Source organism: Alnus glutinosa, chromosome 7, assembly GCF_958979055.1.
Source record: "Alnus glutinosa chromosome 7, dhAlnGlut1.1, whole genome shotgun sequence".
NCBI classification, from domain to species: Eukaryota; Viridiplantae; Streptophyta; class Magnoliopsida; order Fagales; family Betulaceae; genus Alnus; species Alnus glutinosa.
In genome coordinates, this window is record NC_084892.1 from 22,247,515 (window position 1) to 22,371,662 (window position 124,148).

Genomic DNA, 124,148 nt, shown 5'->3' on the forward strand with positions numbered 1-124,148 from the left:
AAATTCTTGTAAAACTAAAGAGTTCCCATATCCAAATTCAAGGATTTTGGAATTTTGAGAAGAAAAATAATGGGTGATATGTATGCCATAATCTCAATGCATAAACAATATTGATACTTTCACTAGCCTAATTAAATTATGTTTTTAAAAAAAATGAAAAATAATTTCTTTTATAGTCTAAATTAAATTTTACATATTTAATGTACATCATATTGTGAATATAATATCACATAATTTAACATTTTTAAATTACGTAACATTATATGCATTATTAAATAAAATAAAATAAAAATTACATAGAAAAGTCGGTTGGTCTTCTTGTAAGGTACTATATTTTGGTCAAGCTAATAAACTAGTGGCACATTTTTCTATCTTACTTTTCCCTTCCTTCGCCCCAACGTGAAGTATGGGTTTTTTTTTTTTTTTTTTAAAAAAAATAAAAATAAAATAAACTTATTATTTATGTCAATCATTACATTCAATTTCAAATAAAGACCAGGTAAGGTAAAAAATAAATATAAATAAATAAAGACCAGGTCCCATTGATCTTTTATTTTTTTTTCTTCCTCTTCGTTCGAGAGGCAAATCGTGCGGTCCACATGTTGGTAAAGATTGTCCTTTAACAAGTTATAAATCAAGTTTAGTTGAAGAAAAAAAAAAATCCTACAAGTATATGTAATATTATTTTATTAAAACAAATTGCTCTTATTACTTGATTAATGAATGAGATTCAAATATTTATTTAAAATAAGAAAAAAAATGATTACGAAGTGACATAAATAAGCCAAGTCATTTTAGATTTTGGGCTATTAGACGAGTTCTTGTGTTATTGGGGGGGCCCTTTTGACACGAAATGGGTTCTCTTCCGTTCAAATGGAACATAAAAGTATTCAATTTCATATGATTTAGAAGTATTTTGGTCCTCTCACATTTTTTTGAACTAAAATACTACTACACTATAAAGATCCTACTCCTAAATGAACATGAGAGAATCCTACTCCCTTTTTGACAAGCCAAGAGTTGGGAGAGCAACAATAAATGCTTGATTGCCTCTCTCCTTTCATGGAGATGATCCGGTTCTTTATATTAGAGGTAAAATTGTTGGGAAATGATCAAAATATTTCAAATGCACAACAAGTGCACTACCCTAAGGGTCTCACCCCAATGTATCTTGGAGTAGTGCGCTTGTTTGCGGGGTAACAGTGCATGAATCACTCTCCAAAATTGTTCAAAATAAAGTGAAATGGTAATTTTACCCTTCTAAAAGTAAAAGACCGATTTCTCATAGGATCTGTTTTAATTTCCTTCTCGTTCTAAAAGAATTGTAAAAGAGTTACAGATATAGCATTTTTTTTTTCTTTTATCAATCTCTAGCTTGTCATACTATTTGCCTATTCACATGTTCCCTCTTTTCACAAGGGTTATATATTCATTATTCAGTATACTATTATTTCAAGTTTTGGTCACTTATTGTTAAGTACCAAGTTTTATTGTTCTAAATTTTATATTTTAGTTTATATTTTGTTTTAGTGCATACATTCATTATAAAAGTGTACTTATTCGGTTTGTCAGTTTTTTGTTTTTTAATCTTAAATATGTATGACAGAAATTAGGAACCTGGATATGAAAATAAATTAAAAATTAAAAATTAAAAAAAAGGAGCTTTTGATAATTTTGTTGTCAATAATAGATAAATTACTAACAACTAATTATTATTATTTTTTTGGATGAAATATCTGAGTATTTCATTGTTCAAAGATCACGAGCATAAAACTCTTACATCACAAAGTATAAAGCTTTATAAAATCATAACCACGTGTTATGAGGTAACAAAGTCATAGATATAAACAAAACTCTTACGATAAAGTGATATTTATAACTTTCATCTTTCGCTAACCCATGTACAAAAATTGTTAAAAAGCAGATCTGCTCCAAGCAAACTAGATTTAAGACAGGGGTACCCAAATATCCTAGTAAATTTTATTTAAACCGACCGTGAGAGATAACCTCTCACACTAAATTATTCAGGTCGTGAGAGATAACCCTTCAAACCTGATTAACCTTCGTCCCATTGATCGTCCATGAGGACAGATCTAAAGAGAATAAAACTTTTATTCAAAGCAAATACGAAACCAGCAAACAGCAGCAGCGGCCAAAGAGGAGATGAGCGACACATCACGGAAGTAGATAGACAAATGCATAACGGAGAGGCCAAAATTATTGATCTAGTCGGAAAACACCTACAAACAAAAGAAAAAACCAGAATGAGGGGAGGAGGGTTGGAGCGGAGAGTAGAAAGGGAAAGGGATATATGGGAGGAGCTGCTCCCTCCTTCTCTCAGACCTATTTTCTGAGAAGTGAAGTCTAGGGCCGGCTTCTAACAACTAATTATTTTAATAGAATTACAAGACACAATAAAACATGTTTCACTATGATATTTTATGTATCATTAAAATAATAACAAATGAACCTGGATATGAAAAGTAACTAAATTGTTTTTTATGCATGAAGTGTGTGATATGAGCTGGTTTATAGATGTTTATTTCAAATCATGCATGTTTTTATTGTGATGTTTTCAGATATTCTATATGGCTATTGTATGTATATTTACTAAGTTTTATGAGTTAAGAATGTTAGAATATATATTTGATATTAAGTTGATTCATTTATTTATAAGTATATTTCTCATTTAGGATTGATTATAATCAAATTTAGAGATCCATTTTATATTTTTCACTATTCTATTTTCTTGTAGAGCTTATTACATTTCTTATGTGTTCTAGGGTTTTCTTGCTCAATTCTCATAGTTTCTCTATAAATAAAGACGTGTAATATTGTTTAATACACGCATCAATAGTAAAGATGTTGACTTAACGGTTTATTCAGTTTCTCTCTCCACTTCCGCTCTCTTCTTTTTCTCTTTTCCATATTTTATACTTTATATAAAATTCTACATGCTATCAAAGCCACATTTATGTGGTCTTCAACAAATGTTTCTAGAAGTTTTTCTGATGTCTCGTTGGCGTTTTCTCTGCCGATCTCTCAATTCCAATTAGGGGTGGGCAAAAACCCGCCCACCTGTACCGACCCGCGCCCCTACCCCTCCCAATCCCGAAAATCCTGTTTTTAGTTAATTTTTTGCAGGTACGGGTCCAAAAATAGTATACCCGTGTGGAGCGGGGCCGGTTGCGGGTTAAGGTTTTTTAAAATCCCGGAGACCGCCCCTTCCCTCCCCACCTCGTAGGAAGGAAAAAAATAACCCAAGTCCGGAGGTCCCATAAGTCATAAGTCATAAATGTATAAAAACATTACATGTATGTAAAATCATGATTTCTAAAAAGAAATTCCATTTCAAATACAAAAGTTTCATATTTAATTATTGACATGTAAAAAAAAAAAAAAAAAAAAAACTTTGACATTACCATCGAATTATGCTTGGCAAAGGTCTTTCATTGAAATATATTCATCCATTATCATCACTGTAATCAAGGACGGAGCCAAAAAGTCATATGAGCAGGGGCCACAACATTAACAAAAAATATATTAAGATAAGAGGATAAAGTATGAATGAAAAATATATGTTTTATAATATATTTCAAATTTTCAGCACAAACACCTATCAAAATGAAACCTTTTGTTCTTTTAGATCTCGAAAATCATCTATAATTAAATTCGTAATAAATTTCTCAGCAATTTTTCTATGAATGTACAACATCAAAGAATTAGTCAGAAACTCATCTTCAATTTTGTTATCAAACATAATTTTGACATTATTCATGACTAAAATTTACTTTCTATTGTTCGAACTTCTACAAAATAAGCCGTCTATCTCAACTTCTTTTTTTTTTTTTTTTTTTTTTCCTTTATTATTTTTTAATTTTTTTATTTCTTAGTTTGCACGAAAGCCTCATGTATTTTTCTTGTGTCGTGTATTTTGATTGCCGTCTACTCGTCTATCACACAACGATCAAGTCCTCTTTCAACTTTTCGTGAAAGTATGAAACAAACAATTTTTTCTTTGCTATTTGACAGTTTTGTGGGGCCAAAATTTTAAGGGGCTAGGGGCCAAACATTTAAATACTGTTGAAAATAACTTATAAAAAAAACAAAACATATATAAATAAATAAAATTCCAAATGAATGGACCCATGCCAGTCCCATGCATATATCCATCTGTGTTTGTAGTGAAATTCTTAACAATTTTTAAAACTAAAAATTCCTGTTTGTTTTGGATTTTCGGAATAAGTTGGAAACTCAATGAAATTTTGAGGATAAAACTTATCAACTAAGTTGCATATATAATCAATCTCAAATGATTTCTTTTCATGTTTAGAGCTGATAAGAATAATAAATTTCACTACATGCTCACTAAATCTATTATTCAAACCTTCTAATTGGAAGTATATTGCAGCAGTAAATACATCAATTCTAAAATGACGCTCCATTGTTATCGAAGATTCTTTATCTTGGCGATAGAATCTACCTCGAGCTTTAGTGTAATAAACATTCATATTAGGAACATCAATTTCATTGTAGAATCTTGGTTAAAAATATTGTCTAATTTTGGTTTTTTTCTTTTTTTTTTAAAAAAAAAAAAAAAAAAAAAAAAAAAAAAAAAAAAAACCTATCTAATTTTGGGATACTAAAAAAATTATTGGCAAAATATTGGTCTTATCCTGGTTTCTATTTCCTCGCTTCATTATTTCTGTTACCTTGAGATCACCGTTAAGAGATGATGTAATTAAAACAGTTGACAGAGAGACCAGTTCTAGTAAAATTGTTGTATCTTGTGATTCCAATATCAAGGCAAGACAATCTTGGTAGCGTTGAAAAGCTTATTTAAAGAGATGTAAAGTTGTATTTCATGAATATTTTTCAATTTCAATATTTACTAGGTCAAAACAGGCCGTTAAGAGAAATATAGAATAATATTTAAGAGCCTCAGTTGGTCCGCGTCCAAACAAGCACAAGGCAGAAGCGTCTAGTTGGAGTCTTGGTCGCACCTTGTCCAAATGAGTAATAAGTCCAAGACATTCTCCAGCACCCCCAAAATTTAATTAACGGGGAACTAACCCGAGTTCTATATTAACCCTACTTAAAGAGTTTGTAGTGGAAGAACTTGAGGGCATGTGCGTGTGTAACCAAAAACCAACATGCACGTCACAATTATAAGAAAAGTGATCCTTGCACAACACACTCACATAGGATGGAACTCCTGTGGTTGTTTTCATTCACATAGGTCCCACCACATGTAAGTGTGTTGTGTAATTATTATATAAAATATGTTGTATAAATATCATTTCTCTAATTATAAACCAAAGCATCTGTGTGTGGGCATGCGTGCGTGTGACCAAACAACCAACATGCACATCACAATTATAAACCAGAGCATCTAATAAATCACGAAGGTATAAGTCTCACAATAAGTTAAACATAAATATAAGTCTTACATCATATGCTAATCAAATCATGTCTTAGGTACAATACTGTCAAATAAAAGGATTGTCTAGCCGAGTCAAGTAATTTAGTAAACAATTAATTAAGGATAATCTTGATGCATAGTATAAGCAGAACTAATTATGGACATTCTATTTCCCAAATGTAGTCTTCCCATCCAATGACAAGTGGGGCTAAATCCTCAAGAGTCAGTGCTGGCTTGAGGCTCCCCTTTGTCATGGTCTAAAAGCAGATTGGCTGTAAAACAAAGTCGTTTCACAGTTGGAAAAATAAAAATGTAAGTTCACAACTTAGTGAGTAGTCAAGCGCGAAACACAAACGTATTCAGTTAACCCAATCTTTATAAAACCTTTGAGGATATCACATTTCATCATATAGCAAGGGTTCTAAAAATATATGTAAAGTAAAAAATGATACTAATGCAATACATAAATAATTACTAATACATGTATAAACCACAATCATAATCATCCTCTATATAGCCTATCTGTACCCTTAACCCCATTACAGTAAGGATTGTGCGTCTTGTAGGACTTTTGGCACAACCTCGGTGCCCCGAACGTTGCACACAGGTAGCTATTAACTAGTTGATCGATAGGGTCTAACCTCGGGTGATCCACCTAACTAGTGATATCCGTACCGCGGTAACCCCACCCTATAGGTGATTGTGCCGGTCACAGTAGCCCCCAAATCCAAGGTAATACATCACTCATCTCACAATTGGGCCATACTGTCAAATCTATATAAATTTGTATGCACATACACTAGATTCTTCACTTTCTTTTTCCATGGCAACCAAGTCATACAATCATTATTTTTTCATTTTTCAAGCATGTAATCGAGAGATCCACGGTCATTCATTTTGCAAATCAATTTAGCTTCACTTATAAATATAGTGTTGGCAACATTTCATTGCAAAGCATTTCATGATAGTATAAAGATGCACATTTTATATCAAAATAGGCATGCTAAAAAAAATTCTTGCTTAGAGTTTCACGTAAGTTACTCATTTTGGTTGTTAAAGTATTCAGACAAATGATATTGTTGGATATTATTGATTTTCCTTGTTGGAAATTATATACTTTACCTGTATGCACAAAAAACCATTCCTCCAAGGAAAAAGAAGCTTGTCTCCAAATATAATTTGTCCTCTTACGCACAATAATTCGGACCTACAAAGTACAAACTATCAAAATATTTAGTTATCCTTTTGTCAAATTTGGTCATTAGTTTGATGAAAAACGTTACACATGATTAGCGTTTGTGTTTGAGTTATTTTTACGTGACTAATTTGTCATTGTTTTGTATGGAGACACATTATTTTAGCAATGTAATTAAAAAAACAAAAAAAAAAAAAACAAAAAACAAAAAAAAAAAAAAACTAAAGCGAAGGTGAAGCCACGGGTTCACGTTCACCCTTAACAAAACAAAGGGAGTGCCCACCACTTAGCAAAACAAATGGGATAGTTGTGTGATCACTTGCTGGCAAAATAGATAAGAGTGGCTATGGCTACTCTCATCTAAACAAACGGGGAGAGGTCGCGACCACGTCGAAAAAATAAAGAGGTGGTTGTACAACCTCCCCTCTCCCCATCTAAACAAAGGGGTGACCATGATCAGTAAAATTAGTCTCGCAAAAGCAATTCATGTGCATATGTCAGTAACTTGTGATGTTTTCATGCAAATTAATGGGCAAATTTGACACAATGAGTAACTAAATATTTTAGTAGTTTGTAGGTCCTAATTGCAGTTTGGAGGAGTAAATGCAATTGAAATGATAGTTTGGAGGGAGTAATGTATATATAATTTACTTTTGTTATAAAATAGGTCAAAAAAAAAAAATTCCTCCCCAAACAATGCTTGCATCTTTTATTGCAACAAGGCAAACTCGATAGGTTGTAGCCAGTTAGATTTGGGATTATTTTTTAGGGATTAAGTGAATAAAATTATTGCATCGCGAAAAATAATCTCATGATCTTATACTTCAAGAGAGCCAAGCTAAAACATGCATAAAGGAAATTAAAACAGAAGAATAGTGCATATACATGGATATTTGGCCACTCATTGGCTTATTGGGCAATTTTAATTTTCTTTTCATTCCATGGTGATGAAGAACACGACCAGAGGAGGATGAACAACTTTCAAGTCTTCTCATTGATGACTGAAGATGACCAAGAGAGTGGACTCTGAAACTGTTTCTCAATTTTTTAAACTCTGAGAACAATTTCGTTCTCTAAAATTAAGAATTGAAAGGCTTCGGTCTTTCTTTCTTAACTTTGTGTTGCGTTTTTAACCTTCACCAAGAACTTCTATTTATAGACTTAGGTTACTTGGAGAAGTGGTAGGACTATAGGAGTATAGGACTAGAACCCTAGTCCTAATAGGATTCGGGCAAGGGGTTATTAATCCCCTTGGCACTACACGGCCATGGGGAGAAAATACCCCATGCAACCCTAGCTCATTTCCTCTTAGTCTAGTATAAATAACTTAGGCTCTAATGCCACTGGTCAAATTATATAAGCTCACTGAGGGACCTAAAGGAAAAAATATAACTAGCTTCAATAGGCATGTGACACATGTTATATCATGACTTGTTACATGTTACTATTAATTACAATTAATCTCACTAAGAGAAATGATTAAAATACTCACACTACAACACCAAGGCACAATGGAGTGAGGCCCACACATGGACCTCACTCCATTGTGCCTTGATGTTGTGTAGTTTGAGTGTAAGGATCACTCCCCTTTCACTAAATAATTTTAATTGTATTCCATTTAATATTTTCGATTTTAATCAATTAATCCCTAGGACTTACTTATTTATTACATGTTACCCTTCCATCGAATATTTCATAGTTGAAATAGAGTTAATCAAAACTGTCACTTTAATTCACTATCTCTTATCCTTAAGTCCACAATTTAATTTCATCATTATTCTTTATTCTATAAGAAATCTAATCTCACTATGTACTAATAGACTTAGTAACTCGGGCCCGAATTTCAAAATAATCATTTTTGTTAAATCTACATTAATAAAAATATTCCTTATATATTTGATTCTTACAAAATACTTGGATTCCTTCTTGAATGATAACGTTCTCACAATCCTACATGCAATCGCCCAACACATTGAGGGTTTGACCACAGTAAATGGCTCACTCCTAAACGCATTAAAATGACCTACACTCTACATCTAAGTTCCTGATCTTCTCGGGATTTAGAGTAAATATTGTAAGTACTAGTGAATGTGCCTCATTCTTATGACAATATTAATAATGACTCACATGTCATGTTTACTGTATTGCATCTGCATGCTTCCATACCAACATATTAATCCGAAGTCTCTACTTTTATGATCAAAATAAATCATCTTAAGTTGGTGTGTTATAGTTTGATAGAATGCCCAGTTCTATTTATGACTACAAAAATACAAGAACAATGGTTTACAAGTTACAAGAACTTGTAACTTAAATCTTCTTGTGATAACTCTTTACTTACACCAAAGTCATATTCAATGTAACTTGATGACATTACATGAAAATATTCCTTATATATTTGATTCTTACAAAAGACTTGGATTCCTTCTTGAATGATAACGTTCTCACAATCCTACATGCAATCCCCCAACACATCGAGAATTTAACCACAGTAAATGTCTCACTCCTAAACGCATTAAAATGACCTACACTCTATATCTAAGTTCCTGATCTTCTCGGGATTTAGAGTAAATATTATAAGTAGTAGTGAATGTGTCTAATTCTTATGACAATATTAATAATGACTCACATGTCATGTTTACTGTATTGCATCTGCATGCTTCCATACCAACATATTAATCCGAAGTCTCTACTTTTATGATCAAAATAAATCATCTTAAATTGGTGTGTTATAGTTTGATAGAATGCCCAGTTCTATTTATGACTACAAAAATACAAGAACAATGGTTTACAAGTTACAAGAACTTGTACCTTAAATCTTCTTGTGATAACTCTTTACTTACACCAAAGTCATACTCAATGTAACTTGATGACATTTAATGAAAATGAAAGTATAAAAGAAATCAGAAGAATACATGTTTATATATGCATGTGGCTTATTTAATAAAACATTGAATAAACAATTTTATTGCACATAACTTGAGGACCATGCATTTCAATTGGAGTTTATGACCGTTCCTAACAGATTTTATCATAAATGAAAGTATATTTAGGGGTTAACTTGATTTTTATTTTTATTTTGCCTATGCAAATCAAGGGAAGGGAAAGGAGAAATTATAACATAATAAAAATAAAGGTGAGTAACCCTAACAAAAGCCCCAAAACAACCAGAAAACAGAGCATTAAACTATTGAAAATTGATTAAATAAATGACTTAATCCATTGAGAGAACTCATACAGCTACAAAGGGCGGTTACAAAAGGCAATGTTCCTCGAAAGGAACTACCTAAGAAGTAGCTGCAACAAGCATAAAGACGCTCTACAACAAGAAAACATGCACTGAAGATGGATGAAACGGAGCATTTAAAGAGAAGAATCACTACCGTATCAGAAATAACACAACCAAGAGGCACAAAGAGAAACACGAGCCTCGAAAAGTCCCCCACCTTTCCTAAACAACAACTATAAGAAGTAATACCTAAACCCACAAAGGACAACAACACAAATAGAAACACAAAGACATCGAAAATACAACAAAAAGTCCAAAAAAAAAAAAATAAGCGACACTTCAGAAAAAATACCAAAAAACAAAGGTGTCAGCTGAGAAGAGCGTCTGAGCGGCAGAGCAGCGAAGCGCATGATGACCACGCGCCTGACATGTCGGCGCATGAGGGACACATGGAGAGGCGGAGGGAGGCATTAGAGAGCAGAGAGACTGACAGAGATGATGGCATGGCGCGTGTGCAGAGAGGCCAAACATAGGACTACATATCTAGCAATGAAAGACCAAACTTTGGACTCCAAATCTGGCAAGAGAGCAAACCACTAGAGGGGAATTGTGCAGAGGTTGAAAGCGGAGATAGGAGGTGGTGGAACGATGAGATTGAGGTGGTGGGGGATCTGACAATGTTTTTGGAAAGAAGAGCTGCAAAATCGATGCTAAAAGACAGAAAAAGGAGAACAAACAAGGAGAAAGCACTATTAATCTCACAACTAGCTGCCCTCTCATGCATTGAAACATTTTAATCCCACAACGTGCTTCGACCGTCGCCAAGAAATCAACAGTGAAGAATATAAAAACATAAAAAACAAAAAACAAAAAGAACAAGAAAAAAGTAGAGGAAAATGAAGCAGAAACGAGTTTGAGCCATATGTGAGTTATTTGTTCACCCAAATTTGCCTTCTAACTAGCCAAAATCACATTTCACTAGCCTAGTATGAATGCTCTCCACACCATAAGATGCAATGGGCAAGCGCTTCTCTCATGTTATCATCACTTGGTAGTAATAGACATACTTACCAAACCAAAAAATTATGAAGACAACAGACATCCACAAACATCACGTATCATTTTTTTTAAGAAGCAATCGAGACATTATTGAAAGTGTAAGGCGCTTATAAATATACATGAAGTATATAAAACACCTAATTAAAAAGAGCCAAAAAAAAAAAAAAAAAAAAAAAAAAAAAAAGGAAGAAAAGAAAAGGAAATCTTGGCCTCACATCCACAAACATCACGAATCATAAACAGGAAATATAGGTGAAGTCTACATTATTTATGGGTGTTTTACCCAAACGAAGCAGGAGGGCCTTCAGATGCAGATCAGATAACCCCAATACAGTTTACACAATATCATATCGCACCAGTACCATATAGACAGGACAACTTTTCACGCCAGGAAGCTCTCAGGCCCCACGGCCCATGCTCTGCTCCACAGGAGGAATCATAACCAGGATTGGTTGAGCATTGAACCCTGGATGAGGCAACCTACGACGGAGCTCACGGCCTTCCTGACAAAGAGCACACGTGTGGCAGCAGAAGTGAGTTACAAAATCACATGCAGTCTCACATTGTTCACGCTGCGCCTCATCCTCCAGAAAGCATCCGCAGCACCCACATGACCTATGAAGTGCCTCCCAGCTGCCCTGTTCGTCATAAGAAAATCATTTAAATTCAAACGCTCTCCTTCATTATTAATATTAATAATTTTATGAAAAGAGTTACCATAATGCTAAATCATAAAAATAAAAAATAAAAAAAAAATAAAAAAAAAATAAAAAATAAAAAAAAAATAAAAAAAACCCTTAATTAACTGCATATGGAAGAGCAGGACTGAAAGGTATTGCATATCAAATTTATCAAATGGTTGTAAACTTGATTTTACCCTATTCTTTTATCAACTAATAAGCTATGTTAGCACTTGGATCCTACAGAACATTCAGAGTACCTGTGGTTTCACACACCCATGATCACCAGGAAGTAAAAAAAAAAAAAAAGGTACTAATAAAGTCATCCGCTCGTGTTATAATATGCTCATAACAACGGTGTCAATGCCGAAAGAGACAGTCACTAAAAACCATGATTGGAATTGAAATACTTTCATTTTTCTTACCAACACATTGACACCAGCTTAAAGAAAAAAAGGTGTTATTTATCAAAACCAAATAAACCTGTTTCTAGGAGGAGCAAAAACAAGCAATGATGACTAATGCATAATAAGATTTCAAAAATCCATCTCTCTTATTAAAAGCAAAGTGAATACTATTAGCAAAGTGAATACAACTCAACCACGCTTGTCCCACTTCCAATCCAGTTATCTCATAAGAATATACAAGATACCATGGTAATAGTTACTACACAAAGCTTGAGAGTGGACGTACTTTGCAATAAGAAAGAAATGCCACAGAATACAAAATGAATAATTGACAGATGCAGACAAACACACATAACCACACAAAACACAACATATGAAATGATGCAAAATGAAAATCTAGCAAGTCAACCAAAAACTCAGCTAATCTGAAAGGCAGACCAAAAATGCCACTACTCATATGGTTTGGTTAAAGAGAGAAACTTGCCTCTAGGTTGAACTTCCGACGAATGGTAGTACGGCTAGCGGATGAAAACCATGGTGCAAGGCAGTTCCAACCAAAGACGGAATTTCCAAGCAAAAATAGACCAGTGTAACTCAAGCAGTGACTTGCAAAACTCCCAGGACTAGATGCAACTCTCTCTGCATTGCTTCCATACAGCACACAAGGAGCCACACTTCCAAGAAGGCCTAGCCAGACGCCATAACATTAAGAAAAAGGATGAAAATGTTGTGCAAAATGGCAGTTGAAAAATATATCAATTTACAAAGAAAATCTCATAATCCAGAAATGTCGCATTCTAAAAGAGGAAAAAGATCAATGGCAACATGATTTTGTGTCCAATTATTTTTTAATTAGGTTCAAAATTTTGTCGTACAATATTCAAATACACCTCATGTGCAGAGGATATCTTAATTCTTAATTCTTGACATCGTTTCCGAGCTTCATGTAATGAATTACGAGATTGTTTTCTCGTTCATCACCATTTTCCTTACAAATTTCATGGATAAAATTAATCAAAGAATTTCAATTCCTCCTATGCTTCTTCAAAAATATAAAAACCGATCCTTCATCAAAATTCATATAGAAACAACATTATGCAACCGACGGACCGAAGACAGAACTTTATTCGATGTCCTTAAACATATAAGAAGACTAAAACTCCCTAATCAAACACTCCACACCAACAAATATTCGCACATAGATTCAGATTCGATCGCATTTTGAAATGAAACAACATATTTGACATCGCAAGCTGAGTTTTATCTTTGATCCAATGTTTTAGCACCAAATTCAACAAAAACAAAAAATCCAAAATCCAAATCCAAATCCAAAGGAAAATATATCAGAGCTAAACGGGGCACAAATAACCCAAATCCTAAAATTCACAGAATGCCAAAATCTCAATCAAAGCTAATAAAAAAACCAAAATGACTCACAAACTTCAAGATCACTGCTACAGAACTCGTCGGTGCGTCCAAGACAAGCGAAGAGGCTCGAGTCCCAGTGGGCCCGGCCCATCGGCTCGCCCACCACGCTCCCGTGCCCCAAAGGCAATCCGTCGGCGGTCCATCCGTACCCGCCGAAATTCCCGGGTGCCGGAGCCGGAGCTTTGCCGACTGTGACCGTGGCGGTGTCTGCCTTGGCGTCGGTGGGCTTGCTGGCTTTCTTGGCATCCTCTTCTCCCACCTGCTTGCCCAAGAGCGGGCTCGATTCCTCGTGGTTATCGTTCTTGTCGTCGTGATTAGCCATCGGATTCTGAATGAATTGAAACGCTCGCAGAATGGGTGTGGAAACGAAAAAGGGTCAGTCTCTCGTAGTTGTAACTTGGAAGGTCCGCCACAAAACGCGTCCACCGCGTGCTGTCGACCAATCACACGACACCTGGTCTTGGTCTTTTTTATCCTGTGCGGAAGCTACCACCCTACTGCTGTGGTTCCATACCATATATTAAGAGATTTGATTTATACACAACACAATCACAACAACCACATAACAACCCCTCACATGAGGATGGGCCTCGATGTGTGGGGTCCATCATCATGTGAGGGGTTGTTGTGTTGGTGTTGTAAATTTAACATTTTCCTATATTAATGCACCCGTTGATATGACTCATTCATCGACTCAAGCTCTTGGGCATTTTTAAGGAAGGAATACTTTCTTTTCTTTTCTCTTTTTTTTTTTTTGTTTTTTTTGGAAGTTTTGACAAAGAATTCTTTAGGTTTTAAAGAGTGACTAATTTTTTTTTTTGGTCTAAAAAAAAAAATTAGTCATTACAGTTATAAAAATTAACAGAATTCATTAATGTGTTAATAAAGATGGTCGAACTACTCATAACCTTAGGGGTGGTTCAAACAGCCCAAAATGACAAAAATAAATAAATTAATTAAATTGTGGTGTGGGCGAACCACCCCAAATGGTCAGTTTGATTCATGTTATCAATTTTTCTAATTGCAGGATTAATTTATTCTTTTTTGCTTGTCCCAAGAAGTGATTAACCACCATTTAAAATTTAATGAACTATTTGTCAAAATCTCAAATTACAAGAATAAAAAATGCATTTAAATATTCATACGAAATTTCAAACATTTTAATTAAAAAATGATTTAATTTTTCTCTTAAAAAAATAATTTGATATAATATCTTCAAAATTCAACAATCTGTAAAACTAAAAAGAGTTCCCACATTGAATGGTCCAAATTCACGGATTCTGGAATTTTGAGAGGAAAAATAATGGGTGATATGTATGCCATTACCTCAATGCATAAACAATATTGATACTTTCACTAGCCTTATTAAATTAAGTTTTTTAAAAACAATAAAAAAATAATTTATTTTATAGTTTAAATTAAATTTTACATATTTAATGTACATCATATTGTGAATATAATATCACATTATTTAACATATTTAAATTACATAACATCATATACATTATTAAATAAAATAAAATAAAAATTACATAGTAAAGTCGGTTGGTCTTCTAGTAAGGTACTATATTTTGGTCAAGCTAAATAAACTAGTGGCACATTTTTCTATCTTACTTTTCCCTTCCTTCGCAGCAACGTAAAGTATGGGTTATTTTATTATTATTATTATTATTTTTAACTTATCATTTATGTCAATCATTACATTCAATTTCAAACAAAGACCAGTTCAATTTCAAATAAAAGACCAGGTCCCATTGATCTTTTATTTTTTCTTCCTCTTTGTTCTGGAGGCAAATTGTGCGGTCCACATGTTAGTAAAGATTGTCCTTAAACAAGTTATAAATCAAGTTTAGTTGAAAATAAAAAATCCTACTAAGTATATCTAATATTATTTTATTAAAACAAATTGCCCTCGTTACTTGATTAATGAATGAGATTCAAATATTTATTAAAAAAAAAAATTAATTACGAAGTGACATAAATAAACCAAGTCATTTTAGATTTTGGCTATTTGACGAGTTCTTGCGTTATTGGTGCCATTTTGACCGAAACAGATCTTCTCTTATTCAAATTAATTGAAGAGTATTCAGTTCCTTATAAATTTAAAAGTACTTTTGTCATTTTATATTTTTTGAACTACAACATCCTTACATTATAAGAAACCAGATTATTTTCAATTCATTTGAATCGGAGAGGATCTTTACCCCCCATTTTTTTTCTTTTTCTTTTTTTGAACAAGTAGCATGTGCTACCATATATTGCTTCAAAGACCCGAATGCTTACATCATGAAAAAAAAAAAAGGTACAAGACCTTTAAACTCTAAGCCAAAAGGATCTGACTTAAAAACAGTTGCCTAAGCAATACACAAATTTTACAAAAATTACATTTGATCCTCTCTTTACCCCTTTTTGACAAAGCCAAGAGTTGTGAGAGCAACAATAAATGCTTGATTGCCTCTCTCCTTCTTGGAGAGGACGTCTTTTATATTAGAAACACAAAATTGTATAAAATAATCCGAAATGATAATTTTGCTCTTTTACAAGTAAGGACCATGATTCTCTCCAATTGAAAGGAACTGAAGAGACGTTGGTCCTTTATATGTAAAAATATTTTTGTAATTTTATATCATATAAAATTATAAAAATACTTTTGCATTTAAAGGACCATCTCCTCTCCGGTTGAAAATCTACCGGAAAGGTTCTAATGCTAAAGTAAAGGATGGATTCCTCGTATGATTTGTGTCCTTCCTTCTCATTCGATTGTTCCGTTTGTTTCAGCATAAAATGGTTTTTGGAAAATGATTTTTTAACTTTTACAATGAATTTTGTTAGTAATTTATCCTATTCAGACGTTCTCTTTTCACAAAGGTTATATATTAAGTATACTAGCTCATATATATATATTCAGTATACTATTATTTCAAGTTTCGGTCACTTATCGTTAAGTACCAATTTTTATTGCTCTAAATTTTATATTTTAATTAGTTTATATTTTGTTTTAGTACTTACAATCATTATAAAGTCAGTTTTTTTTTTTTTTTTAATCTTAAATACGTATGACAGAAATTAGGAACGTGGATATGAATAAAATAAGGAATTTGATTCTTGCACTACACCATCACAACAACTGCACAACAACTCCTCACATGAGGGTGGGTCCCACATGAGGGTGGGCCACAGTATGTGGGACCCACCCTCATGTGAGGGGTTGTGCAGTTGTTGTATTGGTGTTGTAAATCTAACATTTTCCATAAAATAAATTACTTAATTAATTAAAAAAAAAAGAAGATGTTTTTGATAATTTTGCTATCAATAATAGATAAATTACTAACAACTAATTATTATTATTTTTTGAAGGAAAGATCTGAATATAAAGCTCTGAAAAATCGTAGTCACATGCTATGAGGTTACAAAGTCATAGATAGAAATAAAATTCTTACAATAAAGTAATATCTATGACTTTTATCTTCTGCAAACCCCATGTACAAAAATTGTTAAATAACAGATTTGCTTCGAGTAGGCTAGATCTAAGACAAGGATAACAAAATATCCTAGAAAAATTTATTTAAACTGGTAGTCAGAGATAACTAGTGAGAGATAACCTCTCACATCAAATTATCTAGGCCGTGAAAAATAACCCATCACACTTGACTAACCTTCATCTCATAGATCGTTCATCATGGCAGATCTAAAGAGAAGAAAAATTTTATTCAAAGCAAAAACACAACCATCAAACAGCAGCAGCGGCTAGGGAGAAGATGAGTGGCATATGACGAAGGTAGATAGGCGAATGCTAGTGGAGAGGCCAAAATTGCTAATTTGATCGGAAAACACTTACAAACAAAAGAACAAACCAGAATGGGAGGGGGACCTCCTCCTCTCAGATCTGTTTTCTAAAGGGTGAAGTCTATGGCCAGCTTCCAACAACTAATTATTTTAATAGAATTACAAGACAACAATAAAACATATTTCACCATGATGTTTTATGTATCATTAAAATAATAACAAATGAACCTGCATATGAAAAATAACTAAATTGTTTTATGCATGAAGTGTGTGATATGAGCTGGTTTATAGAAGTTTATTTCAAACAATGCATGTTTTTATTATGATGTTTTCAGATATTCTATATGGCTATTGTATGTATATTTACCGAGTTTTATGAGTTAAGAATGTTAGACTATATATTTGCTATTAAGTTGATTTATTTGTTTATAAAAATATTTTTCATATAGGATTGATTGTAATCAAATTTAGAGATTTGATTACCATTTTATATTTTCCACTATACTATTTTCTTGTAAGGTTTATTACATTCCTTATGTGTTATAGGGTTTTTTGCTCAATATTCATAGTCTCTAACCGAGCTTAGCAATGAAGGAAAGATTCACATCTTTCATGAGTCTGTATCCCATACCTTTTTGGGAACGAGGTAGGCACATTGAGCTCAAAGATTTGAGTGAGATATGTGTGGATTTCTTTAGAGGAAAACCCTACCATAAATCCTATTTGCTGCATAGGCTGCCTGAAGGGGTAGAGGAGGGTGCTCATTGCATACATGGGAATAGTGGAGGCCACTGTTTTGATGAGCACTGGTCTACCAGCTTCGGATAGGGTTTTCGCCTTCCATCCAAACCATCTTTCCTCAAGACTTTATCAAGAACGTCCTGAAAAGTGAAAAGTAGCCACTTTGGATCTGTCAAAAAGGATGGAGAGACCCAAATATTTGGATTGAAAAGTGATTGGTGCATAATAGGTGTCCAAAACAAAATACATAGGGTGAAACCTGTTAGAAAATATATTGATACCGTATATTACGGTACTCTCCATATATTGGAGGATTTGATTTAATCCTCATTAATTGTAATTGATTATAATCAAATTAGATTTGAATACATTCAATTCTGATTTGATTGTATTCTCTCTATATCACTATAAATAGGGATCATTTGTATTGTAAATCAATGAAGCAATAAGAGCTTAATGTAGCCTTAGGGCTTTATCCTGTGAACGTAGGTCATCGACCGAACCACGTAAAATCTCTTGTCTCTCTTATTTTATTATTCCGCATTTTATTTCTTTTAGGTTTTAGATTTCTTTCAAAACCTATCACTTGAATTCTATTTACATAGGTTCTACCTATGCATCTTGTGTTGTGCACAAGTTGTGCACAACTATTGTGCAAAAATAATTTTTAATTTAGATTTAGTAGGGTTACTGTTGAAGGGGAGGAGGACTTTCAAATAGTTAGCTACTTAGAGCATTCACAACAACTTCTCTATAAGGGGTCTATTCCCTAAATTTTAGGAAAAATTTTGAAAAAGTCACAAAAAGCACCTACAGCAGCTTCCTTATAATTTTTCCGTTCCTTGGGAATGCTACAATGTTTCTCAATGTATTAGGAAGCACTGTAGCATTCTCGAAACTTCTTATATTCATAAAAAAATATAATCTCTCTCCTCTCACGTATTTTTAGGCATCTCTCATCTCCTTTTTTGTCTTCTTCTTCTTTGTCCAACCATTCTCTTTCGTGAAACCAAAACCTTCGTAGTTAACCAATTCTTGGTAGAAGCTGGAGTTATCGTAGCGTTGTTGAATAAAGATTTTTTTGGAAGCAACGCAGAGCTGCTTGATCTCCCCCTCCGAGAGCTAAACCTGGTTCCCGGGGCTCGCTGATCGAACCTCCGTTAGCCGTCTGATTATGTCATCCAGTACCGCAGGGTCCATTACTCCCTGCCCTTGCGTCGCCATTGGAATTAGATCCTCCCCCCTCAACGGCTACAATTTAAATACTAGAAGTTAGGAAAACCCCAGGGGGGGGGGGGGGGTTGGGGTTGCACAAGCTTTCAAGGTCTGTTTAAAGTCCGTTTGATTTTGCGATTTTAAAAAGTGCAATTTAAAATAACGATTTTAAAATGTGCGATTTGAAAAAAGCAATTTTTAACAAAATTGTAATTTAGCCTTTAAAATCGCAAATTAGCCTTTAAAATTTTGTGTTTTCAAAAAATCAACAATTTACCTGCAATTTGAAAAGGCAGATTTTCTACGTTTTCAAATCACAATTTTTAAAAACGTAGTTCCCAAACGATTTATATTCTGCAATTTGGTTTAAAATCGCACTTATTGTCTACGAAATCTCAATCTCAAACACACCCTTAAAGTTTTATGGTCTAATTTTTCGGTGATATAGAATATATTATGGGGAAAGGAGGGTGAGAGAGGGAAAGAAAATTTATTTATATTCTCATTTGGGTTAGATTTTCTGATTTTGAGAGGAAGAGATGAAGGCGCGTCAAAGGCTTTGAAGATGGAGATGCAAGGCTGCAACTCCTATGTGGCGCAAACGGGAGGAGGGAGAGAGAGAACTAATAAAATAATAAAAGAATAAAAATTATTGAGAAAAGTAAAGAAATTATATTTAATTGATATATGTAAAAAAAAAAAAAAAAAAAAAAAAAAAAAAAAAAAAAAACTGTTGTGAGGTATTTTTTTGATAAGAAAATAAAAAATAATTTTATCCTTTATATTTAAGAAAAATGATTAAAAAGTTATTGAAAATGCTCTTAACTATCAGTTTGTTTGAGAAGGAAAGTAATTTACTTATAACTCTTTGCACGCAACTTTTACTAATTCTTATCATATCGTGTGGGACTCATTTACTAATTCTTCTCATATTGTGTGGGACTTATATATGTAAATTTCACATGTACGAGTCTCACCCGATATAAAAAGAGGTTGCGAGAAAGTTGGAAGGCTTTTTCGTTTGGTAGTTTATTGGCCAAAGGAGTCTTGGGATTTGGGAACAGGAATGGGCTTCTTACCAGCCATGGCCACGGGCCAGCTGTCACAAGTACAATAGTGCACATTGACTTAAAGTACCAATAAATGAGAAAAAGTAGATTTGACACTACACACATGATAGGATGTATGCAAAGGTCTACATTGGGTATGACGTGGCAAAAATATTACCTTATCCTTTTTTTTTTGTTTTTTTTTTTTAATTATAAGTAATATTACCATAACTTGTTATGCTGAGAACATTACCAAGTTCCTCCTTCAAAACCATCAAATTGGCAAATTTCCTTACTTTTGACCGAGTCAAAGCAATTTAAAGAACAATTAATTACTAGTAAATAAAAGTTACAATTATCAATTAAACTCCAAACAAAGATCACACAGCCCTCATTTAAACAATTAATTACCACATAGAGGGAAAGCATATATAATAGAATATATATAATGCCTTACATTCCTCCTTCTCAATGGACTCCTAATATCTATAAGATCATGAACTGAAACAATCTTTACACTTCCAAAACTCCTTATCCATGAATTTTCTTGGCCTGCAAGCAACACAAAAACAATAACATGAGAAGTGGTGAATCAATTTGTTGAAGTCTACTAATTTCGACCCCCAAGATCCAATCAAATTAAGTCAGTATTTGTCTGCCAAACATTTGTAATTTACCATAAATATTCTTGGCACAATTAGAAGATTTATGTAGTGCATTAATATTGGAATATCTTTATTTTGAGCAAGTAAGTGATGAATCATTTAAAGCCCCATAATAAAGATAGACTTACTTTTTCTCCTATATTACCAGTACCCCTCGAGCCCTTGGATTTGCGAGGTGCCAAGGAACTTTTTCGATGAATCAAAGGCTTTCCATGAGAGTGATCGGGCGGAGGGGTTGATGAGTGGGTCTCCGGACCTCTGTAATCAATCTGATAAACCTCCAAATCCACCTCGGATCCCCCTATCATAACAAATGTACCCATTAAACATGTTGAGAGAGAGAGAGAGAGAGAGAGGGAGAGAGATGCAAACCTGTTGAAAAGTAAGGCAAGGAGAGGAGAAGGAAGAGAAAGAAGATGGTGGTGATGGTAGACTTGAGCTCCATGGCATTCAAAACTGAGTTTGTGGGGGAGGATAAATAATATTGTTGGTCATATATATATATATATATACAGGAAACAAGGGAGGTGTTCAGGGAAGAAGCATGTTGAGGTATTTTTCAGCTTTTTGGCAAGTGAAACGGTCACCATCGACACAGCAATGTGTTGCTGACTGGTTGATAAAAGTTTCAGGGTAGTGATGAATAAAATAAAAGGTTGCAAGGTAGTGATGTGAAGTGTTGGGGTGGAACATTTATGTTAGCGCAACCATACGGTATACCTAATATTTAAACTTTTTAGTTTTAAGCTTATTTAATATTTCTTTATTTATTTTTAAAAATATCTGTAATATTCTTAGTCTGGACAGCCCCATGTGTATATAATTTAAATGAGCTTTAGAGGGACATCCCATTTAATTAGCTCACTGCGCTGGACATCACATTTACTCACACCTAGCTACTCTCTTCATTTTGTCACCAAGCTCTAGATTCATTTTGCAAATTAATTTTGAAATTCATGTCTAAAATTAATCGCAGCCATCAGATCATGGGGGAGGTTATGCCTCTTATCTTAAAAAGAAAAAATTTATTTAGGAAAATGTTTGGAAATTGGAGTAATATAACTTTTACTTCAATTCATTTACAAATTAGCGTAACAGTTCACATGAGTGTCGCGTGACACTACAATAGCTAGGTCGATGCGCAAGTGATGATGAAAGGCGTGTTGAATTCAGAGACGCAGAGGAGACATAAAAGGGATATTTTTTAAAAGAATAAAATAAAGCATTGAGAATGCATCGGGTAGAATAGTAGTAATCTCATTGTATAGGAAACTTATACGGAATTTATTGTAAATGGTTTTTAGGTTTTTTTATTTTTTTTTTGACATTTTTCCTATATGTAGGGAAGAGAAGAGGTTATAAGGTATATGTTGAGAATGCTCTAAGGATAAAGGTGAAGAATGTAGCTAGGTTGTCAAACTAAGTGGAAATTCCCCATTTATTTAAGAGTAATGCTACACATACTTTCACCCACTCTCACACTCTTAATTTCATTTTTTTTTAATGTGACTTTTAAAATCGTCATTGAATCAAAATTCAATAATGATCCATCCCAAATCTAATGGTGATTTTAAAAGCCGTGTAAGGAAGTGTGAAAGTGGGAATGAGGGAGTGAGAGTGTGTGTAGCATTACTCTTCTACAAATAGTAATAGTGTGGCTTTAGAGACGTCCATTAGTATGCACAGCGGTAAAACCAACTTTTATGTGGAAGTCCGAACCTATGTAAATAAATAAATACATAAATATATATAGTTCCTCTATGTGTGCGCGTGCTCGTGTTTATGTAAAATAAAAGAATGCATGTTTTAAACTTAATTTCATAATAAGTCATAAGCCATAAATGTATAAAAACATTACATGTTTGTAAAATCATGATTTCTAAAAAGAAATTCCCTTTCCAATACAAAAGTTTCATATTTAATTATAGACATGTACAAAACAAAAAATAAAAGTAAAAAACAAAACAAACAAAAAAAACTTTGACATCTCCATCGAATTATGCTTGGCAAAGGTCTTTCATTGAAATATATCCATCCATCATCATCTCTGTAGTCAAGGACAAAGGCAGAAAGTCATATGGGCAGGGACCAAAGCATAAATGAAAAATATGTTAAGATAATAGGCCAAAGTATGAATGAAAAATATAAGTTTTATAATATATTTCAAATTTTCAGCACAAACACCTATCAAAATGAAACATTTCGTTCTTTTAGATCTCGAAAATCATATATAATTAAATCTATAATAAATTTTGCAGCAATTTTTTTTGAATGTACAACATCAAAGAATTATTCATAAGCTCATCTTTAATTTTGTTGTCAAACATAATTTTGATAATATTCATGACTAAAAATTTAAAATGTACTTTCTACTGTTCTAACTTCTACCTAGTAAGCCGTCTATCTCAACTTCTTCTTTTTCTTCTTTTTCTTCTTTTTTTTTTTAATTAAATTTTATTATTTTATTATTTCTTATTTCTTATTTCTTAGTTTGCACGAAAGCCTCGTGTATTTTTCTTGTGTCGAGTATTTTTTGTGTGAGTGTTCACTTTGTCCTCATGTATTTTGATTGTCGTCTACTCGTGTATATCACACAACAATCAAGTCCTCTTTCAACTTTTCGTGAAAGTATGAAACAAACAATTTTTTCTTTGCTATTTGACAGTTTTGTGGGCCAAAATTTTAAGGGGCTAGGGGCCAAACATTTAAATACTGTTGAAAATAACTTATAAAAAAACAAAACAAAACAAAAATAAATAAATGAATAAATAAAATTCCAAATGAATGGACCCATGCCAGTCCCATGCGTCCATTTGTGTTTGTAGTAAATTCTTAACAATTTTTAAAACTAAAAATTCGTATTTGTTTTGGATTTTCAGAATCAGTTGGAAACTCAATGAAATTTTGAAGATAAAACTTATCAACTAAGTTGCATATATAATCAATCTCAAATAATTTATTTTTATGCTTAGAGCTGTTAAGAATAATAAGTTTCACTACGTGCTCACTAAATTTATTATTCAAACCTTCCAATTAAAAGTATATTACAGCAGTAAATACATCAATTCTAAAATAACGCTCTATTGTTATCGAAGATTCTTTATCTTGACGATAGAATCTACCTCAAGCTTTAGTGTAACAAACATTCATATTAAGAATATCAATTTCATAGTAAAATCTTGGTTAAAATATTGTCTAATTTTGGTTAAAAAAAAAAAACTGTCTAATCTTGGGATACTAAAAAATTATTAGCAAAATCTTGGTCAAAACACTGTCTAATTTTGGTCTTATCATGGTTTCTATTTCCTCACTTCATTATTTCTGTTACCTTGAGATCACTATTAAGAGATGATGTAATTAAAGCAATTGACAGAGAGACCGGTTCTAGTAAAATTGTTGTATCTTGTGATTTCAATATCAAGGCAAGACAATCTTGGTAGCATTGAAAGCTTATTTAAAGAAATGCAAAGTTGTACTTCATAAATATTTTTCAATTTCAACATTTACTAGATCAAAACAGGCCATCAAGAGAAATACAGAATAACATTCAAGAGCCTCGGTTGGTCCGCGTCCAAACAAGCACAAGGCAGAAGCGTCTAGTTAGAGTCTTGATCGCACCTCGTCCGAATGAGTAATAAGTCTAAGACATCTCTCCAGCACTCCCAAATTTAATTAACGGGGAATTAACCCAAGTGCTATATTAACCCTACTTAAAGAGTTTGTAGTGGAAGAACTTGAGTGCATGTGCGTGTGTGTAACCGAAAACCAACATGCACGTCACAATTATAAGGGAAGTGATCCTTGCACAACACACTCACATAGGGTGGAACCCATATGGTGGGTCCTACTCATATAGGTCTCACCCCATGTGAGTGTGTTATATAATTGTTGTATAAAGCGTGTTGTGTAAATATCATTTCTTCAATTATAAACCAAAGCATCTATGTGTGGTCATGCGCGCATGTGACCAAACAACCAACATGCACATCACAATTATAAACCAGAGCATCTAATAAATCACCATGGTAAAAGTCTCACAATAAGTTAAACATAAATATAAGTCTTACATCATAGGCTAATCAAATCATGTCTTAGGTACAACACCGTCAAATAAAAGGTTTGTCTAGCCGAGTCAAGTAATATAGTAAACAATTAATTAAGGATCTTGATGCATAGTATAAGCAGAACTAATTATGGACATTCTATTTCCCAAATGTAGTCTTCCAATCCAATGACAAGTGGGGCTAAATCCTCAAGAGTAAGTGCTGGCTTCAGGCTCCCCTTCGTCATGGTCTAAAAGCATATTGGCTGTAAAACAAAGTCGTTTTACAATTGGAAAAATAAAAATGTAAGTTCACAACTTAGTAAGTAGTCAAGCGTGAAACACAAACGTATTAAGTTAACACAATCTTTATAAACCCTTTGAGGATATCACATTTCATCATACAGCAGAGGTTCTAAAAATAATGAAAAATAAAAAATGATACAAATGCAATACATAAATAATTACTAATACATGTATATACCATAATCATAATCATCCTCCATATGGCCTATATGTACCTAAACCCCATTATAGTAAGGCTTGTGCGTCTCATATGACTTCTGGTACAACTTCAATGCCCTGGACGTTGCACACATGTAGCTATTAACTAGTTGATCAATAGGGTCTGACCCCAGGTGATCCACTTAACTAATGATATCCGTACAGCAATAACCACACGGTCCACACCTCATAGGTGATTGTGCCAGTCACAGTAGCCCCTAAATCCAAGGAATACATCACTCATCTCACAATTGGGCCATACTGTCAAATCTCTATAAATTGGTATGCACATACATCAGATTCTTCACCTTCTTTTTCCATGGCAACCATGTCATACAATCATTATTTTTTCATTTTTCATGCATATAATCGAGAGTTCGATGGTCATTAATTTTGCAAATCAATTTAGCTTCACTTATAAATATAGTGTTCGCAACATTTCATTGCAAAGCATTTTATGATAGTATAAAGATGCACATTTCATATCAAAATAGGCATGCTAAAAAAATTTCTTGCTTAGAGTTTCACGTAAGTTACTCATTTTGGCTGTAAAAGTATTCAGTATAATATTCTTCAAAGATATCGGTTCCCTCATTTGCAAGATATTTTAGTGTTTGTAAACCCTAGTCTAGCACCTAAAAGTCTAGTTTTTATGCATTTTGTCACACACCATTAGAACAATCCTTGAGCACCGTTCGAATGGTAGATACCATTAGAATGGTTCCTGACTAGTGTTCGAATGATCAACATGGTTAGAATAGTATTTGACCATCGTCTGAACGGTATCATTCTAAAAGCTCGGATAGTGTTTGAACAGTATACTACTCATTGTCTCATATCCTGAAAATTCACATTTTTACTTCTTACAAGGTTTTCGAAGGCTCTAAAACCTCAAAAGACTTCATTTAACAATCTAACCAAAAAGTTGTTAACTTTCCTTTCTTACCATTTTTCTTTCACCTAAGCCATATCAAGGTAGCCTAGGTCTACGCATCACAAAGCATGTAACCAAAGCATGTAATCAACACTATTTTAACACACATACACACTACTAATGAATGTAACCAAAGCATGCTAATGAACAAATGGACTCAGCTAAAAGATGAGAGCTACCTCCTTGAAGCTTGAATCCCAAAGTCTCTAAGAACAACTCATATTTTCCTCTCTCTCTCTCCGGTGGCTCTAGATGACCAAATGATCATTAGGGTTCCATAAAGGGCTTTAAATGAACCCCTCATAGCTTTGCTAGTTTTTGGACTTATCTAAATCGCATGTAATCTATAATCGTTGGAACAGTCCTCTTATCGTTCGAGTGCTAGGGTTTTTTCAACTTATCCTACGTAGCTTTGTGCCATACCATTTGAACAATTATTTTATACCGTCCAAATGGTAGGGTTCCTTTTTGCCCCATGTGGCTTCCTGCCATACCGTTCGAACGATTACCTTATATCGTTTGAACGATAAGGTTTCCTTTACCATACGAGGCATACCGTTCGAACGAGTGTGTAACACCCCGGTCCCATATTGGGAAGAGATGAATAGTTCACAGAGTGAGTAGTTTATAAAGATACTCATGGGTGTTAAGTCCCACATTGCCTAGTTACTAGGTGAAACTGGGCTTTATAATGGATTCTTGGAAAAGCTTCAAATTGACTAGTCCTTTTGGGGTGATAGCGCAGATGTGGTTAACGCTTTTCCCTGAGTCGTTACAAATGGTCTCAGAGCCACCTAGTAACGCCAGGTCATGTGGTACTGGAACACTGCATGACATGGCCCTGACGAGGACGTCAGGGGTTTAAGGGGGGGAGTTTGTAACACTCCGGTCCCATATTGGGAAGAGATGAATAGTTCACAGAGTGAGTAGTTTATAAAGATACTCATGGGTGCTAAGTCCCACATTGCCTAGTTACTAGGTGAAACTGGGCTTTATAATGGATTCTTGGAAAAGCTTCAAATTGACTAGTCCTTTTGGGGTGATAGCGCAGATGTGGTTAGCACTTTTCCTTGGGTCGTTACAAATGAAACGCGTTGTTGTGGTATCAGAGCACGCCGCAGCCATGGTGACCCCACCCACAATATTGTCCTCTTTGGTATCTTGGGACTACTCGAACCCTCAACCTCAAGGCTTTGTTCCTTACACCCAACCATCTGGGCTCCAGACGCGTTGTTGTAAATTACGAATCCACCAGTCCCGGATGGGAGAGTGAGAACAGGTGCTGTGACCAATCGGTGTTTCAGCTCTTGAAAACTCCTTTCACAATCCTCCGTCCAAATGAACGCCTCATTCTTCTTGGTAAGTTTGGTTAAGGGTGCAGCTAGCTTGGAAAACCCTTCAACGAATCTTCTATAATAACCTGCGAGGCCCAAGAAGCTTCGTATCTCATGGACACTCGTAGGCCTTGCCCAATTAACCACGGCCTCCACCTTACTGGGATCCACCGAAATTCCTTCCTTTGATATAACATGCCCCAAGAATGTTACTTCTTCCAATTCCCACGAAGCTTCCTCTGGCGATTGGTGGTTACTCCACATTACCTTGACCATTGAGATCCGTCTCCGGCGTAATTCGTTCTCTTTCTTATCAATGATCTTCATGGGTACCTCCTCGTATGACAAATTTTCCCGTATGGGAATCGTGTCAGCCTCCAACACGTGTGAGGGGTCTGCGACATATTTCGTAATGCCGATACATGGAAGACATTGTGCACTCCAGACAAACATGGCGGTAATGCTAAGCAATATGCTAAAGGGCCAACTCGATCCAATATCTCGTAGGGTCCGATGTATCGAGGGTTCAGCTTACCTCTCTTCCCAAAACGTGTCACTCCTTTCATTGGTGCTACCTTAAGGAAAAGCGCTAACCATATCTGCGCTATCACCCCAAAAGGACTAGTCAATTTGAAGCTTTTCCAAGAATCCATTATAAAGCCCAGTTTCACCTAGTAACTAGGCAATGTGGGACTTAACACCCATGAGTATCTTTATAAACTACTCACTCTGTGAACTATTCATCTCTTCCCAATATGGGACCGGGGTGTTACAAACTCCCCCCCTTAAACCCCTGACGTCCTCGTCAGGGCCATGTCATGCGGTGCTCCAGTACCACACATGACCTGGCGTTACTAGGTGGTTCTGATACCATTTATAACGACCCAAGGAAAAGCGCTAACCACATCTGCGCTATCACCCCAAAAGGACTAGTCAATTTGAAGCTTTTCCAAGAATCCATTATAAAGCCCAGTTTCACATAGTAACTAGGCAATGTGGGACTTAGCACCCATGAGTATCTTTATAAACTACTCACTCTGTGAACTATTCATCTCTTCCCAATATGGGACCGAAGTGTTACAGAGTGCCTTCCACTATTAGAACAATCTTGGAGAGATTCCACTAAGTATTTCCAAAGCCCATTTTCCTCATATCTACTTTAACCGTTTGTCTCTTATTTATCTCTTAAACCTTTTTAATGCAATTTTAATCCTAGTCTAGAATAGGGTATTACACACTCGGTTGGAAGGTCGGTCGAAGCTCATCTGAACAAAAGTATTTGTAGCAATTTCATCGCAATTCTCATCCGAACGAGTTAGTAGTCTCGTCCGAATGAGATCCAAACTAGGTGTTTTATTTCATTTTTTTTTTCTTAGGGTTACGACTCTATTTTCTAGATTATCCTAAGAAGAATGGCTTAAACCGCAATTTATGTCATATTTGCTTCATATTTCAATCAGAAAATACTCCAAGGTTGGGTTTTCTTCTATTTTGCTTCAATTACTTAATTGATTTTGTTCTTGGTTTTGGGAAGAGTTGTTAATCTTGTGTGGTTTGGTTTTGCAATTCTCCACACCCATGCTACATTAGTTGGTATCAAGGCCTAAAATTTTCTTTCCTACCATGGCAAGAAGAGGGCACGGAGGAGGAAACAAGAATGCATTTATCGGTGAAGTGTACGAGCGCGAATAAGCAACACATGACGATCAATTCACGGCATATATGTTTGCACGATTTATAAGGTAAAAATCAAATAAAACTTATGCAACCACATGTAAAACTAGATGTGCATCCAAACGTGGCATGCTCCATGAGCTGATCAACCTCCGAACACATCTCAATTGTTTGCATGAGAGAAGTACGTACTTTCCCCCAACATAAAGAGAGCTCAAATGCAGCTCTAGTCATTTTCATAGGAGTTATTAGTGGGCCAAACATGTTGATCAAGATGTAATATCAACATTAATTGAGTGGATATGTTTTGAGGGATGGGTAGCTTTAGCAGTAAATTTTTCAAAGATATGTCAAGATTTCTGTGTAGTTTGGTGGGGTTTAGTGAGTTCACAATTGAACAATTTTAGCAGCCAAGATAACCACAAAATTTCCACGGGGACCGCACAAAAGTTGCTTTCAATCATCTTAGAAAATTGAAAAGAGTGATATATACAATATTGTCAAAAGCATTGACCACCTGGTGTGAACGAAAAAAGAAAAACTATAAACTTGATTTTGTATAGGGTTAAATCTTATTTAGCTCCCTTAACTTACGGTTATTTTTTATAAAGCATCACGAATTCATAAGTGTCATGATTTGATCTTTTAAACTGTCAATATGTTATTATTTAGCCACATCCGTCAAATTTGATGTCAGGAGATGGCGACTCAATTTTGACAGTTATGTTGAATGAAAAATCAAAGTTGACTAAAGTGTTCCGAAAATGCTCCTATTTTGACCATTGAAAATCAAAATTACCCTTGTATTTATTAATTAGTAGAAAAAGACTATTTTTTAAAATTAAAAATTAAAAATTAAAAATTAAAAAAGAGAAAAAAAAATTTTTAAAAAAAAAAACTATATAGGGATAAATGCGGGTAAAATTTTGATTTTTTAATAGTCAAAATATGGGCATTTTTGAAACACTTTGATCAACTTTGATTTTCTATCCAATGTAACGGTCAAAATTGACGGATGTGGCTAAATAATAACAGATTAACAGTTTAAAAGGCTAAATCATGACACTTGCCAGTTCGTGATGCTTCATAAAAATGATTGTTAGTTGAGGGGATTAAATTATATTTAACCATTTTATATATATGAAAAATGCTAAACACTCTTACACTCAATGTAGACCTTCTGACGTAGCAGTTAAAATTACCATTAGATACAAAATTTAATAATAATTTTAATTATTACGTCAAAAAGTATGCACTCGAGAGTGTGTAGTCTATATATATATATATATATATGGTAATTTCATGAGCAAACTGTGGTATTAATAGCCGACATTGGTGACGTAGGAAAACCACATGCAAATATGGTTACAGGTTATCTTTCATGGGTCTCGTGTTGGGTCCAACATCAACAGCTAGCTGCGTCGTGGCTGGACTGGAATGGATCACTCATCACTCATCACCGATGCCCAGCATGACTGGGACACTCTCCCTACATTAGGCCTTGTTTGTTAAGGCACGTTAAGTACAGAGTCGTGCTGTAGGGTCTCACAGCTGACATTTTCTTCAGCTTTTTCAGATGAATTCATTCTGAGAAGGGGAGTTTAGGTTAAACTGGTCTCTGCGTGGAATTGTCAACAAAAGCAAGTATAATATATTTTTTTTTCTTTTTCTTTTACGTTGCGCATTTACCATTGATTTTCAGGTCAAATCAAGCCAGACGTTCACGTGATCCCTCCTTTTGAGAACGTAGGATCGGAATCTCGCACTTTTTCTCATATTATACTTGCTTTTGTTGATAATTCCACGTAGAGACCAGTTCAACGTAAACTCTCCTCTCTCATAACGAATTCATCTGAAAAAACTGAAGAAAATGTCAGTCGTGGGACCCTACAGCACGACTCTGTACTGTAATTAATCTTCAAATCTTTTGACTCCAGGCCAGCACCACAATTACTGACACCACCTTCAACTGCCCATCTCAGCTGTCCATCTGACACCTGTTTCTCTTTTATATTTCTTCTCATTCCCTTGGCCCGACAATTAATTAATTTACACACCTTATCTCAGGACCACATGTCCTATAAATTATATGTACTAACATCTATCATGTTCCTTATGATTCTTATGAATATCCCAAATAATATGAAGTAAAAAAAATAATGATTAGATGCTATTCTCAGAGCATTTATATTCCACTAAAAAAAAAAACAAATTTTACCTATAAAAACTCACTTTTTTATTTTACACTTTACATTTCACTCACTATTTTATATATTTTTTTCTTTATTGTTTGAGAAAGAATTTTTGGGCTCTTGTTGGGCTGTTGATGGAATTTGGGAGTGAGACAATGGGCTTTGTGAGGGAAGCCCATCTGTCTACTCCAAGGTCGAGCGGATGAAGTTTATTATTCATCATCTTGAAGGAGGACAAGGACGTCAAGTGTTTTTTTAATTTTATCTTATTTGTTTTTATTATTATTATTATTATCAAGGATTGGATTGTCAATTTGCATTTATTTGTCAGATTTGGGTAGTATAGAATAGAAGTATAGATATAAGACTATAAATATTAATTATAATCCGACCCATTTAATTACACATGCTAAACCCTTCAACCATAATTTACTAATTTCATGTCAAATTTGTGTTGAGATCGCAAGTCGTGTAAAAAAATTGTCAGTCTTAAATGTCGCATGTTAAATTTGAGTTATGTCGAGACATGAGTATAAGATAATATAAGTCAACTTTAATCCGACCTATTTAATTAAACAGGATAAACCATTCAATCCTAATCTACTAATTTCATGTTGAATTTGTGTCGAGTTCGCAAGTCATATAAAAAATTGTCTGTCTTAAATGTCACGTGTCGAATTCAAGTTATATCGAGACATGAATACAAGATAATATAGATCAACCATAACCCGACTTATTTAATTAAAATAGGTCAGACCCTTTAACCATAACTCATTAATCTCGTATCATTAATATCAACTTGGTGAGCCTTATAAAAAATTACCGTTCTTAGAATAATTTGTGAAGAAGAGGAGGCAAGAATGAGGCTTTGAGGTATATAAATATCAAGTTCAAACTGAAGAGATTATACTGGTCTTATTGTAGCCCCAAGAAAATGGTGGCGACCCCAAAAAAAAAAAAAAAAGAAAAAAAAAAAAAAGGGGTTTTCTTCATGCTTTTGGCGTCCACTTGATGCACCAAATCCATTTTTCCAATGTCAAATGGCTGCACCGTCTGTCTGCTGCCGACAATCTCAGCCTCAGGTCGTGATACAGCACTAGTATATGTCGATAGTCTGAGTAGAGTTTTTACTAAGTATGTGACAATCTGATCGACTAATATTTAGAGTCTATTTGAAATTGCGATTTTAAAAATTAATAATTTTGAAACTTAATTTTTAAAATCGCAATTAACATTGAGTAAAATTTGTATAAAAGTGCGGTTTCATGTTCAAATTACCAACACTGACATTGTTTATTTCATTTAAAAAAAAAATTGGCATTATTTATACCAGTAAGAGCATTCTTAGTAGCCTCATCAAATTTTACTAGTCAAAATAGCTAAAAATTACTTTTCATTATTTTAGCCATCTATTTTTTTAAAGCACTCCCAACAGCCTATCCATTATCGCTATTCCATTTAAATAATCTTTTTCATAATGAAAGTTGTTTGAGATGCATAATAGAGAAATAAAATAAAATTAAAAAGAGAGAAAAAAAAAAGTTTTAGTAGTTTTTTATAGATTTAGTGAGTATACAGTGTTCTTTATTGTTGGTGAGTATTGTTCACTCACTAAATATTTTTCCCCAAATTGGTGATGGAGAGAGTCATTTTGGACAATTTTACTAAATTAGCTTTACCAAAATAACTCATAAGTAATTTTGATGAGGCTACTAAAATGCTCTAAAACAACCAACAGCTGTCAGTATACTTTGTAAGCCTCGGGGAGATTAGCAAATTGGTTTTGAAAGGTAGCAAAAGGTTTAGAGAAACTGCACATAAGTGGTGACTATAGTTTGTGGTCCTTAGTGCAATAGCAGCAGATACTTAACAATTTTTTCTAAATTTAAGGAACAAAACTACTTTTACTTCCCTATAAAAAAAAAAAATATAATAAAAAATAAAAACCTCACAATAAATTCTCTTACCTTTCACTATATCAATTAAATATTATTTTTTTACTCTTATTTTATTCTTTTTCTCTTTTTCCTACTTTTTCTCTCTTCTCTATATCAATTAAACATACTTTTTTTATATTAAAATAATACATAGGGAATGAATAATAAACATGTATATATAGGGAATTATTATTCATCCCTAACCCTCTCATCTAAATATACATATGTTGTAGAAGGTTTTTTTTTTTTTTATGTTTTTCATAAATTTTTTTCTAAATATAGGAAAATGAACCAATATAGGGTAACTGCTACTAGTACTCTTATAAATCACTCTTTTATCTGCCCCAAACTGAGAAAGTTAGCGTTTTTGCCATTTCTTTTAAAAACACATTATTCATACGAAATCTCAATTACAAACACACCCTTAGTAAGAAAGGAATTCTTCTTCCTTTTTCTTTCCTTTCTTTTTTTTTTTTTTTTTTCTGGTTCTTTTTCTTTTTGTGGGGTGGAGAATTGGGGCTTTGTGGTGCTGCTATTTCTATTGGATCCTACTTTTCTAAAAGTCTTTGAGCCTTTTTTTTTTGGATTATGAGATAGAGCTAGTTTTTTTTTAACTTTTTTAGAGGGAAAACAAAAGGGCGATTTCTAATTTTTGTACTAAATGAACTCATTTTTATTTGATACAGCTTTTTATATTCTAAAAATACTTTTTAAAACTTTTTAACATAATCCCAAACATGCTGTTAATGCTTTATCATTGGTGCAATAAGGGAAATTTCACCAAAAGAATCATGTATTTAGGGTATGAGAATATGGGGCAAAGGGAGAATCATGTATTTTTTTTATTTTCTTTTATTCTTTTTTACCGACGAGGGTGTCCATAACTCTGAAAATTACTTTTTTATTATGACAAATCACCAATTTTTTTTAAAAAAACTTAAGCTTATATAAAGAGATAAATTTAATCATTTAATCAATATTTAAAGATAAATACTACAAGTACTAAATTTTTTAGTAAAAGATGAGTACTAAGATGATGTGGAGCGTATTCATTGATACTCGTAGCAATCTTTTTATTAATTGTTTTGATCATCTCCAATTAATAAGCTTTACATCATCTTTAGTACCTATCTCTTAGTAAAAGATTTAGTACCTCTAGTATTTTTCATATTTTAACACTCTCTCTCATGTGTGTGTTCAAACTCATTTTTTTAATAGGTGAGGTCCAACACGGGGATTATTTAATTGAGATGAGAGGTAAATGATGAAGTAAATGTTCAAACCTAAGATCTTTGGCTCTGATAAGTGATATCGTGTTAAATCACCATTTTTCTTAAAAATTGGAACTTATAGAAATGGATAAATTTAATAAATATTTTTAAAAATTCTTTACAAAAACCCTCCTATAGTGCTATTCATCTTACCTTCCTATGCGTATATGCCAACCATTTTTACAGGAGAAATGATATTTACATAACAAATTTATACAACTTTTACATAACACGCTCACATGATATGGAATCCACGTGAGTAGGACCCACCACATGGGTCTCGCCCCATGTAAATATATTATGTAAATTTTGTTGTGTAAAAATTACAACCCTTTTTACAGTTAGGTGCTGAGGATGTGTTATTTCTATATCACTTTATCCTACATCAAGATACATTAGATGTAAGACTCACATATATAAAACTCACATGCATGTATCTCACATTCTATATATCTTGATGTAAAATTAATATAAATTAATCCGACGTAGAAATATCATTTTTAGATGTTGTATGTATCGGCAGACTGCGGTGGAATTATTGCGGTGAGAGAAGGCCGTACAACTTGTGAACAGAAAATGGTTTAAATAATCAAACTTGATATTGAAAGCACGATGATGTAGGGTCGTTTTGCTATTTATGACATTTGTTGTCATTCCTGAACCCATCAACTGAAGTCCAACGTGCTTTGGGATTCCAAATTGACAACGTAACTGATATTCCGTTACGGACACAACGCTTTACACTATATATCACCGTAATTTCGTAATTTGACTCCGGCTCCGCAATATCTTTTCTATTTCAAGTATATATATATATATATATATATATATATATTTCAATCGTATGTTAGATTTCTTTTATTAAATTAACAGAATTTACAAAAATATTTATATTTGAATTATTAAAAAAATTTATAATTAGTGTTTTGATGAGATTTAACGAGAGAGAGGTTTGCATTTGTGGTTTTTTAATCGGATATATGCGTTTGCTGAAATGGCATTTTCGTCGCAAATACCTTAATTGCTGAAAATATATACTTAAAGCTTTGTAATTCCTACTGAAAAATTGCATCCATATACAGAGTGGGATATGCCATTGTTGAAATATGAACCTAATTTCATAAATTTTTTTTTTTTTTTTAATTTGGGTTTCTTTTAGGCTGCATCATCTATGCATTACTCATTTAGGTTTTTGTCCACTTTGGGCATATGGCTTAAGAGGATGGATCTGAAATTGTTCAATCATGTTGTCGTAATATATAATGTTGCAGTGGTAGTATTCTATCATTTAACTCTTTTAAACTTGCATCACATTTACAATTCTTTTTAAACTTTTCAATTTAGTGTCTTCATCTTTCAATTTCACACATCTGTTAGAATTTTCCATTAAATCTTAACAGAGCGGTGGCAAAATTCTCAAAATACTCATTTTTTTTTTGAAAAAAAAAAAACAAAAAAAAATATAAAGATTTAGGCGTTGGTTATGATTTAACGGAATTTTCAAAACTACACACATTAATATATATATATATATAATTCCATTAAGACCGGCCCATCAAAAGAGTCATGGACTTTCGGATTAGTACAAGCCCAAGGAAGAGATAACAGGACTCCCGGAAAGTTCTCTTGGGAATATATATATATATATATATATATATATATATATATATATATATATATATATATATATATATAATTCCATTAAGACCGGCCCATCAAAAGAGTCATGGACTTTCGGATTAGTACAAGCCCAAGGAAGAGATAACAGGACTCCCGGAAAGTTCTATCCCAAGAGATAGGACATTAAGCAGCTAAGACTGCAGCACTTCTGGAAAGTCCTATCCTAAGAGTGAGACACTAAGTAGCTATTTCCGAGAATGCGTGACAGGAGGTAAATCCAAATTGGATCCCGAGAATGCAGACAATCCGGGACCAAGAGTCAACTCAGCCAGTCAAGGCACGGGACAAGCATGTCTCCGGAATACAAGTATCAGTCATTCCGGGAAATCCGAATTAGGACTCTACTTCAAGTTGAATTGAAGTATGAATCATAATCTGAGTCCAAGTCTAATCCGATCAGGAGTCTTATTCCCGACAGAATTGGGATAGGACTCCTTGTCAAAATTTGATCCAAAATCTTGAGGGATCAGATCCTACATCTACTAAGGGATCAAAGTCCAAGTAAAACACTAACAGCCTTCTTAGATCAAGGAATAGGAAACCTAATTCAGGTTAACTTCTATATCTTTGCCTATAAATAGGCTCATACCTCAAGTATAACGGAAACTGAATATTTTATGCATATAACAGATTTTTTTCTCAAAAACTAATTTAGAGATCAGAACGATACCCTTAGAAGGGTCTTCTTGGGGAGCTTGAAGAACGTGCTGCTCACACTATCTCGGAAACTGTACCAACAATTTATTTAAAAAAAAAAAAGTAGGGGTACTTTGTGAATTTTGACAAGATTTAACAGAAAATCTTAACGGAGTGGTGAAATTAAAAAAATAAAATAAAATAAAACATGGATACACTAAATTGATAGTTTTTTAAGTTTAGAGGGATAATTACAAAAGCGACGATAATTCAGGAGGATTAAGTGAAGTTTCCTTTTTTTTTAGTATCGATATATGATTTATAAAGTTGTTGGCACTATTTTACGATAAACATAGCTCTCCCCATGCTATCTGTGACATCCCACATCACCTGAGAATGGAGATGTGCTTATATGTATAAACGCACTCCTGGGAAGTATGGTTCGGAGGAGCCAAAAGCGGATAATATTGTGTCGTTGTGGATGGATCGTTACAAATGGTATCAGAGCCATTGCTCAAGCTGAGATGGGGGAAGCATGCACAAGCCTATAAGGGTCGTTAGCGGGCACTCGCTAAGACGCCAAGAATGGGGTAATCCCATGAGGGTTGCCAGCGGAAATGCTGGGTCCTAAGAGAGGGTGATTATGACGTCTCACATCGCCTGAGAATGAAAATATGCTTATATGTATAAACGCATCATTCTTGACATAACACGTTTTAAAGCCGTGATTGCCATAAACCCATTAGAACTCTGTAGCCATAAACCCATTAGAACTCTGTAGTTAAGCATGCTTCTGTGAGAGTAGTATTAGGATGGATGACCTCCTGGAAAGTCTAGTACGGAAAAGCCAAAAACAAACAATATTGTGTCATTCTGAGTGGGTCACTACACTATCACTTATTAAATGTTGTTTTGTATTCCGTATAAACTTTTGCAAACGACGACAAAATAGTATTTCTTCTATCTTTAAGCAGCTTCAAAGAATTTTGAGAAATGCTAAACGTGAGCCTTTTGTCCGTCTCATGTCCGTCTCTTTCCAGCGTGGCACTGACAAAATTATTAAAAAAATGAAATAATTTGGAAAACACTCGAATACTGAATATTCATTGCACCATTGCAAATTTTCTCCCCTCTCTCTTTCTCTCAAATCTCCCTCCCCATTTTCTGGCAATCTCCATCTTTTTCGGCTGATTTCCAGCAGAGGCGTGCCCCCATTTTCTGGCCGATTTTGGGGTTCTGCTGGAGATCGGGTTCGACAGAGAGCGGCGTCGCCGTCAGATCTAGGCGGTCGGTCTGTGCTGGGTTCGAGAGATCGAGAGAGATGGGCGGGTGGGTCGTAGAGAAACCCAGTCGATCTGGGCGGCGTCGGTCGGTCGGGGTTCTGTTGGGTTCGAGAGAGAGAGAGCTGGGACGGCCGGTCGAGCTGGACGTTGGATCTACTGGTTTCGAGGTACTCCAAGGGAGAGAGAGCATCGTCGGCGTCGGCAAGGGCGTCGGATTTCCGGTCGGTGGGGGAGACGATGGTGGAGAGGGGAGGATTTGGTCGGTGGGGGAGGGGACAGTGGAGAGGGGGAGAAAAATGAACCTGCGTTTTCAAGCTTTCTTGTTTTAAAAAAAAAAAAAAAAAAAAAACGAAAAACATTTACACGTGAAAAAAAGACGGAAGAGAGACGGCCAAAAGGCGCATGTGTAGAAGCTCTCATTAGAGAATAGATAACTTTGCTAATCAACCTTTGGTTTGCCTTTTGTTTTTCAAACACGATAGCTTAGGGGGTCAAGAGTTGTTGGTGGAGGGAAATTGGAAAATGGAAATTGGAAATAGTGCATAAGCATGATTTCTAATGTTTTGGAAAATGTGATAATGCTTCTTCTGCATCTGATATCATTCCTGGTTTATGGTAATATATATGCTTTTTACAGCACAATGGGGTTGACAGTATACATCACTTCTTTTGTATTTGAAGTGAAAAAATAATAATAAAAAGTGATCGATGTGATCTAAAGTAAAAAGAATTTATATGAAAAAATAAAAAAAAAAAAAAAAAAAAGTACTATAATAGGTTTTTTTTATATAAATAGTAAAAAAAATTTGTTAATGTGATATAAAAAGAGAAAAAAATTAAAATGTTTTAAAGTTAATGTTTTTTTAGGAGAAGTAAAAATAAAAAAAAAAGGGTAAGAGAGGGGGGTTGCCAAATTTTGCATTGCGAGAATGTTTCATGTGTAACTTAATAATTGTAGTGTTTTTATGTATTGACAGTAAACATGATTTACGTAAATATGTAATATGGATGTTTTATTGCGTTGACAGTAAACATGATTTATGTAAACCTAAAACAACCATCTATACAAAGATACCCAATATACTTGGTGGTTATTATTAACGATTTTAATATAAATTGGTTATGAATACCAAAAACAATCATCAAAAAGTATCCTATTAAGTAAGTGAATGTTTTTGACGATTTGGTTACCTAGATTGATAATTGTCAACTAAGGAAATGTTGACCTTATTATAAGATAGTGGACATGGGTTTTTGAAATTTAACTCGAACTAGAAGTCTTATGAAATTATTCATAGATGAACGGTTTCTAGTAGCATATATTCAAAACTCACATATAATTAGTGCAATGGAGAATACCAAAGAATCTATACTCTATATTCTGTGGCTAAGATGGCTCGTGTAGTTTTTTTTATTTTTGTTTCCATTGGGTGTTTTCTCATGGGAGTTAATTAGCCGTTTGAGTTTCGTTATAGGGGTAAATATTTTTCACTTTAGTGGAGCAAATTTGCAGTGCAATCTGAACAAATCATAGGAGATAATGGCTAGCCTATTACGACTGTCCTGAAGGATATAGTCCTAATCACTTTACCCTAAATGAATTCAAAAGTTGGTTATCTCATATGTTGCTACTAGATGCTAGAGATTCCTTAAATGCTTTAAAGTTGCAATAGGATTTGCTTAGTGAAATCTAAGGTCATCTTGTGAGTTTGGCTGAATTGTGGTGATTTATTGAGATAGAAAAGATAGTCTTGATAGAGTAGCTAACTTTGTGGTGATTTATTGAGATATAAAAGCATTTTACGAATGAACGTAGAATCTTTTGATTTGTTATAGTGGACGCCAGAGCCGGCTTGAGCCTTAGGTGGATTAGGCGGCAGCCTAAGGCCCCCAATTTAATAAAGCCCACAATTAAGAAATATTAATTGAAAATTATTTTTTTAAAAAAAAATAAATAAGGCCTTAATTACCATCAATATTCTTTAATTAAGGCCTCAAATTATGGTAAAAATATAATTAAGAAATGCATTAATATCATACAGGTGACCCCAATTTAATAAGGCCCCCAATTACGAAATATTAATGGAAATTTATTTCAAAAAAAAAAAATTAAGGCATTAATTACCATCAATATTATTTAATTAAGGCCACACATTATGGTAAAAATATATTAAGAAATGCATTAATATCATTGCATGAGATATACGGTTTTTTTTTTTTTTTTTTTTTTTTTTTCTTTTTTCTCTCTTACATGTGTTACTTCAGTACACACACAACGTTCAAAAATAGTGTATTTATGATTGAGTCCAAGGTTTAAAATAGAATGAAAAAAAAAAATGCTAAGAAGATGAAAAGTCTCTAAATATTTTATTTAATTACCGTCAAGATTATTTAATTAAAGTCCCAAATTATGGTAAAAAATAATAATGAAGAAATACATTAATATCATTGCATGAGATATGATTCTCTCTCTCTCTCTCTCTCTCTCTCTCTCTCTCTAACATGTATTGCTTCAGTACACATACAACGTTCAAAAATAGTGCATTTATAATCGAGTCCAACATTCAAAATAGAATTTTTTATTTTTTATTATTATTTAAAAAGAAAAAAAGAAAAAAAGAAAAAAGCTAAGAAGATGGAAAGTCTCTAAATATTTTATTTAGATTTCGTTAATTTTTTTAATTAAGACTCCAAATTATGGTAAAAAATTATTTAAGAAAAGCATTAATATCATTGCATGAGATATGAGTTTTTTCTTTTTTCTCTTTCTTACATATGTTGCATCAATACATACACAACGTTCAAAAATAGTGCATTTATGATTGAGTCCAACGTTCAAAATAAAGTAAGAAAAAAAATAAATATTAAGAAAATGAAAAGTCTTTAAATATTTTATTCAATTACAAATTCTACTCTTTATAAGATTACAAGACAACAATGAATTATTAGGCGACACGTTACCATACAAGAAACTGTACCAGCAGTGCTTATGTAGCACATAGAGTTGATTGACACAAATATATGTTGTCTTAGCTATGGCTAAAATGATGTCTATCTTTTTGTTAAGATTGTGCATGGATAGCCCATTATCCATGTAGCCTGTAATTAGTCATATGCGAGACATTAATTTGGCACATGAGGTATCAGCAAATAAAGGACTTGGGTTATGCACTTGGATTTGTTTTAAGACTAAGATATGTATGGTATACTAAGTTTAGACATACGCTCTTTTGGAAAAAGAACTCAACCATAATATGTATTTCATACTACATGTGCTTGTTTGATCGGCAATGAAAGTGAGTGAATGGATCCTTGCTTCCTCACAATGTAAGGCCTATACGTCACTGTTAATGACCTTATTTATGTCTTTTAAAACCTTTGAATATGCCACGAGATTGAGGTTTAAGTGCATTCTACTTTAGCATGTTGCATATGACCATGTATGATGTGCTCTAAAGGAACATTACTAGAAAAACAATTGGATTGAAGCTATCTGGCATAAAGGCGAAGGGAAGACTATTTCGTAACATATATGTATTGTGTTTGTACTCACTGTCATCAAGATGTATTGTTTCTTGGATGTTGTGGCATAACTGTGGTACATCATGTATTTGGATGTTAAGTATTACTATGAGATATTTGATTCGAGAGGGATTAGAGATGCTTAGTTTGATGTAACCAAACGAGAGATACCAAATCTATGTTTTCGCTTTATCTTTTTGTTTTTTTATCTAACTTTAAAAAGTGGATTACACAAAATACGTTCTAAAAAGTGAAATCGTCATTGTCATTGTAATTGTAATCTAGCCTTGAAGTCCATAGAAATTGTCTAATAATATTTTTCCTTTTCCAACATGATAAAATGTCCTAGTCATTGTGGAGAGCCAAAGAATTAGCCCCTCATGAGCCGTGCACGTCCGTCCAATCCAGGTGGAGGGGTTTCAAACAGAAAACTCCATCACAACCCAATCTTGGTTAACTGGCCTGAACCAAGAGATGGTACAAAAGAAAATCTCCGCCATCTATTTCTGATCTAATGTGAAATGAACGGTGGGTTACGTTTCCAAATCCCAAATAAAACGTCCTATAGAAGACAATCGACAATGACCTGCCCACGCACCTTTCACATTAGCGATAACAACTTTTGTTTAACACATAATTAAACCAATCTTTCTGAAAACAAGAAAAATTAAGATTCATACTTTAAATAAAGCCTACAAATCTAAGAGGGTTGGTCATCTCATAATAAAAGATATTATTATAATATCTTTCTGCTAAATGATATAAAAAAAGTTGGTCAGAGTACCCTGTTCCATCGAACGATGCTTTTGTATTAACCAAAATCGAAAATCCCATTACCCCAAACAAGTCCGTAAAAGCAAAAGCAGATAACACCCAGAACAGTTCCCAGATTTGCAGTTCCAGCAAGTACCACAATCTGACAATCTGATGTAAATGGCTCAACAAAGGAGGTAATAAAAACAGCTGCCCATGAGCATCGGATGAACACAACTATTCATTGCTTCAGCTTTCAGTGTACGACCAACTTACCCTTTTTATATATTACTATCAACTACCAAAGAAAGAGTGCCATACAGATTCTCTCGTACAGCGCAACATGTAATTGTATATAAGAAAAAGAAAAAGAAAAAATAGGCAATATAATTCAATTACCCAAATAAAGAAAAAACAGAGTAAATGAGATAAAAATTAGTAATTAATTAATTAATCACAAAACATGGGGTGAGTGTGAATGAGCGAGTCCCAACCTGCTCTGTTTCCAGAAATTCATATCTGCGTAGAGCTTCTCTGCGGTTCTTGCTGGTTCTGATTTACAGCGTGTGAGTATCAGAGGCTGTACAGAGTCTACTGCTTCCCCTGCTTTCGATTGTTCAAGATGTTCGGATTTCAGGAATCTTTCTGTAATTGAACCGTCAAATTCTTTCAAAAAGTCCAACTTGCCCTCCTTCTCAGGGTCACCTTTTCTTGATTCTTGATCCAAATTTGACTCTCTACCCGATGTCCGTTTCTCAGTCTCCGTGTGCTCCTCTCTGTTTTCCTGCTCTGCTCTCTGTTCTGCTAGTTCTTCCGTCGTGAGCGGGGAACCCCAGAATCTACTGGCTAAAGATGAAGATCTGTAAGGAGCAGATCTACACCTAGTCAACGACAAAGCGTTCTTTGGTGGTGAAGAAGAATTACACACAAAGACCTTCGCTGCTTCTATCTCACCTTCTTCCTCCTCTTCGTCATCATGCCCTGACAATTCACTATTATTCCCAAACTTCTGCTCCCCCTTCGATGAATCTTCTCGAATTTTGGCTTTCCATCCAAAACCCACTTGGAAGAACAACGCCCACTTGCGCCAAGCGGGTCGGCACGACTTGGGCTTGACCTTCCAGGCGACATGGCGGCAGAAAAGAGCATTTCGGAGCCATTTGCACCAGCGTTTTTTCGGGGCTCCGGCCCGACGAGACCGACCGGGTCCTGCGGTGGCCGCTTGTTTGGAGGAGCGCCTGACGCGGACTTGGCCCATGCATGTGACTTTCGGAGAAGACGGTTCTTGGGTTTCAATGGCGGCGTTCTTTTTCCGAACAAACATTGGGCTTGAACGTGACCTGCCTCTGCTTCTGCTCCCCACATTGCTCCTCAGAAACCTCATCAAAGGCGGCGGGTACTTGTCGGTCCGACCCGGACTCGATATGGGTTTCGTGGACAGCTTCATTCTCACCCACCCTTCTCTCTCTCTCTCCCTCCTTCTCTCTGCGCTCTGAGATTGTATCACAGCTGCTATTGTGCTCTTTCTTTTTGGAAGAGAGAAAGAAAGAAAGATATGATGGGTGTCGTTTCCTATGTTTACTGCCCTGCCTCTTCTATTTCATGTGTTATTTCATCTCCACTAATCGCACGGATGGGGGAAAGCAGAGTTAAAAATCTTTTTCTATTTTGTAGTTGTAGCCCTGTAGGGTTCAGTTTGGCAGGGTTCTCGGGCTCAGTTATCTTTTTTTTTTTTACAATTATTTATACCAAAGTATTCATGTGCATGTGTACAGTAAATTTTGAAGCAATGATGACCGTTAGATCTTAGTCGAGAGTGGTTTCTTTGTCGGTTTTATTATGGTAGGATGACTAACATTATCTTGGAAATTGAACAATAAAGCATTGGTTGTCTATTTCCCTTCTTCTTTTTTCTGGCCATAGAGTGGGGTTGTCCACTCAGTCACTCAAGAATGCATGATTGTAGATTTGGCTTTTATAATCAAGTATTATTTGTTCAAACTAAATGATTTCTTTTAGTTTGCTTAGTAAAAAAAATTAAATGATTTCAATTTACCTTCGCTTTCTTCCGATCCACACGGACAGATTTTAAGAATCCCCCGTCTTAAATTATTATTTACTTTGATAATATTAAAATGAATCTTATTTTCGCACCTTTTATCATAAATTTCACACCCTTTTTTCATCCCAACACGTTTGTGACACAAAAGAGTGTAGAATGTAGAATCGAAGGTAAAAAGGCTTTCAAAATTTGTGTAATGAGTTCACATTATAGAAAAAGTATATATATCTTCTTCAAATTATTATTTAATTATCAATGTTATTTCTTAAACTATCAGTTATGTTAATATCCTCCCTTAAACTATTAAAAATTATCAATGTCTCTTTTAAGACCAACGAAAAAATAAAAATGACCCTAATTTGTTTTGAATAAGATAAAAATATCCTTATGAATTCGAAAAATAAAAATAAAAAACTAAAAAAAAAAAAACAAATTAAAGAAAACAAAAACAAAATAAAGAAAAACGAAAAAATTAAAAATTAAAAAAAAACAAATGAAAAAAGTAAAACCAGTTTTTTTTTTTTGTATAACTTTTTGTGATTTTTTTTTTTTAATAATTTTTTTTCAATTTTAATAATTTTATGAACAGTATTTTTGTCATTAGATAGAATATTAACATTTTTTAATACTTTAAAAATAAACATTAACATAATTGATAATTTGAAAGGAATATAAATAATTAAATAATAATTTAAAAAGAATTTATATACTTTTCCCTCGCATGATCTACGAAAATCGATATTTACGTATCAGAAAGTAATGGGGAATGGTATTTCAACAGTAGTTTCTTTTCTTTTTCTTTTTGTCTTTTTTTTTTCTTTTTTCTTCATTTTTTTTTCTATTTTATATTCCTACCCTTATGTGTGTAGGCATTAAAAACCACAGTTAGGGGATTACCTTCCATTGAAAACCACAGCTGCCGTAACTGCGAAGTAAAAGTCGGTGGTTAAGTCAAAAAACAGAATGGTTGGGTCAGAGTGATGGTGGGGAGGACGGGGGGCCTAGACATAGCTAACCCTTACCGGCCTTCTTTAAAGTATCAGCACAGATTCGAAGTGTCCAAACTGCTATTCTTTTTTTCCCAAGTAAACCCTACCGGGCTGCATTTGTGAAAGGTTTTGGATAGTGCTCTCTTCTTCGAACGGATGTTTACACTGCCTATCCGTTTGTCCGAACATTTGATCGAACACATCGGCTTCATCGGTGAGTATTTTCATAGTTGTGAATAAGAAGTTGTGTTCTCATGACACAAACATTCAACTATCACGTTGACAGGGATAAATGGAACACTTTCATTCAATAATAATAAGTTAAACTATCTTTCATATTACAAACGTCTCCTATTTATAATAAAGCTTGAATGGTTACAAAAGAAATAAAATTTTAAATCTTCTAAGATTGGAAATAAAAACAAATAAGCATATTATGGAATTACTTGACGCCAAAGAATATTTCCAAAATAATTAGAATATTCTTAGAGTCAAAGAATTACCATGTTAGGGAAATACGATACTAATTATAATATTGCTTGATGACAAAGTAAATATAATTAAATACGGGATTCCTTAAAAAGGGGAATCAAGAGATTTGTCAATAATCTCTTATTTCCTTCTTGGTCTTTTCTCTTGATGGCAGTTGACTACTTAGAAGATCTTTCGCAACATTAATATAGGAATCTTTATTATTCGGCAATCTTCTTAATTAAGATATTCGGGATATTTTGCTCATCTCACCCTTGACATACTATTTCCATCTCGGAATATTCTAATCGTCTCGACCTCGAAAGGATATTTCTATCTCGACCTCGACATATCTCGGCCTCAAAACCTTTGAGTCAACTCGGGAAATTCCATGTCTCAATCTCGGCAACTTTAAGTCGACTCGGGAAATCTGGACCTCGACAACTTTAAGTCGACTCAGCCTCAAAATGCTCTTTCAGTCTCGGCCTCGACATCTTTTTCCTTTTGTACTTCCAGTGTCGACAAATAGCTTTCCTCATGTCTACTCGGTGCCAACGACACAATTGTCCGTAAATAAGCCCATTTGGCCATAATTCTGATGTCACGTCGGACCCTCTCAGTAATAAGGGCATTTCGCGAACAAGATAAAAATCTTGTCCTACATCAAAGACCCACTGATAAGCGTTGAATGTTACACATTCAAGCCCCTTAACTTATATATGTTAATTCCTTAGCATTGTTATTTGTTTGATTTTGTGTTGTTTTAATGTTTTCAGGTTTTAAATAAAGACACAATTAATTCCATTAATTTTGGGCTTAAAGTACACTTTGAGAAGACCTAGAAGATATGTTTAAGCTTAACCAATCATAATAGAATACCTATATGATGTGGTTAGGTTTAATCAAATCAAGTGAAGGATTAAATCGGAATTTCTCCATTAAGAGTCAAAATCGGATTGGATTCAAATTTGGATTCTGCATATGTCTCAGTGTTTGAATCATAACTTTTGCTTCAGATATCGGATTGTAATAAAATTAGTGGCGTTGGAAAGCTAATAAAAATTTCAACAAATATGTCAGAAATAGCTTTTCCTAAATTCGGACGTTTACTATATCAAAATCGCCTCGCAATAAAGGACCACAATTCTGGCCGAATTTGGAATCCTTTTCCTACTTGGATTGAAGTTTCAATCTCCTACTTGGACAAGAAGACTCAAGAGACGATTTTTCTGGAATGGCAAGAGCTTCTAGGCCTTAAAAACATTGAGAAAAGACACTGCTACCTAGAGAAAAATTCAGAGAAAAACTTCTTGAAGGCTTGAAGAGTTGAAGAGAAGTAATCATGGCAAGAGGCCATTGCAGCAACATCATGAGCGGCTAAAAACCTTTGTAGGGTGTTGATGTAGTCCTATCCAAGCACAATGGTTTGATTGTATTTTAATTTATAGAATTTTAGTTTATGCATGTTGGTTGTATAATTATGAGAATTGCTACAATTTGATATTGTTCTTCATCTTTTAATGCAATTGTTCTTCAATTCATAATCAATATTGGTAGAATTCTTCTCTTGTCTTAGAAAGCTTTTTACCTTTATTGAACTCAAATCATTCTTATTTTCTGTGATTATGAGAATGATGATTATACAACGGGTTTAATTGACATATGATCAAGAGGATTAGATAGGCTATGCCTAGGGAAGACGAATCGTACTACACCCTAGTTTAGTGTAATTTAGGTAGACGATTCATGCCAACCGAAGATGGGTTATACTTTTTCATTGATTGTATGTATCCTATTAAAGAAGTAGCTAATCCATGCCTAGGGAAGACGGGTCGTACCGCATCTTAGTGGTTAGGTGGACGGTCCGTGCCAACCGAAGATGGATTATACTTATGCTTTAATATGGTAATTTCTTGTTTATTTATAGCATGCATAGAATGAATTTCTCTAATTAAATATGATTAACCATTGATGTGCGGATAGCGGTGAAGTCAATACTCTACTCTTTTTCTCTCTCTTATATTTCAATTCTCTTTTACGTTTATTTTTATGCACTTTAGTTAATTACAAATTCAACAATCTTTTCATTAGTTATTTTTAATCTTCATAAACTTGATAGCAATACCCCTGCAGTCCTTGAGGTTCGACACCCTCTCTATAGCCTTATCCTACAAGGATTCGTTCTATTGCGAGTGGTTATTTATTATTGATATATTTTGGTAAACAAAAGACCACATCACCCACCCGATCATATAAAAGCTGAGCTGACCAACCATTTATCCGGTCAGGTAAATTCCATAAATGATCTCTCACAATCACTTGCATGAATTCTTTCAAATTCAAGCAAATAATTATAGACGATCCTGATCACAACTTATTAAATAATGAGAAATGCTCTACACATTCTTAAGTAAACATTTTTTGATGTGTTAGTCAAGATCACCATTAAGTTTATCCAAAATTTAATAGTAATTTTGACTATCACGTCAGAGAATAAGCACTTGAAAGCGTAAGAATAAAAGTGTGTGTAGCATTTCTACCAAATGATACACATTCAAAATAAATGTAATTCTCATGTGCATTCATATATTTTATTAAAAATGCATGAAAAAATTTAAAAGGTCAGAATCATAACGCCTTTTGGAAAACATTAGTTTAACTGGAAATAATTTTTTAAAGCCAAATTTAAGGAAATAGTTTCAAAGAAAAATTTGTCCTTCTAACTTTGTGTCAGCACTCAGCAGAACAGAGAGAGAGAAAGAGAGAGGGGTATAGGCGTCACTATTTATTAATAAATAAATGGGAAAACCTCCAGTTTCATAGGATGGGAATCTTCACAGTCACAGGGATGGGAAAAGGCAGCCCTACCATGTCTATACCTTTCTACATCTGTCTCTCTGAGCGACCACCACCGCACTAAATATCACGCCACTTTCCAACTACTATCCTCGGTCACTGAAACCACCCACTGAGTGCTCGGTGCAATTTAGGAAAATATATGTAAAGTGAACGGACTACTGAAAAGCAAATAAAAAAAGTCAACGGCACTTTCAGGCTTCCTTTCTGGCACCCACAAAAGAGCAGGCAGATTTGATGAGTCAATTGGGTCCGAGACACAAGACATGATAGATTAAGATTTCATAATATAAAACTACAAATTACATGTGCACAAGCACAACTGCTACAAGTTTTGATAATTTTTTTTCAGGCATTTTGCTAATAAGGAGCTGCTAAATTTGCTAATATTACCTTCTTACCCACAAAATATACAGCATCATCTTACATAATGAGCGCCCGATTCAGAGTCCATTGGTCTTTTCATTCCAACCACTAGTTTCTTTGAGTCAGATTCTGTCTTGTTCTTGTAATCCTGTTCATCGGTTTCCAGTTCTTCCTCATGTGCTCTAGTTTCATCCTCTAGGAAAAAGTGCCACGTCCGAAATAGTCAGTAAACCAAAACCACAACTTTTTTTCACATAACTGGCTTCAATGGATTAAGTTTGAAAGTCCTACCTGAAACAGTTGACAGAGAGAAATCAGTTAGGCGTCTAACGCACTCCTTCAATGCTTGGAGTTCAGCTTCCTTGGATTGGAGTTTGGATTGTGCCAGATTCAATTCAGATTCCAGCTCCACAATTTGGTGTTCCTGCTGTTCAATGAGCAAATGGCTAAGTTTCTGATCAAGTTCGGCTGGCACTACTCCATGGAACTGATAAGAGTCCAAACTCTGGCCCCCCGCCACATGAAATCCCATAGCTGAAGCATCAGTCTGTGCAACATTAAGTCAAACTGAGAAAACTATCTAGAAAGATGCATGGTTTAGGAGAAAGGAGCAAAAACTGATTCAACATTTCATGAATTACCATGCCCGCAGGCACATACCCTTCATCTGGTGCAATGTCCAGCATGGAAGTATTCTAACAACCAAAAAGATGGAAATTCCTTTTTCTCGTATCCTGAACTTTTTTTTTTTTTTGTCTTTCTCCAAGTAATAAAACTCAATACTTTTTTGGATAAGTACCTGAACCCAATAATAATAATTATATATATATATAGAAGTAATTCAATCTAAATAGAAAGCAAAAACATATAAATTAATTTTTAGTCCAGCACTCTGACATAAAGACCTATGTAGTTTTTTTTTTTTTTTGGTAAAAAAAAAAATCAATCAATAAAGGGACAAGGGAAACAGGAAAAAAAAAAAAAAAAAAAAAAACTAAGCAGGGTGAGCTCCACAACAATAAAACCTAAACGGAAAAAGGCAATACAGATAGAAACACGAAATGTAGACAATGGTTCCAAAAAGGTTCTGTTCCTCTTCAAAGGCTGCACAAGGCTGTTCACAAGTTCGGTTAGGAGCCCCAGTAGTAGAGGCAACAACCACCGTTAAGTGATTGTTGCAAGAAAAGTAATGCCAAGAACCGAACATGATCCATCAACGAGGAACCCAAACAACACAAACAAAGTAGCAAAATACAAACAAAGCTGAAAAAAACACTAGAAAAATCTCAGAACAGAACACAGGCATATCGCGAGGCAGAGGACGGGGATCAATGCCGGCATGTGTAGTTCAGTAGTTGAATGCATAAGAGTATATCAAAGCCATAAACCCCTGTATCTAGAACTGACACAAAACTCTATATAGAAAAATCAGAAGCATGTACCATTTTATTAATATTAGGGGGAGATGAGTGCAATGGTAGGACACATCTTTAGGTGTTAAATTAATCTAATGGAAGAATATAAAAATTCTTGAAGAAAAATCTCACCTCACCCAGAGTTTCCCCCATTTCCTCTTGGTGAGATGCTTCTGTGATGGACCAAGGAAGCTTTTGAAGTTCAGACTCTAGCTCAGCTTCCAGTTGATCTATTTCAAGCACCCTTGGCTCTGGCTCTTCCGTAAGAACACTACTTGTGCATTCACCATCGTCAATAACAGGGAGACCAGAAACTTTGATATCATTAGGGTCTCTGTTTTCTGCACCAAACTTGGTCGATTGAGTTTGCTTGCTTCTATTTTTCTTTGACTTTGCATCGACTTCACTAGCAGGACTCGAACTGTGCAGATGCTGCGATGATTTTCTTTTGCAAATCTCAGTCTTCAATTCCTGGACAACCTTTGCAGTCTCATCCATGACTGTGTTCAGCTTACTAATCTCAACTTTCCCCGCTGACATCATGTACATGATCCCAACACCAAGCCCGCAGCCAAATATGGAGTTTTCTACAGAGTAAAGAACATGAAGTGATCTTAAGAATTATGTGAAGCAAAGCACGCGCAAATTGCAAACAAATAAAATGAAAACAGATACACGTTCACTAAAAACGCTTAGATGAGGATTTTCTATGATACAAACAAAAACGTTAACTGCTAGCAATTGATATCAAAAAAAAAAAAAAACCTGTTAGCAATTAGTATTGCGCGCCATTTTTCTTTTTGGGGTGGGGGGCCTAGTTTGGCTGGTTATCATATTGGAGTTGGACCCCATAGAGCTTCATTACAGGGACTGAAAACAAAGTTGTTGGATATTTTGTACAATGCAAATCGTTTTCTTCTTTTGCGGCCATCAATCATATAAAGGTTTTCCTTTCCTTCTTTTCTCTTTTTTTTTTTTTTTCCCTTTTGCATAATTGGGGTATAACCTACTTTTTCTCATTTTAATATAGAGCATTCTTTTATCACTTCGTGTTAAAGGGTGCATGAAACTTTATTTGTAATGACCAAAAACATTTGCCGCTATCACTCCAAAATAATAGTTAAGTTGTCTAATCTCTCTTGATAAGAAATTAATGTGAGACTTAATACTATAAGCACTTTTATTAATCTATACACTCAATATAGGCAGTCCACCCACTCAATGTAGGACTAACATTATGCCGTGTCACAATCTCCCCGCTTAAATTCTTCAAGGCTTATATTGTGCAATGCCTTAGAATCACATGGTGTTATTAAGTTGCTTTAATATCATTTGCAATGACCTAGGTAAAACTCTAGCTATATTTGTGCTATCATTCTAAAAAGACTAATCAAATTATAATTAGAGCTCGTTAAAACCATTTATAAAGCTTAATCTTAGCTAATAAAAAATCAATGTAAGACTTTACATTCATAAACACCTTTATAATCTACCCGCTCAACGTAGGCAATCCACCTAGTGCATTGACATTTCGGGGTGTCAGTTCTTTACCTCAAGCGATCAATTTTTTCTTTAAAATATCATAGGACTCCTTGCAAACCTTAAAACCCATTTCACTCATCATTGAAATTAAGCTTTTCTGAAGAAATGACTGCTATGGATGATCTCTATGCGTGCAATTGCATCAATTTTGTATTTTTGGCATCACCATTAGAGCATTCAAAATTATCAAATACGCACTTTTAAAACACTCAGTGAAGGCTGTAATGGTAATAACGTGTACGAACTTACACAATTTAATCAAATCGCCAACATGCACAAGCATAACAATCGGGAGGCTGTAATTTCACACAAAGCAAACAGTTCACTAACCTTTAGTGGAAGACAATCCAGACTTTGCAGCGACATTCTTAGAAGTTTTCCTCCTCTTCAAGCAAACAGCGAATCTTCTCGAACTCTTCCTCGGGACCTCCGTCTCCTCCCTTGCACAACCAGATCTGTGTCCAACCTTCTTAGCCCCAACCGCCTTCCGCGAGCTCTTTGATCCAGATCGCGACGCACCCCCCGAGCTCGAGAACCTGAAGATCCCATCCTGTCTCTGGCAGTGGCTTCCGTTTCCGTTTCCGTTTCCAGAGTTATTGCAACCACTCGAGACCGGCGGAGAGCCCAATGTGGAAGCGACCGAGACTTGGGGCTTGGTATGATCAAAGGGGTTCTGGGTCTGATCGGAAACAGGATCGGCGGTGGGATCGGCATTAGGGGCAAAGACGTGCTTGGCCACCAGACCGGTGGATCCGGCTACTGCTGCAGCTAAGAGAACCTGCCACATCGGTTGGGATCAAGGAAGCTGGGCTTTCTTTTGTTTTTTCGTGTGAGAAAGAGCGAGGCCTGAGATTTGGGTGGAGAGTCTTTGGGAGCACACGGGGAAGGTTTGGTTTGGTCACATGTTTCCCGCTCCCCCACCGATTTCCAAACAGGATGAAATAATTGGACCGGTTTTTGAATTTTATTGGGTGTTCAGGGTACCGGGTCTCCCGTTAGGCGTGAGTTCGGTTTGACTGAACTCGCTAAAATTTGATTCGGTATCAATTCATGATCACAATAAAATTTGCTCGTTTATTAAGTAAGATATATTTGTATAAATTCAACTCAGCTCGGATAAAGTTCATAAATTCGGCTGGTATAAATTTGACTTGACTCTTTTAGCTCGAATTGTTAGTTCACTCGTGTGTGTGTATGTATATTTATATAGATGATTCTCTTTGAGGTTTTGCAAATTAAGCTTGGAAAGCTGATGTAGCAAATGAAAACAAAGATTGGATTTCAACAAACCCCCACTCTTAGTTACTCAAAATTCACTCCAAACTAAAGAAAACAAACCCAACGTCTCATTGGGGAAAGAGGAGTCTCACCTCAGGGAATAACGCAGCAATTTTATTCATTCTTCTCTGTCCTTTCTCCAATTACAACAGGGTTATAAATATCAAAAACCCTACCTTATTACTCCTATGATTAAGCTGTCTAGTGGCTGAAATAGGAAAACTATCATATTAGCCTAGGCTTGCTGTCCACGCCTAATATCAAGCCTACACTTACGTGGGTACATGTTGTTTTTGGTTTAGGACTTTTATTGAAAATCATAAAATAAAATAATTTCTTAAATGTGCCCAACGGTCTTGTTGACTCCGTCAATTTGCCCCCGCCGGACAAGCATTCGACTCCAACAAATGACGGGCCTGATAAAATTCATAGAGGTCCGGGTTCAGACGCTGCACCTCCTCAGCCTGCAGCCAGCAGCAGTCAGATGGTGGACGGTTCTTCCATTTGACTAAAAATTTCTGGTATCCCCCACGGCGAGTCGAAACAAGTTGGTCATCAAGTATTTCTGCGATTTCATCGCGAGGTTTGACAGATGTGGGAAGGGAGACAGGAGGGGTGGGAAGGGGAGCATCAGTAGGGCCATGGTATAGGGTAAGGTCAGCAACGTTAAAGATGGGGCTGAAGTTTAAGTGGGAGGGAAGATCGATAAGATAGGCATTAGAACCCAACCGTTTAAGAACCGGGAAAGGACCAGCTCGGCGGGAGTGTAATTTGTGGAGGGAGCCCTTGGTGAAACGCTCTGGCCTGAGGTTAATCAACACCAAATCCCCGGGATGGAATTCAGCGTCCCGCCTGTGAACATCAACCCGACTCTTGTAGCGTTCAGCGCTCAAAACGATCTTCTTGCGAACTTCCTCATGGATATCATGGATATGACTCAAAAAATCTGCAGCTCCTTCACTAACCCGAAGGGGTAGGGGCAAGGGAACTAAGTCCATGGGTGTGCGAGGCTGAATACCGGTAACAACTTCGAATGGAGTACGTCCAATACTGCAGTTTACAGAGTTGTTGTAGGCAAATTCGGCTTGGGGAAGGAGAAGATCCCAGGATGCAGTGTGGTCAGTGACAAGGCACCGAAGGAGATTACCCAAGCTTCTATTGACAACCTCCGTCTGGCCATCTGTTTGGGGGTGATATGCGCTGGAAAATTGGAGTTTTGTACCCAGCTTGGCCCATAATGTCTTCCAAAAGTAACTGACAAACTTAACATCCCGGTCGGATACAATGGATGTCGGTAAACCGTGTAAGCGGACAATCTCTGCGAAGAAGAGAGTGGCAATCCGAGAGGCATCAAAGGTGAGGGAACAGGCTAGGAAATGCGCCATTTTAGAAAACCTGTCCACCACAAAGAATATGGAATCATGGCCACGAAGTGTGCGTGGGAGGCCGAGTAGGAAGTCCATGCTCAAATCAGTCCACGGGCCAGTGGGGACGGGTAAAGGTGTGTATAAGCCTGAGTTCTGCCTCTGCCCTTTGGCTAATTGACAAACACGGCATCGCTGGACCACTTTGGTAACATCTCTCTTGAGGCCTAGCAAAAAAAACCGATCTTCTACGAGGCTTATTGTTTTATCTCGACCGAAATGGCCTGCTAGGCCACCTTCATGCATTTCTTGAATCACAAAATCTCAGGTAGAGGTGTTTGGAAGACACAACCGATTCTTGAAGAAAAGGTAACCATCCTGGACAGTGTAATGTGGATGGGCTGTGGTCGGTCCAGGCAGCACTGCAGCATGGATTAGTCCAAAATCGGGATCCCCTGGGTAACAGCATTTGACTTCCTCAAATCCGGTAACAGTCACCGTAAGTGATGTCAGTAAATGGCTTCGGCGACTCAGCGCATCTGCCACCCTGTTCTCAATGTCGGCCTTGTGCTTAAGCACGAATGTGAATTGTTGTAGGTAATCCACCCACCGAGCATGCCGGGCGTTCAACTTCTTTTGAGACTGGATATACCGCAATGAGTCATGGTCGGTATAGAGCACGAATTCCCGGTGTATAAGGTAATGCCGCCAATGTTTGAGGGATTGTACAAGGGCATACAATTCCAGATCGTATGCGGGATATCGCCGCCGAGCCTCGTTGAGTTTTTCGCTGAAAAAGACAATGGGATGGCGTTGCTGGCTGAGGACTCCCCCGACACCCACATGAGAAGCGTCACAAGTCACTTCAAAGGGCTGCGTGAAATCAGGCAGCTTAAGGACCGGTGCCTCTGTAGGCTTTCCTTTGATAATCTCAAATGCGCGTTAGGCTGCTATGGTCCAAGTGAACGAAACAGTTTTTGTGCATTCAGTGATGGGGGCCATGATTGCACTGAAATTTTGAATAAACTGACGATAAAAGGATGCCAACCTGTGGAAACTGCGGACATCATGCACGTTGGCTGGGGTGGGCCACTCGGTAATGGCCTTTACTTTAGCCGAATCCACCGAAATTCCCTGCGCAGAAATGACAAATCCCAAAAACATAACAGAGGATTGGGCAAATGAACATTTTTTGAGGTGAATGAAAAGGCTTTCAAACCGTAAGACATCCAACACTTGCCAAAGGTGGATCAGGTGCTCAGTGTGATCACGGCTGAAAATGAGTATGTCGTCAAAGTAGACGACCACGAATTTGTCAATGAAAGGCCGAAGGACTTGGGTCATGACACGCATGAACGTGCTGGGAGCGTTGGTAAGCCCAAACGGCATGACAAGCCACTCGAATAGCCCGGCCCGTGTTTTGAATGCGGTCTTCCACTCGTCACTGGGACGGATGCAGATTTGATGATACCCGCTTCGGAGATCAATCTTCGAAAACACATGTGAGCCATACAAGACATCTAACATGTCATCCAACCGAGGAATTGGAAATCGGTATTTTACCGTGATTTTGTTGATGGCGCGGCTATCAACACACATCCGCCAACTGCCGTCTTTTTTTGGTGTGAGCAACGCCGGGACAGCACATGGGCTTAGGCTTTCACGGATGAAGCCCCTGTTCAGAAGTTCCTGAATCTGGCGCTGCATCTCACAGTGTTCCTCTGGGCTCATCCTGTAAATGGGGAGATTAGGAAGTGATGCTCCAGGGACCAAGTCAATAGCATGCTGGATATCCCTCATGGGCGGAAGGGACTGAGGAAGCTCTTCAGGAGTCAGGTCCGCGAATTCTCCCAAGAGGTTCTGGACTTCTACTGGCCACGGGTTTACTGGTTTTTCATTGGCTGGTTTGACAATCACAGCGAGGATCACGCTGCGTTCTTGGCATGCAATAGAAAACTGCCGCAAGGACAGTATTCGGTTCTCCTCTGATGGTGTACTGAAATCCTGGATCTTCATGGGCTTTAAAACAATCTTTCTGCCTTTACACAGAAACATGTAAGTGTTGGCAAATCCGTCATATATCACCCGTCGGTCGTATAACCAAGGCCTCCCCAATAACACATGGCAGGCTTGCATCGGAATTATGTCACACCACAAGGTATCCTCATAGACTTTACCCAACGAAAAAGTAAGAGAGCAACAATGTTTTACCGGTATGGATGTGTCGTCGACCCAACTAATTTTGTAAGGTTGGGGGTGCTTCTCCACTGGCAAATGCAGCTTGTGCACAATCTCCTTAGAGATGACGTTCATACCACTCCCATTGTCGATGATGAGATTCAAGGCGCGACCTTTGTGCTCCACCCGGGTATGAAATATGTTACTCCGGAGCCAATCATCCTCTTCTAGTTCCTGCTTCTTCTGTCCAGCCAAGACTCTCCGAATAACACATAATGGCAGGTTGGAACATTCCAGTATCTCTTCCGGTATGTCAACACTATGGTCCTCTTGCATGGCAGCAGCTGGGTGGGTCTCTTCAGTGTCATCTTGGGGCTCGTTTTCCCCACACATCAACGTAAATTTCTGATCCTTCGTGGGACAAACCACTGCATAATGGCCCTGCCATCACACTTGTAACACTCCTCTTTTCCTCTCTCGGGTCTGCTGTTTACGACCGCCTTTCCTTTCCTGTCATCACGTTCCACTAGGTTGTGGGCTACCGAGATTCCCCCTCTATTGGAGAAACGTTCTTGCCCGTTGGGATTTGGCAGTGTGGTTGTGGTTGCCCCTCTACGGGACGGCAAATTTCCCCATCCTTGGAAACTGCGGCGTGTTGACGTGATACGTAGCTGTTGTTCCACCTTTAACGCTAGCTGATACGCCTCTTCTATGCTGACAATCCGCACCGTCAAGAGCTCCTTCTTGATGTCTTCGCGTAGGCCCGCTTTGTAACGGGCAATGGTTTGCCGGTCAGTCTCCGACACGTGGCTGCGGATGGAAAGTTCATGAAACTTGTTGGTAAACTCTTCAACCGATAAGCTCCCCTGTCTTAACAGCAATAATTCCTCGAACAGAGACTCCTCATAATCGACTGGCAAGTACTCCTCTTGGAGTTTGAATTTCATTTCACCCCAATCGACGATGGGTGGTTGCCGTAGTCGGTTAAGGTGCTCTTCCACACTCTGCCACCAAACCCGCGCCTGTCCCTTCAATTTCATCTTCGCAAATCAGACTTGCCGCTCGGGTGCTAGACTAAACCACTCAAAGTAATCCTCTAATGAGGTGAGCCAGTCCTGGAAAGCATAGGGGTCGAGTTTCCCATGAAAGTCGGGTACCTCAACGCGAACCCTCTTTGTTGCTTCGTCCACCCGATTACCATAACCCTCAAAATAGGGTTGTTCCTCCCTCTGGTAGTATTGTGGCCTCGCGTTGGTACGACAGCGAGGTGCGTATCCGGTCTCATGAAACGTCGCAACAAAGGGTTGCCGTACGTCGTCACCTTCATTCAAATCTTCTCCCTCCTTCTGGTTCTTGTGTGACTCGAATTCCCCGTCGTCTTTTTTGTCGCCAGAGCTCTCCGGCTTATCCTTATGGTGGCTCCACATTGTCTCCACCTTCTTGTTCAGGTCACCCAGTTGGTTGGCTAGGTTCAGTAGCAATTCGTCCCGCTGTTGCTGGGTGAGTTGGTCACGTCATACGTCCTTCCGCTGCGAGTACTCATTGTAAATAACAGCTGGCTGAAAACGGTGGCTGGGGGGTGGTGTTTGGGAACTGTTTGGTCTCTGGGTGGTATAGATGTGTGTGGTGGGGCTGGAACCGAGACTGTCCTAAGAAAGACAATCAATTCGTTTCTGATACCAAAATTGATGCAGCAAATGAAAACAGAGATTGGATTTCAACAAACTCCCACTCTTAGTTACTCAAAATTCACTCCAAACTAAAGAAAACAAACCCAACGTCTCATTGGGGAAAAAGGAGTCTCACCTCAGGGAATAACGCAGCAATTTTATTCATTCTTCTCTGTCCTTTCTCCAATTACAACGGGGTTATAAATAATCAAAAACCCTACCTTATTACGCCTATGATTAAGCTGTCTAGTGGCTGAAATAGGAAAACTATCATATTAGCCTAGGCTTGCTGTCCACGCCTAATATCAAGCCTACACTTACGTGGGTAGATGCTGTTTTTGGTTTAGGACTTTTATTGAAAATCATAAAATAAAATAATTCCTTAAATGTGCCCAACGGTCTTGTTGACGCCGTCAAAAGCTCCCACCTTGAAGAATGAAAGTTTAACCTAGCTCTAATCCTTGTTTATTTTGCATGTTTTACATTGTGATTTATGTGTTTAATCATGATTGGTTATTTCCCGTCCATAAATGCCTTAAAATTTGGTCTTCTATAAATAAAAGTTTGGTTCTTGCATGAAATGTGTGAACTTTATAAGTTAGATTCTTTGTTAACCTCAAAAAAGTGTTAAAAGTAACTGTCTTTCAACACTTTAAAGCATTTTTCTTGGTTGTTTAACATAGGGAATGCAATTATGAGAATAAAGTTAAGACCTTTTAATGTTTTAAAGTGATGATTGTGTCCTTTCTTATTTTGAAACGTTTAAGATAGATGTATGGTGTTTGATAGTCGTTCTATGACCCCTAGGATTCTTGGGTTCGTTGGATTAGGATTTGGTATTTAGAGAAATTATGTTTTGGGGGAAAAACGATCGATCGTCCTAAAGAACGATTGATCGGTCTAGGTAATAAGTGCATATATGATTAGGATTTTACGTAAAAGATTAGGGTTTTGCTTAGAGTATTGATGAATATTATAGTATGAGTTGCATAAACATTAAGTTGATCTTTTGAGATGTCCGAGGTTGAGAATGAACGTTTGAGGTAACTAATCGCCCATGTAATCGCCAAAATACTTCGTTATTTAACATGATTATTTTCTATAAACTATGCATTTGGTATTCATGACTTTTATAACTTATGTTATGAGCATAACATTTATAAATGGCGATTCTACAATTTCAATTATATGTAATGATTACTATTAAACTTATTTATATTCTCAATTGAACTATGTATGCATTGTGTATTGCACCATGTACAAATAATGGTTATGCCTTTATAAAGACTTGACCTAAAGGTCCATGTTTACTTTTTATGACGTTGGCCTTTGATCAAATGGTTGTTAGTAGCCGATGTAACCTTTTTTTTTTTTTTTGAACGGGAACAATTCATTCATTGCATAAACGCCTGAAGGCAAAAGCACTGTCCCAAATCTACAATAGAAGCCCAAAGGCTCAAGGTAGTGAGTAGAGATGAAGAATCCCTAAACACTAAGCCAGAAACAAACCTAGCTTAAAGTAGCTACTAAAGCAACAATCGGTGGTGCTTCTCCCTCTAGTTTCTTTGTGAGCTAGAGTGGTTTTTTGTGTCCCCTGGCTTGTCCCAATGGGAGTTTTGTTCCACCCCGACTAGTTTCCGGTGGTGGTTGTGGTTCTCCTAGCTGTTGGGGCTATGGAGTTTTGTTTATTTGTTCTTTGGTTGTTGTTTTCTTCTTTGTTTTGATAGATACATTTCGTTTCAAGTGGTTATTGAGAGTGACCTTCGTTTGTGTTATCCGACTTTCTTTTGAGTTAGATCTACATTGTTACACCGGAGTTCTTGCGACACGACCCCTCCTGTGTTGTTTGCTGTCAGTCTCTGATCCCGTCGCCTAAATCTCTGACGGTGTCGTACCTCCACGCTCGGAGCATGGGTTGCACGCGCCGAGGGTGTAGCTTTGCCGTGTGGGTCACTTACCACTTTTCCGGCCGTCTGGTGGTGTTTTCAGGAAGGTCTGTTGACTGGTTGCAGCAAGGGAGGCCCGGGTGCGGCGTGTGGTCCTACACACGCTGGTCAAGTTGGTTCCTCCTTCCGGCTTAGTGTTTTGTTTCTGTGTTTTTTCTGTATATTCTTGCTTTCTTTCACAGTTTACTATTGTAATAGGCTAAATTTTACTTATGCATTTAGGTGGCTTGTTAGCTAGACCAGACCCTTTCATTTTAGGTGGGTTGTTCTTCACCGGAGATACTAAGCAAATGGGTTATAGTGGCAGATTTATCTATATCAATTGCGTATAATTGTTTGAGACGGTAATGTATATATGACATTATCTCACATTTATAGGCTATATATAGGTTGTATTGATGATATAAAATATTATTGAGGTTACTTAATTTCTCAACTCATATTAATATTTTTTTTTTCGCTTTTCGCTATATTTTACTTTTAAAGGTAGTACTTCTAGTTAATTAATGTGGAAGCAATACAAGCAACACTAAAAATTAATTAATTTGGGGAGCATTACAAATTACCATAATGCCATGGGAGACACCAAATGAATTATGATCCCCTACAATTGAGTGTCCGAAGAGAGAGAGAGAGAGAGAGAGAGAGAGGGGAGGCTACATGGCCCAGATGTTCCAGGCAACCTAGGGTATGGGGTCCATCTATCTGGGATAAGTGGGGCCCGCAACCCTTTTTTTGTAGGCTACTCGAATTGTAGTGTAATTTTGGCACCCCACTTGTAAGTAAATCTGATTTAACACTAAGTAGCCCCATGGGTGCACTAATCCAAATCCTATGTTATTGCCTGCCCAAAGAAGGAGGAGCATGAGTAATAATAGGGAAGTTGTGAGAAGAACTCTTTTGCCTGAGAAAGGGTCTTTTAGGTGGGTCTCCTACTCAAATAGAGGAACCCCTCTCACAGACCTCTATTAAAAAATACGGAGGCATGATTGTATTATTGACCTCCTCATACAAGCTAATTAAACAAATTTTACGTTTTCATAAAATAATTTTTAGAAGAGTAATGTTATGTAGCATTCCACTATCTCATTATGCGAGTAATGACAGAAGTCTCTCTTGTGTCCCTCTTGTGTCTCTTCATTAATTATATGGCTTTTAAAATCATCATTGAGTTTATGATTGATTACTATTGAATTTTAATCAAATGACAATTTTAAAAGCCACCTTATATTATGAAGGGACACAAGAATAACTTATAGAATTATTTCTCACCATCCTGACATGATACTAACAATTCAACTTTAGATTAGTCATTTTTAAAAGGGGAAAAAAAAAATCAATAGTTGATTGACAAAAATATGGGTGCGGTAGAATGCTCTTAGTCTCTTAGAGCATCTCTAGCAATCCCTTCATATGGCTTGTAATAGCTATATTTAGATATTATGAGCCACTTTATTTCTCCCGCAAATGTTTCAAAATAAAGCATCTTCATCCATTTTGTTACCATTCACTATGGAAAATGCTAAAGGTACTTAACAAACTTTTACAAAGATAACTTTACAAACTGACATGTCATGTGATGTGGCATTTTATAAATTAAAAAATTCATTTTTAAAAAAAAAACGTGGTCTCTTTCTCCCCTCTCCCCCCTCTCCGGCACTCTCTCTCTCCCCCCTCTCACCGACCGGCCGAATCCAATCGGAAACCCATTCTCAGCCGGCATGGGTTTGAGAGGATCTGAAATACAGGCTGGATCTCCTACGGAATACCCAAGCTCGGCCGAAACCCACGCTCACCAGATCTAGTCGGATCTCTGTTTCTGGGCAAATCTCTCCTGGAATCTCCTGCAGAATACCCAAGCTCGGCCGAAACCCATGCTCACCAGATCTGGTCGGATCTCTGTTTTTGGGTGAATCTCTCCCGAGCTCCAGTTGCCGGCCATCCATAGCCTTAAGGAATGGATGCTCGGCCGGATCTCTCTTTACCTCGCCGACTCTCTCTCTATCGCCGGTGATTGGAGTCTGGGTCGGAGTTTTTTCGGGTAAACCTACCACGTCAGTTTGTAAAAAAAATACACAAGATTAGATTCCACGTCAGTTTGAAAATTTTTTTATAATCTTTTCTTTATACTTGTAGCAGCTCTTATTCACTATAGCATTTTTTAGTCTTTTTTTATTATTTTATCTCCCCTCTTTCCACCATTCTCTATCCATTATCTCTCCTTCTTCCTCAACTTTTATAATAAAATACATTGAAAAATAATATTTAATATAGAGAGTGAGATAAATAATCTGCTAGAGCATGTATTAAAAAATTAATGGCTCCATTCAAAAACATAAAAAAATTAATAGCTAAAATAATAATAAAAAAATGTGTATTTTGAGACGTTAAAATAACAAAAACGCGTTAAAAACAAGCTGGAAAAAACGCGTAAAATTGATGGCGTGAGTGCGTGAATTGGTAATTGACGTCAGCGAACCCCCATAACTCGGATCATTATATATACGAAGACCTCCGTTCCGGCTTAACTATTTGGTAATTGATCTTCAAAAAAAAAAAAAACTTATTTGGTAATTGCCTTCTGAAAAGCATTTCGTTTTGTTTCTGCCCCAGCAAACCCTAATAACCTGCTTATTGTTCTTGATCTGATACGCGGACTATCTAGGGCTTGCTCTTTGTTCTGGTACACCATGGCGTTGTATTATAGGTATAAAAGTGAAAGATTTTTCGATTCAATTGCCATAAATGTGCCATTCATCTCGGTCAGTTATTTTAAACAAAGAATTTTTGAATCCAAGCGCTACGGATGGGGTAATGATTTCGACCTTGTTGTCATTAATGCCCACACTAATGAAGGTTTGTCCTGATTTTTAGAGATTAATGAGTTATTTTTCTCTTATTTCCAACAAGATTAGGGTTTTAGGCAATGAGAGTATTGTGATCTTTACGATTAGGGTTTTAGGCGATGAGGGTATTGTGATCTTTACGAATAGGGTTTTAGGCGTTGAGCGGATTGTGATCTTTGCGATTAGGGTTTTAGGCGGTGATAGGATTGTGATCTCTGCTCTCAATTAATTTTTATTTGGATTGTTTTTTTTTTTTTTTAAAAAAAAAAGGAGAGACCAATTTACCCTAAAAAGAAATAATCATTAAGGGGTTGGGTTGGATCGCACTGTTACAATTCCATTTTCCCTGGCGTTAAGAAATAACTTTGTATTGGTAAAATTAGGAGTGCCATGGTATTGAAAGAATTTTGGCTAAAAATTTTATGGTGGTGACTAGTGTGGTGCAATTTGAGAGGGATGGGTTGTGAGATCGATACTGGGGTGGAATGGTTAGGGAGAATAGGGTCCTCATGTTGATGATTTGTATCTGATCACTTGTTTAGTTTCATGAATTAATGTTTCCCACAGTATTTAATAAATAATCCGTTTCTCTGTTTTGGAATTTCAGAGTATCTTGATGAAGCAATGCTGATTCCTAAAAATAGCGCAGTTTTAATTCGTCGAGTTCCTGGATGGCCACGCAAGGCCATGGTTGCCGACCGCCGAGTGTACTATCTCTAACTTTTAATTTCTTGATTGCGTAGTTGAGCTTGTTTCAGTTTAGTCATTTATTGGAATGAACATTTATGGAAATTGAGCTTAGCAGCACACAAACATGGTGATGTGGACAGTCATTGTCACTTTATCTTTCCAAACCCATATCACAGTGGTTACGTGTTCAGAAAAAGATTTATTCCTTTTGTTGTGGAGAAAATTCTTAAAGTTTGGTTTTGGGCTGCATTTGTTTTGCAGGCCGGAGGAAGAAAATAAGATGGTCAATGCTGAACCAGAAAAGAGTAGCTTACCAGCTACTGTTGCTTCTACCATGATATATGTAAGCCTAGCCTTCGTAATCGTCCCTTGGATTCGGTCATCTTATGGAAATCTGACTTTTGCCTCAAATATATAATGCATTCAAGTAATAGTGTGTTTCATTTGACTTTACAGCCTGAGGACTCAGAGTGGAATGACTTTTGGAATGATGTGAATGGGCCTAGCAATCCAACTGTGGAAACTCCCCCTACTAATATAGCTGATGAGGAAAGCAAGATTAAAGCTCTAATTGATACTCCAGCCTTGGACTGGCAATGGTGAGATGCCTTCTGCTTTTGTTGCGTTATTTGATGCTAATGGTTGGTTTTAGGTTTCCACCTTTTCACAATTTTGTATTCAATTGCAGTCAAGGTCCTGATGGTTTTGGCCCTAGCAGAGGATTTGAAAGGGGTATAGGTGGTAAAATGGGCGGACATGGTTTTGGTGAGTCTTTATACCTCATTTTGGTTTTATGTATGTCACGTCAATTGCTACTTAATCTATTTATGCGATAAGCTGAAATTTGTTATCGTCTTTTTGCGGTCAAGCAGGGTTTGAGTGGGAAACACCTCCACAGGGCTATGTGTGTCACAGGTGCAAGGTGCCCGGTATGTTCATTTTTTAATGATTTTTTTCTTCAAATGTTTCTTCTCTTCCTTGTCTTCTTAGTTAGAAAATTGCTTGCCGATTGCTATTGAGGGAGAGAGAGAGAATTGCTTGCTCAAACGTTTATCTTTTAAAAAAGAAAAGAAAGAAAGTGCTCACTGTTTCGAGCTTTGTATCTTCAGGGCACTTTATTCAGCACTGCCGTACAAATGGTGATCCGAAGTTTGACATTGAAAGGGTGAAGCCACCAACTGATATACCAAAGTCCTTGCTTATGGCTACTCCAGATGGCTCATACGCTTTGTCAAGTGGTGCAGTAGCTGTTTTGGAACCAAACGGGTAAGCTGATACCGTTAATAGATGTATATATAGAGTATCTATATTTTGTCTTGAAAATTGATTATAATGGTTATTTGAAAAATACAGAGCTGCTTTTGAGAAAGAAATGGAAGGGGTACCATCCACATATTCTGTTGGTGAGCTACCACCTGAGCTCTACTGCCGGTTGTGCAAGGAAGTACTGAAAGATGCTGTGCTGGCCAAGTGTTGTTTTGAGAGCTTTTGTGAAAAATGTATGTTGTGATGTTTTAAGTTTTAAAATGTGGTTACTTTCTACCCAATTTGGATGTTATATAGAATCTCAACTTTAATACTCTATGGTTTCATGAGCTTTTCTTCATCCATCAGTAAATGTTTTATTCTCAAGCTCATATGTTCATAAAATTTTACTCAGGTATCAGGAACCACATAATCTCAAAGACAACGTGTGTATGTGGGAAAAAAAATATTGTCGCTGATGATCTCCTTCCAAATAAAACGCTCAGGCATACAATCAACCGTATATTGGAGGGTGGTAGCAGTAGTTCTGAAAATGCTGGAAGTACCTTTCCAGTTCGAGGTTTGTGTTTTACTAACATGGCTTTTATAGTAATCATAAATGTGTGCTATAATATATTTTATTAACAACATTTTGTCTTAAAATTCAGGTATGGAATCTGCTCGCCTGCTGCCCAAAGTTCCATCCCCAACTTTATCTGCTGCATCAAAGGGTGAACAAAAGCAATCTCCTGTTAGTGAAGAAACCCCGAAGATACATGAAACTGGAGATGAGGGAAAGGCTGCTACTTTCCCGCAGCGTACAGCAAAGAAAGGGACTCAAAAAGCAGCTGATTTGTCTGAATTTCCGCATGAGTCAGTGAGTGTGAGAGAAATAACATCATCACTGGAGAGTGCTCCCTTGGCTGAGGAAGAAGTTCACCAGAAAGTGCCTACCAGTGAGGCTGGTAAAGTTTTATTCTGTGGTATTTTGAATCTATTTCTTTTTCCTCCCCACTCCCAATACCTATTGAGTCAAGTGTTTCTTAGATCATTCAGCTTATGGAACTCCACATCCTGTTTTTTAGTTATGTTTGTTGCATTAGGAGCTGCATGGATAGTTGTCATAACACATCTGAGACTGAAACCATATAAACACTATTAAAAGAAGTGTCCTAAAATCTATTACTATATTGTATATTATATCTGTTGGTTGTTGTAATGAGGTCTCATCGATCTCACATTTTATGTGAATGTATTTGATTTTTCAGGAAAGAAAAAGGAAAAGAAGAAAGCCCGCATACCTGCAATTGGTATGTTCATGCTCTTCCATTGCTTTTTTGTCTAACATTTGATGAAATTTTTCTAAGGATTGGGTTTCTTTTAGTGGCTCTGGTTATGAATATGCTTAATTTTGAAAACTGCAATTTGGCGGTTGCATCCCTTATGTTTTTAAGATAATTTATTCTAGTTTTGAATGCCTCGTAGATTTGCAGTGGAAAACCTCTCGAGACCTTGCAGCTGAGAACAATATAATGCCTTCTGGTCCCTCTGCCTTTAATCCGTACTGGACTGGCATGCAACCTGGTGCTATGGCTTACATGGGTTATGGAATACGTCCTTTTGACATGCCTTTTGGGGGTATTGCACCTCAAGACCCATTTGGTGCACAAGGCTATATGTTCACTCCTATTCCACCTCAAAGGTATGTTGCTTGCACTACACGAAGTTCTTGCTTTTTAAATAGTTTTGAACCATACAAATGCAGTTTTTTTATATGACTAATTAGGTTAATTTCTTTATCTTGACAGGGAGTTTTCCAACGATTGGGAGTTTGGTGGGGTAGTGAACCGTGTTGCTGATGTTCCTTCAACAAAATTGAAATCTGTATGTCTTTTGTATTGTACTAATTGCCCTTTGCCCTATTTATTTTTATACTGCAGCTTTATGAAAGGAAGAGAGATTGTTTTGTTTCTGCTGTTAAGGTTAAATAATGGATATTTTAGAAGTTATAGTTCATTTGTCTTCAATATATGTATTTTTAATGATGCTCTATCTAATTATGGAGTTATCATGGGAAGAGAGTGCCAGAGCATTTCAAATTTTGATTTCTCTATCTATGCCTATTTGGCTATTAAATGCACATCTAAAGTGGCAGAATATGCAAAAAGCAAAAGGTGGTTTGACTTGCATGGCTGTAGCAGCATGTTTCTGGTCCTATGGACCTATAGCCTTCTAATCCCATCAGCGAATTCATCTCCCGCTATTCTTGGAGGAATTAAACAATTCTTCTCTTTTTTTCTTCTTGGTCTTTTGCAAATTGTATTTATGTTGTTAGTTTAGTTTTATCCTCCTTTTAAGGCCGGAATGCTTTGAATTAAAGTGTCTGGTCATGCACATTGTTTAGCTAATTGTGCCACTTCTAATTTTTCTTTTTGGAAGCTTTTTCATTAAATCTCCAATTTTCTCTTCCATTCGGATTATAAGTAGGAAAGATGATCCTCAGCTCTCCTGTAGTCTTTTCCCTTATTCAATTATTAAAAAAAAAAAAAAAAGTAGCTAGCACGGATTCTCGCCATGCCATGCCATTTTTTTTATCTCCATAATTTGATTTGAAAGAAGTGGTGGTTGGCTCTAAAAAATGCCAAACTTTTCTACTCTTTTGCCGGTCAGCAGCAAACAGTTCCTGGAAATTTAGCAGGACGAGCAAAGAAAAGCACATGCATCTAAACCCGGCCCACTTGCGCGTTTCTGTGGTTGAGCTTCAGCTCGCCCGGATTCCACATAAGGTGCTTAAAAAGTATTTTTAGCACATAAAAAGATGCTTGGTAAAAAACTTAAAAAACACATTTTTTACCTCTCTCTCTCTCCTCTCTTCTTTTTTTTTTTTTTTTTTTTTAAAAAAAAAAAAAAAAATTCTAAAAAGGCCTAAAACTAGGAGTGGGCAAATAATCCAACTACTACCGACCGATCGCCATTGAATTGCTATCAATCACCTATCGACTCTTCTACCGAGTTCTGGTGGTCGGTTAGTCAGCATAAAAAATTTATACCAAAGTCTATAAGTCTATTGATCTATGTATTGATTGTGATTGGTTGTCTAAGAGCCAAATTGAAGATGAAAAAGGAGGGATTGAGAAGATGAAAACGGAGGGATTTAGTGAAAGATAGCTAGTTGTGTTGTAGATAGTGATAAGGTGAGGATAAGATAAGGTTAAATGGCATCAGCGTAATGGGCATCAGGATTTCAATGGGATTTTCGCTGATTTCCAAGTCTAATGCCCCTTCCTATACAGCTTTTTAGCTGTTAGATTCACATCTTCAATCCAAGTAATGCTACATATCATCCCTATATCTCCCTTTTGTTCTCTCAAAATTGATGTGGATCTTAAAATCGCCATTGGATCAAAATCTAATAGTGACCTATCATAAATTCAATGGTAGTTTTTAAGAGCCACATTAGTTTTAGAGGGACATAAGGGTAACATGTAGCATTACTCCTTCAATCCTCATCGTTCGACTAGCTTTTACTCTGCATTACTGTTAGCTATCATGCACGCCAGCAATCACGCATGCCATTCATCTTCTCAACTCTTAAGACCTGATCCTTCATCTTTCTTCCTCCCAAACTCTTCACAGTCTTCATCTTCCTTCCTAACCATTTACAAATCAGAGACTCTGCCGCACATCTCCTCCCAACGTCTTCAAACTAACTCACCATTGGTATGCTTGATTATTGCATTTTTGTGCTGCCCAATTCATACAGAGGGTTATGATCATTTTCCAGTACTTTTGAGTGATAAACTTTGTTTTCCTATATTTTTGTGCTAACCGACTGTCTTTTAACTGATTCCACCGACTTATCTGATTTAACCGAAAATATTGAAATTAAAAGTTGTTGAAATAAAGTCGGTGAATTAACCGACTTTGGCAGTAACCAAACCGAAAACACCCATACCAACACTGACTAAATCGATACCCACCCCTACCTAAAACCGTGTTTTAAAAAAAATAAAATATCATTAATTTTTTATTTTTTTATATACACTTTATTTTCCAATACAATCCTAAATAGGCTCTTAGCCTCTTAGTGACTTCCTCTCTCACCTTTTAGCTTTTTGAATGGCACTTGCATTTCCTTCCAAAATGGGACTTGGAACAATAATGTTATTCTTTTTATTTCGAGAAATGCTAGGCTTACAAAATATGTTACCAAAAAAAAAAAAAAACTCTTGCAAGATGTGGCATGACATGATTGAATTTCTCAAAATTAAGATTAATCTCCTTCTCAATCATGTTATATACTAGACAAATAATCACGTTTCATCTACCAAAACTGATGTGGCGTTTTATCCACCAAATGTTATAGGGGGTACCACGCAAAATCAATTTTGGTGGATGAAATGCAATTACTATCTAGTATATAGCATTTCTATTTTGGAAATTAACTAGTTTGAGTTGCAATATATTTGATTAAAAAAAAAATCTCATTTGATGTTCGCATCAAAACATTTTTTTAAAATGAAAATTAAAAAAGCTCTTTACAAAACGATTATCAAACATTAATTTCTTGTTGTGTCTGATAAGTGATATGAGCTAAGGGAATTGTTTCTGATATGCCGTTTATTGCATTGGTGCAGAAGAATATCTCCCCTTTATCAAGCGCCCACTGCCATCGTCCAGCTAAGAGGAAATTGGAGCACTATGTGGACAAAGAAGTGAGCAAGAAGAAGAGGGAGGCCGCCGGTGCGTCTCCGCACTCGACGTGTCATCGCCCAACACGGGTGGCTTAGGATTCAACTCCAACCTACCATTTTGTGTAGAAATTTTGACCTGAAAATCCTCTACCTAAATGGAATGGGCCTTATCCTTTTCGGCCCAATGAGAAGAGGATTAGGCTTGTGCTTTTTCCAGCAATTGTAGTCTAGTTTGATTTTTGATTTTTTTTTTTTTTTTTTTGATATTATGGGCAAAAATTATGGTTGTAACTTGTAAATGATATCACATTTTAAGAATCAAAAAGAAAGTGAATGAATTGATTCTTCTTTCCTTTAGCCCAATGGTGTTGGTATGATTTCGTATCCTTTATTGCATTCGAGTAGTATTTTTAATTGTTTTTGAAATTGTCAAACCAAAATAAGAACTAAGAATGTTTGTGGAGCCACATTTGAAAATTTGTTTGGTTAACTAGTATTTGAATAGAGTTTTTACTTTTCAGCATTTGAGAAGTAAAAAATAAAATAAATAAATAAATAAATATTTTTGCCAAACAGACCTTAAATTTGTTATGGGATTCTAGCACGTAGATTTCTTCAATTCTAACTATGATTTTTAAAATAGGTAGTTGATAATCAATATTTATCATTTTTAAAATATTAAAAATATGATGAATCATAATATATAGTACTTCTAGGATATACACCAGCCTAATCATTAGGCCGGGCCAATCCAATACCATAGAATTCGAAGGTTTTGGTGCACATTAAATTCATTAATAGAATTGTAAGATCATCGGCATATGAGTTTGGATCCTGTAAATACAAAGAGCATGCCCTACTACTTACAAAAAAAGGAAAAAAAAAAAAAAAAAAAAAAAAAAGAAAAGAAAAAAAGGAGGAGAAGAAGAATAAGAAAAAAAGAGCATGCACGGTTTACGTACCGTAAAAAAATTATAACATGTGCTGTAATTTTAACGGTCCAGATTTAATTTTACTTTCTTTTTAGTTAAAAAAAAAAAATCTAAACCAATAAAAAAAACAACAGCCAAATCCATAAGATTATGCAGCTCCGAGCCTTAAGGGCTTTTTTGGATTTTCGTGAGATTAAATTTTAAAAAGTCGTTCTTTTTTGTTTTTTGTTTTTTTTGTTTTTTTTTTTTTCTGAGCAATTGTTTTTTGAATCTCTTATCTTATATTTTTAAACATATAGTAATTTTTGCATTAAAAAAAATAATAAATAAATACAACTGGTAATAGGTTAACGTAATCTCATCCAATCAAATTGAATTTTGTTCCTCTTTATTTTTAAGGTGAAATATCGTGCAATTTTTTTTCCAAGCTAAGCATGCATTGTTAGGTTAGTAACGCAACATCATATATTTTTTTGGCAAAATTTCGTTAGATTTTTCAACAAATTTTTTTTAAAAAAATCCTTATTTTTGGATAACCAGGCCTGAAGAACCATATCATTGCATTCACAAATTCCGTCAGGAAGCAAGCAAGTGTTATGACAAGCAACAATATCTTCCATTCAATAATTTTTGAATCATCCACTTGATAAATATTGAAGTTTCTATATGTAGTATCTAAAGATATGCATTTCTAATATAGTTCCTTCAGCTAGGTAGAACTTATGCAAGCATTTAACAAAAGACAATCCAAACTCCAGTACTGATCCCTCCTGCACCCACCTTCCTTTCCTCTCCAAATGAAGTGATCTGACCTATGTTATTCAATTTACCTGGAAAAAGAAACATAAAGAGCAGTTTCAATGATAAACATATATCAAGAACCAAAGGATCTCAAACATTAATGTTACTTTTACATTATAGAAACTTCAAATTGGAAAACCATGAAATAGGAAACAGATTTTCTTGAGGCTTCACAGTAACAGGATCAATTCATTTGGCTACACCAGACATTTGAAGGCAAGAAGTAATCTTCAAATCAACTAAAATAGACAAAATATTACCCTAACCACATCAAGTCAGTTAAACAAACTAAAGCACTATTTATATCCTCAATACCCGTTTCTCCTCTCATCACTATAGCACTTTTAACTCGAAGAAAACAATTCCTCTGGGAGTATCACACCAAAACAATTTATGGAATCCTCTCATCAATCCTCAATCAGCATTAATTGTAACTAGTTAGAGGCATATTAATTATATTTGCACTAATCCTGCTTCTGACATCCACTTCAACATCCTTAAATCATGCTCATTATCAGACGTGATTCCTTAACCACCTGAAACTGACACAAAAATCCAAATTGTGCTCCTTCACCGCATCCATCCTACTCTTCATCCATGAAAGTATCTTTTCGGATGCCCTATCTTGCCATGAAACCCCCTACGGAATATCCAATCACCAATTAAGCATAGATAAGTTCAGCTCATAATATTAAAATCATTCTTTAGATATTTGATTCTTCTGCATTTAGCTAAAACACATGGAAAATAATCACCAATATGTGGCAAGAAAATTTAAGGGAGGGAGAGTAAAGGTAGAGGCTCATTTTCAGCTACAACCTATATATTAACCATCAATGGTGGAAGCACAACAATAACTACTGTTTCATTAAAAAAAACCATTTCCTACAGAACGACAAAAGCCTTGTACCCGCAAGTGCATGTAACTTTCATAGTGCCCATATTAGAAGATTAGTTTCAGAGAACAACTTTCCTTTGACAAAATTAACATATAATTTAATATTGAGGTTCACTGCACCAACTTAATTCCAAGCTTAAAACTTAAATGAAGCATCATATAATATACAAAGTATTATAACCACTAAGCAAAGCCATGATCTTGTCTAAGCATATAACCCTGCACTACCAGTTGGCCCTAAGGACAAAAATTGAGGGGAGACACATGCACAAACCATTGAAGAACTAAAATTTCATGCTTTTTTGGTGTTTTCTTCAAAAAAAAAATTCATTTCAGAAGCAAACCAACTTGAAAAAGGATGAGTGCAAGATTTAGATTGTGGAGAGTTTGCACAAGGTCTCAATACTCTGTTTGTTTCTTTGTACAGCTGCACTTGTTCCTCTTTTGGTGCTTAGTTATCCTGATTTCTTTGTTTTTTTTTTTTTTTTTTTTATTGGTTCTCCTTCTAGCCAGGTGTTTTCTCTAGTATGCTTACTGTGTACCTGGAGTGCCTTACGCTTTCAATGATATCTCAATTACGTACAAAAAAAAAAAAAAAAGTTTACTCAAGGTCTTCTGGTTCAACGAAGTCCCAATGATGTTGTTTTTGGTTCCCAAAAAAATTCATTTCAGAAGCAAACCAACTTGAAAAAGGATGAGTGCAAGATTTAGATTGTGGAGAGTTTGCACAAGGTCTCAATACTCTGTTTGTTTCTTTGTACAGCTGCACTTGTTCCTCTTTTGGTGCTTAGTTATCCTGATTTCTTTGTGTGTGTGTGTGTGTGTTTTTTTTTTTTTTTTTTTTTTTTTTTTTTTCTAGTTCTTCTTCTAGCTAAGTGTTTTCTCTAGTATTCTTACTGTGTAACTGGAGTGCCTTACACTATCAATGATATCTCAATTAAGTACAAAAAAAAAAAAGGAGTTTACTCAAGGTCTTCTAGTTCAATGAAGTCCCAATGATGTTGTTTTTGGTTCCCACCAGTTTATCATCCATATGCAAAAACTAAAAGCCTACTAAAGTAATCACGATCAATGAAGTTATAAGATTCCGAGTAAAGATCATTTGAAATGAAGTCTTACTTTAAGGTGTTATCTAATTCTATACATTCTTCTTCTCCTTGGAATAGTATTTGAAAAATTAAGGTTTCTCCGAGAGTGGCTTTCTGTGTAGATTGCGACTTTAGGGAAAATTTTAACTTTGGATAATTTACGCAAGATAAATATTATTGTGATGGAGTGGTGCTATATGTGTAAAACTTGTCGAGAATCCATTGATCATTTGTTCCTGCAAAATTGTGGAGTACGATATTACAACTGTTTGGTGTTGTGTGGGTTATGCCGCAATCAATGATAGAGATGTTGGGGAGTTGGAAGGGGCAAAGGGAACCGGTTGTTGGTGCCGATTTGGAAAATGGCTCCATTTTGTTTGATGTGGTGTCGATGGAAGGAACAAAATGCACATAGTTTTGAAGATTGTGAGACTGGTTCGATTAACTTGAAGAAGTTAGTGATACAAATCTTGTTTATGTGGAGAGTGACGCTACAGTCTATGCCTGAGTGCTCTTATTCTAATTTTTTAGATCGTATTCTTCTTTCTTGTTCAATTAGGGGTATCATGTATACATTCTGTGTACTTTGGGTTGCGCCCCTCTACACTTTTTTCTTTTTCTTTTTTCTTTCAAAAATATACTTTATTTCTCAAAAAAAAAAAAAAAAGAGATTATGGGTAAAAAAAAATATACTTATTTTTGATTCTTTTTCTTTTAAAGATGTCACATACCTTAGGTGATAAAAGTACAACAGCATTAGCATTTAGCAGGCTTCGATTTGCCCCATTTTAACTCTCTCTCAAATCCCTTATCCCCATACCATGAAATGAAGTTCTATGATTTGTGAGAAAATTAGAAAAATAACCTATTTATTTTCGAGGACCCTTAATTTAAGACAAATACAAATCAAATCAACAGTTATTATAGTTGGGGGCCAGCATATTGCTCCTTCTGGAATGCTTTTCCTCAACTATCATTAAACTATAAAATTGAATAATTCTGTCAACAGTGATCTATATTACGTATAAAAGTATGCCAGTTGCAAATGAGCTCTAGCTCAAATGACACCTCCTCCACCTAAAAGTACATGGTGGAGGGTGTGGTTGGGGCTTCAAAACCCATTAGGTGCGCCTGTCACTTATCAATCAAAAAAACAATATGCCAGTCCTATTGCTTAACCAATATCCTGCAAAGCACCTGGCTAATGAGGCATCTACACATATGTAGTAAACTAAACCAAATAATAAGAAGGGTTAAATACCTCATTGGTACCTGTGCTAAAGCCTCAAATCAAAAAGTCGTTTCGGTTTCAAAAAGTATCACAGGTGGCCGGCCAAGTGGGATGGTAATCCGAGTTAGCTGAAATATCTGGTAGCCAAGACAAGTGTCACTATTTTAAGGGGGGTGACGTGGACGGTCATTAAAAAAATGGACGGAACTTAGATGGAAGTACCAATTGGGTTTTTCCATTAACGACAAATACCACCTGTAACACTTTTTGAAACCGAGACGGCTTTTTAATTTCGGGCATTACCACAGGTACCAATTAGGTATTTAACCCTAACAAGAAACACTTCTATCCGTTGCTCATTTAACAATCCCTGAAATTCATGGTAGTTAGATAGGCAACCTTACTGAAAGGGAAAAAATCTGACACGCCCTTAATAATATGAAGAAACAAAGCAAGAGACTAACACAAAGAAAATGAAAGATTCAAATGAATGGGCTTCCTAGAGAGATAAAGATGAAAATAAATTGAGCCTATGAGCCCTAAAACCATCATTGTTACAAATTTCTAAATCAAAAGATGTGCTTTGGTTGTTGAGAAGAAAGAGGGAAGGTAAAGGGCAAGGTAAGAGAACTTATGCCATAAAAATTTGTCATCACAGATGATCAAGCAACACCATTGGGATTTTTCCATCTTGTATCTTAAAAAACAAGGCTTTCATTTAATCCTTCACAAAAATGGTAACTTAAGTGCCTCTATTTTATCTTTTGGGTTCAAAAAACAATGAACAATATACGACAATGACAAAAGTGTTTGCTTCCTCACCAAAGTAAATGCCAACAAAAATTCGTGCACGGTGTGTGTTCATCAGATATTTGACCGCCAAAGAGAAAGAACATAATCAAATTCAGTTGGATCAGTAATTTCCCAACATAAAGATCCATTGAACAAAAGTTCGATCAATGCCGAAGACATTCCTCTTCATTTGGTGGACAAAGGCTGGGCATGTCAAATGTCACATAAATTTTCATTACATTTGGTTTTCATTTCCAAGCTTCCTTTCCAAAAGCCACAACAAGAAAAAAGTTCAAATAACTGGCTTTCAGTTGAACACATTACAAACAATATTACATTGGAAGTGTCCTAAACATACCGTTTACTTGTCAAATTTTTAGCACACGACTGAGCTCACTCTGTAGGTTCAACACTATTTGGTAACCCATCAACTCTACCATTTTCTCAATTACCACGCATAACTTTTCCTTCCCTATCGCATTATGGTCATGAAAAATGACAGACCAGATAAGGAGAAAATTCTATCATATAAAACTGTATGAATCTTCAAATAAAGCTGAACATATTTTAGGAAAGATAGTAGTAAAAAAATTATAGGCATACACTATATTTTGTTTTTAATAAGCAATCGCAAAATTCATTAAAAAGCGCAAAGACGCAATCTAGGTACACATGGAATATACATGAGAGAAGCCTAGCTAGAATCAGAGAAGAGATCTAAGAATACATGAAAATTCAAAAAACTAGAATACGAGGCAGCAACCCAAAGAAAGAGAGCCTTAAAGAATAAAGCCCTTAATTCCACTAAAGCCCTCTTATGGTCCTCAAAGCTACGATCGTTTCTTTACCTCCATATACACCACATAAGGCAAGGCAGAATCATCTTCCGAACTACGTCAAGTTGAGACCTACCCCTAGCGCTTTCCAACAAGCAAAGATGTCTACTATTCTTCTAGGCATAACCCAAGCCAACCCTACATTGCTAAAGAATGTATTCCAAAGTGCACCTGCGAACTCATAGTGGAGAAGAAAATGGTCCACTAAAACTCCCCACTCTTCTTACACATGCAACACCACTCAACCACAATGATATATTGTTTCCTTAGATTGTCCATGATGAGGACCTTCCCTAAGACGACCGACCAAGCGGCATACACCATATGATTCTAGACTGCATCTCTTATTAAGCTTGACCAGCGAATATACTCTCAAATAATAAGTGCTCTACTAGTCCACTATACATCTATGAATTGACATTCCATAACATCTGGCCATTATACTTTTGATAGTACAAAAGCTGGATTGCACGATCAAATTCGCAAATAGGTCTGCCTCGTTGAATTAAGCTAAACAAACAATATCCACCTACAGAGTTTCAAATCAACTCAAAAAGAAACTAGGTTTAAATCACATATGTAAACGCCCAATGTTTAGCTCAGTATAATCGAAGAAAATGGAGACAGATAGAATTCATACATACCCAGATGAATTTCATGGTTTAATTGCTCTTGGAAGCCATGTTTTTCCTCGCAGCTCTGGCATTGTCGTACTCGAACTTCAACACATTGGGAATATGAGACGTATCCTTAACATAGAACATCCTCCCAAAAGCGCTGTCCTCGATGGCCGGAAAGTAAGCGGAAAGCACAGAATTCACAAACCAGAACCACAGGGCCCCAAGAAAGACCCCCAGAATAGCCCCAGCGAAGACCTGGGCAACAGTATGGTACCCCAAATACACCCTAGAATACATAGTGAAAATTGCAAGAGACCAAGGCCAAAAATTCACAACCCACTTGTTCGTCGTGTCCCAGAACCTAATCCCTTTACACGTCAACAGCGTAAAATACACAGCGAAGAAGCACATGTACTGGGAGTGGCTGGAGGGCCAGCCGTGCGAGTCGCACGTCTCGAGCAGAGCGCAGGTCTCGGGGCGAGCCTGCTGGACCGATGTCTTGACAAACTCGTTGATGAACTGCGAGATTATGAGGCCCAGAGCGAAGAACATGCCCTGAAGCTCGCGCCGGAAGAAGAAGTGCGAGACGAAGCCGCCGAGGCTGATGAAGACCGGCACTAGCGAGACCCACGCTAGGAAGTGCCCCAGCGGATCCCCCCTCTGGTACCGCACGTGGGTCAGCGTCACAGCCTTCAGTGGCAGCGTCGCCATGCCGTATTATATAACGACCGAGACACCGAAAGAAATTGGGTTTGGATTATAGCTGTTCACCAGATCTCTGCTCTGAGATAAAAGAGTAGTTGAGGGAAAGAGGGGCCTTTTAGGCTTTTAAGCCTTTTATTTATTTTTTAATTAATTAATTATTTTTGAAGTTGGTTTCTCGGGAAACCGTTAACGCTTGGACAAAGAAACAGGGGAGGGTCAGCGAAGTAGAGTCGTCGAAACTGGAAAGATCGGCCATGGAGTGGGCTACACGTGGTCGTCTGGTAAAGCCGTGTATAAAAAAGGCCCTTCCATTACGAGGCCCACAAGGTGCGTTCTCACTGCCAATAAAGTATGTGAAACTCTCTTGTGCTATACGATTAGAGATACGATCTTTAGTCATTTCGACACAAAATCATATATATATATAATAGGGGAATCATTTAGAGGAATGCTTAATATTGAGACAAGTGGCTTATTAAAAAATTGACAAGTGTCATATAATTATAACAAGTTAACGTCAATTTTTTTTTTTTGCCCTTTTGGGACATATCAAATGTCAATTTTCTTTCTCTTCGAAAACATCAAATGTCAAACCGTCAAAAGCGGTTTCTACACGTTCAGTTATTTTTTCCAATTAAAATATTTGAAGGAAAAGGCTATAAAATTGTCTGAAACTCCATACTAAAATTTACAAACAGTCTCTGAAACTCCATTCCCCTCTCCATGTATTGCTCAGAAAACAAAAGAAAATAGAGGGTACATCAATTTAATCAATCAGAGAAGAGGCACCGATATTAACTATAACTCTCCATCTTCTACCTAATATTAAACGCTTCTACACTTTGTTTTGGTTTTAAGATATTTTTGTCAAAAGCTTTTATTATACGTAGTTGCTGCATCTGCAAGACCAAGTCCAACGCCATCTTTGTAAACATGGTTTCAACTTCTGCTATTCCATTTATATATATATAATAATCCTAACTATAATCATTCATGTTCTACCTAATATTAATACATGCTTAAAGCTCTGCAATTAATAAAATCAAACACATTTTATATCCCACAATGTTCTCTGCTTCATCACGATATTGCTAAGAGAGACCGTGAAATTATGTTTAGATTTTTTAAAGTTAATTCCTGAAATTATGCTTAGAATACTCAGATTTTATGTTCAGATTTCTTTGCATTCTTTTTAATGTCTGCTGAGATATGTAGTGATCAAACTGTTGATAATTGCTTCCTATACTTCTTGATAATTTTCTCCTGTAAAAGGCAGAATAGTAGAGACAAGGATTCTACTTAATAGGTCCATGTGAGACACATGATGAGATATTGTTTGAAAATTATGGCCAAAGAAATTTTTTCTTCACGATTTCATGAGATGCTTAAGATAAATGACAGATCAGGAGACAAGTGGCGTATTAAAATACTGCAAAGTATTCATTTTAAGTTAAACGGTGAGTTTAAGTTTGTGTTAAAATGTGATAGTAAACTCAATCCCTATTTGCATGCTAAATAAAAACTGAATCCCTATTTTTTCTCTCAAAAAAAAAAAAAAAAAACTGAACCCTATTTTTGTGTTAAACATGGGTAACACGGTGCTTTTTCAAAATCCTGAAGCGGTTATTTCTTACAACATTAAAAGGCAAAAAGGCTCATAACAGTTACATTACATAACCACTCAATATAACATCATAGCAGTTACAAAACCACTCTATACAACGAAAAAACTGTTGCTTCCCATTGCTATCTTACTATCTTAGCATCTGATCTATCAAAAGGTACTCTCTCTGTTTCTACATTTTTGAGTTTTCTTTGTTTGTAGATTATGAAGATCATATGTATATCAAGATTATATGATTATTTATTTTTATTTACTTAATTTGTAATTTGTTGTGTTCTTGCATATGATTTTTTGTAATTATCTTTGTTACCAAATCAAGTATTCTAGCGAATTCATAACCATTCGTTCATCTTCTTCCTACTATTTTTTTTTGAAAACACATTGTAGAACGACAGAAAAATGTTGTTGAGGTTTAATTGCAGTTCTTATTTCAGAACAAAATATCAAAATTACGTAACAAAAAAATAAGCATCTACAACCGGAGAGAAAAAAAAATGAAAAGGAACACAAAAAAAGAGACTAAGATAAATGATACTCACTTACTGTCGTCTTAAATTTCACATGAGACTATAACAATATAATTAAAGCTCATGTTTCTACATCTCCCCCCAGAAAATTGCAATATAGAACTTTTATAACAATCTTGAAGTTTTCCTCTTTCTCTTTTTCTCATCTCTGTCTCTCGGGTACCTGCTGTGTGTGTGTGTCGGTGAAGAAAATAATAGAAGAGAGAAAGGTGCAGACAAGAAAGAAAAGAGTAGAAGAGGAAAAGAGAAGATAAGTAAGATAAAGTAACTGAAGGTAAAAGTGAGTGCGTGTTCGTCATATGGGTGTGTGTGGTGGAAAATACATAGATGTGTGTGTTTGTCATTCATCTGTGTATAATTGTAAATTGTTTAGGTGTTCAAAAATAGAAAAAAAAAAAAAGAATAAGTGTGTGTTTAATTAGGTGGGTAAAGGATAATAATGGATAAAAAGATAACTGTCTATTGAGTTTTTAAATGCCATACGTTATTTCATGGTGCCATATGTCAAGCTTAACTGTCTATTAAGTTTTTAAACCAATTAAATGTTTAAACATTGCATTTGTCTGTCTATTTTTTCCTTTTGCTTAAATTATATAAAACTAGATAAATTGAAAACAAACTTTGTTTCTATCTTTAATCTAACAGTTTAGTTTTTTTGTTGTTGTTTTTTTTTTTTTCTAATGACCTTTGGGCTTCTTCTTCTGCAAAGTTGTAGAGGCCGGTCTCTACTTAAGAACAAACTTTATATCAATTTCAAGATAAAATTTACATTATAAAATCACATTTCCTATTTATGGCTCTCTAATTATGCATTTAAACTTTTTATTTTTGAATTCAATATTGTAATCACAATTACACATTGCGGTGATCTAAGCTTTATTTTGTAATTTTTTTTTTAAAAAAAAATTCCCTGATTTTCAATCTGATGCTTCCTTTCAAGCTTTGATCACAATGCAATTTATGCAGATCCATATTGAAAGACTTTGTCTTATTTTGTATTTATTTTTCTTTGTATTGTCATTTTCAGAACGTTCTTATATATATATGGGTTTTAATTATTTTGAAATGTAATAGGTATAACACCAACAATATTATAGATTCATATTCGGTGTCTATCAATGTTTTAATAAGTGTATTTTTAATTATTATTATTATTATATATACTATTATATATATATATGATAAGAAGGATTGGGTGTGCTTGATGGTGGCTATTATTAAAATATAATATAAAATAATAAAAAAAAAAATTAGTTTATAAAATGGATAATTATTTGTTTGTTGGTCTTTATCCGGTTCTTTTTGTTTTACACTATTTTGTGCATTACAATATTATGTAATTGTTCTCTTGAATTAAATTTAGTAAATGTAAATATTCAATACATGTGATTTCTTTTGCTTAATTTGAAAATAATTTGCAATAATCGTGCAAATTCTTAAATAATTTGAAGTCATGTGTTTATACTTTTTTTAGTTTACGTCATTCAATTTTCATATCACAAATTAAGCATAATATGTACGCTGATAATTATATAATTTAGTAATATATATAATGTTTTGTGAGTTACAGTTAACTTGATATTGCCTTTCATTTTGAAGGTACAATGTATACGATAATAAGAAAACAATATTCATAATATTTCGCTTCATGTTTGGTAGTTTATAAATTGTTAATTATTCATTATTTGATTACGGTTTGTGTACGATTTTGGTTAGTGTGAGATTTTCTTTAGTTGAAATAATTTTCTTTTTTGTTCCTTTAATTTATATTTTGGACTGCAGCATGGCAGACAAACATCATAAGAAAGATGAATGAAATCCCAACGGACGCTTACTCAGTCTGGTACGCTGGGCGTGTCGCGAGAAATATGAAGTCCTCCGTTTGCGTCCTTTTATGGTGAGGACTCCTAGCGTCAGTCGTGGGAGGGGACGACGTGTTCAGGTACATCGAGAAGGGATATCAGACAGGGGACTCGCTCATGCGTGCGCCTCTGATCCTAAGAGGGCAACATCATTAAGTCGCTACCAACACTTGCATCAAACGCCTGAAGTTATTAATTTTCACCACATGATTGATTTGGAGTGTCAGGAAAAGACAAATGCACCGCCGCCTGAGTCCTCCGACAATGAGGACGATCATGCTTGACATATTTTAATTTCTCTATTAGAAATTCTCAAATTTCATGTTTATAGACTTGATAAATTTTATGTAGCATTTTAATACAGGTTATCCAATTTGTAAATATTGAATACAAGTTATTCTAATGATGTGAGTGTATTATTTTGTTCTTTGCTTTAGTGAATTCTTATATATGTATAAAAGGTCTCTTGAATTAACATCTATATATATTTATGTATTTTCATTCTTATTCCTAAATTTTTATTTTGTTTTTAAAATTAAATGTAGCATTCTAATTTTTTTTTTTTTTTTAAAAAAAAAAACTACTTTGAATATTATTTATTTCTTTCTAATTTTATTCTTATACAGTTTTAAGTAGTAAAAACCCGCGCATGACGCGGGTTACATGCTAGTTTTAATTAATTTGCTTACGTGGTTACGTGGTTTTATAGATACTTTTAGATCTAGTTTGGTTTGTGGAATAGTTATTACTTTAAAAAAAGAAATAATTATTACTGAGAATGAGAAAGAGTGGAATGAAATAATTATTACAATTTTTTAATTTTGTAATAATACATATATCACAATTGGAATTGACCCAAAATTATTAAAAAAAACTCATATAATTTTTTATTTTTCAAAAAATAAAAACTCAAATCTTAAAAAAAAAAAGGACGTTAAATTTAAATTCTTTTCTTTTTTTTTTAATTTTTTAATTTTTAATTTTTTTTAAGTTTATTTTGGAAAAATTAAAGATTTTTTTTTTTTTTTTTAAATGTTGCCTATTCCTTCAAAATAGCTATTTCTTTCATCCTCTTCGTAAGGAAATAGTTATTTCCATGGAATAGTTATTCCAAGAAATAAGTCCTTACCAAATAAAAAAATAGCTATTCCAATGGAATAATCATTCCATTCTAATAACTTATTCTCTAAACCAAACGAGGCCTAATGATTTTTTTTTTTCTAAAAAAAATAAAATATAAAAGTAAAAATTGTCACGTGGATAAAGGTGGTCAAAAATTGTATCTTAAAATGGCAAAATATCACATCTCATACAAGTACAACTCACTTTTTATTTCACATTTATCCTATGTGATACTGTGAATGATCTTGAGTAATGTTGTATATTATATTTTCATTGGATAATGTTAATATAGCAGCCTCAATTATTTATTTATTTATTTTTAAATAATGACTAATCTAAATGTTAGTTGAAACTAAGGACAAAAACAGAATTTTAGATGAGAGGAACAAAACTGAAAAAGAAAAGAAAAAGGATTTTTTATGGTAAAAAATTAATTTTTGAGGGTCCAATTCATAGAAAAACATTAAAAAAAAAAAAATTAGAATGATTTTTAAATTTTTTGGAGGGCCAGTGTCTCCAAAACTAGGGGTAGTTTTATTCTTGGATGGGACCAGGGGTGGAGCTGCATGTTAGCTTGGGCCCAAGCCACCATGTTTTACTCAATTTTATTTTTTAGAAAAACAATACTCTTATAATTTTTTGAAAATTAACATTTTAACCCCAGATTTTTTTTTTTTTTTTTAAAAAAAATTTACCTCCCAAATTTCAATCCACCCTTGGTTGTGACTGTCATGAGAGTAGTGTAAGATAATTGTATGATTAAAATGTAATTTTTAACATTGCTCATCAGCCCCTCCCCCTTCGGCCCCCCCTCTTTTTTTTTTTAAAGGGCTAATCCAAAAGCTGCTTAGCGGTGCCACATTAGCAAAATAAGATAAAAGTGTAGTATATAACATTTTTTCTTTAGATTATTATAGGCTCTCCTAATACTCCTATCATCGAAAAAGGATCAATGAAGATAATTTATTTCATAGTAAAGATTTAATATTGCTGTATCTAACCGTATAAATGATATCATGAGAAAAAAAAAAAAATGGTAGCACGCCATTTAAAAAAATTAGTTAAAATGATATACGGTAACTTAAGTGCCTCTATTTTATCCTTTGGGTTCAAAAAAACAACAAACAATATAGGACAATGGCAAAAGTGTTTGCTTCCTCAAAGTAAATGCCGACAAAAATTCGTGCACAGTATTTCATCAGAAATTTGACCGCCAAAAGAAAAAGAACAGAATCAAAGTCAGTTGTTATAGTAATTTCCCAACATGATCCATTGAACAAAAGTTCAATGCCGAAGACATTTCTCTTCATTTGGTGGACAAAGGCTGGGCATTATAAAATTTCACATAAATTTTCACAACATTTGGTTTTCATTTCCAAGCTTCCTTTCCAAAAGGCACAACAAGAAAAAATTTCAAATAACTGGCTTTCAGTTGACCAACACATTAAAAACAATATTACATTGGAAATTAAATGTCCTAAACATACCACTTACTTATCAAATTTTAGCACACGACTGAGCTCGCTCCGTATGTTCAACCCTATTTGATAACCCATCAACCCTACCATTTTCTCAATTACTACGCATAACTTTTCCTTCCCTATCGCATTATGGTCATGAAAAATGCCAGACCAGATGAGGAGATGATTCTATCATTTTAAACTGTATGAATCTTCAAATAAAGCTGAGCATTTGTTACGTATCTAATGGGGCAAAGGACGAGAACAAAAGAGTTCACAAGTAGTCATGGTTCTTTGTTATTTGGTTATTATTATATCTTTGTTATTTAGTTAGTATTTATTTAGTAGAGTCTATCTTTAAGTAGGGATAAATGGATAGTATGTTATCCCTAAGTAGTTAAGTATTATCTTTATTAATAGTTGTTAGTGATAGGATAGTCATATGATATATCTCTATCCATATGAGAGTAGTTTATGTTTATCGCATTTCTTTGTAATGCTATATAAACTTATTGGATTGATAAATAGAGTAAGCAAAGATTATTAATATTCAGCTCTTGAGTTGATTTGTGAGGTATTTGGGTTGCTCGAACTACTATTATTTATCCGTTATGTGTTTGAGTAATTAGGCAAATAACAGCATATTTTAGGAGAGATACTACTAAAAAAATTATAGGCATACACACTACATATTTTTTTATAAGTAATTGCAAAATTCATTAAAAAGTACAAATGTGCAAGATAAGTACAGATAGAGATCTAAGAATACAAGAAAATTCGAAAAACTATAATCTCAAGTGGCAGCCCAAAGAAAGAGTACTCTTAAAGAATAAAGCCTTTAACTCCACCAAAGTATTCTTATGGTCCTCAAAGCTACGATCGTTTCTTTACCTCCATATACACCACATAAGGCAAAGGCGGAATCATCTTCCAAACTGCGTCAAGTTGAGACCTACCCCTGACACTTTCCAACAAGCAAAGAGGTCTACCACCCTTCCAGACATAACCCCAGCCAAACCATACACTGCTAAAGAATGTATTCCAAAGGGCACTTGCGAACTCATAGTGGAGAAGAAGATAATCCACTCACTCTCCACTCTTTTTATACATGGAACACCACTCGACTACAATGATATGTCGTTTCCTTAGATTGCCCATGCTGAGGGTCTTCCCTAAGACGGCCTACCAAGCGGCATACACTATGTGATTCTAGACTACATCTCTTATTAAACTTGACCTGCGAATATACTCTCAAATAACAAGTGCTCTACTCGTCCACTATACAAAAGCTGGATTGCACGATCAAATTCGCAAATAGGTTTGCCTCATTGAATTAAGCTAAACAAACAATATCCACCTACAGAGTTTCAAATCAACCAAAAAGAAAGTAGGTTTAAATCACATATATAAACGCCGAATGTTTTGCTCAGGATAATCGAAGAAAATGGAGACAGATAGAATTCATGTTAGAAATAATCAACATATTATTTAATCTAACATGCGCAGCGGAAAACGAATAAACAGGATTCAGGCTTACCTCTAGCCATGTTTGCTCAAGCGTCTCCACGATCCATCTGAAAAACAAGAAAGATTATTTGAGGGATCTTCTAACCTATGCCTATTGCTTGATGGCTGTACTGATGGTGTACACAGGCACTCTATTTATAGGCTAGGTTAGGGACCCTCAAAATGGTAAACACCGTATTTGTTTCCTTCCATCAAGGAAACAATATCGTTAATTGATTTTAAAATCAATTAACCGATTCCATATTTACGGTAATCTAAATTAATAGAAATAACCATAATACCGATTCCATATTTACGGTAATCTAAATTAATGGAAATATCCATAATGCCGTATATGTTTATTGAAAAAATAATAAACATAGTAAATACCGTAAATGTGATATAAAGGCCACAACCAAAAAGGAATAATATATTACATTCTCCCACTTGGACTTTATAACACATGACCATATGGTATTAGGTTCTTTAGTTTTGGCCAATCTTTTATGGAATCCTCCAACTCAGTTAAGAAATGTTTCACACGAATCATGGCGGTAAAACCATTATAAAATTAGGTCGTCCCTTCCATGTATCACGATGTAAAACACTCCTTACATGAGTACCTTATGGATAATCAAGCTTTATGAATGAACTTCTTATAAGTCATTCGGGTCCAACTTTATTTATCCTCATGGATAAAATAACAAATGTGCACAAAAAATCTTTATTACAATAACTTTATGTCTATAGACCAAAAAGAGACAAACCAAGCGAAAATGAATTAATGAGTCTCATATATTCCGCATGACTTTATTCTTTCTTTACCGGTAAACTTTAAGTCATGGGATCCGCAATCATTAATTCAGAACTTATATGCTCAATAGACCCTTTATGTCTCTTAATGTTATCTCTCGTACTGAGATACTTAATGTCGATTTACTTCTGTTTCTACTCTTTATTCTTATAAAAGAAGATTATAGTAGAATTACCGCAGAGTATCTTTATGGTCTAACTGTAAAATCGACAAGATTGAGACTTTCAACAAATGTCTCAACCATCATGCCTGTGTACCAAATTCATAGCACGCTAGACTTTTAGCTTTCTTGGTAGACGTAGCAACTATAGTCTGCAAACTGCATCTCTAGGATCTATCCTTCAATAAAAAGATATATACCTTAGAGTAGACTTTCTACTATCTACACAATCAGCAAACTCAAATCTAAACAACTAACCACCTTCAAATGGAAAGTGTATCCTTAGGTTAAGTTGTTCTTCTTGGTTCCTTGCATATACCGCAAGGCTTTATTTGCAGCACTTTATTGACTCAATATACTTATTGTCAGTCATATGGTTATGTATAATGCAGACGCTTAAAACTTTTCATCTGCCCTTATTCCAATACCTTTTGGGACATTAATCTGTATTTAATTAGTCCCTCTTAATTGCTACTGAAGGTGCAAATCCTTCATTCTAAATTTTTTCCAAAACTTTTTTTTTCAATGTAGGCCTTCCGAGACAATGTTAATATTCTTTATGTCTCTGTGAATCTCTATGTCAAAAGACATAAGAGGTTTCACCCAAATCCTTCATTTCAAAGTTTTGTGAACTTTATATAGCAAACCTAAATCACCACTTGCAAATATAGGACTAGAAAGATTACTGTACTCCCACTGACCTTAAGGTATATATACTAATCAACAAGGTTTTCTATAAACAATAACCTTGTAAAAAGTATCTTACCATTGAGAGATCTATCACAGCCCATAAATAGAATTCTTTAATTTGCAAGCTTTCTGACTGTTATTTATAAAACCTTTTGATTGTTTCATGTAAACCTCGTCCTTAAGATCCCTATTCAGAAAAGTTGTTTTCGCATCCACTTGATGTAGCTCTGGATCAAAAATAAGCTACTAATGCTATGATCATCTTGATGAACCATTCTTAGACACTGGAGAGAATGTTTCACGATAATCAATGCCTTCCTTATGAGTAAAACCATTGGCTACGAGTCTAGCTCGACCCTTCAGCCATGGACTTAACTCTCACTTCATGGCACTGAATCTCAATAAGGAGTTTTCTCCATTCATAGCATGTGAAAACAAATTTGGATCATCTTTATGTCCAACGTCAACATCAGACTCTGGGAGATATACAACATAATCACTAAGAATTGTTAATCTACTTATTCTATAGGATTTTTCTTAATTCTACTTCCTCTGCATTTTGCAATGGGAGAATAGATTTTGAACCTGTTCTGTATGAGTTGGTTGTTCTAGAAGTGATTGTGGCTCAGGATAATCAATCTGATTTTCCTGAATACAATCAATCATCCTCTATGAGGAGGAGATTTGGCCAACTCTAGTGCTTCCTCAAATTCCAATTTATGTGAATGAGCACTCCCACTAGGTTCCGTATCCTCTAGAAATTTTACAATCAACAACTCTAGGCTTATATGAAGGATAATAAAACATTAAAACCCTTTAAAGTTTACTAGATAGCTTATAAAAGATCCGCTGATTGTCCTTGAATCTAATTTCCTTAGGCGAGGATTATAAATCCTCTCTTTAGCAAGGCAACCCCATATGTGTAAATAATTTAAACTAAGCTTCCATCTATTTCATACTTTAAAAGGTGTCTTATGGACAACCTTAGATGGAATACTGTTTAACATATACACAATGGTCTTCAAAGCTTTACTCTATAAGGGTAATAGCAGATTAGTATTACTAATCATTTCCCTTTGTGTGTACCTACCTTAATACTCTATGCCTATATTAGATCTTATGATCTTCATATTGTTTCTCTTCTTCTTCCTTATAGATATTGAAAGCATTCAATACCCCAGCTTTAATATTTAGAAGATAGACATACATAAACTTTATATGGTCATCACTGAAAGAGATAAAAATATCTCTGACCATTTAGGCAATGAGTATGGAAAGGTTAACATATTTCAATGTACATGATCTCAAGAATTTTAAAAGGCTCTCTTTGGCACCTCTAATGGTCTTGTTGGTATGCTTTCCCTTATGCAATCCACACAAGTACCAAAGTCAGTAAATCACCGACTTTTATTTTCTGTATGGAGATATATTTCAATCTCCAAAGCCATAACAAGAGCATTTTTAAATTCTTAAAGACTCTACTTTACGTCAACATCACTATGCAGAAATAAACAAATAATTTTGTTTCAAAAATTGGGACGTAGGTCAATTTTAAATAGACTTTAAATAAACCCCAACCAATATTCCACCAAAAAATAAGAAAAATTTCAAGTTTAAAATAAAATTGAAATTTTTAATAAGCCAAACTAGAAAATAGATTTCAAAAAGATTATGGAATATAAATCATTTTTTTTGAGGTCAAAATTATAACTGAATTTTAAAATTAACCTATAGATCCCAACAAGCTCAAATTATAAACACGTGTTATCCATTTTAAAAAGACTCTGCATTTGTGTTGACAACGTGGATTGATAAACCATAATCAATCCACAATATATTTGAATGAGTCACTAAAGGAGATTCATGACATACTAGATATATGAGATTATCTTTATTTTAGGTCATTTCTAATACTTCATGCAATCTTTCTTTATATGCCCTTAATTTTCCTTATTTCATGAGAAATATGTATCTTGATTGCCATAATACTTTATTGGCACCTTATTCTCATGCTTTAAGTGTTGGACATGATTGCATTTATTGGTCCTTCCTTTGACATGAATAATCATGTGAACACTTTATAAATTCTCTCATATCCTTGAACACACATGGTTAGAAGTTTATTTACTAACCATTTATCCTTACGTGTGTTACAAGATAAAATTCTACACTTAGAAGAGAGAATTCAAAAAATTGAAATAGACCAACAATGACTCAAAAATCTCAATTTTTAGGGACTTAAGCTAATCTATAATATCCTTCATTTCCATAATGGGATTATAAATACTTCAGAAACTGTAAAAGGTTTGTCTTTAAAGCTTTTTCTATTAGGGTGCTGGCCAAGTTTTGTTTGAACTTACTAAATGTTCATAAACAACCTTTATAAAACTTTGGCTCTAAAACATTCAGGAATAAATCCCTGATGACTTTAGTGACATGAGATTTCATGAACATCTAACTTAAGTGATTAAATCACTCCCACCGTTCATGCTTAATAATCTCACGTGGCGTACTTAATTCCGCGGGAGTAGGTGGTTTGTCCACACGGAGCACCAAAATTTTTAACACCCCAAATGAAAAAGCATATCAATCATTTTTCCAGTCAGAAAAATATTATCATAATGTATTGGAATATAAAACCACCAAAAGGTAGAGTAACAGGAATAGCTGCAATAACCCAAAATTAAAATAAATACTTTAATGCTATGAATTAACTTTATTTTAAATTAGCCAATGCTAATTTAAATAGTAAATTTCAACCTACCTTTGGGCAAAGGTTGCATCACGCATGAAATTTACTCTTTATTGATAAGACTAATAAATTTAAATATTAATAAATAAAATTCTTCGTACCTTTGGGCAACCGAAAGAAATTTTACTTTTAATACTAAATTTGTTATCTCATTCTAATTAAGTCATAAAAATAAAAACTTCCCTTTGGGGATAGGTAATTAAATTTATGAGTTAATTACAATACGATGTTAATTTTTCTATATGAAGTTCATGTGTACGATCCTTATGCAATTATTACAAAATTAGGATGCTTTGGCTCTCCCAAAATCATAATAATCACGCTGTAATTCATGAACATCTAATAAATCTTTATGAGGTTCATGCGTGTGATCCTGATGTAATTATCATACAAAAATGGGATGCTTTGGCTCTCCCATAATTATTATAATAATTACGTGTGTATAATCTTGATGCAATTGTCATTCAAAATTGGGATGCTGTGGCTCTCCCAAAATTATCATGATAATTGCTACTTCATTAACATCTAACAACTTTATAGATGCCTCCTTAATGGCCTTAGGAATATAACAAACCAATACTTAAATGGGGTAAACAGCATTTTCCAAGGTGCAAGCAGATGAGCTCCCAGGAAAGTGAGGGGGGTCACACCGGACACACTTAAATCCCAAGACTTTCCTTGCCAGAACTTTCCCCGACATTGCATTCTTAGATATTACTGTAAACACACCAGTATATATGGTATTGTTAATTATTCTTAGGTCTAGGCATCAAACAATTTATATTTAAACAATATAAATTTAAAATATATATTCCTCAATTCATGTATTAAATAAACAATAATTTTAATACACAGTACTGTAAATAATAAAGGGAATAAAACTTTAATATGAGGACATAATAAAACACATGGCCTAATGGTTTAGTAAGTGGCCAAGGCTCTTTACACCTGGTGAACCCAGGTTCTAAACACCATAAGGCCTAAATTCCCCTTTTAAAAAGAACTTGATGGGTTACTGAAAAGGGTTGCTGTATTGGGCTGACCCAATTGGGTTAACCCACTTAATTTGGGTTGGGTATCTGTATTGGGCTACTATATTGGGTTGGACTTTTGGGTCACAAGACTCCAAATGGGCTACTGTATTTGGCAATTAGGTCAACCCACTTAATCGGGTCAGGCCTCTGGGTATATGTATAGTGCTGGCCCAAACTAGGTCAGCCCACTTAAATGGCCCAAAACTGCATGGGTTTTAAAAAACCCTACCCGAAAATATATCAAACCCAAAAACTTTAATGGGTCGAAACCCTACCCAGTCACCAACCAACCCGACCCGTAATGTTCCAGATGGGTTGAAAACCCTAAAAAATGGAACCCTAGCCGCCACCCCTTTATGAAAATACCCATATCAAGATTACAACAACTCAAAATTAGGCAGTATATCACAATACACAGAATAGTGATAAAACAAAAAATAGTTATATCAAATTTATGGGTTTTCACAAACAGTACGTGAACAACAAATATTCACAAAATAATCGCTAATGCGTTTCTATCATGTCACAAAAGACGAAATATTGCTCAAACAATATTGACAAACAGAAGTGAACAATACCAAATAGAATATACTTGATTCAATATTGATAACCAATAAAAAATACTTGATTCAATATTGATAACGCATAGTAAAATTATATGCTGAGCAAAATAGCACAGAGGCTGGCTCTGATACCACATGTTAGAAATAATCAACATATTATTTAATCTAACATGCGCAGCGGAAAACGAATAAACAGGATTCAGGCTTACCTCTAGCCATGTTTGCTCAAGCGTCTCCACGATCCATCTGAAAAACAAGAAAGATTATTTGAGGGATCTTCTAACCTATGCCTATTGCTTGATGGCTGTACTGATGGTGTACACAGGCACTCTATTTATAGGCTAGGTTAGGGACCCTCAAAATGGTAAACACCGTATTTGTTTCCTTCCATCAAGGAAACAATATCGTTAATTGATTTTAAAATCAATTAACCGATTCCATATTTACGGTAATCTAAATTAATAGAAATAACCATAATACCGATTCCATATTTACGGTAATCTAAATTAATGGAAATATCCATAATGCCGTATATGTTTATTGAAAAAATAATAAACATAGTAAATACCGTAAATGTGATATAAAGGCCACAACCAAAAAGGAATAATATATTACAATTCATACATACCCAGAAGAATTTCATGGTTCCTTGGAAGCCATGTTTTTCCTCGCAGCTCTGGCATTGTCGTACTCGAACTTCAACACATTGGGTATATGTGACGTATCCTTAACATAGAACATCCTCCCAAAAGCGCTGTCCTCGATGGCCGGAAAGTAAGCGGAAAGCACAGAATTCACAACCCAGAACCACAGGGCCCCAAGACAGACCCCCAGAATAGCCCCAGCGAAGACCTGGGCAACAGTATGGTACCCCAAATACACCCTAGAATACATAGTGAAAATTACAAGACACCAAGGCCAAAAATTCACAACCCACTTGTTCGTTGTGTCCCAGAACCCAATCCCTTTACACGTCAACAGCGTAAAATACACAGCAAAGAAGGACATGTACTGGGAGTGGCTGGAGGGCCAGCCGAGAGAGTCGCACGTCTCGAGCAGAGCGCAGGTCTCGGGGCGAGCCTGCTGGACCGATGTCTTGACAAACTCGTTGATGAACTGCGAAATTATGAGGCCCAGAGCGAAGAACATGCCCTGAAGCTCGCGCCGGAAGAAGAAGTGCGAGATGAAGCCGCCGAGGCTGATGAAGACCGGCACTAGCGAGACCCACGCTAGGAAGTGCCCCAGCGGATCCCCCCTCTGGTACCGCACGTCGGTCAGCATCACAGCCTTCAGTGGCAGCGTCGCCATGCCTTATTATAGCGACCGAGATACCGAAAGAAATTGGGTTTGGATTATAGCTGTTCACCAGATCTCCGCTCTAGTGCTCTGAGATAGAAGAGTAGTTGAGGGAAAGATGGGCCTTTTAGGTTTTTAAGCCTTTTTTTTTTTATTCCTATGTGATACTGTCAATGATTTTGAGTAATGCTGTACATTATATTTTCATTGGATAATGTTAATATAGCAGCCTCGATTAATTTTATTTTTTATTTTTTTATAATAATGACTGCTCTAAATGTTAGTTGAAACTGGGGACAAAACCAGAATTTTAAATGAGAGGAACAAAACTGAAAAAGAGAAGAAAAAAGATTTTTTATGGTAAAAAATTCATTTTCGAGGGTCCAATTCATAAAAAAAAAAAAAAAAAAAAAAAAAAAAAAAAAAAAAATTAGAATGATTTTTAAATTTTTTGGAGGGCTAGTGTCTTCAAAACTAGGGGTAGTTCTTCTATTCTTGGTTGGGAGTTGGGACGGTGGAGCTACAGGGTAGCTTGGAGGCTTGGGCCCAAGCCCCCCAAGCCACCATGTTTTACTCAATTTTTTTTATTTTTTTTTTTAAATGGCTAATCCAAAAGCTGCTTAACAGTGCCACATTAATAAAATAAGATAAAAATGTAATATATAATATTTTTCATTTAAATTTTTATCAGCTCTCCGAGTACTCCTATCGTCGAACAAGGATCAATAAAAATGATTTATTTCATAGTAAAGATTTAATATTGATGTATCTAACGGTATAGATAATATCAAGTGATAAATATGTTGGCACACCATTTTAAAAAATTAGTTGCAATGGGGATGATCCATGCTTAGCTTGTGTCTTCGAGTAATTTTAGAAATCTCTTTTATGTTCCTAAAAAAATAAAGTGATTTTTAAAATTATTATTTAATCAAAAATTTAATAGTGATTAATCATAAACTTATTATTAATTTTAAAAGTTAAATCATTATTAAAGGAACACAAGAGTTAGGGACAGAAAATGAACTTTTAGCATTACTTCAAGAACTCTACAGGATAGGCGAAGAAATGCATGGCCCAACATTTGACCAATCCAGAAAAATAGAGCCCAAACCAAATACACTGTACACAACACGTCTTAGGGCTGCCCCCTCGGGTTCCTAAAACGGCATGACGTTTCTGTTTCTAAATACAAAAATGAAATATCAGAAATTTGAGGGGAGACCAACGTAGTATCAGAAACATCATGGGAGCCTTTTCGAAATTTTCGAGAATAAAGAGGAAGCACAGCACCGGCGGCCAACATTGGCGCTTGCCCACTATACTTAAAAACGTTTCTCCCCGAGCTTTTCTCAACAATGGCGGATGAAGGCTTGGCTTCTCACAGAAGAGACCCAATTAAGTCTTCAGGTACGTAACTTTTCAAATTACGTCTCGTTTTGTTCTATTTCAAGGTTAATGTTGACCCTTTGTTTGGTTCCCGAGAAATCTGAGGGAAAGAAAAGAATAAAAATGAAAAATCGCGGACTTGAAGGACTTGCCTTGAGTAAGCCCATAGTTGGAATATGCTAAGTTGAGTTGGGTTTTCACTCCGATATTTTGGTTTCCATGCTTGCTTACAATTTTCTTAGCAATCAATGTGACGATTAATCAATTTTGTCCGTGAAGAATTTTTTTTTTTTTTTTGAGAAAGCGGTCTTGTATATTAAAATTTATTTAGCATAGAATATTACAAACTGGTTTTGGTTGCTTTATATACATGTAATATATGGTTGAGAATTTTTTTGGGGCTGAGATGTTTGCTTCTGAGAAATGCTAATTATGTGTCTTGTGATTAGTCGGGAATGCTGCGGCAAATCGAAGACGGCAACATGCGGTTACGGTGGGAAAAGAAAGAAGAGAATCATTGGTGCGGGCGAAGCGCCTATGCAGAGTTGGGATTAGTGATGAGAGTGATGTTTCTCTTGACAATGATATGATGATTGATGAAGAGCAATCAATTTTGGAGGCTCAAACTTCTTCGGCAGTGGAAGAGTTGAAGTCCGCCGTGGCATATCAGTATGTCAATCTTAAATTTTGGTCTTATTTTCTCCTGATTTGAGTATGCAGGTTGTGCTATGTTTTGGTTTACTTATATAGTTTTTGCTTTGATTAGAAATGAACTTGGCATATCAGTATGTCAATGATATTCTATTGAATGATTTAAAAGATAGTTCCTCTTGAAATCTATGAGATATGGGTATTCTTGATAATTTCTCCACCCTGCTTAGTTGCTATGTAAACCCAATATTTATTTTCCTATATTTCGTGCTACATCTAGGTTTCTTTGTCTATAAGCATGTGATAGTTCAAGCTTCTGGCTGGGTCCACCTTATCTTAGTATATGAACAAATTCCGTGTGTTAATGTTAGGGGAAAAGGTGCAATGCAGAAGAGAGTAAGTGCCCTTCGTGAACTAAGGCGTTTGTTGTCAAGATCTGAATTGCCTCCTGTTGAAGCTGCCCTTAAAGCTGGAGCAATATCCATACTTGTGCAGTGTCTTTCATTTGGCTCTCCAGATGAACAGGTTTATTTCGTTCTGCATATGTATATTCTTCCCGGCACAATATAATGACAAACAGTAATTGTTTTTACTTAGTTGAAAGAAGGGAAGAAGCACTCTCTAGATCTTGCTTACCATTATGGTCTAATTATCAATTAATGGCTCTTTTCAAATTCCAGTAAGTGTTGAAATGATGATTAATGATTTTTAGTACGTATACTACTCGCCTATATAATTTACATGCAGAAGTAGAACATCAGAAGGCTGATAAGCCATTTAGGATTGGTAAACTGAGTGATGAAAATTGGAAGGGAATATATTAATTTTTTATTTTTTTGGTTTTTTTGTTATATTGCAGTTGCTTGAGGCAGCTTGGTGCCTCACAAATATTGCAGCAGGAAAACCTGAAGAAACAGAAGCTTTATTGCCTTCATTACCATTGCTTATTGCTCATCTTGGAGGTTGGCAAGGACCCATGCATCCTTTTTTGAGTGAAAAAATGTTTTATTTTCTCATCTTGATAAATATAATAACAAAAATTCAAAAGAAAACTTTTTGAGCCCATAGTTGGCAAAGGTATAACATGATCTAAGAGACCGTGAAATACTCTCACAACTTTGAAGGTTGAAATAGTGATTTATGAATAATTTTTGTAAAATGTGAAAAACAGTGTGCCTCCTGATCCACATTGCTTCTAGCAACACTGACGGTTGATTCTCTAGGTTGACGGTTCTTAACAGCTAGCACTTAGTCAGCATTGGTAGATGCTGCTAAATTTAAGTGCCCATGAATGCTTACATTGATTCCCTTCGTGATAAAGATTTAAGATTTTGTTGAGCTATGAGCAACCTCACATTGTTGATGTTGTCTTAAAGGAGTGCTGAAGCTAAATAATGACGCTTGGAGCACATAAAAACACACTGACCTGAAAATCATGGTTTGAATCATTTAAAAGAACAATACTGCTATATGAGCCTGAACAGTTTTATCTAGAAATTTGAAGTGGTAGAATTAACAGCAATAAGTATACTTCTTTATTTCTGTTTACGATTTTTGTGTCCCAGATTTCTTTTGGATCTATTCTCATAGTAAATATAATACGTATACTTATTGTATCTGTCACTGTATAAATAATTAAACTAACTAAAATGGGTGGTGCCTGGTCCTTGTTCTATTCAAGGACCCATATTTTTCTCAGGAGATATTCTTTTCTTCGCTTGCTTTAGTAATTCTGTTTATTGCTATCTACAGTATTCATGTATAACCTGTTTGTTGATTAAATTGTTTACATATAATTTGTGCTTGAAAATTGGAACAGTTATCATCATTTTACTGCATTTGGCTTTACATTTATAATTGCACTTATGGTGCAGAAAAGAGTTCCTTATCTGTTGCTGAGCAGTGCGCATGGGCATTAGGAAATGTTGCTGGTGAAGGAGAGAAGCTGAGAAATGTTTTGCTATCCCAAGGAGCCTTACTACCTCTTGCAAGAATGATGCTGCCAAACAAGGGTTCAACTGTGAGAACAGCTGCTTGGGCATTGTCAAACCTAATCAAGGTTTTAAACCCTTCTCTAAAGAACAATTTGTTCATTCATAAAAAGACATATACTAAATAATTAGAGGCATCTTCAGGCCATGCTTTTCTGGATTAGTTATGCCCCACCTGCGTTTTGTTTTTATAAACAATTCATTTCATTGAGCGCAAAGGGGTACAACCCTAGTACACAAGATATATACAAAAAAAGTCCCCCTTACATACTAAAAGAAGAACAAAAATCCACAAATTCAGAAAAGTTAGAAAATGGAAAGATATTATATGCCCCAATCCAACTAAAAAGCGATTTTGACCAGTATGCTCTTGAGCTATTCCCTCGTCTTCTCTTGATCTTCAAAACATCTAGCATTCCGCTCTCTCCATATACTCTATATTAAGCACAACGGGGCTAACCTCCACACAGCTAAAATTGAGCAACTACCCACCTGACCTCGCCAACAATCTAACAATTGTACCACCCTTGTAGGCATAACTCAATGAACTCCGAAGAGGGTAAAGATTGCATTCCCTAAGTTTCGTGCCACTTCACAATGGAGTAAAAGATTATCAATAGTTTCCCACTCCTCCTATACATGCAACACCATTCCACCACTATTACTCATTTCTTTCTCAGATTATCCAATGTCAAAATCTTCCCATGAGCTGTTGTCCACACAAAAAACCTTACTCTCAAAGAAACTTTAACTTTCGAAACACTCCTCCAAGGAAAAGAATAACCCTCCGAAGTAGATAACTCATGAAAGAATGACCTCACCTCAAATTTCTTCCTCTTTGAAGGAATCCACTGAATACAATCCTCACTATCTTGTCTCCATCTAAGTGAATATAACACTTCAAAAAATTCAAGCACCAAATCTACCTCCCAATCTTGTACAGATCTGACAAAAGACACATTCCACTGAATAACGCCATTGGAAGACAGCAAGTTGTCCACAACCCACGCTTCCTTACAACGAGCAATACTAAATAACTCCGGAAAAACTTCCTTTAATGGTTAATCCCCACACCAAGCATTATGCCAAAAACGAATCTTAGTACCATCGCCCACTTCATATCTAATATATCTCAAGAAAAACACCCCACCCCTTTCTAATATGTTTCCACACTCCAACACCAAAAGACCTTGCTACCTCCTTAGAACACCAACCACCACTTAAACTATCATATTTTGCTTCCACAATGAAACGCCATAACGCCTCCCTCTCCGTAGCATAACACCATAACCATTTACCCAACAGAGCTTGATTAAACTTAATCAAATTTCTTACTCCCAAACCACCAAAGTGTATAGGAAAGCAAATAGTCGACCGTTTTACGAGATGAAATTTAAACTCCTCCTTGATACCTCCCCATAAAAAATCTCTTTGCAATTTCTCAATTCTATTCGTCACACCCAACGGAATAGGAAACAAAGATAAATAATAAGTGGGTAAATTGGATAAAGTACTTTTGATCAACGTCAACGTCCCACCCTTTGACAAATATAGCTCTTCCAACCCGCCAAATACCTTTCCATTTTTTCTACAATACCATTCCATATAGTGATTGACTTGTATGGTGCCCCCAAAGGACGTCTCAGATATGTCATTGGTAACTCCGCCACCCTTCATCCAAATACACTAGCCAACCTTTCGACATCCTCCACCTCACCAATAGGAATAATCTCTGACTTCGACAAATTAACCTTCAACCCTGAGACCGCTTCGAAACATAAAAAAGACATCTCAAATTACAAAGATGTTCACCATTAGGCTCACAAAATATTAAAGTATCATCTGCAAATAACAAGTGTGACACAACGATTCCTGTAACACTTCTCGATCCCACTGTAAAACCATCCAATAGACCCCTATGCACTGTGGCTGACATCATCCTACTTAGAGCCTCCATAACCACTACAAAAAGTAAAGGTGATAACGGATCCTCTTGTCTTAAACCCCGAGTACTACTAAAAAAACTAGATGGAGCTCCATTTATTAAAACTGAGTAGTGAACCGTAGAAATACAAAAGGCTTAACAGTATTTTTGATATTCCATTTCTGTTTTCATACCAGATTTGTTTTTTGATGTACGTTTTAACATTTCATTTTTCCTAAGCTAACGTGTTTGACTTTCTACATTATATGAGTTATGAAGCCTTTGTATATGTTTGGAATATATTTTGTGTGTGTTCTCCCCTTCCCCCTCCCCCCTTGGGGTTAATTACTTCTCAACAAAAAAAAAGGAATATATTTTGTGTGTGTGAGTATGAATGTGGTTGAGGTGTGCAGGTATGTGCTCTTTTCCTTAAATTTCATTTACAACATGACTTCAGTGTGCTTTGAGTGTAGGGACCAGACCAGAAAGCTGCCACTGAACTCATCAGAGTTGATGGGGTGTTGGATGCAATTGTTCGGCACCTGAAAAAAGCGTAAGTGGAGTTTATCTCTTTGGACTGTTTTGAGTGAGTTTGGTCTTCAGTTTTGATGCAGTGAAAGACATTTGGGACTATTTGTAGTTAGATGTTGCAAGAGTAGATTCAGTCTGTTGCAAACTTTTTACCGTACCACGATTCTTGGTATTATGTAATTAGAGAATCCGTTGTTTCAGCTACCACAATCGTGTATTCCATTGCTCTCCTTTCTTAAAGATAATTTAAGTGATGCTACCAAGGCCTGAGATTAACCCAAATTTTTCTGTCTTATAATTTGTTTTTGAATGTACTTGGGGGCGCCTTACGCTTTTAATAATATTTCAATTACTTTTTTTAAAAAAAAAAAAAAAAATTGTTTGTGAATGCAAATTGTCCTGGTCAACAACCATTTCAATTTATTTAATATTTTTTCTGCCATCGTCTTGCTTCTTGGTATTGGTCTTGTAGTTGGACTAACTAGTAATTGAATTTTAATGCAAAATAATTTCTTCTGCTCCTCGCTCCAGTATATTCGAAAATTGCTTATATATTTTACCTTTTGTATCTCTTTTCCTGTCTTTCCCTTCTGTAGTCATGGATCTATTGGGGAAGCCATATGATAAAAGATTCTTAGCATTAGTTTATGTTAATTGACTATGTCTAACTTATGAAGTAATGCCAATGCCCTTTTGCTGACATTTTTTTGTTGCCATTTAGAATTTAGATGCAGTTATATTGCTCAATGATATCATATTTGTAAGGCTCATTTGTATATTATGAGAAATAACTATAGGGGACAATGTCTAGAGAGAAAAGTTAGCTTTTAAGTTTCATTCCTCGTGATTATATTATTATAATGCAACCTTAATAGACAAGATTCATCATGTCTTGTTAATCTGCGTTAAAAGAAGGTGGTTTCATTTCTCCCTTAAAGTTCTTGTTCTCTTGGAGAAAGTTAATTTTGGAAGTTTTATGTTGAAAATCATAGACATCCAAGTATAATCCACTTCTTTCTGAAATCCAGGGACGATGAGTTGGCAACTGAAGTAGCATGGGTAGTTGTGTATCTCTCAGCCCTTTCAAATGTTGCTACCTGTATGCTCGTGAAGAGTGATGTCCTTCAACTGCTTGTGGAAAGATTGGCAACATCAAATAGCTTGCAATTGCTCATTCCGGTAGTGAGAGAACTAGCTTTTTCATTTAACCATCTCCTTTTGTTAATATTGTAATAAAATGTTTATGTGGAGCAACCACTGAATATTTTTAGAAAACAATTTGCATGCACTCTATACTTGTCCAACATTTTCATATGGTAACTTTTCTTGGGTCTTTTTTTCATGGTACATATTGGGTCTTTTCTTACCAATATTAGTGCATAATTGGTGCCAGTATATGATCTGTAAGTTGATTTCTAATTCTGAAGCCAGGCGCCTATAAATATTGTTCACCCTGAACTCAGGTTCTGTGTTCTTTTCTCAACTTCTAATGATGCTGTAAGCTTTTCTACTTGTCTAGTATTTAAAAACTTAAGAAAATCCTTGAAATGAAAGTGAAAATCTACTAATAACATTACATAATTCCATTTGCATGATCTGGAACCCTCTAGAGCATGTTAAAGGATGCACAAAACTTGGTGTATCATTTCTTTCAAGCTGTATGTTAATGTGAGAGTATCTTTGATTATTACATTTTCCGTGGATTCAAATTGACTAATGATATTCCATTTAGGTGCTGCGAAGTTTAGGTAATCTCGTGGCTGGTGATTCCAGCACAACTAACGCTGTTCTTGTTCCTGGACGTGAAATTACAGGTTTGTAAATCACGTTTGCTAAGATGAAAACGGTATTCTTCGGAACATGTTTTTATCTGAAACTCCTTATATTTAATTTATCTGACCATATCTTCAGATAATGTCATAGAAGTCCTTGTAAAAAGTTTGAAGAGTGAACACCGGGTTTTGAAGAAGGTATGTCAATTTCTCTCAACTGTTGATATGACTTTACCTCTAGTCACCCATCCTCAGTGGACACTTTGTAATTTATGTAGGAAGCAGCGTGGGTACTATCTAATATAGCTGCCGGTTCTGTTGAACACAAGCAGTTGATATATAATAGTGAGGCAGTGCTATTGCTATTGAGGCTTCTTTCCACGGCACCATTTGACATAAGAAAGGAAGTAGCATATGTACTGGGGAACCTCTGTGTTGCCCAGACAGAAGGTGATGGAAAACCAAACCTGATCCTGGAGCACTTGGTTTCACTTGTTGGTAGAGGATGCCTGCCTGGATTTATTGACTTGGTTAGATCAGCTGATACTGAGTCTGCAAGAGTAGGACTTCAGTTCATGGAACTGGTAAGCAAATATGATGGTAAATCCATCAATTTTAATGGGTATTGTAGCATGTATGTTTCTCTACTACAAAGGCAAACATAATTCTCCATTTTATATTCTGATGCAATTTTACTAGTACGGAATGATTAAGGCTTATTAAATTGTGTGATGTTTGAGAAAATTAGGCCTTTTATACTTTTGCTTAATAATTTGGACTTGTTTTTCTTTTTTTTGATAAGTAATCAAGATATTATTAAAAGCGTAAGGCACCTCATGTACACAAGAAGTATACAGGAGAAGCCACCTAGCTCGTAGGGGTAAAAAGAACAAGAAAATCATGATAACTAATCACTAAGGAGAAACATAAGTAGCTGTTCAAAGATACAAAGTGTTGAAAAATAAATAATTAAATCTCCTCTAAAGTCTTCTCGCGGCCCGTCAAACACCTATCATTCATTTTCCCTCCATAGACACCACAAAATGCATGAAGGCATCATGTTTCACACAACAGCACTCTGAGTGTTACCGGCAGTCTTGAAATGATAGGACATTTATCTGTGTGGATGCTTCAGTTGGCGAAATGTGAATTGATTATCCTACAAGCAGATCAAATTGGCAAATCTTTTTAATACAGCAATAGGCTGTAATGCTCTTGGTTTCCCATGTTATATCTTTGGTTCTAATTTAGTCTAAGAATACTATCTTTCAGCACTGAACTCTGTTTAGTGTTTCACTGTCTATGTAATGAAAATTTGGCATAGGTTTCTGAGGAACTAGGCCTGATTCACCTGCAGTGATTCTCTGGGACATGTTATCTTGGAGCTTTAAGAATAGCAAGTCGACATGAGGAGATGGCTCCATATTCCCTGAACGTCATGTGCATTAATTTCTATGTGAAACTTCTTTTTAGAATATGATATGTTTTCCGGGGGAGGGGTAGAGTGGTTCACAAGAGTTAACAGGGATGCTTATTGTCATGTATAGTCATCTCACACAGTCTCCCCTACTATGTTAGTTTGGTTTATGATTATCACTTGTTTTTTTTTTTGGATGTATGTTGCATTGAATATTGTTTAAATAAACCTATATTTGGGCAAGTCCTTGGCTAAGAATGGTGGAGTGTTTTCTAATCCAGCTACTATGACACTCCCAAGGAATTATGACAAGTTCTTTGACAACTAAAACATGGTGTTTTTATTATCGTGCAAGCAGGTTTTGAGGTGTATGCCAAATGGTGAGGGCCCAAAGCTTGTTGAGCAAGAGGATGGAATTGATGCCATGGAAAGATTTCAGTTTCATGAAAATGAAGACCTGAGAAATATGGCAAATGGTCTAGTGGACAAGTACTTTGGAGAAGACTACGGGCTTGATGAATAGCGCAAGTGATGCATCTCCAGCAATTCCCAGCTCTCTTCTTCCTTGCTTGTATGCAACACCTCCTTTTTGTTTTCTTTGCCAATCCTCCTGTGCAATTTATATTTAGTTTTTTTGGCTCAAGAATTCAGTGCCCATGGTGAATAGAGTAAGATCTTTAGGTTTGGTTTAAAACATGTAAGATGTGGCCTCTGTTGGGCATTGTTTGTAAGATCTGTTTTTGTTTATCTTTCACTTGAATGGCAAAAAGATTCTAGATAGTCAGCACAAAGCTTGATTGTTAATTCTGGATGCCAATCTCATCCCTCCAAAACTGGAGCTCATCCTGGTGAATGTTGGGCTTATATAGCTGTTGATGGTAGTATTTATAAGCAAATTTGAAGAGGACATTTGTTTTTAACTTGTATTTTGGTAATGGTGACTACAAATTGTAATTTGGTGAAGATATCTCTTACAAACGGGGTCCCATAAACATGATTTCTACACTAACGTACTAATTATTAGGTAACACCAGCTCAATATGATAAAAACCCAAACGGAGGCCGGTTCGAGCAGGTATTTAAGTTGGCTAATGCTAAGAGTAGCACTTTTTTCGGTTAAGATGAACTTTGAAAAAAGTACTGCCATGTAGCATCACTCATTTAAGTAAATAGCTTTAGAGCTGACCTAATAATAAATTGTCTAAATTTATAAATTTATACATAGCATGTATGGTGCCGAAACTAAAATTTTAGGTGAAGGGGTTAAAGTAAAAACAAAATTATTTTTCGAGGGTAAAAAAATAATTTTGGGAGTCATCCCATAAAAAACATAAAATGAAACGCATTTTTAAAATTTTGGGGGCTATAGTATAAATAGTCTATTTTTAGCAAAAATACAAGGCCAGTAAAGTTAATATTTATAAACTTATAAATAATAATTAGATTATCTAATTAGCTTGAAGAAATTAATATCAGAATAATTAAGATAAATTTAGAAAAATATATAAAATTTCATTTATAACAAAACTTTTAATACTCCACTCGAGCACTACTTGTCCTTTTGGACAAATTAGATTGGGTTAAAATGCTTTATTAGTACATATGGATTGACTCAAAATTAAATAGATTTTTCAATTTCAAAAAATGTTGTAAGTAATCTAATAAACATAGATGGTACTTTTGTCCATATTCCATCCATAACTTACCTGGGATAGCCGAAAACACATTCAAGGCCATTTCGGGGTGGCTCGAGTCATCCTAGAAATTTTTTTTTTGTTAATTTATTATTTTTAACTAATATTATTGAGGGATATGAGATGTGTCATATTGTGAGTAAACTTAAAGTGGCATGCTGTTAAATTATTAGACAAAACATAAATGAAAGTACTAACTGCATTTATTAGATGAAGTCATGTACCATCTATGATAGTTTTTAAAACCAATAAATATGATTGATAACGCGTTAAATCATGTGTATTAAAAAGTAATAAATCCAGTTAGGTTTTTTTTTTTTTTTTTTTTTTAATAATTAAGTAATTAACCCAGTTAGGTTATTATACCGAAAAGTGAAATCGAAGAAAACTTTGGTCTACCTAGGTGCTAGCATATTAATGCAATTTCTAAAACCGCAGGGGCGGCCTCTACTATTTTAAAGAAACTTGGTGGTGGTCTCTACAATTTATCATAACAAAAATATCATACAAAAAGATATATATATAAACCAGTAAGTAAACCACATGTTATGCAGTTATGCTATATATTATTGTATAGGGTTAAATATTATTTACTCCCTTAAATTAACAGTTATTTTTTATAAAGCATTACAAATTGACAAGTGTCATGATATAGACATTCAAACTGTTAATATGTTATTATTTAATCCCTTTCGTCAGTCTTGATCATTGTGTTGGATAAAAAATTAAATTTGATCAAAATATTCTAAAAATACTTTTATTTGGGCCATTAAAAAATTCAAATTATCCTTTTTATTTATTAAATTAGTAAAAAAGAAAGACAAATGAAAATTTTGGTTTATCAATGATTAAAATAAAGGTATTTTTGAAATATTTTGATCAAATTTAATTTTTCATTCAAGATCTAACATAAGTACATAACCGTGAAGACTGAAGACGGACAGAACGAGTTAAGTTATAATAAATTGGTAGTTTAAAGGGTCAAAATATGACACTTATTAGTTTATAGTGCTTTATAAAAAATAGCTGTAAGTTGAGGGGCTAAATTAAATTATTTTTAGCCCAATCATATATGTATAATCTAAAACCTCCGAGAAACCCTTAAGACGGAAGTCCAACGATCTAACAGCCGTTTCCTCCGCCATTGCCTGCAACCAAACAAAGCCTATACCTTCTTTTTCAAATCTGACTGACCTTGTCGATGGAAAAAGCCGCCTCCTTCTTGTTTTCTGGCATTCACTTTGACCGGAAAAAGTTCGCCGGAGATTTCTCCAGGTTCGAGGTATGATTTTCGTTTTTTAATGAATAAAAAGAAACTCTCTCATGTTGATTGGCTTTGTATTCTGATTTATCCAAAAAAGGAAGAAAAAAAAAATTATTTTTTCATGTTTAATTTAGGAGAAGAAAGAAAGAGATATATCGGTGGAGGAATCGAGCTTGGCTGAAATCGAAAAATCTGAACCGGAGGAGGGTAAGGTCTCTGTCAAGAAGCGGAAGCGAAAGGCAAAGGCAAAGGATTTGGGTATTTTTTTTTTTTTTGGTATTTTTCCTGAATGTGAAGGCACTGAATTTTGCGATAGGCTATAAGGCTGACATTTGCGTTTGTTGTATTTGCGTTACACAAAGAAACGGTAGAGGGATTCAGTGTCTTTAAGAGCTCGAAACAAGAAGTGGAACCTGTGGTGCTGAATGAAGAGAATGACAAAGCCGAAGACAGGCCTTTAAAAGCAAAGAAAGAAGTATATAGGCAACAAGAGGTTTCTTCTATTTCTTCACCTTCTTCACTATTCTATGTGCTCATGGTTATTCTTCTTCTTTTAAGAATGTTTGTGTATTTGTTTCGTTAGAATTCTGTTGTAATTTCATTTTCTTTATGCGAGTAGCGGGATGCTCTGTCACGTAAGAAGTACAACATTCATGTGTCCGGGAATAATGTACCAAGTCCACTTCAGAATTTTGAGGAATTAAGCTCAAGGTATTCTCTATTTCTTTATATGCTACACAAGCATCTATGTTCAGCTCTTTACACTGTCAGTGTAAAGAGGCTTCTGAGGAGCCAATGCTTTGCTATAACTATTGGTATGAGAATTGAGAAATGCTAGGTACTATATTTTTATCTTACAATTGTCCAACAATATTGACGTGGCACTCCAAATCAACCATTGGATCTTTTTTATTATTATTATTTAACAAGGATTAATCTAAGGGTTAGTTCAGAGTAGTACGTCAACCTTGTTGGATGAATTTTGGATAGAATTATAGTATATACATTTCTCGTATTGGTATTCCACAGGTAAAACCATTTACTTATTTTGTGATTACATTATCGTTACAGTTGTTATTATTTCCTAGCATAGTTCTTTTTTTGTTTTTTTGGTGTATGGGTTTTCTGTCATTTTCAAAAGACTATTGCCAAAAAATGTCACAGCACAAATTTTAGTTTGGTGTTCCCTGTATATTGTACACTCAGAATTAGAATAAATGTTTTTTATTCCTGCCTTTATATCATGCTTCTTTACTTCTCTGTCTCATCATTGCCATCTACTATTTCTTGCGACTTTAGGTGTAAAAATTACCGAGGGTGTTCTGCTACCTATTACTTAAATTTTTAGAAGCATTATTATTGAATCTAGTTTGTATTTTGCAAATTTTTTGCTTGCAATAATTATTGCTTAGAATGAGAATTTATTTGGTTTGTTCACAGATATGGGTGTGAGCCTTATTTGTTACGCAATATGGCAAGTCTTGGATTTAATGAGCCGACACCAATCCAAAGGCAGGCTATTCCGGTTCTTTTATCTGTATGGTCTTCTATTTTAGATATCTTCTGCTTTAGCTGATTTGATTTCCTTTTGTTTTTCCTTTTTCTTTATCTTCCAATTATATATTTTTTTTTTAAAAAAAAAATTGAGTATAGATTACCTAAGCATTGGTCTGATTGAACTCCAGTATGAGTTGATAACTTGGTGTTAAAGTTGTTTTGACTATTGTCATACTATCATTTTAGGGCCAGGAATGCTTTGCATGTGCTCCAACTGGATCCGGTAAAACCTTGGCTTTTGTCTGTCCCATGCTAATGAAACTGGAGGTATTTTTTTTTAATGCCAATTAACTACTTCTTCTTTTTTTTTTTCAAACGATGATTCTTGAGTTTCTCTAATGAACTTTATTTACATTCTCATTATCAGCATCCATCAACTAATGGCATCCGAGCTCTTATCCTCTGTCCCACACGAGAGTTAGCTACTCAGACAACTAGAGAGAGCAAGAAATTGGCAAAAGGAAAACAATTCCGTATCAAGTTGATGACAAGAGAGCTATTAAGAAGTGCTGATTTGTCCAAGCTACCTTGTGATATACTTATATCAACACCACTTAGGTTGAGGTTTGCTATTAGGAAAAAAAAGCTCGACTTAAGCAGGTATGTGGTGTTAATATCGTATTTATGCAATCTCATTCATGCTGGTAGAAAAACAAAACCAATTAATAGAATGATGGTTTGGTTAAAGAAAAACCTTTGGTTAAATCAACCTAATGTGTAACTGCCTCCAATGTGAAGAAAAACCCTTTCTATTGACACTCTGAAGGCTTGAAACAGAAATCGCTACTGTATATTAGTTCAGCTAGTAGAATGATGGATGTTTTATTTCTCGTTGTTGGATTTTTGTTTTAAAAATTAAAACATAAAAGGAACTTGGACTACAGGTCTTTGTACTATCAAGTGAATTTGTAGGAAATTATGCACTATAGACAGCTCTCAGTGGTAAATAAAATGGTTTGAAATACTTTCCCACTTAGAGGTTTGGTGATGTGCAGGGTTCAGTATCTTGTCCTGGATGAATCTGATAAGCTATTTGAGAATCGTTTGATAAAGCAGATTGATTCTGTGGTCAAAGCTTGTTCAAATCCTTCGATAATACGCTCCATGTTTAGTGCTACCTTACCTGACTTTGTTGAGGACCTTGCACGCACAATAATGCATGATGCTGTTCGAGTTATTGTTGGCAGAAAGTAAGATTGGCATACTCTATTACTAAACCACGGAGGGATTCCTTGAAATGCATTTGATTCTTTTCCCTGTTAAGTTAACTCAGGTTCTACTTTTGAAAATATGAACAGGAACACTGCTTCTGAATCGATCAAGCAAAAATTGATTTTTGCGGGAAGTGAAGAAGGAAAACTTCTTGCACTTCGTCAAAGCTTTGCAGAGGTATCTAAGATTCTGCTGAATATCTCACAATGTTTAATATCTTTAAGAAATTGTTACAGTAGCTGGGACTTGTTCTCACAATGCTTGTTGGGGAAGCAGTTATTTGTTGAAACTTTTTAAGCAGGCCATATCGCAACATTTCTTTTCTGATGATTTCCCTTTTAAGGGTTTTCTATTCGAGTCTTTTTATCTTCTTGACCAAACTCCTTGTTCCTGTTGTTTTGTCAGTAGAGTTTGAATCCACCTGTATTAATCTTTGTACAAAGCAAGGAGCGGGCAAAGGAACTATATGGGGAACTGGCATATGATAACATAAGAGTCGATGTCATCCATTCTGATTTGTCCCAATTGCAGGTAGAATCCCATTCCCAATATTGTCTTATATAACATGTGTACATTCCAAGAATTCTGGTCAAGAAAAAAATTAAATGAAGATGAAGGAAAATCTTGCTCAAATGGTCAAGCCTCATAATCACTTAATTTATTTTTTTTTCTATGCATGACCTGCTAGAGGAAGACTGAGCATTGTTATATATGGGTCTCGTAGAGGATTTCATGGAAAAAGTAAAGATGGCCGAATGGATTTAAATGTTCTCCTTGTTATCCTGCCCCTTTATACTGGGGTTTTAACTATTCCTGTTATTTTTAGAATTGCCTGAGAAGTAACCACATTTTCGTGCTAAAGTCACCTAGCACAGAATTTCTCAAGTCGCCATATTATATGGTTGTAGTTTCTTTGTGTTCCAGCAATTGTCATCGACTTAGTACTAATGTAATAAATTTAATACAGCGAGAAAATGCTGTCGATAGCTTCAGAGCTGGCAAGACATGGGTACTGATTGCCACCGATGTTATTGCCCGGGGTATGGATTTCAAATGTGTCAACTGTGTGATTAATTATGATTTTCCAGACTCTGCTGCTGCATACATCCACAGGATTGGTATGTTCCTTATCTCTAACTGCTCGATCTTGGCCTCTGGAACCTATGTTTGTGGTTATTTAATTGAGTTGTCTATAAACAATTATATGTGAGAAATGTTTCAGAAAATGCACAAGAAATATAATGATATAGTTAGAATTATTTCTTTAGGAAGTTGTTAGTAAATTAGTTGAATGCTGTACAAATTACTTCAAATTTTGTTAGATACACTTATCCGTTATTGTTGTTAGGAACCATTGACATGATATAACTTCTTGCAACTTATCCATATAATACTTGATGCCCCAGATCTATCCCTTTGCACATGTGATATTTTAATAGATATTGCAAGATTACTTTGAAATGATTGAAAAACCTACATGCATCTCTTTTGGGGGTAAATGTCTTTTTTGTGGTCTTTCTAGCCAAGTTTTTCATTCCTTCCATATAGGTCGGACGGGCAGAGCAGGGAGGACGGGAGAAGCTATTACTTTTTACACCAAGAACGACGTCCGCTTCCTGCGGAACGTAGCTAATGTAATGACAGCTTCAGGTTGTGAAGTTCCATCCTGGATCATGACATTGCCCAAATTGAAATGGAAGAAGCACCGTCCACAAAGAGAGCCAATATCAACAAAACCAAAAGATTAGGGAGAATTTAGTCGGTGATGAGGGCTAATCTTTTTCATGAAGATATCTTTTGTTAACGGTTTCAGAACACATTGTAATATGTAATTGTCCAACTTTTGCATTTGTAGCTCGATATCATTGGAAGCAATCATTTTTCTGACGATAAATTTTGGTTGCAACAAGGAAATGGTATTTATATCTTTGTCTCATTGAAGGTTTTGGGGACTATGTACATGTCATAATGATAGTCATATTTTTGTTCAGCTGAAAAATCGATGGTCTGTCTACTGTTGACCAATAACTTACTCTGGTAATATTAAATAAACCCTGATGAATTTTTTGTCGCAGGGAAAAGCATGAGATGTATACGTATGGGTTAAGAATATTCTTAAATTTAGATTATTATTCTTTTTACGTGGCAATTAAAAGCCTACCTTGTTTTTGGGCAAAATTAAAAGCCTACTTTGGAGTGCAGTGTGTGCCTCCAAGCCATAATTCTTGAAAGTCCCGAAGTTATATAAACTTTTCTTAGTTCATGGGATTCGATTGCCAAATCCAGCGGATTGTTGTCGGATTCTAGTAACTATGCCACATTTCGGCGATACTGACAGGAATTCAACTATTGTGCTAGATTTTGGTAAGTTGGCCAGATTTCGGCCAGAGTTGTTAGAATTCAGCCATTGTGCCAGATTTCGACCAATTAGTGGCCATAATCTGCTAGATTCCAACCAATTAGTGGCTAGAATCTGGTCAGAGTTGTTGAAATTTGGCAATTGTTGCCAGAATCCTGCTTGCTAGATTCTAGCGAAATTGGCTGAAATCTTATTGGAAGTGCCGGAATTTGGCCAGTGTCGCCGGATTCTAGCCACCATCTTTGGAATCTCGTCACTAGTCGTTTCTCGCCGTTGATGATTTTTTTCGTATAAGCCAAAAATGCGAAAAAAATATTTTCAGAGAAATCTTTTTTTTTTAAAAAAAAAAAAAAATGATTTCGTTGAAAATATTTTTCGACAAAATATATTTTTATGTCGAAACAAACAGAGCATAACTATTCGAATTAAATTCAAGTAATTTTTCTCCCACATGGGCAGCATTCTTGCTTTGTACTTTGTCTTTAACCAGAAGATGATTTAGGTTCGAGATCGGAAAACAAAACCCCTAAAACTGAAAACCGACTCGAAGAGAGTTGGAACCTCCTTAAATCCTCCAACCACCAAACCTAATACCCCCCAAAACCAACCATATGCATGGGCTATTGGGTTTGGATGGGCTGGTTGGGTAGGTCGGCCCAGCGGGTCTTTTGAACAGAACTTAGCAGAAATATACTAGACCTTTGGGGTGAGGAGAAACATTTCATAAGATTATTCATCCCCTAATTTTAATTTTATGCCTATATATGTTATATAATCAACATGCCAACTATACATCGAAAATAATTATCAAAAGGTGTATTGATTGATCTTCATGCCATTCTTGATGTTCAAGTTAATTTCAGGTTTTCCAGATTCTTGATCTATTTTGTTTATTTTTCTTTGGGTAGGTGTAATTTTCGACCCACTAATTAACACAAAAATCATATGACCCAAAATGTTGTTATATGTTGTCCGTCCTCGTTGCTTATCAATCTTGTGAGTGACAAGGTGAAGGGTGTTTACGTAAATACGCATGTCAAAATCATTAATCTACTTCATTTTTGTTTCTTTTTGGGTTGGTATAATTTTGGACCCGGCCTAGCCACCTAATGCAAAATTTATAAATGACTCAAAAGAGTCAAAACTGCAGTTTTTACTTTGTCGTATACGGGTCGGTCCATAGTCCTTATCAAACTTGTGAGTGCTAAAAGGGAAGGGTGTTCATTAGTTGGTTAACTTCTTAGTAGTTCTCTTGATTTTTTTTTTTAATTGCCTGATATCTTCTAGAAAGAATAGTCAATATATTGGATACATTAACATTCATCTCTAAGTGGATTTTGAAGTTCCATAATACAACATGTTTGGATTTGCAACAAGTTATGAATCTAGGGAGCCTAATTTGGGATATGAGTATTAGATTGGGCCAGCCTAATATAAGATATGTTTAAGGGCTTAATTTTTCTCATTTCAACAATTTTGGAGACCGAGCTTTTGGTGTATTGGTTGAGTAATTTAGAAGTTACTCTTGTGTCCCTTCAAGAATAATGTGGCGTTTAAAATCATCACTTGATCAAACTTTAATAGTGATTAATTACAAGCTCAATAATAATTTTAAGAGCTGCATCATTTTTAGAAAGACACAAGAATGATAAAAGAGTGACTTCTACTGTTACTCGTATTGGTTAGATATTTAACATTGGTATCAAGACAGACACCATGTAACGTGTTCGAATCTCGAATGGGACGACCTATTGAAAGAGCTACAAGATTCGGAGTGAAAGCGGCTATAGAGTGGGTTGCCAACTTGCCATAAACATTCGCACGAAACCAAAACAGATTGTTATGATCCTGTTGGGGCCGAATTTAATTGTATACAAAACTTTATTTATCTCTTGACGTTACGAATCTCTTCTACTTATACATTAACAATAATAAATTTAATTTATCATCTTGTAACTCTTGTTTCTTGAGTTATTGTAATGATTGTGTCTTTAATGTTCGTAACTCTTGTCTCAATATTTATACTAGATATAAGATAGGTTTAAAAGCCAAACTTTCTAAGTTCCATCCTCGATCTGTTGGCTAAGTAACTGGCACAACAACATTATAGCATGCATAGGATCCAGGAGAAATATATGATTTTGAATTAGCACTAAATTAACTCCAATCAAAGCCAGTTGAATTGATCCTTTTCCTTAATCTTTCTCTTGTTGATTCTTCAGTCAACTCCTCCTAATAAAATAAATCCTAACCATATTATATATTAAACTAGAAGCCTTTCAGTTGATGGGTTGCATCCCAACAACTATTTGGTGCAGACAGCAACTCAAGCCCTCTCTCATGTACGTTCTTCCATCCATCTTCCTTTCACTTCAAGGCACAACTAATGAAGTAACACCCTGACCAATGAAACAACAACTCCAAACAAAAACAAAACAATCATTGAGTTTGCCTGTTCCTGTCATAGCTCCCAACTTTTTACTATACAAAAAACATTGAAATATAGCAACTGCTGTATCTTATATATATAAATTCTAGTCTTCTACGTTTCTGATCATGCCCGATAACAAAATCGATCACCTGCCTGAGTTCACCGACAGTGACTGCTATTTCCAGCACCCAAAAGAATAATGGGGTCCTTGGAAAGATCAAAGAAAAAAGTTCAGTTATGGAAGAAAGCAATTTTCCATTTCTCTCTGTGCTTTGTTATGGGGTTCTTCACCGGCTTCGCTCCAACGGGTAAGGATTCAGTTTTTTCTAACCATGTTACAGCTTCATCAAATATATCAGAATCCCCATCGTCACACCCAATTCAAACGCTGCCGGAAGCAGCAAAAGTTAATAGGAGTTTGATAGCCAAAGCTCCGGCGACCATTCCGGCGAGGCCTGAACAGTCGGATAGCACAAAGTTACCAGAAAAAGAAAAAGAAGAAGAAAAAGAAAAAGAAAAAGAACCCAAGTTGACGCCCAGACGGCTTGTGATTATCGTCACACCGACGAGCGCAAAAGATCAGTTTCGGGGTGTTCTTTTGAGAAGGCTGGCTAATACTCTGAGGTTGGTTGCTCCGCCATTGCTGTGGATCGTGGTGGAGCCGCAAACGGATTCAAACCAAGTGTCAGAAATACTTAGAAAAACAGGTATTATGTATAGGCATTTGGTTTTCAATAAGAATTTCACGGACACGGAAGCTGAAATGGATCACCAGCGAAACGTCGCGCTTAAGCACATCGAGCACCATCGACTCGGTGGGATCCTGCATTTTGCCGGGCTTTCCAATGTTTATGATCTTGGCTTCTTCGACCAGCTCAGAGAAATTGAGTACGAAACTCTTCTTTTATTCTTACTTTGACTAGTCATTTGGTTTTCTTCTTATCTGGATTTAATTCTTGGTTTCTAATTTTTAAAATAAAATGTCTTTTTTTTTTTTTTTGGATGAATAAAATAAATAAAAAGTCTTTAGGTTTTGCTTATAATGTTTTTGGATTGTCACTTGCCATGCGGGTTTCATTTAATATTTAAACATCTACTTAAGTAACATTGCCACATCATTTTTTTTAAAAAAAAAAAAAAAAAAAACCTCCTTGGATGTAGAGTTAAAAAAATAAAAAATAAAAAATAAAAAACATATATCTCAGGCTCGGTGGTCATAAACCCATAGTTTTGTGATCTTTTATTTTATTTTTTGTTTTATGAATGACTTTTTTCTTTTTCTTTTTTCTCTTTTTATTTTTTATTTTTTATTTTTTATTTTTTATATATGAATACTATGAATGACTTTTTTTTTAATGAATATTATGAATGACTTGTACTTGTTCTGAATATTATGAGTTATATCTCATAATAATGAATATTATGAGTTATGAATGAATATTATGAATAATATTATGAATGACCTTTTTTTTTTTTAATGAATAAATATTATGAATATTTAATGAATATTATCAATACATATTAATGAGATATGCATGACATGATAAATTATTAACTTCACCAGTAAAGTAAGGGAATATATGACCTATTTGAAACACAAGCAAACCTAAGGACCATATTTTTTAAATTAGAAACCCAAGAATTAAATCCAAATAAGATGAAAACTTATAGGCTAAATATGATTTTTCTCTACTTTGAAACTAGTTTTGTTTTTATTATTATTAAGTACTTTAAAACTAGTTTTAGTTATAGAAGTTAGACAAAAAGAATAATGCTACTTTTCACATTTAATTTGTTTTAATGATTTTTTTATATTAATTATTAAAAAGATAAAACCAGAAGTTAGTTAAAACACGTTATATCAGCTTATAGAAAACGAAAAAAAAAAAATGCAAATTAATGCATGTGGTTTACCTGATTTGCAATTAGCTCTTTCTGGTATTAAAATGAACTCATAGATTTCTCAAGTATGCCAAAAAAATAATTCACTCGATCTCTACAATCAAATTCTGTTAGTGTGACAAGCCAATAAAATTATAATATGTGTGTTATTTAAGTCAATGTTACACTAACGAAATCTGTTAAATCATTGAATGGAATTTGACTACAGAGAGTAAACTGTTTTTTGGCATACTTAAAAAAAACTTTTTTTGAGTTCATTTTAATATCACAAAAAGTTAATTGTAAATCAAGTAAATTATATAAATTAATTTTAGAAAGTAAGTTCAAAAAGTATCATTACTATTTTGAAAATTAAAGAAAAAAATGTTGAAGTGGTCTTTTCAAGTGCCTTCCTCCCTACCTGATAGAATTGGTGGGTTTGGTACACAAAAAGGATAGAGTTGGTGGGAGAAAGCTCCAAAGTTTCTCCCATAATTTTTTCAGACAAATTTCAATATTATTGATTGAAAACGGAGGCTGAAAAGCTTCCCCAATTGGGTTAGGCCACTTTTTGAATTCTTTTACAGAACATTTTTCTGGTTTGGAGGCTCATTAAGATTGGTTATATGACAAAAGAGATAATTCTCTCTTCTCTTAAACCTTATTCTATCTTTAAGATATCAATATCTTTGGTTTCATGGTTGGAAATTTTCCAATTATTGTAATTATTTTAATATTGATGAGTTAGCCAGAAGACCAAGGGAGGGGCGGCGCAGGGTCCTGCCCCGATCTTCTTTTTCGTTTTTTTTTTTTTTAAAGAAATATATTTGGTGTCACTATTTTTCATTTCTTTTATTTTTTTTGGCAAATCCACCACTAAATATGTGGATCACACATGTGATTGCAAATATTTTTATGGTAAATTTGCACTTCTCTTATTCGGAGATGGATAAGAAATAGATAAAAGAATAAAATCAAACATGTTTTATTTCTAAATTTTATGTGCATATAGTTACATAATATTATATTAGGGCCAAAATATTAAGTTTGAACCCTGTTGACTTGACTCGTGCCTTTTATAAAAACCCTAACTTTATTATAAAAACCCATAGAATAACTCAATCTTGGCCTCTTTTCTCCCACTTTTTCTCTTCTTCTAATTTGAATAAATTTTATGTGGAAATCAAACCGGATCTTAAAGTCAATTGATTATTCTACAATGTGAAATCTATTATCACATGAGTACCAGCATACGTTACTTAAGGCATAAAAATAAATAAAAAAATTAAGATAAACCAAAACAATCAAATGGGGTCTTAAGTCAATTGGTTGCATATGTACTACAATGTTTTCAAATTGTTTTTTTTTTTTTTTAAATAAAATAAAATAAAATTGTAAGTACACTTTTATTAGGTATATTGAGTTGGATACATATATATAATTTTGCAGGGTGTTTGGGGCATGGCCAATGGCTTTGCTGTCAGCAAACGAGAAGAAAGTGAAAATAGACGGGCCAGTGTGTGATTCTTCACAAGTTATCGGATGGCATCTGAGGAAAATGAACAATGAATCCAATACGAGGCCCCCTATTCATATTTCTAGCTTTGGCTTCAACAGCTCCATCCTCTGGGACCCCGAGCGATGGGGTCGCCCTTCTGCTCTTCAAAAATACTCCCAGGTATATATCCCAATCTTTTTTTCTTTTTCTTTTTTAATTTTTAACCACCCACCAACATTAATTAATTAAAAAAAAATTGAGATTCTTCTTCACCCTCCAATCATACATCATATTCGTGCAAACTTGTTCCACGGGAGTAATTTTTAATTTTCCTTTAAGACTTATAATAATAAACGAAAAATATACTTGGTCCCGTCAACATGTCATCAGAAAATAGCTCCCCAAACTACAATTTTCTTTTAGTTGATACTCTCTTTTAGTGTTTGGCGTTAAAATGGATGGAAATTAGTGCATGTGACTTACAAGTGCAAATTTCTTATTTGAAATGTCAAAATTATCCTTCAACCAAAGAAAAAAAAATACACTTGGGGGAGGTTGCGGGGGTGGTTCGGCCACTTTCAAAATTGTTTTTTGAATGGTCGAACCGACCCCCTCAACCTGAGGGCATGGTTTGGCCATCCTTTAGGTTCGTGCCAAACTAATCCCTCAATCCGACAGAATGGTACAACCATCCCCATCTCTTTCTCTCTCTCTCTCTCTCTCAAATGTGACTTTACCTAAAAAAAATCAAGGTATTTATTGGTATTTAATTATTTTTTTTAAAAAAATGCATGTATGGATTATATGCAGAATTTTCTATCCATTTTAACACTGAACGTTCACATAAAGCGCCAACTATAAGAAAATTGTAGTTGAAGGGAGTCAAATATCACATATAATAATTTTGGAATAAATATAAATGAGATATTAGTTGTAAGTGTTTTTTTTTTTTTCACAAATAATAAATATACAATTAAAAAAGGAAGTGTGCATATCAAGTTAATCATGTCTTAATTGTTGTAGAAAATTGGCCAACCTCCAGCGTTGGCAGTAGGTAAGGGATGATGAGGTTTGTTTAATTAAAAATGAATCAAATTATTTATATATATTCATTACAAGCAACTATGTGCCATCAATTACAGATTAAAAAAGAAAAAAAAAGATTGCACCATGTGAGTAGTTTTGAATATCTGTGTTTCATATAAATTAATTTCTTTTTATTTTATTTTATTTTATTTTGGTTGCTAGAATTCAATGAGATTTGTAAAACAAGTAGTTCTTGAAGACGAGACCAAATTAAAAGGAATCCCACCGGAGGACTGCTCCAAGATTATACTCTGGCGTCTTCAGTTGCCCGGAGCGGCGACATCAAATTAATCATCAGAAGATGTAATAAGAATTGAAAAGTGAGATTAAGAGGAGATTAAGATGGTATAAGTAGCTGTCAAATTCTTGTATTTTTTTTTGTATTGGTTTTTGGGAAATGTATATTATAGGGCGTATCTTTTTTGCATATTTCTTGAATCCAAAGCATAAATCATTACAATCAAATGATATTGTTTAGACTTTCACAAATTTCTCAATAATTGAATTATTGATTAAGCTGGAGCATCATCTGACAAGTTGGGTGGGATTCGGTTAGAAATTGTGGCCTCGGTGGGTGTGGGTGGGGGTTGGGGCGGGGGTGTGGGTGTGGGTGTGGGGCTAGCCAATTGATGGATTAGGCCTAAGCCAAATCCTATACTTGCAAAAAGCATTTTAAAAATTTCTCTCTAGCTTTTACATTTCTATTTTCAGTTTGAATTTTTCGCTCTTTTCTTATGAAAATATTTTTTTATAAAAAATTTGACACCTTCTAGTAAGAATATTTTGACGAAATATGAGTTTAACTTTTATAGAGGGAGAATCTATCTTATTATTTACAAAAGTTTGACAAAAAAAAATGTATTAGAGTAGACATGTGGCCACCTTTAATAAAGATGGGTGGCTGCAAGCCTGCATGGCCACTATAATCTGCTTGGGCGTGGGCACACTAACACCTCTATCTTTGGTAGAGGTGGTTGTATCAGGCCATGGTTTGAATTCTCTCCAGTTGAAAACAACGGGAGAGGAGCCGGTCATTTTCACATTTTATTTGACAATTCTGCCCTCCACTTATAAAGGACCGGCTCCTCCCCAGTTCGTTTCAACCGGAGAGGATCCGTCTCTGGCCAAGAGTGGCCACATAGCGACTCTTTTTTTTTTTTTTTCTTGCTTTATAATTTTTTATTAAGTAAATCGGCTCTACATCATTTTTTGTTTTCTTAAAATAAGAATGTGTAGTTTATAGAAAATATTTTCTCAAATATGAATTTTACTAGAATCTACTTTTAAAAACACTATAATTGTGTCACATCAAAACATTTTTTCAAACAAGAAAAAAAAATATTTATCTAAATATGCTAACATACCGGAAATATGTAATGAATAAAAACCATGAAATGCAACCATGGTTGTTAACAAAAACAGAAACTTACATAAATATAAAATATAGCTCCCCTCCCCATTTGAATCAATCTTCGGTGGCCATATCCAAGTGGTTTTCCACTATAATGCATGTCATGATAAAACAATTTTACGGAAGCAAGTCAAAACACATTAAAATTGTTAAAAACATAACTTAAATAGGAAAGTGGTTTTCCAATCCTTGCCCAAAGTACTTCCTAAAATCATAACATAACATAAGAAAGAGTGAGTGGAAGAGTCAGCGACAAATATTTCCAAACAATTTAAAAACAATTGGTTTGGAAAACATTCAACAACACAAATCAAAAGTCTGATTCACATAATACATGTAACATATAGTAAAACATGAGCTTTCTTACTATTGGAAATAATTCCACTTGGTCTGGCCCTTCTCAAGGGTCATGAGCCTTTGAACCACCGTCAGTTCAAAAAAGAATTATGGACCCCTATCCCACATGGTATGTCTCCCGAAAAAAGAAGACCCCTCCAACTCTCCAAGAGAATACGGAGCAAACGACCCCCTGGAATGGATATTTTCGAGGACACATGATTGATGGCATTCCTGGATCTGGCCTCGGGAATAAACATTCATATCCCAAGCTCAGAGTTGGATTTCTCCTACCAAGCCTTGAGAAGAATGTGCCCTAGTAACCTAGGTGCCAATCCATATGATGAAAGTGTCAAGGATAGTTGCCCCTTTGATCTATGGAAGGAGGCGGTTAGGTCACAATTTCGGATAATCCGGTCAGAATCTTACAAGATGGAAAAGGAAATAATCTCAATTCGGGTCTGGGAAGGATTTCCATTCCAAATCAAGCTCTAGCGGCGCTCCTTGGACAAGCTGGGAACGAAACCCTAGCTCAAGTTTGTCTTCATCTCCTATCCTATAAATAGGTTGCTAGTCGCTACACAAGGTACAAAACAAAGACTGAATTATTGTGCTTTAGCATACTTTTTTCGTAGAAACTTACTTAAGCATTCGAGCGAGACCCGTCGGCCCCCCTCCGATGAGTTCTCCTGACATTGTTTGTTTTGCAGTGATCGTAGGACAGCAAAGAACATCAAAAAACATGTTATTCATACCATACTAGAAACTGTTATAACAGTTTAGCGTCGTCTGTGGAAACTTATTTCGTTCTTATAAAATATACATGTTATGGCAGTGAACACAAGTTCTGATGGCCGAATCAACTGGCCGATAAGACAGTAGCCGTAGCCAGTCATTCAGCCTAATTCGCCCCTAAAAGATCAGAACAATCCACAACCTTTACCACTCTCTCCTCATTAATCGACAAAACCCATCTTCTCCTTCATTGAGCATCGCCGAACGCCACCGACAGTTCCTCAGTTGTTGCTCCACCACCAATCTCATCGACATAAATCCTCGTTACATATATAGCATCCCATATTTCCATTATCAGCAGTCGACTGACCTAAGAAATGTTTTTTTTTTTAAGCCCAACTTTAGTCTGAAAGTGAGATATTCTGTGACCTCTCAAAGCCTTATCTTGTTCTCTTTCTCTTATGCCCTTTGGCTTTCCATCTTCACCACAATCCAAGCCATTCACATTCTCCATTTCTTCCAAGGGTACGTGATCATCTTCTTCAAACAGTTCTTCCTATTCATCAGTGTCCATCGAGGAAACAAAAAAAAAAAAAGCACAATCACATTAAGAAGCCAAGAAAGTTGATTGCAACAGTCGGTTTAGTTTTCTTAGAAGAACTACATAGAATTAGTCGTGATATACAGGGGATAGCTAGAAATTTAAAGTTTTTCATCAAATATTCCATAATATGGGGTTCTTCTCTTGAATGGGGAAATGGGGTTTTGAATAGTTAGAGAAAGAGAGAGAGAGAGAGAGAGAGAGAGTGAGAGAGATGTAAGAATTTACCGGTGGTGGAGCAGTAGCAGAGGAACCATCGATGGCATTCGGCGGAGGAGAGACGTGGCAACTTGAATTATTGTGCTTTAACATACTTTTCCCTCAGAAAATTACTTAGGCATCAGAGCGAGACCCGTCGCCCCCCATACGATGAGTTCTCCTGACTTTATTTGTTTTGCAGTGATCGTGGGACAGCGAAGAGTATCGAAAAACGTGTTGTTCACATCAAACCATAAACTGTTCTAACAGTTTGGCGCCATCTGTGGGAACTTATTTCGCTCATATAAAAATATACAATTTGCTGGTGGTGGAGCAGTAGCGGAGGAACCGTCAATGGCGTTCAGCGGAGGAGAGGCTTGGGCACTTGAATTATTGTGCTTTTAACATACTTTTCCCTCAGAAACTTACTTAGGCATCAGAGTGAGACCCACCGCCCCCCATACGACGAGTTTTTCTGACCTTGTTTGTTTTGCAGTGATTGTGGGACAGCGAAGAGCATCGAAAAACGTGTTGTTCACATCAAACCAGAAATTCTAACAGTTTGGCGCCGTCTGTAGAAACTTATTTCGCTCATATAAAAATATACAATTTACCGGTGGAGCAATAGCGGAGGAACCATCGATGGCATTCGGCGGAGGAGAGGCATGGGCACTTGAATTATTGTGCTTTAACATACTTTTTCCTTAGAAACTTACTTAGGCATCAGAGCGAGACCTGTCGCCCCCCATACGATGAGTTCTTATGACCTTGTTTATTTTGCAGTGATCATGGGACAGCGAAGAGCATCGAAAAACGTGTTGTTCACATCAAACTAGAATCTGTTATAACAATTTGGCGCAGTTTGTGGAAACTTATTTCACTCATATATAAATATACAATTTACCGGTAGTGGAGCAGTAGCGGAGGAATCGTCGATGGTGTTTGGCGGAGGAAAGGCGTGGGCATTTGAACTATTGTGCTTTAATATACTTTTCCCTCATAAACTTACTGAGGCATCAGAACGAGACCCGCCGCCCCCCATACGACGAGTTCTCCTGACCTTGTTTGTTTTGCAGTGACTGTGGGACAGCGAAGAGCATCGAAAAACGTATTATTCACATCAAACCCAAAACTGTTCTAACATTTTGGTGCCGTATATGGGAACTTATTTCGCTCATATAAAAATATGCATGTTATGGCAATGAACACAAGTTCTGATGGCTGAATCAACCAGCCGAGAAGACAACAGCCGGAGCCAGTCATTTAGCCTAATCCGCCCCCAAAAGATCAAAATGATCCACAACCTCTACCATTCTCTCCTCATTAATCGACAAAACCCATCTTCTCCTCCATTGAGCATTGTCGAACGCCATCAACAGTTCCTTCGTTGTTGCTCCACCAATCTTATCGACGAGAAATCCTTGTTACATATCTCAATCTAAAGTTTGGAAGGATATTGTCAATCGAGTGATAGTTTGAGTGGTATGTGGACTTTTTTCATATATATATATAAAGGAAAAAGTACACATACTCCCCTTAAACTACTGCTCAATTGTCAATATGCCCCCAAAAACTACCAAACAATGTCAATGTCCCCCCATTGACGAAAATACCCTTCATAAAACTATAAAAAATCCTTAAAATTATATAAAAACAAAAAGTTATTTTTCTTTTAAAAAAAATTAAAATTAAAAAACCAAAAAAAAACCAAGGTTTTTCATTTTTGTTTTATATAATTTTCAGTTTGGGCACCCCGTTGGATTTTCATTTTTCTCATTTTTTTTTTCTCATTTTTGCTATTTTTTTTAAATAGTTTTTTTTTTCAATCTTTCAAAAAAAAAAAAAAAAATCATTTTTCTAATTTTCTTTTTTTTTTAAAAAAATGTTGTTTTTTTAAGTATTTTTTTTTTTCCTTCAAATTTATAAAAATATATTTGTCGTATTGAAACTTTTTTAGGGTTATTTTTTTTTCTTTTTGTTGGCTTTAGTGACACATTAATATTTTTTGATAATTTAGGAAAAACATTAACACAATTGATAATTTAGAGAGCACGTTAATAATTAAGTGGTAGTTTGAAGGATATGTTACTTTTCCCACACATATATATATAATTTTTTTAATATAAAAAAACACCATGATGGTCTGGATTTATGGTGCGCCCGCATGAAGAATTTGATGGAATACCACTTAGATAGCAAAACTCTCTTTCATGGTCGGTGAGTCTTGTTCATTCATAAATACTCTTCTTTAAACCAAACTTTTTTTTTTTTTGTGGTTAGCTTCGACCTCGGGATTAATGTAGTAAATTGAATGATAATAATAATAAGGTTATTATTATTTTCTGCAACACTTATTTTTTCTTGTCCTTCCTGTTGGTTCAGGCCGAACTACTTAATCAGAAACAGGAATCCAGCCCCAACTTTTAAACCTGCTCCAATAATTGAACATGGACTTTTTTATGCATTACAAGTTTCAAATTTCAACTCATGACTACCCCTACCCACTTAATCTATTAATTAATTTGTTCAGGGCAAAGTTTTCTTTTAGAGTAAGAAGGTTTTCTTTTAGGATAGATTAATAATGTCAAGTCGTTGGGTAGGTCGGAAAAAATACAAAATAACATTTTTCTTAAGGGATTTGATTCTT

At 35.2% G+C, this 124,148-nt stretch overlaps 10 protein-coding genes across 14 annotated transcripts; 4 read left to right on the top strand and 6 right to left on the bottom strand.

Annotated features, from left to right (window-relative positions):
* Nucleotides 1-11,121: 11,121 nt before the first annotated feature.
* Nucleotides 11,122-13,857, bottom strand: LOC133873026 (cell number regulator 8). Its single transcript, XM_062310738.1, has 3 exons — nt 13,430-13,857; nt 12,483-12,679; nt 11,122-11,549 (listed from the first exon to the last, which is right to left on the bottom strand). Exons 1-3 carry the CDS (start codon nt 13,740-13,742, stop codon nt 11,304-11,306), a joined length of 756 nt encoding a protein of 251 aa, XP_062166722.1. The 5' UTR covers nt 13,743-13,857; the 3' UTR covers nt 11,122-11,303.
* Nucleotides 13,858-20,507: 6,650 nt separating this feature from the next.
* LOC133874383 (uncharacterized) lies at nt 20,508-21,441 on the bottom strand. Its single transcript, XM_062312286.1, has 3 exons — nt 21,249-21,441; nt 21,005-21,177; nt 20,508-20,763 (listed from the first exon to the last, which is right to left on the bottom strand). The coding sequence occupies exons 1-3, from the start codon at nt 21,319-21,321 to the stop codon at nt 20,743-20,745; spliced, it is 267 nt and encodes an 88-aa protein (XP_062168270.1). The 5' UTR covers nt 21,322-21,441; the 3' UTR covers nt 20,508-20,742.
* Nucleotides 21,442-42,130: 20,689 nt separating this feature from the next.
* Nucleotides 42,131-44,258, bottom strand: LOC133872355 (uncharacterized). The gene is made up of 2 exons (XM_062309843.1): nt 43,133-44,258; nt 42,131-42,471 (listed from the first exon to the last, which is right to left on the bottom strand). The coding sequence occupies exons 1-2, from the start codon at nt 44,083-44,085 to the stop codon at nt 42,339-42,341; spliced, it is 1,086 nt and encodes a 361-aa protein (XP_062165827.1). The 5' UTR covers nt 44,086-44,258; the 3' UTR covers nt 42,131-42,338.
* Nucleotides 44,259-48,809: 4,551 nt separating this feature from the next.
* LOC133873524 (protein CASP) lies at nt 48,810-53,286 on the bottom strand. Its single transcript, XM_062311237.1, has 4 exons — nt 52,670-53,286; nt 50,930-51,384; nt 49,674-49,929; nt 48,810-49,577 (listed from the first exon to the last, which is right to left on the bottom strand). The coding sequence occupies exons 1-4, from the start codon at nt 53,124-53,126 to the stop codon at nt 49,435-49,437; spliced, it is 1,311 nt and encodes a 436-aa protein (XP_062167221.1). The 5' UTR covers nt 53,127-53,286; the 3' UTR covers nt 48,810-49,434.
* A 10,013-nt stretch (nt 53,287-63,299) lies between these two features.
* Nucleotides 63,300-70,529, top strand: LOC133872171 (E3 ubiquitin ligase PQT3-like). Of its 4 annotated transcripts, XM_062309610.1 has the most exons (14): nt 63,301-63,631; nt 64,229-64,328; nt 64,573-64,654; nt 64,768-64,910; nt 65,000-65,076; nt 65,184-65,240; nt 65,421-65,577; nt 65,665-65,810; nt 65,972-66,136; nt 66,225-66,521; nt 66,825-66,866; nt 67,042-67,258; nt 67,365-67,440; nt 70,194-70,529. In XM_062309610.1, exons 1-14 carry the CDS (start codon nt 63,466-63,468, stop codon nt 70,344-70,346), a joined length of 1,878 nt encoding a protein of 625 aa, XP_062165594.1. In that variant the 5' UTR covers nt 63,301-63,465; the 3' UTR covers nt 70,347-70,529. The 4 variants fall into 4 exon arrangements, with proteins under 4 accessions (XP_062165591.1, XP_062165594.1, XP_062165592.1 ...); XM_062309607.1 differs by lacking the exon at nt 70,194-70,529 and having other exon boundaries at nt 63,300-63,631; nt 67,365-67,939; XM_062309608.1 differs by lacking the exon at nt 70,194-70,529 and having other exon boundaries at nt 63,301-63,482; nt 67,365-67,938.
* Nucleotides 70,530-71,776: 1,247 nt separating this feature from the next.
* Nucleotides 71,777-78,258, bottom strand: LOC133873563 (lipid phosphate phosphatase gamma-like). 2 transcript variants are annotated; one of them, XM_062311284.1, is made up of 2 exons: nt 77,473-78,257; nt 71,777-72,012 (listed from the first exon to the last, which is right to left on the bottom strand). In XM_062311284.1, exon 1 carries the CDS (start codon nt 78,157-78,159, stop codon nt 77,491-77,493), a length of 669 nt encoding a protein of 222 aa, XP_062167268.1. In that variant the 5' UTR covers nt 78,160-78,257; the 3' UTR covers nt 71,777-72,012; nt 77,473-77,490. The 2 variants fall into 2 exon arrangements, with proteins under 2 accessions (XP_062167268.1, XP_062167269.1); XM_062311285.1 differs by lacking the exon at nt 71,777-72,012 and adding an exon at nt 72,184-72,623 and having other exon boundaries at nt 77,473-78,258.
* Nucleotides 78,259-85,548: 7,290 nt separating this feature from the next.
* Nucleotides 85,549-93,703, bottom strand: LOC133872895 (lipid phosphate phosphatase gamma-like). Its single transcript, XM_062310538.1, has 2 exons — nt 92,896-93,703; nt 85,549-86,105 (listed from the first exon to the last, which is right to left on the bottom strand). The coding sequence occupies exon 1, from the start codon at nt 93,573-93,575 to the stop codon at nt 92,907-92,909; it is 669 nt and encodes a 222-aa protein (XP_062166522.1). The 5' UTR covers nt 93,576-93,703; the 3' UTR covers nt 85,549-86,105; nt 92,896-92,906.
* Nucleotides 93,704-94,841: 1,138 nt separating this feature from the next.
* Nucleotides 94,842-104,158, top strand: LOC133873735 (importin subunit alpha-9). The gene is made up of 11 exons (XM_062311484.1): nt 94,842-94,973; nt 95,402-95,621; nt 95,975-96,128; nt 96,463-96,565; nt 97,478-97,662; nt 99,992-100,071; nt 101,078-101,228; nt 101,782-101,863; nt 101,961-102,019; nt 102,100-102,405; nt 103,597-104,158. The coding sequence occupies exons 1-11, from the start codon at nt 94,922-94,924 to the stop codon at nt 103,759-103,761; spliced, it is 1,557 nt and encodes a 518-aa protein (XP_062167468.1). The 5' UTR covers nt 94,842-94,921; the 3' UTR covers nt 103,762-104,158.
* A 1,835-nt stretch (nt 104,159-105,993) lies between these two features.
* LOC133873848 (DEAD-box ATP-dependent RNA helicase 57) lies at nt 105,994-110,964 on the top strand. Its single transcript, XM_062311628.1, has 12 exons — nt 105,994-106,214; nt 106,331-106,454; nt 106,559-106,689; nt 106,816-106,907; nt 107,637-107,733; nt 107,940-108,020; nt 108,121-108,353; nt 108,749-108,943; nt 109,052-109,142; nt 109,374-109,496; nt 109,933-110,083; nt 110,514-110,964. The coding sequence occupies exons 1-12, from the start codon at nt 106,134-106,136 to the stop codon at nt 110,711-110,713; spliced, it is 1,599 nt and encodes a 532-aa protein (XP_062167612.1). The 5' UTR covers nt 105,994-106,133; the 3' UTR covers nt 110,714-110,964.
* Nucleotides 110,965-113,724: 2,760 nt separating this feature from the next.
* On the top strand, nt 113,725-118,644 carry LOC133873849 (beta-1,4-xylosyltransferase IRX9). Its single transcript, XM_062311629.1, has 3 exons — nt 113,725-114,643; nt 117,086-117,314; nt 118,383-118,644. Exons 1-3 carry the CDS (start codon nt 113,955-113,957, stop codon nt 118,509-118,511), a joined length of 1,047 nt encoding a protein of 348 aa, XP_062167613.1. The 5' UTR covers nt 113,725-113,954; the 3' UTR covers nt 118,512-118,644.
* The last annotated feature ends 5,504 nt before the right edge of the window (nt 118,645-124,148 follow it).

Excerpts from the sequence above, each read along its gene's own strand:
- LOC133874383 (XM_062312286.1), bottom strand. The coding sequence starts at position 21,321 with ATGGAGCTCAAGTCTACCATCACCACCATCTTCTTTCTCTTCCTTCTC. Across the intron at positions 21,178-21,248 it reads CTTGCCTTACTTTTCAACAG|GGGGATCCGAGGTGGATTTG; the intron begins GTTTGCATCTCT and ends TTGTTATGATAG. Across the intron at positions 20,764-21,004 it reads CTGGTAATATAGGAGAAAAA|GCCAAGAAAATTCATGGATA; the intron begins GTAAGTCTATCT and ends TGTTGCTTGCAG.
- LOC133873026 (XM_062310738.1), bottom strand. The coding sequence starts at position 13,742 with ATGGCTAATCACGACGACAAGAACGATAACCACGAGGAATCGAGCCCG. Across the intron at positions 12,680-13,429 it reads TAGCAGTGATCTTGAAGTTT|GCCTTCTTGGAAGTGTGGCT; the intron begins GTGAGTCATTTT and ends GCGTCTGGCTAG. Across the intron at positions 11,550-12,482 it reads CCATTCGTCGGAAGTTCAAC|GAACAGGGCAGCTGGGAGGC; the intron begins CTAGAGGCAAGT and ends TTTTCTTATGAC.
- LOC133873563 (XM_062311284.1), bottom strand. The coding sequence starts at position 78,159 with ATGGCGACGCTGCCACTGAAGGCTGTGACGCTGACCCACGTGCGGTAC.
- LOC133873735 (XM_062311484.1), top strand. The coding sequence starts at position 94,922 with ATGGCGGATGAAGGCTTGGCTTCTCACAGAAGAGACCCAATTAAGTCT. Across the intron at positions 96,129-96,462 it reads TTGGCTCTCCAGATGAACAG|TTGCTTGAGGCAGCTTGGTG; the intron begins GTTTATTTCGTT and ends GTTATATTGCAG. Across the intron at positions 97,663-99,991 it reads CATTGTCAAACCTAATCAAG|GGACCAGACCAGAAAGCTGC; the intron begins GTTTTAAACCCT and ends CTTTGAGTGTAG.
- LOC133873524 (XM_062311237.1), bottom strand. The coding sequence starts at position 53,126 with ATGTGGCAGGTTCTCTTAGCTGCAGCAGTAGCCGGATCCACCGGTCTG. Across the intron at positions 49,930-50,929 it reads TGGGGGAAACTCTGGGTGAG|ACTGATGCTTCAGCTATGGG; the intron begins GTGAGATTTTTC and ends AATGTTGCACAG. Across the intron at positions 49,578-49,673 it reads CTCTCTGTCAACTGTTTCAG|AGGATGAAACTAGAGCACAT; the intron begins GTAGGACTTTCA and ends ACTTTTTCCTAG.
- LOC133872355 (XM_062309843.1), bottom strand. The coding sequence starts at position 44,085 with ATGAAGCTGTCCACGAAACCCATATCGAGTCCGGGTCGGACCGACAAG. Across the intron at positions 42,472-43,132 it reads AATTTCTGGAAACAGAGCAG|GTCATTGTCGATTGTCTTCT; the intron begins GTTGGGACTCGC and ends GTGCGTGGGCAG.
- LOC133873849 (XM_062311629.1), top strand. The coding sequence starts at position 113,955 with ATGGGGTCCTTGGAAAGATCAAAGAAAAAAGTTCAGTTATGGAAGAAA. Across the intron at positions 114,644-117,085 it reads GACCAGCTCAGAGAAATTGA|GGTGTTTGGGGCATGGCCAA; the intron begins GTACGAAACTCT and ends ATAATTTTGCAG. Across the intron at positions 117,315-118,382 it reads CTCTTCAAAAATACTCCCAG|AATTCAATGAGATTTGTAAA; the intron begins GTATATATCCCA and ends TTTGGTTGCTAG.
- LOC133872171 (XM_062309607.1), top strand. The coding sequence starts at position 63,466 with ATGGCGTTGTATTATAGGTATAAAAGTGAAAGATTTTTCGATTCAATT. Across the intron at positions 63,632-64,228 it reads TAATGCCCACACTAATGAAG|AGTATCTTGATGAAGCAATG; the intron begins GTTTGTCCTGAT and ends TTGGAATTTCAG. Across the intron at positions 64,655-64,767 it reads TTGCTTCTACCATGATATAT|CCTGAGGACTCAGAGTGGAA; the intron begins GTAAGCCTAGCC and ends TTGACTTTACAG.
- LOC133873848 (XM_062311628.1), top strand. The coding sequence starts at position 106,134 with ATGGAAAAAGCCGCCTCCTTCTTGTTTTCTGGCATTCACTTTGACCGG. Across the intron at positions 106,908-107,636 it reads TTTGAGGAATTAAGCTCAAG|ATATGGGTGTGAGCCTTATT; the intron begins GTATTCTCTATT and ends GTTTGTTCACAG. Across the intron at positions 108,944-109,051 it reads CGAGTTATTGTTGGCAGAAA|GAACACTGCTTCTGAATCGA; the intron begins GTAAGATTGGCA and ends AAATATGAACAG.
- LOC133872895 (XM_062310538.1), bottom strand. The coding sequence starts at position 93,575 with ATGGCGACGCTGCCACTGAAGGCTGTGATGCTGACCGACGTGCGGTAC.